General features: G+C 44.1%; 1 protein-coding gene across 1 annotated transcript; it reads right to left on the bottom strand.

Annotated features, from left to right (window-relative positions):
• Positions 1–49,947: 49,947 nt before the first annotated feature.
• Positions 49,948–51,767, bottom strand: LOC123168824 (protein trichome birefringence-like 19). Its single transcript, XM_044586688.1, has 2 exons — positions 51,055–51,767; positions 49,948–50,907 (listed from the first exon to the last, which is right to left on the bottom strand). The coding sequence occupies exons 1-2, from the start codon at positions 51,523–51,525 to the stop codon at positions 50,140–50,142; spliced, it is 1,239 nt and encodes a 412-aa protein (XP_044442623.1). The 5' UTR covers positions 51,526–51,767; the 3' UTR covers positions 49,948–50,139.
• Positions 51,768–144,179: the final 92,412 nt, after the last annotated feature.

Raw genomic sequence — 144,179 nt, forward strand, 5'->3', positions numbered from 1 at the left:
TCTCGTCCACCGCGCCCTGCCGCCACCGGCTACCCTCCTAGATCTGCTTCCACGCTGCCGACAGCCATCGCTACCGCAGCACCGTCAAATTCTCAGCAGGTGCGTACACGGCGCCGCACCAGAGGCTGTACTCTTTCGTATCTGCTCAACTTATTTATCGCAGCAAGAAAATAGATCGCCACTGCTTTACTCTGATTTCTTGTCTTGGTTGCGAAGTTGCCTTTGTCCGGTTTGCACCTTCAGATCCGCCATGGCACGCTCAACACTATACTCCCAATGCTTATGGTTTTCCCCTTTTATATTCCACACTAGTTAAATCACAGTAGACTAAATTTCAAAATTGGGTCAGTCGATTTTTCAGAGCTCGCCGGAGTTCGCCGGTGCAAACGAAGGGGCTCGGGTGGTTGTGGGGCCTCGCCAAACGAAGAAAACTCGACGCGGGTGGGGGTTGGGGCGGGGGTGGGGGTGGGGGTGGCGAAGGAACACAGGAGGCGGGGGCCGGTGGTCCGGCCGGCAGCCCGTGTGGTGTTCTGTATGGGAAGAATCAGAGACGAGGAAGAAGATGGGTTAGGAGACATAGGATCTTCATCCAACCACCTGAAATGGTCGAGAGACGGATGGGAGTTGCATTCTTAATGCGCTCTGGTTCATCATGTGTGGGCACTGCGCAACCAACATTTTATTATCCAAAATCTGCTTGCTCTTCTTTACCATGTTCCTCTTCCGTTCTTCTTTAATATGTACTCTCTCCGTTCCTAAATACAAGTCTTTGTATAGATTCCACCATGGACTACATATGGAGCAAAATGAGTGAATCTACACTCTAAAATGTATCTGGATACATCTATATGTGATCCATAGTGGAAATCTCTACCAAGACTTATATTCTGGAACAGAGGGAGTATGATAGTAGTACAGTATGTTCCTTGTACTGAAGATGAGCAGGTGTAACACCCACGATGCGGCTATATCTCCCACGTGTCGAGGCACGACTTAGAGGCATAACCACATTGTAGGTATTGTCGCAAGAAGGGTCATCTTCACACAATCCCATGTAATGAACAAGAATGGGATAAAGAGAGTTGGCTTACAATCGCCACTTCACACAATACATAAATTAATTCATACATCATCCAAAATCCACACATAGACCGACTACGGTCAAAACCAAATGAAAAGAAGATAACCCCAAATGCTAGATCCCCGATCGTCCCAACTGGGCTCCACTACTGATCATCTAGAAATGAAACATAGTAACGACCATGTTCCTCGTCGAACTCCCACTTGAGCTCGGTTGCGTCGCCTGCACTGGTATCGTCGGCACTTGCAACTGTTTTGGTAGAATCTGTGAGTCACGAGGACTCAGCAATCTCACACCCGCGAGATCAAGACTATTTAAGATTGTAGGAAGGATGGGGTAATGAGGTGGAGCTGCAGCAAGCACTAAGCATATGGTGGCTAACATACGCAAATGAGAGCGAGAAGAGAAGCAACGCAATGGTCGCGAAGCTAGAGGTGATCAAGAAGTGATCTTGAAACTGCTTACGTTCATACATAACCCAAACCGTGTTCACTTCCCGGACTCCGCCGAAAAGAGACCATCACGGCTACACACACGGTTGATGTATTTTAATTAAGTCAAGTGTCAAGTTCTCTACAACCGGACATTAACAAATTCCCATCTGCCACATAACCGCGGGCACGGCTTTCGAAAGATAATACCCTGCAGGGGTGTCCCAACTTAGCCCATTATAAGCTCTCACGGTCAACGTAGGATATTCCTTCTCCCGGGAAGACCCGATCAGTCTCGGAATCCCGGTTTACAAGACATTTCGACAATGGTAAAACAAGACCAGCAAAGCCGCCCGAATGTGCCGACAAATCCCGATAGGCGCTGCACATATCTCGTTCTCAGGGCACACCGGATGAGCAGTCCGTACAACTAAAACCAGGCCTCAAGTTTCCCCGAGGTGGCGCTGCAAAGGGCTCTAGTTTGGACCAGCACTCAGAGGAGCACTGGCCCGGGGGGTTAAATAAGATGACCCTCGAGCTCGCGAAAACCCAAGGGAAAAAGGCTAAGGTAGGCAAATGTAAAACCAAGGTTGGGCCTTGCTGGAGGAGTTTTATTCAAGGCGAACTGTCAAGGGGGTCCCATAAATCACACAACCGCGTAAGGAACGCAAAATCAAGGAATATAACACCGGTATGACGGAAACTAGGGCGACAAGAGTGGAACAAAACACCAGGCATAATGCCGAGCCTTCCAGCCTTTACCAAATATATAGATGCATTAATTAAATAAGAGATATTGTGATATGCCAAAAATATCCATGTTCCAACATGGAACCAACTTCAACTTCACCTGCAACTAGCAACGCTATAAGAAGGGCTGAGCAAAAGCGGTAACTTAGCCAAACAACGGTTTGCTAGGAAAGGATGGTTAGAGGCTTGACATGGCAATACGGGAGGCATGATATAGCAAGTGGTAGGTAGCGCAGCATAGCGATAGAGCGAACAACTAGCAAAGCAAAGATAGAAGTGATTTCGAGGGTATGGTCATCTTGCCTGCAAGGTTCTCAGAGTTGTCGAAAGCTTGATCCTCGTAAGCGTTCTCAACAGGTTCCTCGTAAGTGTTCTCGTCTCCCGGCTCTACCCAAAGCAAGAACACAAGCAAAGGACCAACAATCAATCACGGGAAATGCACAAGCAACATGATGCAATACATTGCATGATATGCAAGATGTGATATGCAATGCATATGCGTGCTCCGGAAGGGAAAAGATGAACAAGGCATCAACTTGGCAAACCAAGTATTCCGCTGGAAAGATGAGGTGATTTCGGTTGAAATCGATATAAAGATCACCGGAAACGGATGCACGGTTTGCAAATGGCAAGCAAAACAAGAATGACACAATTCTGCGATTAACAGGATGATAGCACTTAGAATACATCAAGTAACTATGCTACAGCACCCCGACATAGTAACAAAGCATATGCCAGTGATATACAGGAGATGCTTGACAAAAGATGAACAGTGAGCTACGGCTAGATCACAAAATAACTGGTTCAAACAAGCATGGCAAAAGTGCAAAAGATATCAGCTTCACAGACAAGTGAAAATACTGAACATGGCTTAAACAGCATCAGGTAGCAATGTTCAGAGCAAGCAATCAACATTCTACAGGAACTTATCGTAGCAAAACAAAGCATGGCATGAATCTAATAAATGCATAGAACAAAAGTCCCTTACTGATCATGAGCCAAAAAGGCACAGAAGATATGATGGCACCCATGTAAACATAGCAAGTTTCGTTAACAGGTTTCAGACAGCAGAAAACAGAGCATGGCATTAACAGAATTATGAAGGCATCTTTGTGAGCTCGATTCACTCATCAAAAGGCAATGCATGACAAAACAAGCATACCAACAGCAAGAAGACATGTTCATGAAGCTATCCATGGCCAGAGCAAGTTCATAGCATGTACGGATTAACTACAACAACCTTGGCAAAATTGAATAGCAAGTTAACATTCTGCCAGGATCATTTTATAGCAAAAGTAGAGCAAGATTGAGACATGCTAGGGCACTCCATAATTGCAAACAAGGGCATGGATGGATAGAGCACAACCATATGTCCAAAACATCCTTACTGAACATACTCAAAAGAATCATGGATCTCACAGTAGCCACATGGATACATGGCATCAAAATAACAGCAGGAAAAGACGGCAAAATCCTAAGTCCCTTAAAACAGAAACACCACGAAGCCTAGTTTGCATGCTTGTGCTAGTCACCACATAGATCACAAAAATACATGGCAAGCACCTCTGTAAATATGGCATGGCATAGATCAAAACACATGTAGAGCTCATGCTCATAAGATGCACACATCAAATGCAACAAAAATAACAAAACATCAAGTTCTGATAAGTAACAGCAGTAAACATCATATATCACTCTTGCAACGACGATTTAGGCATCAAGATGAGCTCCAACAGATATGGCACAATGGAACAAAATGAAGAGCATAACCTGGTGAACATTCTGATATATCATGCGCATGAAACAGAGCAGTATGCAAGAAGATATGATGTGATGAACAGGGCAACATAATGTGATAATCTCAGGACTTGGAGGATTTCTGGGTCAACCTTCTCCAGATCTAGGGTTGCACGCGGATCGAGGCAGGCGGTGGCTCTCGCCGGAAATGGAGCGCGCGGCGGCCGGAGAAGGCGTCGGAGAGCGCCGGAGAGGGCTAGGGACGACCGGATCCGGCCGGGGGCGCGGTCGGCGGCGAGGTTGAGCGGCGGAGGCGGACGGAGGCGGCGGCCGGCGTCCTGGGCGGCGGAGAAGGCGGACGGGCGGCAGCGTGGGTGGACGGCCGGCGGGGAGGCGCGGGGAGGCGCGGTCGGCGGCGGCGCGGAGAGACGGGCCGCGGAGGCCGGACGCGGGCTCGGCGGGCCGGCGCAGCACGGGTGGTCGGGGTGCCACGTGCCGGCCTCCGGTTGGCTCGGGCGCGGCGGCGGTTTCGTCCGGCTCGGGCCGGACGTGTCCGGCGGCGGAGAGGAAGCGGGGCTAGGGTTTTGGACCCAGATTTGGAGGAGGGGTGCACAAATTTATAGCTAGAGGGAGCTAGGAGACTCCAAATGGGGTGTAGTTTTCGCCCACACGTTCGTGATCGAATGACCGAGAGCATGAAGTGGGTTTGGATGGGCTAGGGGGCTGTTTTGGAGGGTGTTGGGCTGCAACACTCAAAAGGCCTTTGCGGTTACCCGGTTAACCGTTGGAGCATCAAACGGCCTCCAAATGGAACGAAACTTGACAGGTGGTCTATCGGTGGTGTACCAAGGCCACTTGGCAAACCTCGGTCCATTCCGAGAATGTTTGACACCCGCTCACGAAAAGAGACAAGAGGGGTGCACCGGTGCATGTGGGAGTGTCGGATAGCAAAACGGACAACGGGGAAAATGCTCGGATGCATGAGACGAGCACGTATGCAAATGCGATGCACATGATGACATGATATGAAATGCATGACAAGAACAAAAAGCAAAATGAAGACAAAAACCCAACCACGGAGGGAATATCATAACACATAGCCGAAAATGGCAAGAGTTGGAGTTACAAATATGGAAAGTCGCATCCGGGGCGTTACAGCAGGGACATTTGCAGTGTAGAGGTCTATACGGTCGGTTGTGATGGACACTTTGAGCCTCTTTGATTCGTAGGATCTTGTAAACATAGGAATAGGATTTGTAGTGGCCTGCCCACTTGAATCCTATAAGAATAGCAAGGAAATGCGGGGAGCTGTGTCGCCTTTGAGAGTAACACTGATATTAACAGTACCGCACCTTCACTTGAAGAGAGCTGGTATCCGAAGCCTTTCTACCCTTACCGGCAATACTAGCACACATATTCCAGCAAGTTCCACTTTGCTGATTTTACTCTGATGCTTACGGTTTTCCCCGTTATATCTACACTATGATCTGTGTAGCTGCTTTGTGTAGCACTAGCAGCAGTCCACTCTTGAAGCTAAACACTGCAATGACTTACAAAATTGGCACCAAGGCATTCACTGCCATTCTGGATGCAATGAAACTCATACGCTCCCCACCTGTTGATTCTTGTTCAGAATATGATCCTAATGACTCTTGTTCAAAATTGCCACATATAGAGAGACAGCATGGAATTGCATTTCGTTGGGCGCTGTGATTCATCATGAGTGGGCAACCAACATTGTATGCAATGAAGCGGAACCTTACGAATATGCTTCCTCTTCTGTTCTTTAACAGGTTCCTCTTTGTTTATTCTATATTTAGTACGTACAGTATGTTCCTTGCCAGGAAGGGGCGCAGGGACATCTGCAGTCAACAGCTGATAGAGCTGGCATGTACGTGATCGATAGGCTTTCAATTACTAGCGGCAATACAACACCGTATTTTCAAGCCAGTTCCACTTTCCCGATTTATATATCGTGGTTATGGTGTACCCCTATTATGTACACTATGATCTGCCTAGTTGTTGTGTGGTCTTGTTATCATGGTTTGGCAATAAACTCTCTATATAGTATATTATGAACCTATCATCTGCCAGCTATCCTTACTTCTGGAGCCTATTTTTTTGTGTACTTGTGCCAGATTATATAAATGCAGGCACCATATTACAGCACACATGAGCTCTCTCATCAGAATCAAGTGATAGCACACAAGTGTTTACAGGGGCGCCCCTATATTAGAATATCATCTGCATTACAAAGATAATCTCACAACTATTTATGTTTTCATGGTTCTCAGATATTATACGCAATTACAGTGAATACCAGAATCCGCGCATCAGAAGAATATTGTGGAACACTGCAATGACTTACAAAATTAGCACCAAGGCATTGAGTGCCATTCTGGAAGCAATGAAACTCATACGCTCCCCACCTGTTGATTCTTGTTGAGAATATCATCCTAATGACTATTCTAACCTCGAGGAGTCAAAGGCAGATGGCCTGTCCTGTTCACCCATCAAGGTGCCTGTTCTAATTTGGCAAGGTTTTATTGATTGTGCGTATCTTGCATATGTTGTCTTGCATTTCTTCTACTTTGTTGCACCGCCATCTACTTAGTTTACTCATCATATAACTCGAGATGCCATGCCCATCCATTATCAATACATATTCCATCTATCATCATACCATGTTTTTCCACTCAAATGCTGTTCTTGTGCATCAGACATCAAAAAGGAAGAGGGTGATTGCCGAACCTGAAGGAGCACCAGCAAAGTCCTTGAAAAATGTGGTGGTGCCGGAGAAATCAGACAGCGCCCCACTTATATTGGCTATACAACCAGTGACACTAAACGTAGGACCGACTCCAGCAGACTATACCCATACTTCACTGGCCACACCACTAGCCCAACCACACAGGACCTGCACTCCAGCAAAAGGTATACCGATTTCATTTGCCATAGCACCAGCTGTACCACAGAAAAATCCCACTCCAGCAAAAAGTACAGCAAGTCCACTGGCCGAAGACCTATCCCAACTGCAGAGACGGCCAATTCCTGCAGATTGGACCCCCATTCCATTTATTCCCAGTTTAAAAGACAATGCTTTCAATGTTGTTAGGGACTACGTGCATATATTCCCATCATGGGAAGATTATAGTGAAGACAAACACCATTTTCACATCTTCCTATCCAACTTACGTGTAAGTGCTATTATTCATGGTTATTATTTTCATGTATTCTGCTGATCGAACACATCAATGATTTACATTACATTGTTCTAACTAGGCGAGGGTCAATCTGGATAGTCATGACGAGCAAAGCTTGCTTGTGCTTTTCAAGGAAGCATTGCAGCAGTATCGGTGTTACCTGAGGAAATCACACTTTGATGGCAAGTCTATAAACGAATTTCCGGTGAAGTCTCCTGTGCTAAATTTAGAAGACATTGAATGCAAAAACCTTGTTATGCACTGGTCTCGTTCCCAGGATGAGGTACTGTCTATGAAATCAAATGACAATTTAACTTCTACTTTTCCGCATGTGCCTTACGGATCTTTTTTGTAGGAAATCTGCTCGAAGAATAATTCCGGTTTGAAAAGAACGAGAGGATATCGCAAATATGCTGCCCGCTGCTTTGCTCTTGTTAGTACCTGTTGTCCTGTATCACTGTACTTGCATACATACCTTGTTCATTATGTGATAGCAGTATGCATGATAGCTTTGCTTATCAATTGTTCGCTCCAAATTATCTGATCTGTATGAATGGTTACATTAGTGTAGAATATATCCAATGCCAATGATTTTTTTAGCTCTGCATTGTTCTTGTAAGTACATGCTGTCCTTTATCAGTGTACTTATATTGACAGGTTTGTTCATGTACCATCACTCTACAGCTTATTTTCCTTTGCCCTCCATTTTCTACACATCAGATCTATATTTACTCTTACCATAAGGTTGGTACTGAAGAAGTTTAGCTGTGCATTGCTCTTGGCTGTGCCTTTTGCCTGTATCGCTGCACATACATTTATAGCTACTTGGTTATGTAGCATCACTCTTCATCTTATCTTAAATATTCTCCATTTTTCGTATATTATCACATCTATATTTACTCTTAACAAAATGTAGAATAAAGGCAATGCTTATGAAGAAGATTCTGTGGTAAACTTCTTGAATTGCCCCCCCCCCAATCAGCATGGACAAGGGCTTTATAGAGCCTGTCTTCACCAGTAATGTAAGTTTGTCCTTCTCAAGCCTTCAAACTTTGTTGTGTATATTTGGTTAGGCATGACTGCAACAGCTGTTTATTTTTGGTGTTTGCATCAAATTGCATGTTTAAAGTTTATTATGTAGTTCATAAACAAAAGTTTGTCCTTCTCAATTTAAGTTTTCAGTTGTACAACCAAGTTCCTTCTTCATACCATGTAAATTAAACTATACAGAGCAAGTGATCTTCTTTTGCACTGCATGTATGCTTCTGTTCTTCATCCGTAATCCAGTGGTGTGGTGAACCTACCCACTACAACACAATGTCATATTCTGCAATGTCTTAACTATGAACAATGTCATATCATTCTACTATTATTTAAACCGTCTCTTTATTTGCCAATCTGAAATGGGATAAATTGACAACACACTAACCATTGATACTTATGAGTTCTTGATCTGTAATCCAGTGGTGTCGTGAAGCTGCCAACTCCTTCACAATGTGATTTCCTGCCATGTCTTGACCTGAACAATACCATATTGTGTTAATGCAATTTTAAACTGTGTCACTTTATTCGTCAGTAAGAAATGTGATGAATTGTCAGCACTGATACTTTTATGTGCAAAACATGTCATCTGTCTGCTTGTTTATCTTTCAGAGTGAGGAAGATATAAGTGTTGAACAAGCGCAGTCTCATCATCTTGCTCAGGTGGTTGCGCTGCAGCTCGCCAGCGGGGCTAACCTTTCTTGAACTCTATTGAAGTGCTGTCGGTTTTGTATGTTATTTTGTCGGCCTGTTTATTTGCACTGGTGGCGATCTTTGATGCCCAATGTATGTAATCTGCTGTCTGCTTGTGCTTTACTATCATAGTGGCGAACTTTGATGCCCAGTGGATGTAATATGTCGTAATTTCTTTACTCTATAGTCTAGGTTTTTTCTTATTCATGATGTTGCAGTTATTTTACTGTATATATATCCTGTCTTCGCAGTAAACCGACCAAACCGTAAAATTACGGTACATAATCGGGCCGTCATGCAATCACGATGTATGATCCGCATCATGGGCCTCGTCAAACTCACCCATTGGTAGATTCGGGCCTTTAATAGGCCGAGTAACCCCCGGCCCTCTTTTCGCAAGAAAACTCAATGGGCTTTTAGGAGGCTGAGAAGTAGGTTGGGCCTGAAACGTGCCGAACAGCTCACGGGCCGGCAGCAGCCCGAAATAGACCCCGGCCCATGATTGTGCGAATCAAATCACGGGCTCTTAACAGGCCAAAATTGTCTCGGTCCTTGTTTGGCCCAATCAGATATTGGCTGCGAGCAGGCCGGATGCAAACCGGGCCGTAGTTAGGCCCAACTATATTCCGGGCTTTTAACAGGCCGAAATGTTAAACGGGCCCTTAACAGGCCGAAACTAATATCAGGCCGAATTACTAAATGGGCCTTTAGCAATTGGGCCCAAAAGCATAGCGTCCAGTTAACGGGCCCAATCTGATATGGGCCATAATTGAGGCCAAAGCCTCTTAAAGGGCCGGACCTGATCTGGGCCGTGATTTGGCCTAGAACGTGGCAGGCTTTTAACGGGCCAGATCCCATATGGGCCATTATTAGGCCCGGAACGTGGCAGGCCATTAATGGGCTGGATCAAATATGGGCCGGCATTTGGCCCAAAACATGGCAGCCAGTTAATGGGCCGGCCTACTAGGGTCCTCAAAATCTTGTGGGCCTACAGCTAGGCCGGCCCATTAGTGTCGGCGAAATCTCGTGGGCCTTTAGCTGGGCCGGCCCATTATGATCCGCAAGAATTTTGTGGGCCTTTACCTAGACCGGCCCATTATGGCACACAAAAATCTTGTGGGCCTTTACCTGGGCCGGCCCATTATGGCCCGCGAAATCTTGTGGGCCTTTAGCTGGGCCAGCCCATTATGGTCCGCAAAATCTCATGGGCCTTTAGCTGGGCCGACCCATTATGGTCCGCAAAATTTTGTGGGCCTTTAGTTGGGCCGGCCCATTTAGACTTGATGGGTCGTGCCATGTGTCGACGTATCATAGGCGCCTTTTGTCCAATGAGTGGATGACATCTGTCCCAACGATGAGCCGACACGTGTTTCCTCCAGCCAATGATGATTTTACACGTGGAAAATCCCCATTGGTCGCGGCTGTTAACGGGTTATCGGATCCAAAACCTGACCCGATAGCTTAACGGTGTTCCGTTACGGTGGATGCCACGTGTCGGTCACCCTTGACGAAAGCACTTCTGTGACGCGCGATTCATCGTCATGGAAGTGGACACTTCCGTGATGATAATTTTGGTAATGTCATGGAACACTTCTACGACAGCACAGGTATGACTATCTTGATTCTGTCATAAATTTGTCATCGATGTACATGCATGACAAAAAACGCGACCTACTGTGACAAATACGTATCATCACGGAAGTGTATTTTTTTTGTAGTGACTACAACCGCTGAGGCTCCAGCGTGTATATATATACTGGAGAGAGAGTGTGAAGCGTGCAAACCCTAGAAAACATTTTGACCAGTCAAAGAATCCTCCTGGCACAAATTATGCTCAAGTGTAGTTATCGAACCCAAGACCTCAAGTTTGATGAGCGAACAGGCTAACCAGCTACACAACCCTCCCGTTATGTTCAACGAGAGGGAAATAACCTTTTATACATTCCTGCATTCGTGTGACAAGCATGCCGTGTTTTTTTGTGTGTGTGTGTGGGAGTCATTGGGATTTCAATCATAATCGTGTCATGTGGCTTTGGTGGTAAGACTATCCACAGTTGTTGCAGAAATAATGTAGCCTTAGTCACCTTACCTCTCTTTCCATGTAGTACGTTGGGTCCCACCAGTCAGAGGGTGAAACAAACAAATTAATAAGAAAAATTAAAAGCGCCAGCGGTGTATCTTACCTCACACATCTCGCTACTGCTCGGGAACACTGTCCAATTGACCCCTCTGTTCGCTCACGTACTATTTTAAGTGAATCCTTATTATAACATGCACACAAATTTTGGGCACTTGTATTCGACTTAAGTCAGTGTGCCACCGTATCTCGTATACTTACTACTCCCTCCGTCTAGGTGTAATAAGTCACGTTAGACGGTGAAACGGGACCAAGGTGCGTGCGTGTGCGTGTATGTGTGTGTTTAACAGCATGTGTGTGTTAGAGAGAGCGACAGACCGACCTACTCCTACAGAGAGATGTTGTGTAGTGTACGATTTTAGCCGCGAGAGTCGGTGCATCCTCTCGTTTCCGGACGTGTCCGGTAGGGACATGCGGACAGCTGCCACGCCCGCTCCTGACCAGCCTGGCCCACCCAAAGCCCCTCCATCGCCCGCGCGCGCTTCTCGCCCGAAACGGTCAGCGCCGCTCCAAAGAATCGGTGCCGCATTCATGCCCGGGCAGAGCGGACGCGACCTCTCACTGGCGCAAGAGTGATGGTTGCTTCGTCTGTCCAACTTACTGCTGGGTCTATGTGATTTGACAGCTCATTGGTCTTTATTACTGAGGTGGTAGGACTGCTGGATGTCCCACGCTTTCGGCGAAAGGAGGTACTACTACTAGATTACAATTTTCTCCATTCTTACAGCGGAGGCGTGCAAGAGCAGTGAAAACAAGCAGGCTCAGTGATTACATGGCCCACCTCACACTATCACCGTGTGACACCTAACTCTTTACATAGTACTCCCTCCGTTCCTACATATTACTAGATGAGTCCCCGCGCGTTGCCACAGAACAGCGGTATATCTCTCTGCGCAAAATTATCAATTTCATAGAACTAAAAAAACTCTATAACCGCATGAAAAATGTGGTAGCCAAACTAAATAAACTCCCATCATCATTTAGATCATCCCACGTAAGGAAAAAAGATCAGCCAACTCCTACTGCATAATGGGATTATATTTTTCTTTTTGACATGTTAATGGGACTTAAAAGCTCACTTACATGCATGCTACGGTGCATGCTTGCATGCAGACATGTTGATGTGATTTAAAACCCACACACATGCATGTGCCACGGTATTTCTGCATGCTAGCATGTGGCTTAGTGCGGAGCCTCTCAACGTCTAGATCAGACGGCTATTATGGACTGATTTACTTCATCTAACAGCTACATCAATTTTGATGATGTGGCTCAAGGAGAGGATAGAGAATTCCTAGTAGTGGGGGCTAGCTATTACTAGTAGATAAGTCTTTGTAGAGATTCCACTACATACGGAACAAAATGAATGAATCTACACTTAAAATGCATCTATATACATCCGCATGTGGTTCATGGTGAAATCTCTACAAAGACTTATATTTAGGAACGGAGGAAGTACTAGTATAGTACGTACTGTAATTTATCAGCGAGATAAATTTGTACAATGCTATGAAGCTTCCAGCTTCTGTTACATGTATCTTGCGTCCAAGGTTGCCCGTTGCAACATTTCATCAAATACAAAGGAGACTAACATGCATGCTATTGCATCTCAATGATTGACAGATCATAGCAAATATATACTCCCTCCGTTCCAAAATAAGTGTCTCAACTTTGTGAAAACTTTAGTACAAAGTTGTACTACTACTAAAGTTGACACTTATTTTGGAACAGAGGCAGCTAAAGAAAAAAATGATCCATGCAGTCCCTAGCCCTTGAACCGTGAACCCTGACCAGGCTTCAATTTGCTGGCAACGTTCGAGCTTCCTAATAAATGAAGTTTGCAACCTTTTGACCATCGGATCATTTTGTGCAGTTTCACCAAAATCGAGATGAGCATCCCTGTGGCAAAGAAATTGAAGAAGCGTGATTAGAATAAGATTACTGGGACTAGTTGATGAGACATAAACTCATCACAAATACAGTACGTAGAAGCCAGTAGAGGTATGTGCGGGGCAAAGAAGTAGAGAAATATCCACAGGGAGTGATGTGGGCAGCTGGAGCAGCGGTGCAAGCCGGCTGTAAAGGGAGTTGTACCTGAGGGACGTAGATCAACCTTGAGGAGGGCGGCGGGAGGCGGCAACTGCCCACGTCGCGGCAATGAGCAAGGGACAAAGGCAACCTCACCGGCTTTGCGAGAGAGAACGGCGGGGACCCCTGATCGGTACGTGCCGACAGTGGGTTTTCGCCGTCGGCGACGGCCACCGCATCTACACTAAGCATCCACCCCTTCCCCAAGCGGACGTGATCCGCCGGGATGTTAGAGATGTGGCCACAGTCGTTTTGTGCGAGAGAGTGTGAAGAGAGCAACCCCAGCAAGCAACCGTGTAGGCTGGCCCGTCCTGACTATGTATATAGTGGAGCGGTTTCCTTTTCTCTCCATATGAACCTATCATATTGCGTGCGTGCCACTAAAGAAAAAAACTTTATTTATAAATGACGCGGCACCTACTACTCGTTCTCCTATAACCTTGCGCTTGGCATCTCCAAAATATTAACCTTGCGATTGGCTATATGAGACCGAATGAATTGCTGCACGTCCACCATGTGGGCGAGGGTCGAGGGGCGAGGGAGAGTGCAACATACGGAGCAAAATGAGTGAATCTACACTCTAAAATACGTCTATATACATCAGTGTTTGGAGTATGTACTAGTAGTTCATATTGAAATCTACTAAAGGACATATATATTCCAAACAATATGATATAATCTCTATAACCAAGGTAGTAGGGACGAGGAGTAAACGGAGGGAGTAGTAAATTTTTCTCCTCGTCCTGCGAGCCACCGCGCGCATGGGCGAGGGAGCGGGTGTAAGGCGGAGCAAGCTTCACCTCATCCTGCGAGCCACCGCGCCCGTGGGCGGGGGAGACGGTGTACTAAGCAAGCTTCTCCACGTTCCGCGAGTTGACGGGACACATCAAAAGTACTCCAGTGTATAGAGCCTTGCCTCTAAGGTAGGCCCCACATGGTTTGCCTCCTTTTTTAACATAACACGTCAAGTCACAATTTGTTTGTTCACCCGTGGTAGACGATCCTCCCTCCACCAAGTGGACAACCAGTACACATGCCAAATTACCACGTGGGCTGCCTTTTTTGTACAGAAATGAGCTCCACCATGTACCCGCGCGGGTGTGGTTGGGAAAGAGACGGGCGTACGTGCACCGTGCATGCACCTCTTCTCTTCGTGCACGTCCCCCACCTACGTGGGTGTGTGTGAGAGATACAAACCGCGTTCGTGAGTGTTTTTTGTTTTGGGTGGGGGTGGGGTGGGGGTTGATTTCGTGAATTATTTGTGGGAATATGTGTCGATGACATCTGAAACAAAATTTTGCATGCAATGTGTGTGAAATGGAGGCCTATCCATATCATACATAGAGGGTCGGGCAATCCACGAGAAGAGAGGGAGGGGTCATAGCTATCGATAGAGTCGAAGAGAGGATCAAGTGGGTGGGTGCAAGATCGATGAAGAGAGCCATCGAAATTGTGTGTGTGTGCAAGTCAAAGATATAGGGCGACTGGCCTACTGGAACGTTAGAGGGCACATGTCAAGTTTGTGTGTGGAAGGGAGACATGACTAGAGCGCTCGATGTATCGGTGTGTGTGGGGGGAGGGGGTGGGGGGAGGGGTAGGCAGAGGCCTAACTATAGAGGTAGAACGACTCGTATATGTGTTGAGAAGGAGAGACCCAGCTATGTCTTGAGGGAGATCGGTCGACATCCATACATAACTGAAGGACGGGAAATATGATGGGACAGAGAGAGAGGGAGGGAGGAGGGAGGGAGAGGGGTAGAGTGCTGGATGGGTGATGGAGTTGCTTCTCGAAGATGGTGGGAGAGGCCTACTAGACAAACTGAGGGTGGAACTGCAATGTTATCAATAAGAGTGGGGATGTGTTTCTGTGTGTGCCTGTGCGTGATAGATCTATCGGGACGCATCCATGGATGATGAAGGGGAACCATGTGTTTGGTAAGCAAACCTAACTAGATCGGTAGATCAATTGTTGTTTGTCGGAGGAAGGGAGAGACACAACTAATGAGGTAGATCGATTGACGTGTGGGTAAAAACGAGTTATAAGGACCTAGCTAGCTATATGTATAGCGAGAGATCGGTCGGTGTACGTCCATTTGTTAGAGGCAAATAAGGCCCAGCGAGACGGATAGACAGAGAGAATGGAGCTAGGAGGTGGTGCGAGAGGCCCAACTACTAGCTAGATAGGGGGAGGAGTGTGCGGTTGTGAGATCGATGAAAAGAGGGGCGAGAGTTTACACGTGTGTCTGACCGTATGAGAGACACGAGGCAAGGACACATAAAGGAGGAGATTGAAGGTGTGTGTGTATGTTGTAGGCAGGCATCGCTGGAGAGGTTTATCGATCGGTGTGTGTCGGAAAGGAGTTGTGGAGACTCTGGGAGAACGACCTAAAGAAAAAATGAATGTGCCCGGTGGATAGAATGCGAGGAGGGGGAGGGCGAGGAGGGCGTGTGCATGCACGAGAGAAAGTTAGTGGTAGCTACAAAGGTTAGAGGATTGTGTGGGTGTAAGAGACTAACAAAGATCATAATTTGATATGAAAGCGGATTCATATATTTGAATAGGAGATCATAGTGTTTTAAACATTGCATGCATGAATATAGCGGTGATACACGTGTTGTGCACATGTTATACCATAATGTGATAATGCATGGCGTTTGCAACTCACAGCTAAATGCCGAACAATCTAAACCATACTATACATCAAACAATCTCACATTTTATTTGAATTTGTGATAATGTGTGGCGTTTGCAGCTTACAACTAAATATCGAACAATCTAAACAATACTATATATCGAACATTCTCACATTTTATTTGAATTTGTGGTAATGTGTGGTGTTTGCAACTCACATCTAAATACTTGTAGGCGTAGGGGGCGGGGCACCATACATAATGTGATAAACACATTATACATATGAGACATGGTTTAGATTATGAAGATCTAGCTAGAGCTAGAAATGTAATGTGATTTGAAATCAAAATAAAGTGGATTCAAAAAATCTAGTTCGAGTTCATATAGTACACATAGTTCATATGTAACTCGAGACTAATCATGTGGTGTGCTGTGAAGATAATACACAAACGATGGTTTAACTTGACAATAATGATGATTGTAGATCTTATTAAAACAGAGAAACGAATTCAAATGCTTTGACTTCACAACAATCATTACTGTAGATCTTATTCAAATAGAGAAACGAATTCAAATTTAGTTCATATTGAAGCGGTAGTATATACGTTTGGAATGCACTAAAACGTTCATTTGAGTAGTAGGTTGCATGCATTATACACGTAGCGAAATATTTTAATTGAACATAACATGAATTCAAAGTTTTGAATGACATTTGTAGTGCGCATTGATTTGGTACAGTACACGTTAGGCTTGTCCGGAAATTTTAACCCGCGCCTTGTTAGCCCGAAATATTTAAGATATATCTTTGTCTCGTTGTGCTCCGACAACTCCCTCCATCTCAACCCGCGCCTTGCTATTCCGAAATTACAACGCGCGCGAAAACTCCCACCTCCTGTGAAATCCCGACACGCGAAATGCCCGTGGTACTCCTGAACCGAAAGAACCGCCTCAAATCGGTGGGGGTACTTTCGTAACTTACCCCACATTTCGAACAAGCGCGTCTCTAAGCCATGGTTCCCCACTGCCATCCCATCCGCCCACCCATTCGTACACCGAGGCCGTGAAAACCCGCGACAAAACCCCACACCCTGCTCCGTCCGCCACCCATCGGAGCCTTTTCCGCGACGACGTCGTCCACAGCAACACCTCGACGTCCCTCATCCACCGTACCGGATGAGGATCCATCGTCGATCTCATCGTCCCGCCGGTTCAGCCACCCCGTCCTCCACCTCCAAGGAGCTGCCCCGACGTTCCCCTCGTCTTTCGCGCCACCTCCATTCCCACACCGCCGTCTTCACCTGCACCACCGGAAGAGCATCATCATCACCGTTTCCTCGGATGAAGCTGCGGCCTAATCGGCACCACCAAAGAGGTTGTACACTAATCGCTGCATTTTCTTCTTGATTCGATCTCACGGTGCTGTCGGCGCTCGGTCCCGAGCCGACACGGCGCGGCTCCATCCACGGCGGCGTCGCCGGCCACTTCCTCCACGGCGTCGCTCCCTCGGCGGCGACGTCCACATCAGTATGAGCTGCTGCTGCTTTAGCTCTCGCTCGCGCTGCTGCTCTGCTCTTGCTCTCGGTCCCCTGCCTGGTCTGCTCTTGCTATTGCTCTTGCTCGCGCTGCTGCTCTCGCTCTTGCTCTTGCTTGCGATGCTGCTCCGATTTAGCTACACTTCAGTCGACTGAATCAACTTTTGGGTCGGTCGATTTTCAGGGGGTGGGGGGCTCGCCGGGGTGAAGGAAGAACCAGCCGCAGTGGGGAGGGGGGCTCGCCGGAGAGGTACCCCACTATCTATCTTAGGGTTCAGGATGGGGCGGTGGTCGCCGGCGGTGGCAGGGCATTGGCGGGGCAGTGGCGTGGGGATCGCCGGAGAAAAAGCTCGGCACGGGGAGGCCTAGAGGGATGGCCGGGGCGGCGGCGGACCGGCGGTGGGGAGGGTTTTCGGGGCGGGCGGGGCGGCGCACCGCCGGCCGCGGGCGGCGGGGGGCTGCTGTTTGGCCGGTGGTGGCTGGCGGCTCAGGGGGTGGAGGTTGAAGATGAACAGCAGGCCCTGGATTTCGTATCCAACGGCTGCAAAATCGACTGACCAGAGATGAAAAGGTCAGTCGACCGACATGTAGCCTCACCTTGCTAGTGCGTTCCGTTTCGACAGCAAAATTCAGTTTCGACAGCAAAATTCAGTTTCGACAATTAAGTTCAGTTTCGACAGTTAAGTTCAGAGATGAGCGGCTGATGTATTTTACATCTAGCACTTTGTGGTTATGTATTTTACGTCATGTATTGGAGATGCTATTAGAATTCCACTCAGGTTAACGTTGTTCGTTGTCTCTGTTGTCCTTTTTCAGCCTCGGCGTCGTACAACTCACCGGAGCTGCTCCAACGATGAAACCCTCCATCACAGCGGAGCAGTACCTCGGGCTCCATCTCTAGATGCTTAAGATCTTCTTCCCCTCCTCCGACAGCAAAGTCAGCCGGAGCATCCTCACCGGCCAACCCAATCATGCTGAGATCGACATGGCTTCGCCAAAGAGGTTGTACACTTGTTGCATCTCTTTTTTACACTACATGTTATATATATTGTCCACTGAGCACACGGATTTGTTCCTTTAGTGTCTCCTTGAAAGAAAAAACGTAGGAATTTTAATTTTCACTTGTCCTCCTTTTCAAATTCCTATTCATGAAGCACAAGACTAAGAGATAGTAGCATAATAGCATTATAACCGTACATTTTCTTGTGGTTTGACTTAATCTCACCATGCTTCTTTGCATCCTGTGATCTTCCAATTGTTGTGAATCAAACACCCAGATTGGCAGAAATCCTGTGTTTTTAAATTCTCTGTTTTGCACGTGCATTCCTATCCTATTCCTGTCTATTTCCTATCCCTGCATTGTTGGAATCCTCCAATTCAAACGAGCCCTTACAGAATTACTTCTCTTACAGATAGTTGTCAAAGAAAACCTTGCGTGGTTTGTCCCGCTCCTGCTGCGCCGTCGTCCACCCCAGCTCAGCTGCTCCAACGACAGAAGGGTCCAGCACAGCAGGGATCCGGCCTCCAGACTGTCTTTCGCCGCCTCAGATCTTCTTCCCCGCCGCTGGCAGCCATGAAAACTGCATTACCATCATCAACCGAGCAGATGACCTCGAGGACTACACGGGTCCGCAAGAGAGGTCGCACTCTTTCGTGTCTGCTTACGTTATGCATCGCTTAATATTACATGCTACTTTATCGTCCTGTTCACCGATTAGACTCTGAGTCAGCTCCAAACTAATGGTCAAACTTGAGTTTTTAAATGGTTGTGGGGTACATATCGGGGCCGCTATCAATAGTATCTATCTACTATCTGGTTAATCTCCGGTGTCTACTATGAGTTTCATGTTGGGTGGGAAACAAACAGTAAAGAAGCCATTATCTGTATTTTTAACTGAAGCCATTATCTGCCTGCTATTATTGGTTTTGGGTCTATCCACAGGTTGCTACCATCACTCTGGATTTCTGCATGCACTCCTTACATAATCTCACTATGTTTTATTCCTTTGCATGACAGTTATTGTAAACAATGGAACTGAACATGTAGAGCAAAAGAGACGAGCCTTGCGTGGCAATAAAATTTCATGCAGACGTCGCTCCATGGTAGGCGCAAAGGCAGCCCCCCTCCACGCATTTCGGATTGTAATCGAGAGGAAGATATCTGTTCTGAGGGGGATTCAGAAGGAGAAGACAACTCCTATTTACCCCCTGAGGTCTTCGCTCTAACTTGGCATGCTGATGTTGGTTATATCATGCATATGGTGTCTTGCATTGCTTACTTTATACATCAAATATGTCATCTGCTTAGTTTAGACATCCTTTGTGCGAATGCCATCTGTTTAGTTTATTCATCGTTTATGTGAATTATGCAACGCCATCTTGTTTAGCCAGGCATCATATATGTGAATTTTGCAATGCCATCCTGCTTAGCCAGTCATCTTATATGTAAATTATATCAGGCCATCCTTTTTTTCGTTACATATTACATTTGTCAACAATGTTAGTACATTCAACTGCTCTTCGTGTGCATCAGCCATTTGACACGGTGATGGCAAATTCTGGAGTGAAAACAAGGTCTTCAGAGCAGACTATGCTATCTGACGAAGCGCATATCTCGCTGGTTACGGATAGCTCCTCAGAGGAGGATTCAGAGACAGATGACCAGTCCTATTCCCCCCCCAAGGTGTATGCTCTAACTTGGCAGGGTTATGTTGCTCATATCGTGCGTATGGTGTCTCGCATTGCTATGTCATTTGATTAGTTTAGACATGCTTTGTGTGAATGCCACCTGTTCAGTGTCTAATTACCATATATGTGAATTATGCATTGCCATCTTGTTGCAAGACATTATATATGTGAATTATACAATGCTATCTTGTTGCAAAGGCATTATATATGTGAATTATGCAATGCCATGTTGTTTAGCCAATCATCATGTATGTGAATTATATCATGCTATCGTTTTTTGTATTACGTGTTCCATTTGTCGACAACGTTTGTATATTCAACTACTCTTCCTGTGCATCAGCCATTTGAAGCGGTGATGGAAGTATCTGGAGTGAAAACAAGGTATTCAGAGCAGACAATGCTACCTGCTGAAGCAGACATCTTGCTGGTTACAGAGAGCTCCTCAGAGGAGGATTCAGAGACTGATGACCAGTCCTATTTCCCCCCTGAGGTCTATGCTCAAACTTGGTAGGGTTATATTACCCATGTCATGCATGTTGTCTTGCATTGCTTAGTTTTTACATCATATATGGATTGCCATCTGCTTACTTGCTTACTATATAAATCATATATTTGAATTATATCATGCCATCATGTTTACATAGTACATACACATCATCTGCCGGAATTATGGCATGGCAACCCATTTAATAAAGACATCATATAGTTATATCATCTCATCCTGTTTAGTGTTTACAGTCATCATATTTTGAATTATGGCACTCTATCCGTGAATGTATGTGAATTATGGCATGCCAACCTATTTAATAAACACATTATATAGTTATGTCATGTCATCCTGTTTACATGGTCTCATATTTTGAACTATGTCTTTCCATGTTTTTTAGTTAGCCATCATAATGTGAAATTGTGTCATGCTATCCTGTTTAGTTAGCCATCATATATGTGAAATTGTGTCATGCTATCATGTTTGGTTAGACAACATAAATATGAATTATTTCATGCCCTCTTTTATTCCCCACTATCCATTGCACCTGTCTATCATACAATGTCTATACTTTCAATTACTTTTCTTGTTTATCAGCCATTTGAATTGGAGAGCGTGATGGTAGTATCTAAGGGAGTAACAACACGGTCTTCAGAAAAGATAGTGCTACCAGTTGATGCAGATAGAACCACGGTTGTACTTGCCCAAGGACCAGATCCACCACACATAACCCAGACTCTCGCAGATTGTACCCCTACCCAGTTGGACAGAGAACCACCTACACCCCTTCTAACCCCAACCCCGGCAGATAGTAACCCAGTTCCAATTGACACAGGACCGTCTCCACCACAGAGCACCCAAACACGAGCAGTTAGTAAGGGAACTGCAGTGCCCAAAGCACGAGGACCACCACTCCGAATCCCAACTCAACGCTTAAAGGGGAAGAAGATTTGTTCTCAGGACTATTTTCAAATTTGAAGGATGGAATTGAAACTCCAATGGCGCAACAGGTATGTTTTAAACCTGTTTCTTTAACTGGTTTGCTGTTGTAACCTGCTCTATGTTGATTTCAGTTTCAATTGAATAAACAGTTATGTTCTCATGTCATGCACATTACAAGTGTTTTTATTGCTCTATAGTTACCCACACTTATATTCTGTCTATTCTGCTTTGTCTTGAACAAATATTATTTGAACTGTGTCTCTATCTTGATTTGGCAACAAAAACTAGAATGATATAGACCATAAAGTGACCATGGTACATAGATATATGTTTGTTTCATGCTGTTATCCTGTCCACTTTACTACTGAACTCATTTACCAAAATGAGTTTCATATACAACATGGTAAACATGTGATGTGTCTGCTTGTTTCTCTTTTAGAATGCGGACAAAATATTGGAGAACAGTACCGCGTTATCCAATGGTAAAGGAAGTAATGCAGATAAGGTTCAAGATAGTGAGACATCCCTGTTGGTCTCCAAGAAAGCTGATAAAAACTATCTTGACGACTGTGAGGGAACCCAAAAGTCTTGTCTTGATGTAGTGTTCGAGTTACTGGCCACTACTGCTGGCACAAGCTCTTCGAACTCGCTGCCTGAATCAGTTCATCTTCTTGAGTCTCAACTTCAAGTTGAAAGACATCAATCAGATGTGCTGCGACAGGAGGCTGAAGGACTGAGGAAGTCCCTGCAGAATTCAGATGCATATTTTCTGGTGCAACAGCAAGCGCTGGAGGATTTAAGCGCCAAACAAGAGAAAGTTAATAAGCTTGCTAAGCATCTTGCCAGCATTATGGGTACCCAGGACATTGCTTCTTGAGATCTTCTAAAGTGGTTTCAGTTCTGGATTTGTTTTGCTGCGACGTTTATTTGCGCTGGTCGCCAACTTTGACAACCAGTGTATATGATATGTTGCTTTGTTCCCTATATTTGCACTGGTGGCGAACTTTGATGCCCAGTGGATGTAATATGTGTAATAGCCGTGATAGCCTAGCGTTAGTTGCTTGCTTATTTATTTCCTTGTTGTCTTGTTTATTTGTTTGCTTGTAGTCATTGCAGTTCTTTTTCCGCGGTTAGCTAGTGGCTGCAATAACCTATTTTTTAAAACTAGGCCACAATAACCATGGGCTAATATTTACAGTAGTGACACTGGGCCTCCTACTGGCCGTAGAAACAGTGGGCCTTCTACGGTCGTAGAAACAATGGGCCTTCTACGGGCCGTAGAAACAATGGGCCTTCTGCCTGCCGTATCATCAATGGGCCTTATACGGGCCGTATGATCGATTGGCCAAACATGGGCCAAACAGACTGCATTATGGCCGTAAACGGGCTAGAGTTGGAATCGTCCGTTCATGGGCCGACCATAGCGGGCCATCGTTAATAGGCCATATTTGATGACGCTATGAAAACGACCCAACGTATTAACGGACCACAAACGGGCCGACTGTAACCACGGGCTGAATTTGGCCCACAAGCAGAAAATGACAGTAACGGGCCGTAAGTAAACGAATGCTGGAAATGAGCCCAAGAATAAATGGGCTCCGAGAAGGCCGAAAGATAACATGGGCTGGAAACAGCCCAACGGAATAACAGGCCGTTAATGGGTATAAAGTGATACACTGTTCATTACGGGCCAGTTTCACCACGGGCCGTTAATGGGTGTAGAGTGATACACTGTTCATTACGGACCAGATTCACCACGGGCCGTTAATAGGCCAAGAGTTACATAGGGCCTCATATGGGCCGAAAGACGTCATGGGCCATACATGCGCCAGAAGTGAAAACGGGCTGGAATCATATTGGATGGCCCAGATGACGCTACTGGGCCTAATTCGGATAGGGCGTAACGGGCCTTGGGTTAGCGGGCTGTAAATGGGTTATATGCGAACAGGACGTTAACAGGCTTTCCATGGGCTGGCCCGCCAGCTTTTGACCAAGTCAAACGGGCCGGCCTTTTCACAGGAATGGGCCACTGTTGGGCCGTGCCACGTGTCGACGTATCATAGGCGCCTTCTGTCAAGTGAGTGGATGACATCTGTCCCAACGATGAGCCGACACGTGTTTCCTCTAGCCAATGATGATTTTACACGTGGAAAATCCCCATTGGTCGGGACTGTTAACGGGTTATCGGATCCAAAACCCGACCCGATAGCTTAACGGCGTTCCGTTACGGTGGATGCCACGTGTCGGTCACCCTTGACGAAAGCACTTCTGTGATGCGCGATTTATCGTCGTGGAAGTGGACACTTCCGTGATAATAATTTTGGTAATGTCATGGAACACTTCTACGACAGCACAGGTATGACTATCTTGATTCTGTCATAAATTTGTCATGGATGTACATGCATGACAAAAAATGCGACCTACTGTGACAAACACGTATCATCACGGAAGTGTATTTTTTTTGTAGTGATAAGTCATGAAGAAAGCAATAGCAGAATACTAAACGATCGTGTACTAAGCTAACGGAATGGGTCAAGTCAATCACATCATTCTCCTAATGATGTGATCCTGTTAATCAAATGACAACTCATGTCAATGGCTAGGAAACATAACCATCTTTGATCAAGGAGCTAGTCAAGTAGAGGCATACTAGTGACACTCTGTTTGTTTATGTATTCGCACAAGTATTATGTTTCCGGTTAATACAATTCTAGCATGAATAATAAACATTTATCATGATATAAGGAAATAAATAATAACTTTATTATTGCCTCTAGGGCATATTTCCTTCACCGAACCAGTATAAACCCTCGTGTCCTTTGTCCCGTTTTAACCCCTTTAAGCTTCCTAGTTGCGATGGCTCCACGATTAAGTCCTTTCACTAGGATATCTGCCGTGACAATTCCACGACAGTTGGTGCCCACCGTGGGGCCTGCACACGATGGGTTTGAGTTCTTGAAGGGCAGCTTCAAAGGGCTCAAGGGATACGATGTGTGCCGGATGACCAAGAGTCGTCGCGGCAAGCTCTACATCAACGACGCAGGCTGGGGCCCCGACACCGGCTCAATTGAGTACGGGTACCGGGTCCCCTTCGGCGGAATCCACATCTTCATCGGCCAGATCGGTGAGCCGGGCCCTGAGCCGGACATCTGCACTGACATCGTCGAGACGGCTCAGCGTGCGAGACCCGCCCGGGCTCAGCCCGCCATGAAGCATGCCTTCGTGGGATGCATCCACGGACAAGGGGAATTTTCTGAAGGATATGTGTCTGGCGTTGAGACGGCCATCTACTCTGATGGTGAGTCGTCCACGGGTGAGACGGATTCATTGTATCAATTGCAAGACGGTGGGCTTGGGGGTTGTTCCGATGGCAGCAGTATTCCGGACCCCTTTGAGCCACCGAGCAGAGTGGGGATCTTCATGGCTGGCACGCAACCCGTTCAAAACTCTACGGCTGCGGCAGCGATGACCTCCGGGTCAGCGGCAGCTGGGGCAGGAGGCCCTGCGCGTCCGCCAGCTCAGGTGCTGATGGATCTCATGGATAGGATGACAGCCGTATTAACCGCCATGGTTAATCCGGCGGATCAGGCTCAACATGATGCAGAAGTGGCACGGTTACGTGAGGAGGTAGCACAAGCCAAGGAAAACCTAGCAGTGGAGGACGTATGGATGGCCACAGAGCGGGCGGCTTTGGATGCTCGAGCTCAGCAGATTCAATCAGAGGCTTTCCAGCTTACGATGGATCTGAACGCATCAAATGAGGTCATGAGGAGAAGGCACCAGAAGGCTCAATCCCATCTGCCTCCGACTTATGATCCTAGAAACCTCTTCCGCACACCCGGTGCAGGCCCCAGTAACCCGCCGGAGGTAAAACTGGTTGCACCGCCCGGGGCTGGGACACCGGTTCAACCACGGGTGATGGAACCTCCTCGTATGAATACTGCTCCACCTCATTATGTACCAACACCACCGGGTCAGTATTCTAACCCTTTGGAGAACATGATCGCTGCGGCGGCACGATTGGCGGCTCTCCCGGCGAAGGGCGTCTCTCCGACGGTGATTGAAACACGAAGGGTCAGAGAACTTCTTCAGACGGCTCTGGCGCAGCAGGAGGCCTATTCTTATAGTCAAGACAGGATTCATTCGACCCCTCGCCCAAGCCGGAGCCCGAGTTATAGCAGGCACATAGATTCAGCAGCCGTTTCAAGCAATGCTCGGCGCCATGACCAGCCGTGCAGGCATGACCCGGCGCGTGACGGAGTTCCTAACTTGGTTGACCAGGACAGGATACGCCAAGAGGCGGGCGGCTCAGCAGGCAGCTCAGCAGGCAGCTCAGCGGGCGCTTACCAGTCTTTTCTGGTTTATCCGACGACTTCTATTGAGGCAGGCGTAACCACGAGGACTGGAGGTGTCCCTTGCTTGGTGTCGGCTCTGCGTAACGAGCATTTGCCCAAGGATTTCAAGGGGCCTCAAAAGGTGCCTAATTACACGGCCGATTTACAGCCCGGGACATGGATTGAAAGTTATGAGATGGCCATGGAACTATTGGAGGTCAGTGACACTGCAATGGCCAAATACTTCACCATGATGTTGGATGGAACGGCCCGCACTTGGTTAAAGGGGCTGCCACCTAATTCCATTGGTTCAGGGGCAGAGTTAAAAGCCCGGTTTATTCAGAACTTCAAAGACACATGCAAGCAGCCCATGTCAATTGTGGATTTGACTAATTGCAAGAAAGAGGAGGGTGAGTCCACAACCCATTGGGTGCGCCGGGTCAAAGCCATAATACATTCATCTAATAAGATGGATGCCGGCTCTGCAGTCTTAATGTTGGAGAAAAATTGTCGTTTACGCCTCTGAAACAGAAGCTGGGGCGGCTCAAGCACGATTGTAATGACATGGGCCAGCTAATGGCGGCTCTAGTCACGTACGCTGACTCTGATAGTACCAAGGATCCCGAGTCTGACGATGAGAAGACAGGGAAGGGAAAGAAGAACGGCAATGCCAAGGGTCATCAGCATAACCTAGCGAATCAAGGAGGTAATAATAAACGTAATGCTGACGGTAGCTCGGAGTTTGTGGCTAACACCAATGCGCAGGGCAACAATCAATGACGTAAGGGGAGACCACCTCCTCGGTCCGGCGGGTCAGGTCCCACTCTTGAGCAGTTGCTAAATGAGACCTGTCTGAGGCACGGTACTCGGGAGAAACCGGCCACTCACCTATGGAAGGACTGTACGACCATGAAAGCTTTCAAGAACTCTAACATGTTTGATGGAATCATGGGCCGGGCGGCGGCTCAGGTGGCGGCGGTTTTCATGGCCCGGGCAGCGGTTCAAATTCCAACTTTCAAGGCTCTCAAGGAAATCAAGGTGGCTATAATCAGCAATCTGGCCATGGAGGTTACCAGCAGCAGCAGTCTGGATATCCGGGCAATCCAAAGCAGCTGAATAGTGGACAATATCATGTGTTCACCACCAGTTTGTGCAAACAGGACCAGAAGCTTCATAAGAGGGCTGTGAACGCTGTTGACCGGCAGTTCCTCATTATTTGAGATGGTCTGAGCAGCCTATTCTATGGAGTAGGGAAGATCACCCTCCCCGGGTTGACAATCCGGGTCACCTGGCCTTGGTGGTGGCACCTCGGGTTGGTGGATATAAATTCACTAAGGTTCTCATGGACGGAGGCAGTAGCATCAACATCCTCTATTATGAGACTTTCCGTCGCATGGGGTTGACTGATAAAAACCTTAAGACATCCAACACTGTTTTCCATGGAGTGGTGCCTAGTAAGTCGGCGTACCCAGTGGGTAAGATTGAACAGGAAGTAGCCTTTGGAGATGAGCATGATTCTAGGGCTGAGAAGTTAACTTTTGAGGTGGTCAAAATCAAGAGCCCGTACCACGCCCTGTTTGGACGGCCGGCTTATGCCAAGTTCATGGCACAGCCGTGTTATGTTTATCTGCAGCTCAAGATGCCGGGTCATAAGGGCACCATAACAGTGCATGGGAGTCGGAAGATAGCCTTGGAATGTGAGGAAGGCGATGCTGCTTACGCTGAATCTGTTTGCGCAACAGAGAAGTTGAAGTTTTACAAGGACAATGTTGACCCGGCGGACATGACGTCTTTGAAGAAGCCAACTACAGAACATGAGCCGGTGCTGAAATTTAAGTCGGCTGATGATACCAAGCTTGTTGATTTTGTTCCAGGCGACTCATCTAAGCAGTTCAGTATCAATGCTAATTTGGATCCCAAATAGGAAAGCGCACTCATCGAGTTCATCCGTGAGAACCGGGACATCTTTGCATGGAAACCTTCTGACATGCCGGGTGTACCGAGAGAAATCGCTGAGCACACTCTCAATATTGATCCAAAGTTTAAGCTGGTCAAGCAGTTTCTTCGGTGGTTCAATGAGGAGAGGCGTAAGGCCATTGGTGAGGAAGTGGCCCGGCTCTTGGCGGCCGGGTTCATTATTGAAGTTTTCCATCCAGAGTGGTTGGCTAACCCGGTGCTCGTGCTTAAAAAGAACGGCACCTGGCGTATGTGTGTGGATTACACGCACTTAAACAAGGCTTGTCCGGCTGATCCTTTCGCTCTCCCTCGTATTGATCAAATCATTGATGCTACGGCGGTTGTGAGCGTTTAAGCTTTTTGGATGCTTATTCTGGTTATCATCAGATCAAGATGGCAGTTAAGGACCAGGATAAGACGGCTTTTATTACTCCGTTTGGAGCCTTCTGCTATGTATCTATGCCTTTTGGGCTTAAGAGTGCCCAGGCAACTTACCAGTGATGTGTGCAGAACTGTCTTCACAGTCAGATTGGGCGCAATGCTCATGCTTATGTGGACGACATTGTGGTGAAGTCCAGAGAGAAGGAGACCTTGATAGATGATCTGAAGGAAACCTTTGATAACCTCCGGGTCTACAAGATGATGCTTAACCCAGCCAAGTGTGTTTTTGGAGTGCCAGCGGGCAAGATTTTGGGTTTTCTGGTTTCTAACAGTGGCATTGAGGCTAACCCGGAGAAGATCAAGGCAATCACTTCTAGCTAAGCCGGCGTGTATCAATGATGTTCAGCGTTTGGCGGGTCGCATTGCTGTTTTAAGCCGGTTAGGTGAGGAGGCCATACCGCTGTATCAGATGATGAAGAAGACAGACAACTTTGTCTGGAGTGATGTTGCTAACGCTGCCTTTGAAGATTTAAAGAGACAGCTCGCTGAGCCGCCGGTCCTTGCTGCTCCTATTGATAAAGAGCCATTATTGTTACATGTGGCTGCTAACACACGTGCTGTCAGTGTGGCCATTGTCGTAGAGTGCAAGGAGGTTGGCAAAGAATATCCGGTTCAACGGCCGGTTTACTACGTCAGTGAGGTGCTTATTGAGTCCAAGCAAAGATATCCACACTGGCAGAAGCTCGTTTATGGGGTGTTCATGCAAGCCGGAAGCTGAAGCAATATTTTTAGGATCATCCCATCACCGTGGTTAGTTCTACTCCTTTAGGAGATATCATTCAAAATAGAGAAGCCATAGGACGAGTCGCCAAGTGGGCCATTGAACTTGGGCCTCATGGTTTAAAGTATGTGCCACGCACTGCTATCAAGTCTCAAGCACTGGTGGACTTCATCAACGATTGGACAGAGCTGCAAATTCCTGAAGAGAAGCCGGACAACACATATTGGACTATTCATTTTGATGGGTCCAGGCAATTAGAGGGCTCGGGGGCTGGAGTTGTTTTAGCTTCCCCTCGAGGTGACAAATTTTGTTATGTGCTATGGTTGATGTTTCCCTGTACTAACAATGCAGCTGAGTATGAGGCCTTGCTCCATGGTCTTCGGATGGCTAAAGAGATGAGCTTAAGCTGGGTAAGGTGCTTTGGCGACTCAGATTTGGTGGCTCAACAAGTATCAGGCAAGTGGGATTCCAAGGATCCTCTCATGGCGGCTTATCGCCGTGAAGTTGATGCCATTGCTGCACACTTCTAGGGTTACCAAGTGGAGCACATTGATCGCAGAAAGAATGAAGCGGCTGATGCTTTAAGCCGGCTGGGGTCTCAGCGTAAACCGGTGCCACCTAATACTTTTTTAGATATTCTGCATAACCCTTCTGTCAAGTTGCCTACGGAGGAAGACTTGGCTGTTCCAGACCCGGAAGCACAATTGGTGGTGGCTCTTCACGTCATACCGGATTGGACAGTGCCATATTTGGATTATATGACCCGGGGCGAGTTGCCTGAGGATGAAACCTTGGCTAGACAGATAACCCGGCAGTCTAAATCAATGACAATTGCCAATGGTGAGTTGCATCATCGCAGTGTCACTGGGGCGTTTCAACATTGTGTCTCTCCGGAGGAAGGTCAAGAAATTCTTCGTGAGATCCATGAAGGAGATTGTGGCCATCATGCCGGTTCAAAGTCCCTTGTGGACAAAGCTTTCCGTCATGGATTTTATTGGCTGATGGCTCACGCTGATGCAGAGGATCTGGTCAGTAAATGTGATGGTTGCCAGAAATTCTCACGACGGGCTCACGTGCCGGCTCAAGAATTGAGGATGATTCCAATTACTTGGCCATTCGCAGTCTGGGGGCTCGACATGGTTGGGCCTTTCAAAAGGTCCAAAGATAAAAAGACTCACCTTCAGGTGGCGGATGACAAATTCACAAAGTGGGTTGAGGCAGAGCCGGTTAGTAAGTGTGACGCAGCCACGGCGGTTCAATTCATGAAAAGGGTGATCTTTCGTTTTGGCTTTCCACACAGCATTATAACTGACAACGGTACTAATCTGTCCAAGGGCGCCATGGAGGAGTTCTGTCAACGTGAGCATATCCGGCTTGATATTTCATCAGTAGCTCACCCCCAATCCAATGGTCAAGCTAAAAGAGCCAATCAGGAAATCTTGAAAGGCATCAAGCCCCGGCTTATGGTTCCTTTACAACGGATGGCGGGTTGTTGGGTGGAGGAGTTACCCTCTGTGATATGGAGCATCAATAGTACCCCTAACAGATCTACGGGTTATACACCTTTCTTCATGGTTTACGGAGCAGAGGCGGTTCTACCTAGTGACATCCTTCATGACTCGCCCCGCGTGGCGGCTTACGTTGAAGCTGATAACGAACAAGCTCGTCGGGATGCACTTGACCTGTTAGATGAAAAGCGTGACTTGGCAGCAGCCCGCTCGGCAATTTACCAATAGGACATGCGCCGTTATCACAGCCGCCGAGTTAAGTCCAGAACCTTTCAAGAAGGTGACTTGGTGCTCCGGCTTATCCAGGATCAAACTGATGCACACAAGTTATCCCAACCTTGGGAAGGGCCTTTTGTGGTCAGCAAGAACTTGAACAACAGGTCATACTACCTTATCGATGTTCGAGAGCACAAAGACTCACGTAAGCCGGAGGAAGAGACCCTTTGTGGCCGTGGAATATCGCTCATCTTCGTCCTTACTATACTTGAGCCACCGGCTCTCATGATGTACATATTTTGACGATGTATATATTATGATAAGTAATAAAGCAGGACCTCTGTCCTTTTCATCCTCAATGATCATATGTCTTCATCATCATAATTTCAAACGACCAATTGGGGGCTGATCGTACTCGAATCCAGCTTAACCCTTTGGTCCGCTCATGATCGTATTCGAATCTAGCCGTTAAACCTCATGATCACTAGGGGGCTTCCTGTTCAAACATAGGTCATATTCGAACCAAAGAGAACATAGCTGTCGGTACCCTCTTGATCGGCACAATGCCAAACTCACTAGGGGGCTTCTTGATTGTATTTGAATCATAGCTTAACCCCTTTGGGTCCGACTTTGATCGTATTCGAATCAGAGTCATTAAAAAATTCTCAAGGTCATTTGGGGGCTTCCTGTTCAAACATAGGTCATATTCAAACCAAAGAGAACATAGCTGTCGGTACCCTCTTGATCGGCGCAACGCCAAAGCCACTGGGGGCTACATGATCATATTTGAATCCTAGCTTAACCCCTTTGGTCCGGTTTACTGATCGTATTCGAATCAGAAGCCTCAAATTTTTATTTCTATTTGGCTTAAGTTTTTTGAGAAACAATCTTTGTTTTTGTCTTGAGGCTTTTTGTCCAGATCTAAGTATAAGTATGGTTTAAATTCAACCCGGCTTGGTTTTGGACGACAAGTCGCCAGCGTATGACAATCATCATACATGTGGAAGTGTTGGCTTCTAAAGGATTGGGTTATCACCCTTACTGTTCAGGTCACATGAACCGGCAGTACAAATTCAAAATCACAGGTATGATATTATAGTTGTGTTTCAAAGCTATAATTCATAACGGGCTTATCTGTGTCTCTTCTTTCCATATTAATGGTTGTATGTAAGATATTATGACCCGCCCTGCGGTAAAGCCGCCAAGGGTTCTTGTGATCTATTTCTGTGTGCAGGACAGTTCAAAGACTTTCTTATGCATAAAGGAAACAAATGATAAGTTTAAAAAGGGGAGAGTGTAAGGCGGCAGCTTAACAGTGTTGAGCACCAAAAATGTGCACGATGGCACGACAAAGCAAAGTCATTTCTACCCTATTACATGACCGGCTGAGTCCAAATGATTAAATTGTTTTCCGGGAAGGTACAAATATGAGCCGCCCGGCGGGTCAATTCTCTTGTTGGCCTGAAGCTTCCGGATCAAACCTTTCCGCTCCTCCGTCCTGTTCCCTGTCCTGGAAGGTTGATGATGACCAGTCAATGCCATTCAAAGCTTCAAATTCAGCTTCATCATCAATTAATCCGGCCGGGTCAACTTCAGGGGCGAAGGTATGCTTACGGATTGGAGGGATCAGGCTGGTCACTTTATAATGCGGCGTTGGAATCCTCTGATTTTCCGCGTCATAACCCGGCTGGTACTTGGTGAGATCCGCCTCATCAGCAATCAGGGTGGCCACAGGGCGTATTTCCTTCACACAAGCGGTGAAGTCCTCTTGTTCAAATGATGTGCCATCCTCCTTAAGGCTTGGATATCCAATGGCGATGTCGGCCGGGTCTAACTCCGGTAGCCACGCCTTGGCCCGGCTTAAAACAGCCACGACTCCAGCTCTGGCAGATGATCGCCTTAATTCATTGAACCGCTGGGGTGATACGTCCATTTTGCATCATGCTTTTATATCGATATTTATTGTATTATGGGCTGTCATTACACATTATGTCACAATACTTATGCCTATTCTCTCTTGTTTTACAAGGTTTACATAAGGAGGGAGAATGCCGGCAGCTGGAATTCTGGGCTGGAAAAGGAGCAATATTAGAGACCTATTCTGCACAACTCCAAAAGTCCTGAAACTCCACGAAAGTTATTTTTGGAAATAATAAAAAATATTGAGTGGAAAAAGTACGTCAAAGGGGGGCCCCACCTGGCCACGAGGGTGGGGGCGCGCCCCCTGCCTCGTGGGCCCCTGTTGGCCCTCCGGTGCCCATCTTCTGCTATATGAAGTCTTTCGTCCGAAGAAAAATCATAAGGAAGCGTTCGGGACGAGACTCCGCCGCCACGAGGCGGAACCTTGGCGGAACCAATCTAGGGCTCCAAAAGAGCTGTTCTGCCGGGGACACTTCCCTCCGGGAGGGGGAGATCATCGCCATCGTCATCACCAACGCTCCTCTCAACGGGAGAGGGCAATCTCCATCAATATCTTCACCAGCATCATCTCCTCTCAAACCCTAGTTCATCTCTTGTATCCAATTCTTGTCTCAAAGTCCGGGATTGGTACCTGTGGGTTGCTAGTACTGTTGATTACTCCTTGTAGTTGATGCTAGTTGGTTTATTTGGTGGAAGATCATATGTTCAGATCCATTATGCATATTAGTACTCCTCTGATTATGAACATGAATATGCTTTGTGAGTAGTTACGTTTGTTCCTGAGGACATGGGAGAAGTCTTGCTATTAGTAGTCATGTGAATTTGGTATTCGTTCGATATTTTGATGAGATGTATGTTGTCTATCCTCTAGTGGTGTTATGTGAACGTCGACTACATAACACATCACCATTATTTGGGCCTAGAGGAAGGCATTGGGAAGTAATAAGTAGATGATGGGTTGCTAGAGTGACAGAAGCTTAAACCCTAGTTTATGCGTTGCTTCGTAAGGAGCTGATTTGATCCATATGTTTCATGCTATGGTTAGGTTTACCTTAATACTTTTGTTGTAGTTGCGGATGCTTGCAATAGAGGTTAATCATAAGTGGGATGCTTGTCCAAGTAAGGGCAGCACACAAGCACTGGTCCACCCACATATCAAATTATCAAAGTACCGAACGTGAATCATATGAACGTGATGAAAACTAGCTTGACGATAATTCCCATGTGTCCTCGGGAGCGCTTTTCTCTATATAAGAGTTTATCCAGGCTTGTCCTTTGCTACAAAAAGGATTGGGCCACCTTGCTGCACTTTATTTACTTTTGTTACTTGTTGCTCGTTACAAATTATCTTTTCACAAAACTATCTGTTACCTATTATTTCAGTGCTTGTAGAGAATACCTTGCTGAAAACCGCTTATCATTTCCTTCCGCTCCTTGTTGGGTTCGACACTCTTACTTATCGAAAGGACTACGATAGATCCCCTATACTTGTGGGTCATCAATACTCTTTTCCGGCACCGTTGCCGGGGAGTGAAGCGCCTTTGGTAGGTGGAATTTGGTAAGGAAAAATTTATATAGTTTGCTGAAATTTACTGTCACTTGTTACTATGGAAAGTAATCTTCTGAGGGGCTTGTTCGGGGTATCTTCACCCCGACCAGTAGAGCAAAGAGTTGCTCCTCAACCTACTGAACCTACTGAAGATGAAAATGTCCACTTTGAGATATGTTAGAAAAACTGCTAGCTAATCCTTTTGCAGGAGATGGAACAAAGCATCCTGATGAGCACCTAATATATGTGGATGAAGTTTGTGGATTATTTAAGCTTGTAGGTATACCCGGTGATTTTATTAAGAAGAAGGTCTTCCCTTTATCTTTGAAGGGAGATTCATTGACATGGTATAGGCTATGTGATGATACGGGATCATGGAACTACAAACAATTGAAATTGGAATTTCATCAGAAATTTTATCCTATGCATCTTGTTCATCGTGATCGCAATTATATATATATATATATATAATTTTTGGCCTCGCGAAGGAGAAAGCATCGCTCAAGCTTGGGGGAGGCTGAAATCAATGTTATATTCATGCCCCAATGATGAGCTCTCAAGACAAATGATTATTCAAAATCTTTATGCTCGGCTTTCTGATAACAATCGCACCATGCTCGATACTTCTTGTGCTGGCTCTTTTATGATGAAGACTATTGAATTCAAATAGGATTTATTGGATAGAATTAAACGCAACTCTAAAGATTGGGATCTCGACGAAGGTAAGGAGTCAGGTATGACACCTAAGTATGATTGTGTTAAATCTTTTATGGATACCGATGTTTTCCGTAAATTTAGCACTAAATATGGACTTGACTCTGAGATAGTAGCTTCCTTTTGTGAATCTTTTGCTTCCCATATTGATCTCCCTAAGGAGAAGTGGTTTAAATATCATCCTCCCATAGAAGTAAAAGTAGCTGCACCTATTAAAGTTGAAGAAAAGACTGTCACTTATAATGATCCTATTGTTCCTACTTCTTATGTTGAGAAACCACCCTTTCCTGTTAGGACAAAGGATCATGCTAAAGCTTCAACTGTGGTCCGTAAAAGCAATATTAGAACTTATACACCTCCTGAGCAAATTAAAGTTGAACCTAATATTGCTATTGTTAAAGATCTCTTGGCTGATAATATTGATGGGCATGTTATTTATTTCTGTGATGAAACTGCTAGAATTGCCAAACCTTGTGCTAAAGATAAACATAGACATGTGGTAGGCATGCCTGTTATTTCTGTTAAAATAGGATATCATTGTTATCATGGCTTATGTGACATGGGTGCCAGTGCTAGTGCTATACCTCATGACTTATACAAAGAAATTATGCATGATATTGCACCTACTGACTTAGAAGATATTGATGTTACCATTAAGCTTGCCAATAGAGATACAATATCACCCATTGGAATTGTTAGAGATGTTGAAGTCTTGTGTGGGAAAACTAAATATCCTGCTGATTTTCTTGTTCTTGGTTCCCCACAAGATAGCTTTTGTCCCATTATATTTGGTAGACCCTTCTTGAACACCGTTAATGCTAGGATAGACTGCGAAAAGGATGTTGTTACTATTGGTTTGGGTGATATGTCTCATGAGTTCAACTTTTCTAAATTTCGTAGACAACACCGTGAAGAGGAATTGCCTAGTAAGGATGAAATAATTGGTCTTGCTTCTATTGTCGTACCTCCTAGTGATCCTTTAGAACAATATTTGCTAGACCATGAGAATGATATGTTTATGAATGAAAGAAGGGAAATAGATGAAGTATTCTTTAAACAGGAACCTATCCTGAAACACAATTTGCCTGTTGAAATCCTAGGGGATCCTCCTCCACCCAAGGGTGATCCCGTGTTTGAGCTTAAACCGTTGCCTGATACTCTTAAATATGCTTATCTTGATGAGAAAAGGATATATCCTGTTATTATTAGTGCTAACCTTTCAGAGCATGAAGAAGAGAGATTATTGAAAACTCTGAAGAAGCACCGTGCTGCTATTGGATATACTCTTGATGATCTTAAGGGCATTAGTCCCACTCTATGTCAACACAAAATAAATTTGGAGAAAGATGTCAAACCAGTTCATGATCATCAACGACGGCTGAATCCTAAGATGAAAGAAGTGGTAAGAAAGGAAATACTAAAGCTTCTTGAGGCAGGTATTATTTATCCCGTTGCTGATAGTCAGTGGGTAAGTCCTGTCCATTGTGTCCCTAAGAAGGGAGGTATTACCGTCGTTCCTAATGATAAAGATGAATTGATTTCGCAAAGAATTATTACAGGTTATAGGATGGTAATTGATTTCCGCAAATTAAATAAGGCTACTAAAAAGGATCATTACCCCTTACCTTTTATCGATCAAATGCTAGAAAGATTATCCAAACATACACATTTTTGCTTTCTAGATGGTTATTCTGGTTTCTCTCAAATACCTGTGTCAGCTGATGATCAATCAAAGACCACTTTTACTTGCCCTTTCGGTACTTTTGCTTATAGACGTATGCCTTTTGGTTTATGTAATGCACCTGCTGCCTTTCAAAGATGCATGATGGCTATATTCTCTGACTTTTGTGAAAAGATTTGGGAGGTTTTCATGGACGATTTCTCCGTTTATGGATCCTCTTTTGATGATTGCTTGAGCAACCTTGATCGAGTTTTGCAGAGATGTGAAGACACTAATCTTGTCTTGAATTGGGAAAAGTGCCACTTTATGGTTAATGAAGGTATTGTCTTGGAGCATAAAGTTTCTGAAAGAGGTATTGAAGTTGATAAAGCCAAGGTTGATGCTATTGAAAAGATGCCATGTCCCAAGGACATCAAAGGTATAAGAAGTTTCCTTGGTCACGCCGGTTTTTATAGGAGGTTCATTAAGGACTTCTCAAAAATTTCTCGGCCTCTGACTAATTTATTACAAAAAGATATACCATTTGTCTTTGATGATGATTGTGTAGAAGCATTTGAAATACTTAAGAAAGCATTGATCTCTGCACCTATTGTTCAGCCACCTGATTGGAATTTACCCTTTGAAATTATGTGTGATGCTAGTGATTATGTTGTAGGTGTTGTTCTAGGGCAAAGAGTTGATAAGAAATTAAATGTTATCCAATATGGTAGCAAAACTCCAGACAATGCTCAAAGAAATTATGCTACTACTGAAAAAGAATTCTTAGCAGTTGTATTTGCTTGTGATAAGTTCAGACCTTATATTGTTGATTCTAAAGTAACTATTCACACTGATCATGCTGCTATTAAATATCTTATGGAAAAGAAAGATGCTAAACCTAGACTTATTAGATGGGTTCTCTTGCTACAAGAATTTGATTTGCATATTATTGATAGAAAGGGAGCTGAGAACCCCGTTGCAGACAACTTGTCTAGGTTAGGAAATGTTCTTGATGACCCACTACCTATTGATGATAGCTTCCCTGATGAGCAATTAAATGTTATAAATACTTCTCGTACTACTCCATGGTATGTTGATTATGCTAATTATATTGTTGCTAAACTTATACCACCTAGTTTCACATACCAGCAAAAGAAAAAGTTTTTCTATGATTTGAGACATTACTTTTGGGATGACCCACATCTTTATAAAGAGGGAATAGATGGTGTTATTAGACATTGTGTACCTGAGCATGAACAGGAACATATCCTATGCAAGTGTCACTCCGAGGCTTATGGAGGACACCACGCTGGAGATAGAACTTCACATAAGGTATTGCAATCCGGTTTTTATTGGCCTACTCCCTTCAAGGATGCCCGTAAGTTTGTCTTATCTTGTGATGAATGTCAAAGAATTGGTAATATTAGTAGACGTCAAGAAATGCCTATGAATTATTCACTTGTTATTGAACCATTTGATGTTTGGGGCTTTGATTATATGGGACCTTTTCCTGCCTCTAATGGTTACACACATATTTTAGTTGCTGTTGATTACGTTACTAAGTGGGTAGAAGCTATTCCAACTAGTAGTGCTGGTCATAACACTTCTATTAAAATGCTTAAAGAAGTTATTTTTCCGAGGTTTGGAGTCCCTAGATATTTAATGACTGATGGTGGTTCACATTTTATTCATGGTGCTTTTCGTAAAATGCTTGCTAAGTATGATGTTAATCATAGAATTGCATCTCCTTATCACCCACAGTCTAGTGGTCAAGTAGAATTGAGCAATAGAGAGCTCAAATTAATTTTGCAAAAGACTGTTAATAGATCTAGAAAGAATTGGTCCAAGAAGCTTGATGATGCATTATGGGCCTACAGAACAGCATATAAAAATCCTATGGGTATGTCTCCGTATAAAATGGTTTATGGAAAAGCATGTCACTTACCTCTCGAACTAGAACATAAGGCATATTGGGCTATTAAAGAGATCAATTATGATTTCAAACTTGCCGGTGAGAAGAGGTTATTTGATATTAGCTCACTTGATGAATGGAGAACCCAAGCTTACAAAAATGCCAAGCTGTTCAAAGAGAAAGTTAAAAGATGGCATGACAAAAGAATACAAAAGCGTGAGTTTAATGTAGGTGATTATGTATTGCTATACAACTCTCGTTTAAAATTTTTGCAGGAAAACTTCTCTCTAAATGGGAAGGCCCTTACGTTATCGAGGAGGTCTATCGTTCCGGTGCCATAAAAATCAACAACTTCGAAGGCACAAATCCGAAGGTGGTGAACGGTCAAAGAATCAAACATTATATCTCAGGTAATCCCATAAATGTTGAAACCAATGTTATTGAAACCGTAACCTCGGAGGAATACATAAGGGACACTTTCGGAACGTTTCAGACTCCGAAAAGGAATAGGTATGTGTTACGGTAAGTAAACCGACTCCAAAACAGTTCTAATGGCAATATTTCTCCGTTTTGGAATATTTAGAAAAATAGAAAAATAAGAAGCAGTCCGATAAGAACACGAAGCCTCCACGAGGGTGGAGGGCGCGCCCTACCTTACTGGGCGCGCCCCCTACCTCGTGGGCACCTCATGTGCTCTCCGGACTCCGTTTTCTTGCACGATACGTATTTTGGTCGGTAAAAATTCATTATATATTCTCCCGAAGGTTTTGACTTCTGTATCACACAATTATCCTCTGTTCTTGTTTCGAGCTATTTTTCTGACAGATCTAGATCATCATGACGTCTCCAAGCGCCCCCAAGGACAAGTTCTTCGAGAAGGTCATCAACCCCTACCTCGCGGAGGTGCTGCAACACCCTCAAACCATTGAGATGTGTGATGGGTTGCTGCTCATCCACGATGTTGAGGGACCCAGGAGGACCGGAAGCGTGGAGACAAGGCTCGAGGCAATGGAGCAACAAGTTTTCAAGTGCCAGGAGATGGTGGAGCGTGGACTTGACTCCAATCACATAATGATCACGGAGTTCACCAACAACCACAAGTTAGATGCCAAGGACATTGGGGAGGCCATCTTCAAGCTCCACGAGAAAATCGAGCACCTCCAAGCTCAAATCTATGACCTGCAAAAACCAAAACTGTGAGTATGAATATAGATTCAAGAGGATGAGTTTGGCTGCAGATTTAAGGATCCCGGAGACTCGATCATCCTTCTATGATGGTGAGCCTATGCCTTGGAAGATGGACGACAAGCCTACATCATCAACAATCCCTTCACCAGCAAAGGAGACATAATCACATGGGTATGGGCACTCCCCTTGGCAACTGCCAAGCTTGGGGGAGATGCCCTGGTATCGTATCACCATCACACTCCTATCTTTACCGTTTTTCTTAGTTCGATCCTTTTAGTAATATCTTGATCTAGTAGAATAAAGTTTTGGTATGATCTAGTTTTGAGTTTTGATTTATGATCCCTCTATGTAATCGAGTCCGTGATCTATATAATAAAGATTAGTGTTGAGGCAAGGGCTTGATTATTTTGCCATGATCCTGAGTGAATAAAAGAAAAGGGAACAGAATAAAAAGGAAACAAAGAGATCATATTGATCTTATTGAGAGTAATGACTTCACATAGAAAGAGTATGATGATTAAAAATTGTTGAGAGTTGACATACATAGCTTTGGTCATCGTTGCAATTAATAGGAAGTAATAAAGAAAGAGAGGTTTCACATATAAATATACTATCTTGGACATCTTTTATGATTGGGAGCACTCATTAAAATATGCCATGCTAAAGAGTGCATGTTGGACAAGGAAGACAACGTAATGGGTTATGTTTTCTTATATCTGAGATAAAGTATATTGTCCTGGATCATCCAACATGTTGAGCTTGCCTTTCCCCCTCATGCTAGCCAAATTCTTTGCACCAAGTAGAGATACTACTTGTGCTTCCAAAAACCCTTAAACCAGTTTTGCCATGAGAGTCCAGCATATCTACCTATGGATTGAGTAAGATCATTCAAGTAAGTTGTCATCGGTGCAAGCAATAAAAATTGCTCTTTAAATATGTATGATTGATTGGTGTGGAGGAAATAAGCTTTATGCGATCTTGTGATGTGGAAGAAATAAAAGCGATGGACTGCATAATAAAGGTTCATATCACAAGTGGCAATATAAAGTGACGTTCTTTCGCATTAAGATTTTGTGCATCCAAACCTGAAAGCGCATGGCAACCTCTGCTTCCCTCTGCGAAGGGCCTATCTTTTATTATTATCTTCTACCTTATGCAAGAGTCATGGTGATCTTCACCTTTCCTTTTTATATTTTATCCTTTGGCAAGCACAGCGTGTTGGAAAGATCCTGATAGATATATCTAATTGGATGTAAGTTAGCATGAGCTATTATTGTTGACATTACCCTTGAGGTGAAAGGTTGGGAGGCAAAGCTATAAGCCCCTATCTTTCTCTGTGTCCGGTTAAAACTCCATAACCACAAGTATTGCGTGAGTGTTAGCAATTATGAAAGACTAAATGATAGTCGAGTATGTGGACTTGCTAGAAAGCTCTAACATAGACTCTTTTTGATGTTATGATAAATTGCAATTGCTTCAATGACTGAGATTATAGTTTGTTGGTTCTCAATAAAGTTTCTGATTCATACTTTGCATTGTGAATAGATTATTACTTGAGCATAAGAAATCATATGACAATATCCATATATGTTGCTGTTATGAGAATAATCATGATGCCCTCATGTTTGTATTTTATTTTATCGACACCTCTACCTCTAAACATGTGGACATATTTATCGTTATCGGCTTTCGCTTGAGGACAAGCGAGGTCTAAGCTTGGGGGATTATTGCATTATGGGCTGTTATTACACATTATGTCAGAATACTTATGCCTATTCTCTCTTGTTTTACAAGGTTTACATAAGGAGGGAGAATGCCGGCAGCTGGAATTCTGGGCTGGAAAAGGAGCAAATATTAGAGACCTATTCTACAACACTCCAAAAGTCCTAAAACTCCACGAAAGTTATTTTTGGAAATAATAAAAAATATTGAGCGGAAGAAGTACGTCAGAGGGGGGCCCACCTGGCCACGAGGGTGGGGGCGCGCCCCCTACCTCGTGGGCCCCCTGTTGGCCCTCCGGTGCCCATCTTCTGCTATATGAAGTCTTTCGTCCGAAGAAAAATCATGAGGAAGCTTTCGGGACGAGACTCCGCCGCCACGAGGCGGAACCTTGGCGGAACCTTGGCGGAACCAACCTAGGGCTCCGGCAGAGCTGTTCTGCCGGGGACAGTTCCCTCCGGGAGGGGGAAATCATCGCCATCGTCATCACCAACGCTCCTCTCAACGGGAGAGGGCAATCTCCATCAACATCTTCACCAGCACCATCTCCTCTCAAACCCTAGTTCATCTCTTGTATCCAATTCTTGTCTCAAAGTCCGGGATTGGTACCTGTGGGTTGCTAGTAGTGTTGATTACTCCTTGTAGTTGATGCTAGTTGGTTTATTTGGTGGAAGATCATATGTTCAGATCCATTATGCATATTAGTACTCCTCTGATTATGAACATGAATATGCTTTGTGAGTAGTTACGTTTGTTCCTGAGGACATGGGAGAAGTCTTGCTATTAGTAGTCATGTGAATTTGGTATTCGTTCGATATTTTGATGAGATGTATGTTGTCTATCCTCTAGTGGTGTTATGTGAACGTCGACTACATAACACTTCACCATTATTTGGGCCTAGAGGAAGGCATTGGGAAGTAATAAGTAGATGATGGGTTGCTAGAGTGACAGAAGCTTAAACCCTAGTTTATGCGTTGCTTCGTAAGGGGCTGATTTGGATCCATATGTTTCATGCTATGGTTAGGTTTACCTTAATACTTTTGTCGTAGTTGCGGATGCTTGCAATAGAGGTTAATCATAAGTGGCATGCTTGTCCAAGTAAGGGCAGCACCCAAGCACCGGTCCACCCACATATCAAATTATCAAAGTACCGAACGCGAATCATATGAACGTGATGAAAACTAGCTTGACGATAATTCCCATGTGTCCTCGGGAACGCTTTTCTCTATATAAGAGTTTGTCCAGGCTTGTCCTTTGCTACAAAAAGGATTGGGCCACCTTGCTGCACTTTATTTACTTTTGTTACTTGTTGCTCGTTACAAATTATCTTTTCACAAAACTATATGTTACCTATTATTTCAGTGCTTGCAGAGAATACCTTGCTGAAAACCGCTTATCATTTCCTTCTGCTCCTCGTTGGGTTCGACACTCTTACTTATCGAAAGGACTACGATAGATCCCCTATACTTGTGGGTCATCATGGGGCAGCACAGAAAGCCGCTTTAGCACATCCACGAGGAGTGTGGGGACTTTGTTTGACAGGGCAACTGTGGCCAAGGCATGCTGAGCTCCAGTGTAAAGTTGTTCCACGAGCGTGTAAACCGCCTTCAGCTTCACCAGCATGTCCTGGTTGAGGTTGGAGCTCCTGGGGCCTGCATAGCCATATCAGATGAGTTAATGACAATTCATATGGTCACTAGAAAGATTCAGTATTTGACACTTGCAGGGCAACTTACCAAAGATTGTTGAGACCATTTGAGATACATGGCATTTTAAGCCGGACAATTCAGTAGTCACCTCTTTAAGAGCCGTTTCTGCTGTTTCAGCTCGTTGTGTTAAGGCAATTTTTTCTTCAGCCCAGGCCTTCTTCTCAACCTCAAACTCGGATTTCAATTTCTCTTGTTCAGCCACACTGAACTCAAATTTGGAATTGGCCTTTTGAGTTTCAGTCTCCTGAGCCTCCAGGCGGTTCTTTAATTCAGACAGTTCTGCTTGAAGTTGAGTAGTGGTGGCTTGTACAAAATACCGGGTCAAAAATCATGAATATTATCATACAATATTAAGTCCCAAGCCTTTTGCAAGCAACAACACTTGGCACTTGGGGGATAATTTCTAACGAAGGTTTTATCTAAGTGGCGGTTCATGAGAGTAAGTCCCAAGCACTTTGTAAGCAAGAGTACTTGGCACTTGGGGGCTAATGCATATTGTTGTTAAATCTACACAAGTACTACATTCTACACAAGCATGCGAAGGACCGGCTCATTCATGTTGATTAAACCTGCCCTTGGGGACTACGGATTAAGCCGGATTTTTTACAGGTTTGACCAAAGGATATTACTAATGCTTATATGTTTATTCTAAGTCTACAGCATATTCATCATAAGCAATAGACTTGGGGGCTAGCATAGTAAGGATAATTCAGTGAAGGGGAGAGTTTATACCTCAAATTTCTGGTGCATTTGCTTCACCATATCAACTTCGAGGTCACGGCTGCTGTGCACTTGGCTAAGATAGCCAGAAAAAACTTCCCTAATGCTCATGTGAGTATAATCAGCAATGTCAAATCTGACCTTACGGCGTTCCAGGTGCTCCTCTTTGGCAGAACACTTGGCTAGCACAGTAGGTCTCCCCGGCTCAGTGTAGCCAGTTTTGGTGATTTCAACATCAGCATCTTGTGGGTTGTCTGTCTTGGCTGGGCTAAAGACTTTAGGGTTTTCAGAGCCATCAGCGGCTTGATCGGCAGGCGGGTCAGTAGTTGACGTTGGCGTATCATGCGCTAGTTCAAGCGGCGGCTCAGGAATAGAGGCCTCAGGCGCGGCCGTCTAGAGTTCCGGCTCTTTAAAGATTGGCTCTTCGGCCGGCTTGCTCTTCTTCACCTTCTTGCTGGGCTTTGCTTTTCCGCTGCACAAAGATCAAAATATCAGTACAAATATAAAGAATTAAAATGAATACAGGATAAGTAAATTATCATTACCCTGGAGCGGTCTTAAAAGCCGGCATGTTGGACTGGAGTGAGTCGCCGGAGGAAGGTGAAGTTTCCTGATAATTCGAGTCAGAAGAGTTGAGTGGTTGACGAGTGAGACCCGCCAAAGGAGTTAAGTCAGAGGTGACCTCGTTCCGGCGCTTCCTTGGTGTATTTGGTAAGCCGGAGGAGAGTTCTGCGTCCTTGCTGGTCCGGGTCTGCCTCCGGCTCTCATGAATCTGTCGCTTCAAAAGAAATTGAGGATCTTGATAAGCTAAAGGATGTGAAAATCTTACTTTCCGGGTTACTCTTCGGATTTTCTGTCTTGGCAAAGGCTCGGAGTCGGAGGAAATAATAGTTACCTCTTCATCAACTCCGTGACTCGTTCCCGTGTCCTCCTGATGATAATCAGTGTCAATAAGGTGGTTTAAAAAGGAGCCTAGAGAGTCAAGAGCTACCTCCGACTCAGAGGTATCTTCTAGTCGAAGCAAGTCTGAGGCGCTGGTCTTATTTCCTTTCTTCTTAGCGGCAGTTTTCCTGGCGGCTCTCTTGGCCTTCCTGGCTCTCTTTTCAGCTTCATGATCATACTTTGTTTTCCAAATTTTGTCATTAGCTTGTGAAAATCAGCAAAAGTCTGAGTAAAGACAAAACATCAAGGATGAAGGTAAAAATGCTCAAATTGGCGGCTTACCGCTGGAGCCGGGTTAGCTTTGCAGAAAGGGTTTAAGCCCACCTTGCCACAGTCTGCTAGGCTTTCGTTCAAGAGCAACTTTGTCATATCATCAATGACGTCGTTAGGTAAATTGTCAGGGTTGTGCCGCAGAGGATCATTCTTCTCGCCTGTGTAGGTGCACATCAAACCAGAACGGCGGCTCAATGGAATGATCCGCCAGGCAAGCCAAACCCGGACCAAGTCGATACCACTTAAGCCATTCCCCAAAAGAGCCTTGATTTTAGCCATGGTAGGAGCGAGTTTCTGGCGATCAGCAGCGGACAACTTGTCTGGTAGAGGATGATTAGACTCGAGGCGCAGGGCGCGAAAGCCGGGCAGAGGGTTCTCATTAGCTGGAGAAGTGTCTTTGCAATATAACCATGTCTGGTTCCAATCTTTGGGGTGACTTGGTGCGTTTGCATAAGGTAAAATGGCGTCTCTCCGTCGTTGGATTGAGACCCCACCAAGTTCCAAGCTAGGCCCGTTGGCACATTCATTCTGGCAGTTCAAATAAAATAACTCTCTGAAGAGTAGTAAGCTGGGCTCTTCTCCAAGATACACCTCACAAAACAATTGAAAGTTGCAAATATTAGACACGGAGTTGGGTCCGATGTCTTGAGGACTGAGGTCAAAAAAGTGTAGGACGTCTCTAAAAAACTTTGAGCCGGGTGAGGAAAGCCCCGGTTCATGTGGTCAGTGAAGACGATGACCTCCCCCTCTTTGGGCTGAGGCTTTTCCTCGGTTGGATCAGGTGCACGGTAGGACGTGATTTCCTTCTTTGGCAGATAGCCAGTCTTCACAAAGTCATCAAGTGTATTATCTGTGACGATGGACTTGACCCAATTGCATGAAGTGGGTGTTTTGGGCGGCATTATGAAGACGGAAGCCTAACAAAGAGTGAAATTGCCGGTTCAAACTTAAGCCGGAGAGGAAAAAATATTACAGTGCATATTCAAGATGGCGGCTTACAAAGGGGCCTAATGGTATATGACTAAATTATGTCAGGTTACGTAAACCGCCATGAGCAGTGCAAGTTATTTAAGCCGTCATGATAAGTTGGATGATGTCTGTTGAGCATTTCAATTTAAGTCGGCAATTTGAGCCGCCATGGCTAGATGGATCTAACAAATGCAGTTTTTGCCTAAGTGTTACATAAACAAGTTTCACAGGCTGCAGCTATTATTTTGGATCAACGGCTGTTCAGGAAAAGAAAAATAAATCTAGACCTAAAAACCAGTACAGACGAGTTCATGAGCTTTCACAAGATCTTTTCTTCCAGGAAAGGGGATCTACTGATATCAAAAGTGGAAATAAAACAACTACCGCATTGATTGAACACCGTTTTCAGATCAAAGAAGCTCGCGGTACAGCCTGGAAGATGAACTACGATGAACTACGAAGAACACAAAGAAACTTGCAAACCCTAATGCGGATCTGAGGTATGGGAAGGCAGAAACTTACAGCTGCAGATCTACTGCGGAGGGTCGCCGCCGTTGTCTGGATCGACTCGGGTTGATGCAGCGGCCGAGGTTGAGGAAGACGAGGTGCTCTGCGGCGAAGGCGAAGCTCGAGCGGTAGAAAGGTTGCGAGAGGAAGAAGACGCTGGAAAGGGGGAGAATGAGGAAAGACTGGTTGTGCCTATTTATAAGGAAAGACTCTTAAGTGGGCGCAAAAAAGAGGAGGCCGAAAATATGGTTATCCAGCTACCAGGACGCCTCGATTCTCGGGATGGTCATTAAGATAAGGATCCGTTGAGATACGTTGGATAAAGTGTGAAGTAATGGCAGATGACATCATGGCGGGTTATCATAAATCCAGAAGATGACGCCATGGCGGGTTACAAATTCTCGCACAATGAAGAGCAGAGGATTTTCTATAAGTGTTGAAGATTGACATGAACAAGTTCAAATCAATCTGGGGCCTAATGTTGGGGATATAAATATTAGGTATGACCCGCCCAGGAGGGGTCGGGTTATACCTATGGTGATTCATGAAGCCCAAGACAGCTCTGGAAGATGGCGGTTCAGTTAAGGGCCCAAGGCCCAAAGGCGACTCAAGGCCCGTAGAGATAAACCGCCATATGTACATAACTTACATTGTAAGGCAGGGATAGTTAGAGACCGAGCCGGACACTGTTTATGAGCCGGCCGGGACTCTGTGAGCCTCTGGGCGTCAACCTCTGTATATAAAGGGACGACCCGGCGGCGGTTCAGGGCAAGGAACATCAGATCGAAAGCTAGGTCAAGCGGATTCGCTCCCTAGTAATCAAAACATAAGCAATACCACCTCAAACTGGATTAGGCCATTACCTTCACCGCAAGGGGCCGAACCAGTATAAACCCTCGTGTCCTTTGTCCCGTTTTAACCCCTTTAAGCTTCCTAGTTGCGATGGCTCCACGATTAAGTCATTTCACTAGGATATCTGCCGTGACAATTCCACGACAAACAGATTTCACTCAATTCAAAAAAGATTTCGCCAATTTAAAAAATAGTTTCACTCAATTCTACAAAACTAGAGAGTATGTAATATATTGAATACACAAATCTCGCGCATTTCAAAATGACAATTTCAATCATTTAAAAAAATAGGTTCTTCTCATTTCAAAACAGAAAAAATCACTAAAATATTTCACTTATTTCAAACCACTGTTTTTACTCAGTTCAAAAATAATTCCACTCATTTAAAAAAACTGATTTCACATATTAAATAAAAGCATTGAATCTACTATTTCGAAAGGGTAATGTTTGTGGCCGGCGCGCCGGCCGAACCGTTGCGCCGCTCTCACCACATCTGTGCGATCTAATGTTGATCATGCGGTCTTCAAAACAACCGCACGTGGCTAGTGGGCCCCACACACCGTCCAGCCTTCCTTATCTCTTCACGTATGTGCTCGGCGGCTCATCCCCATCCACATCCTTCGCGCATCTCCCTCCCCACCCGCTACCAAGGAGCGGCGCTCGTCGCCATGGCCGCCGGCAGCTGGATCTATCCACATCCTGCTGCAATCAAGGAGCAGCGCTCGTCCTCGTCCCCATCCACATCCTGCCGCATCTCCTTCCCCATCTCCCGCAGTCAGGGCCATGCTCGTCGTCTAGCCGCCGCGGCCAAGTTGCAATCGACCACGCCGGCGATGAACTTGTGCTGGAACCAGGTCCGTTTTTGCTGGATCCACCCGTTATTTTTGCTACAACCCCTTTCTTTTTTTGCTACCATCCCCTTCCGATTTTGATCAATTTTTTATTTTTTTGCTGGATCCGATGCCTCGTTTTGCTGGAACCAGCTGGTGGATGTGCTGCAAGGTCGACACCTCGCGCGGAGGAAGCTGCCTCCAACGGCGAGGAGGGCGCCGGTGCTGCAACCAGCAGCTGCTGGCGGCGAAGACGACGGCTTTTGGTGCTGCAACCACATTTTTTATTTGCTGGAACCGGGCGCCAAAAAGTTGCAACCACTTTTCATCGGTGCTGGATCAGGACGGCGTCGAGCTCGTTTTTGCTGGAACCAGCTAGATTTTTTGTTGCGAGGACATGTGAGAGATTTTTGTTGTGACCGATGGGGGCGACTTGTTTTTGCTGCAATCATTGATTTATTTTGCTGGAACCAACGTAAATTTTTGCTGGAACCGGTTAATTCCTTTTGGTACATCAAACCTATTTTTTTGGAATTTTTGCTGCAACTGGCTGTGATTTTGCTACCACCGTCTTTTGATTTTGCTGGAAGCAGCTTATTTTTTGCTACCATTGTATTAATTTTGGCTACCATCGTATTAATTTTTGCTACCACCATTTGTGATTTTTGCTACATCCTCTTTACAGGGTCATCGACCAGCAACTTGTTGAGATTGTCGTCGGGGGCGTGCGACGCGGCGACCGTGCGATGATCAGCGTCGAGGACGACGACCGGCGAGACACACTCGAATGGTGCTTCACTTGGGGGTGGAGATGCGCGAGATGCCCGAGATGCGAAAAGGACTGAGCGAGGGAAGAAGGATGAGCGAAACGTTATTTTAATCTGACGGTGCAGAACAAGTGGCATTGGACGGCCCGCGGTTGACCGGCCTAAATTTGGGCCGGTGCGCCTATCGCTGCCCATTTCGAAAACTATCAGTTTCGCACACTGAAGAAATTGCAAGGCTGAGTGACTGGGCTAGTGGGGGAGAATGAGGGCGTGTTCTGATGTCCTCCGGCTTCACGCTTCGAAAACTTCCCAGACGAAATTGTCCCGAACGGTTTTAGCTGGAGAAGCTGGATTCGGGAAGCTGCTCCTTCCCTACGTGTAAAAAAGAGAAGCAAGGCCGGCCCAGCTCCACCGAAACATGAAGCATGGAGTTTGCTCTATTTACAGGGAACTGCCACCGCCAAGTATACCGGTTCGTTGGCTCCCCTCGAAAAGAAACAGAACATCTCGAATCGTTACGTGAATCCTCGCTTGTACCGCTACCCCCTCCTAATTGGGCTGCATGCAGCCGGCCCAACATACGACTAACAGGCCACAACCCTCTCTCAGTTGGGCTGCAACTGTGGGAGAAGCTACCGATGTCCCGAACGCTCCAGGAATCGCTACCTGAAGTTAGAAGCGAGGATGAGAAGTTGAAAACGTGGAGTTTTGTGAAGCTGGGGAGAATCCGAACACGCCCTGAGAGGATAGGTTGGAACGAACGCTCCTGAAAACTGGGCGGCGAGTAGTCTTACATCAAGATTTGTGCTACAAGATGGTAATCAACCCGTTTGTGCCAGGATCCTAAAAATCTGATGTCAGATGTTTATCATTTTTGAAGAAAACGGCCATCTTTAGCCGGTCTGCTCATCTCGCACGAATCACGGCGCTTTAAATCCAACAGTTGACAATGTGAATGAGACCAAATTATCTCTCGCTGGCTGAGTTTCACCAATCTCAATCAAATTAATATGATCAGATAATCACAGACTAATGACCTACTAGAATTTTTACGTCCGGGTTTGTTGCTAGTACGTGTCACGTATGACAATTATCTAGTAAGTGAGCAAACTTACCATAAAAAACGTTTGGAGTTGCCATATGTTTGTATCACACGTTGTGACCAAAGAAAAAAAAACAAACGGCAAATTCTTTGTCGTCTATTTCCACATGGAATTTCCGTAACAACCAGCAATTGAGAAGCACACAGCTGAAACCAGAAAACGGCCGACGACATTACGGTGCACATCATCATGGCAGTACCATCTGGAGCAGCATCTCGTTCCACGCGTCGATGGGGCCCGGCAGGCACCAGTGCACGCAGTCCTTGTACAGGGTCACGTTCTCGTGCGCCCAGTGCCCGTACCGGCTCGGGTGCCCGTCCGGCCGGAGCAGCATCGCCGCCGTGGTGTCCATCAGCACCAGCCTCGCGCCGCCCCCTCCTCTCCTCCTGGCCGCCTCCTCTGCCTGCGCGAACTCCTCCACCTGCGCCGTGTGGAAGTCGAGGCTCAGCCCGGCCATGCGCGTCTCGTTCGCCGCGTACGGCCGCGTCCGCCGGCAGTCGCCGCCCTTGTTCCACTCCCCGCCCTCGAAGTGCGTCGGCGACACCGTCCGCACGATGGCCGTCCCGTTGAAGCCCGGGTGGCTCGTGACCGCCCGCAGCACCGTGCGGAACGCGACGCGCTGCGAGTGCCGCAGCGTGAGGTCCGGCACGCCCGGGACGAGGCAGTAGTGGCAGGCGACGACGCGGCCGGACTCGTAGAACAGGGACGGCCGCGTGAACCAGTTCGCGCCCGAGAGGACGAGGTAGTCGGCGCCCGCCACGCCGGGCAGCCAGGCGTCGTCCGGCTCGTCGAGGTAGATGTTCCACAGCCGGCCGCTGCCGTAATCGGCGTCGGACTGGTTCGCCTTGACGAGGAACGGCGACCAGAAGGTGGAGATGGTGAAGTTGTAAGACTCGTAGTGCAGTGTCCTGAATTCTTGGTTTTTCGTCGTGGAAATGTCTTTGGGATACTCCAGCTTCAATTAAAAAAATTGAATCAAAATCAAGTCCCTCTCTCTAATCATCGAAATGTAGATCATGCATTCTGTAGTGTAGATCAGTAAATTTTGGCAATAATCAGTGGACTGAAATTTATATCAGCTATCTAAACTGATGATTATTACCTTGGACAAGAGGCACATGAGGGACTGCATGTGGTTCCTGGCGAGCGAGTCGCCGACGAAGGCCATGGAGCGACCCCTGACGGCTTCGAAGAAGGCCGCCGCGTCGAACCGCGGGAGCTCGCACTGCGCCGGCCGCCAGCGCCATTTAAGGAAGCCGAGGTCGGGGCGGCCGTACTTCATGCAGTTCTGGTGCTCCTGGATCAGCGGGCAGGTCCGGTTCGTGTAGTACGGCTCGCCGCCGTCGTCCGGCACCCACTCGCCCCGGAAAATGTCGCATCCCTTGGGCACCCGGGCGACAGCAGGACGCCCGGGCTCGAGCCGCGGCGAGCCCGACGAGGAAACGGAGGCGAACCCGGACCTGTAGGTGTCGAGGAGCGAGCGTTGCTGGCGCGCGGCGAGGAGGAAGAGGACGAAGAGGAAGAGCGCCGGGACGGACACCGCGGTCGGGCTGGCGAGCTGGAGCTTCTGCATCCGCTGGTTCGGGGATCTGCCTTGCTACAATGGCCAGAAGCGGCGGCGGCTGGCTGCAGGGAGAGCGGGCGCACGGAGGGGGAGGGGGGACTGAGCTTCAGTGCCTGGTGACGAGCTTGCTTGCTAGCGCTGCGAGTAAACAATGGTGAACGCAGTACCTGCTCTACTCGGCTTGTCGTGGGGCAGGCTGGTCGTGTAGTTTTTTACGGTTGTGAGGCGTGTTGTTGTTACTCCGAGGACAGCGTCGCAGCGATGGCAATGTACATGGCGACGAGGTTAATTGTCTGTGGCGCGCATGTGACGGTACGTCAGCTTTGGTTTGATTGGAAGGGCCGGGCCGGGCCGGGCCCTGCCCTTGCCTGCGCTTTATTTTGAACCGCGCGTACTGGGTAAATCACGTGACGCTTTGTCGAGCGATAATGCTTTTTTTTTGTCGAGCGATAATGCTGTCACTTGGGCAACAGCAGCAATGCAGCATGGTAGCAAAACCATTCCTTCACCGTGGTCGTGAGAGCACGCGAGAACTGAAGTGTCGTAGCACAAGGGCGGAGGGCGCGCGCGTATGGTATGATGAGGTGCCGCGTGCTTGCGCTATGACACCTTGGTATCAATGTGTCACGTAATGGGGAGCAGCCCCACCGCCGTCTTCGCCGAGGCACGATGAGAGACCCAGCAAGCACCGGCGGCCGGTGATGATCGATCTGAAGTGAAGCGCATGCCACTGGCAGCATCGGCCGGCATGTGGGTGTTGTGTTGTGTGCGAAGCGCCAAATCCGTGGGATGTCCGTTGACGGTTAACCTTCTGCTGCAAGATGAAGAACGAACCTGACCCCCGCCTCTGCTTGTTCATTTTTGATAGGCGACATGTTAGAGCATATACAGCTGTACTTGACAAATCTGACCCCTGAAATGTTCGGTCCAGACGCGTCTGACTACATCTCAAGTAATCGATTTCACAACTAGATATCTTAAATTAGAAATCTCGCAACACCCCCCCCCCCTCCCCAAAGTCGACATGTATGGCGCCGAGCCCCTCCTTGGAGGCTTTGGGGTGGACCCTCTCCCTCCCGCCTCCTCCCTGAGCTCCGGCGAAAGCCGGTTCGCCCCTTATTTGGGTGTCGACGGCACCTCGGTGGCGTGTTCCTTCTTGAAGGCGGCGGTCATGAGTTGCTCTTGGTGGTGGAGCGGTCGGTGTCTCGGCTCCAAAGCATGGCGGCCTGGTTGTCCTGCTCTTCTTCTTCGGTCTTCGTCATGGATGTGCGCCTTCGTCCGACAGCTTGCGTCCCTTGCTCCGTGCTGCCGCTGCCGGATTTCGTTCTCGTCGGGTTGGCCTTCCGTTGCTCGTGGGTCAGCGTTGTCTGCTTCTCCTATGGCAGCTCGGTCACCTGGAGCTGGGCTATGTGTAGCCACTCTGCTGGTCGCCGGTGCGGCACCCATCGAGCTTGGGTCAAAGGGTAGTGGCCCTTTGCGACGGTGGAGACAGCTCAAGTGTTGCCCGAGTCTGGTCATGGATGTAGCCGGCGCTCAATGCTTGCACAGCATGTCCCTCCTCTCAGGTACCTAGTTGGCTAGTTGGTGTAGGCGTAGTGATGGTCGTCGGCAACGATGCTCTATTGTTGCCATTGTGCTGTTCTACCTAGCTCTATGTATCTTCTTTCCGCTTTGCATTGCATTCTTCCCTTTGTATTGTGGTGCCCCTGTAATCCTGGCCGGTTGATGGCTTTCTTAATTCAAATTCGGACTAGGTTCGAGCTCTCAGAGCTCGGCCGGCGCCTTTTCTCTAAAAAAATTAGAAATCTAAGTCCATACTATTACATGCAACGTAAACCTAATCTTAAGCGGAGCTCGTCCACCTCTGCCATGCTCATGTCCAATGGCCAGTTGCGCCCCTCAGGCTGTTGGTTCGGTTGCCGGCGAGGTAGAGTAGGATATGGGACACAGCGCTGCTGACGCGACTCAACACGCCGCCGTCTCCCATGCCCTACTCTTCCTCGTCGGAGCCCAGAACCCTGACTGTGCTGGTGGACCTGAGATCGATGATGGATTCGTCCTGGGAGGAGCCGGCGACATCCACCACGACGTGGTTGCGGCACCCGGACTAGTGCACCATCCGGGGCGCCGGAGAAGGCCGGAGATCACGGGACGGGAGCTTCGGCGGCGGAGGGGAGTGGAGTGAAGTGGCTAGGCACTACTAGGGAAAACCCTAGTAGTAGCGCGGGTATTTTGCCTATCAGTAGCGCGGGACGACGCGCTACTGATAAGGCGCTACAGCTAACGTGTAGCAGTAGCGCCTGTCGTCCACGCTACTGCTATACATGGCTAGCAGTAGTGCGCTTTAGTGCAGAGCGCTGCTGCTAATATCTGCAGCGCTTTTTAGCAGGAAGCGCTACTGGTAAGGGAGCGCTACTGCTAACTTTGTTCCCATCGCTACTGCTAGTTTTATTAGTTTCTGTTTTTTTCTGCATATTTGTTTTGTATTTGAATAGGCTTTATACAATAATCTTTAGCATATCATACACATACAAATGTAATCATAGCATATACATACAAATAGTCTCATCAAATCATGTCATCATCATCCAACACAAAGTGGTCTCTCGTCATCATCTCGAAAATAGCGATACAAGTCCCGATTACTTGCAACTACATCGTCATCCATCTAAACAATGATATACGCGAGAAGAGCTATCACTTTGAGTGAGAGCGGAACTATGCAGTACATGAGTTCGTATCCCTCTCTCGCATTAGCGTGAACCTAAACTAACTACTGGCTGTCACTCGGAAACCGGAAACCGGTACACCTGGGCCTGGCATTTCGGCCACTCGTCGTATACTCCTGGCATAGCACTACTTCGCCATCGATGATCTATACACCTGCATCGTCACATGAGTCGATGATATGCAACATATATAGTTGAGCAACAGAAAGAGACAGACTTGGCAAAAATAGAAGCAACATATCATAAGCATAAATAACAAAGTTCATCGTACCCAAAATGCCCTAACTAGAGTGATCTTCGCTAGTCGAGGATGACGGTTTAATTACATCACAAATAAGGCTCTGCGGAGCACGTCCGGGCCGGAGCCGGTGCCGAAGCAGGTGCAGGAGCCGGTGCGGGAGCTGGTGCAGGAGCTGGTGCGGGAGCCGGTGCGGGAGCAGGTGCAGCTGCAGGTGCTGGTGCAACACTAGTCGAGCTGCTCCCGAAGAAGTCAGCAAGGGGAAAGTCCACTGCATTTTTTTTCTGGATTTTGCCTGCTCCAATTGAAAACGGCCGGAACCAAGGTAGTAGACATATCTACAAGCACTTGTTTTGCGGCAGCTACCGCTGTTGCGACTGTCTCAGATGATTTCTTCTCAACCGCAATCTCAACCTTCTTGTCGATGTTTTCTTCAGTTAACCTCCGTCTTTCCTTTCTCTCCTCCATGGTCTCACGGTAGTACTTCTTCCACATGGTGCCATCTCCGACACCGTGCACGCGTCCATACGACGGTCGAGTCTCCCACTTGGTGGTCTCATGGTAGTACTTCTCCCACTTGGGCCTCGCCAACGCCTTAGACGGCGAGTCGCTTTCGGCCGCAATCCTGTGTTGCTCTCTCTGCAAAAGGCACAAGGATCGTTTACAAATATGACTAACGTGCATTCGAATTGATCAGAAACTAAAATTATCAGCAGTCTCATGAACTCCGTCATGACCGCGTTCGTCTCGAAAACCTTCTTCACTGGGTCCCAACGGTGCCGGGCCCTGAGGACGTCACGCTCCTGCGGGACGGTGAACTCCGCCAAGCGGTCTGGGATGCCCAGACTCACGGCTTCCGCGTCCTCCTTGGCCCATATGGACCTCTTCCCGCCGTAACCACGGCTTCCGAGGTGGTGGCACCCAATGTTCCTCTGTTGAAGCCCCTTCATGTACTTCGACTTTTTTTGGCAGCTTCGGCCTCGCAAGCGTCCTTGAATATTTGAAAGTGCTCTGCCGTGATTGTCGGATTATCCTTTACAATCTCGGAGTAGGGTTCCTTTTTGTTGACGATCCGATATTTCACCCTTGATTTCCAGGCGGCCAACGCGTCGCTAAACTTGGTCATGGCGTGTTTGTTTATCTTCTTCATTGCCGGGTCCTTATCTGGATCTTTATAATCCTTTTCATTCCAGCCCGAGAACAAGAATATCCGGTGCAGCTTCTTTAGGAGGGAGGGGCTCATATTATCTATCTTCTTTAGTTTCTCATCGTTGATGGTGGCGGTTGTCCGTATGATGCAGCCTATTTGATTGCCGTAGCACGCGCGCGCTTCCTCGGGCGCGTTTGGCTCAAAATTGCCGTCGTCCACCTCCGTGACCACTAGTCTAGTAGTCCTGAGCTTGTTAGGAAGTTGTTGCCTCTTTGCTTTCGGTTCTATACCGGCTCTGCTAGTCTCAGCGCCGGTCTCAGTCTCAGCGCCAGTCTCGATGCCGGTCTCAGTCTCATCACCGGTCTCAGTCTCAGCGCCGGTCTCGATGTCGGTCTCAATCTCCGATGTGACAGGTGGACCCAGCAACATCAACTCTTGATCGTCGGCTTCCCTCAAAAATTCTTCTGCCGCCAGGTAGACGTTGTCGCAGTCACCAGAACCCTGTCCTTCATCGTTGCTAGCCATGTTTCCTACGATTAAATATAGTCAATTAATTCTAGATCTAATAAAATGAATAATGACATAAAAAAGGCCTATGCTTTGCAGGAACGTTGACTCCTTCCCAGTGCGGCAAATCCCGGGCTCTCGATATGTCCTAGTTTGTAGCACAAGTCATGCCGAAATTCACGGAAAATTTCGGCATGACTTTTGCTAAAAAGTGGACAAATTAAGAACCTGAAATTTGCTGGAACGGAAATGAATCAACATTCCGGCAAAACATAGGCCACTCGGTTTCATTCCCTGGAAACAACAAAGCCACTTGGGCACAATCGAACCACTTCAATGAAAAGATATAACATGAGCAAACACTATTGAGGAATTTGCATATAACATGGCCACTTCAATGAAAAGATATAATCAACAATAATGGAATATGCAAATGAACATCAATGACATATATCATATAACAACAATCTTGTTTTTGTTTACATAGCAACAATTAGTTTAACCAAGTTTTTGAAAAGAAAAACAATTCTGTTTTTTGTTTATAGCTAAATGCCATAGCTGCTGTTTTTTATTTATAGCTAAATACTTTTGTTTTTTGTCTAAAGCTAAAAGTCTAGGAACTCCATTTTCTCTAACCCTTCTGACCTCACCAAAATTTCCACAACAAGACCTTAGTACCTACACCCAATTTGTTCAAAAATATTCAGGTCCATAGTCCAAATAATTCAAATTTCATTTGAGTGAAATTTGGAACAGATTCAGGTCCATAGTCCAAATAATTTTTCATAGCTAAGTGTTTTTTGTTTATAGCCTCTATTAATTTAAATCTAAATGCTACTATTATTTACATACCCTCTATTAATGTAAAGCTAAATGGAATTACTGTTTAGGCATTTTCATAAAAAAATTGCCCTAGCTAATTTCCTAAAAAAATTGCTAATCATTTTTCCTAAATGCTAAAAAATTCCTACTGCCCTAAACAAATCACCTAGGGTCATATGAACAACAACACAACATCAACATATATATGAATTGCCCTAGCAGAGAGAGAGATGATGGTAGGGGAGAGGAGAGGCAGAGCCTTACGGTCGGCGGCGAGGGCAGGCTCTGGCTCGGGCAGCGGAGGTCCTGGACGGGCTCAGGCGGCGGCGGTGAGGTCGAGGGGGCAGCGGTGAGCTCGAGGGAGGCGACGGTGAGGTCGACAACGGCCTCGGGCGGCGGCTGTGAGGTCGAGGGCGGACTCGGGCGGCGGCGGGGTGGTCGAAGGCGGCCTCGGGCGGCGGCGGTGTGGTCGAAGGCGGCAGCGCGACGACGGCGATGGAGCTGTTGGGGGAGAAGGGGGAGCGGAGGGGAAAGGACTTAGCAAAATTTTGAGCCCGCGCGGCCGGGGGTTAAGTCAAACTAGCAGTAGCGCGTTTTGCCGAAATGCGCTATAGCTAAGTTAGCTATAGCGTTTTCCAGCGAAACGCGCTACAGCTATTCCTTTCTGTTTTCTTTTTCTTTTGTTTTATTTACATTTTTTTCATTTCTCCTTTTTCTATTTCTTTCATTTTCATTTACTTTTCTACTTATTTTATTTTTCATAGCAGTAGCGCTCTACAGCATAAACACGTTGCTACAAAGTTCATAGCAGTAGCGTGCTTCTGGAAGAACCGCTACTACTATTCCTAGCCTACCGACACCAGCGAGGGAATTATAGTAGTAGCGCTTTTCCGCGCAGACGCGCTACTGCTACAACAATGGTTGTAGCGTGCTTTTGTAACAAGCGCTACTAATAAGTAGCAATAGCGCCGTGTTTTGACCAGCGCTACTGCTATACCTCTGTGTATAAGGTTTTCCCTAGTAGTGAGGGTTTGGTCTGGGAGCAGATGGGGACGAATATATGCGGAGTTGGGTGGGTCGGGTCCGACATGGCGAACGCGCCCGGTCGTGTCCGGGCGTCCCCATATCCACCCCATATTTGGTTGGATATTAGGGGTCCTGGTCAGCCCGGGTGTTTGAGGCGCCCGGTTGGGTCTTTTTTTGCCGGTCAGTGACCGGACCACCCGTCCGGGCGTATGAGGGGGGTTTGAGGCGCTTGGCTCTAGATGCTCTTACAGATTGCTTCATTTCTACTGGAGGTAACCGGGAACATCAAAACGGTGTTAGGGCATCTGCAATGCCCCCAAATCGCATGCAACCATCGAACCGCGTAGTGCAGATGTGTTTTGTCATTCAACACGGTCCTGTATCCATCCGCGTAGCCGGACGTCCTTTTCCTGTAAACTGGAAGCAAACTGGGAAGGCTTTGTGGGAGTCCGGATCGCTGCCACCCAAGCGTCCGATAAATTTGGCACACCCAAAACCCATCTCTATCGCCCGCGTGCTATCCCGCCAGAGTGTCAGCTCCGCATTCATGGTGCAAAGCGAACGCGCCCGCTCACTGGAGCCAGCATTGAAGCGGCTCGTCGGCCGAGAGTGTCGCCCACTGCACGCCCGTTGTGCACGCCTTCACTCCGCATTGAAACGACATCCGTCTGCCCGCCTACCTCCATTAAACCAGCATGTGTGCCGAGGTGTTGGGGAACGTAGTAATTTCAAAAATATTCCTACGCACACGCAAGATCATGGTGATGCATAGCAACGAGAGGGGAGAGTGTTGTCCACGTACCCTCGTAGACCGTAAGCGGAAGCGTTATGACAACGCGGTTGATGTAGTCGTACGTCTTCACGATCGACCGATCCTAGTACCGAAAGTACGGCACCTCCGCGATGTGCACACGTTCGGCTCAGTGACGTCCCACAAACTCACGATCCAGCAGAGTGTCGGGGAAGAGCTTCGTCAGCACGACGGCGTGATGACGGTCATGATGAAGCTACCGGCGCAGGGCTTCGCTTAACCACTGCAACGATATGACCGAGGTGGATTATGGTGGAGGGGGGCACCGCACACGGCTAAGAGATCAATGATCAACTTGTGTGTCTATGGGGTGCCCCTTCCCCCGTATATAAAGGAGTGGAGGAGGGGGAGGGCCGGCCCTCCTATGGCGCGCCCCCTGGGGAGTCCTACTCTCACCGGGAGTAGGATTCCCCCCTTCCCTAGTTGGACTAGGAGTGGAAGGAAGGGGGAGAGAGAGGAAAGGAAAGGGGGGGCATCCAATTCGGATTGGGCTTGGGGGGGGGGGGCGCCCCCCTCCTAGGCCTCCCTCTCTTCTCTCCCACTATGGCCCAATAAGGCCCATATACCTCCCGGGGGGTTCCGGTAACCTCCTGGTACTCCGGTAAATGCCCGAACTCATCCGGAACCATTCCGATGTCCAAACATAGGCTTCCAATATATCAATCTTTACGTCTCGACCATTTCGAGACTCCTCGTCATGTCCGTGATCATATCCGGGACTCCGAGCTACCTTCGGTACATCAAAACACATAAACTCATAATACCGATCGTCATCGAACATTAAGCGTGCAGACCCTACGGGTTCGAGAACTATGTAGACATACAGAGATACGTCTCCGGTCAATAACCAATAGCGGAACCTGGATGCTCATATTGGTTCCTACATATTCTATGAAGATCTTTATCGGTCAAACCGCATAACAACATACGTTGTTCCCTTTGTCATCGGTATGTTACTTGCCCGAGATTCGATCGTCGGTATCTCAATACCTAGTTCAATCTCGTTACCGGCAAGTCTCTTTACTCGTTCCGTAATGCATCATCCCGCAACTAACTCATTAGTTACATTGCTTGCAAGGCTTATAGTGATGTGCATTACCGAGAGGGCCCAGAGATACCTCTCCGACAATCGGAGTGACAAATCCTAATCTCGATCTATGCCAACTCAACAAGTACCATCGGAGACACCTGTAGAGCACCTTTATAATCACCCAGTTACGTTGTGACGTTTGGTAGCACACAAAGTGTTCCTCCGGTATTCGGGAGTTGCATAATCTCATAGTCATAGGAACATGTATAAGTCATGAAGAAAGCAATAGCAATATACTAAACGATCAAGTGCTAAGCTAACGGGATGGGTCAAGTCAATCACATCATTCTCTAATGATGTGATCCCGTTAGTCAAATGACAACTCATGTCTATGGCTAGGAAACTTAACCATCTTTGATTCAACGAGCTATTCAAGTAGAGCCATACTAGTGACACTCTGTTTGTCTATGTATTTACACATGTACTAAGTTTCCGGTTAATACAATTCTAGCATGAATAATAAACATTTATCATGATATAAGGAAATATAAATAACAACTTTATTATTGCCTCTAGGGCATATTTCCTTCAGTCTCCCACTTGCACTAGAGTCAATAATCCAGATTACACAATAATGATTCTAACACCCATGGAGTCTTAGTGTTGATCATGTTTTGCTCGTGAGAGAGGCTTAGTCAACGGGTCTGCAACATTCAGGTCCGTATGTATCTTGCAAATCTCTATGTATCCCTCCTTGACTTGATCCTGGATGGAATTGAAGCGTCTCTTGATGTGCTTGTTCTCTTGTGAAATCTGGATTCCGTTGCCAAGGCAATTGCACCAGTATTGTCACAAAAGATTTTCATTGGACCCGATGCACTAGGTATGACACCCAGATCGGATATGAATTCCTTCATCCAGACTCCTTCATTTGCTACTTCCGAAGCAGCTATGTACTCCGCTTCACACGTAGATCACGCCACGACGCTTTGCTTAGAACTGCACCAACTGATAGCTCCACCGTTCAATATAAATACCTATCCGGTTTGTGACTTAGAGTCATCCGGATCAGTGTCAAAGCTTGCATCGACGTAACCATTTATGACGAGCTCTTTGTCACCTCCATAAACGAGAAACATATCCTTAGTCCTTTTCAGGTATTTCAGGATGTCCTTGACCCCTGTCCAGTGATCCACTCCTGGATTACTTTGGTACCTTGCTACCTCTTGAGCACTGCGTTGGTTTTCCCTTGAATAGGAAAGGGTGATGCAGTAAAGTAGCGTAAGTATTTCCCTCAGTTTTTGAGAACCAAGGTATCAATCCAGTAGGAGGCCACGCACGAGTCCCTCCCACCTACACAAACAAAAAAATCCTCGCAACCAACGCAATAAAGGGGTTGTCAATCCCTTCACGGTCAATTACGAGAGTGAGATCTGATAGATATGATAAGAAAAATATTTCTATCATATTAGGTTTTTGGCTCCGTCTCTGGTAGTTTGGGGGTACGTAGGTATATATAGGAGGAAGAAGTACGTCGGTGGAGCAACAGGGGGCCCATGAGGGTGGAGGGCGCGCCTGGGGGGGGGGGGGGTAGGCGCGCCCCCTACCTCGTGCCCTCCTGGTTGATGTCTTGACGTAGGGTCCAAGTCCTCTGGATCACGTTCGTTCCGAAAATCACGTTCCTGCAGGTTTCATTCCGTTTGGACTCTGTTTGATATTCTTTTTCTGCGAAACTCTGAAATAGGCAAAAAACATCAATTCTAGGCTGGGCCTCCGGTTAATAGGTTAGTCCCAAAAATAATATAAAAGTGTATAATAAAGCCCAATAATCATCCAAAACAGAATATAATATAGGATGAAGCAATAAAAAATTATAGATACGTTGGAGACGTATCAAGCATCCCCAAGCTTAATTCCTGCTCGTCCTCGAGTAGGTAAATGATAAAAACAGAATTTTTGATGCGGAATGCTACTTAGCATAATTTCAATGTAATTCTTCTTAATTGTGGTATGAATATTCAGATCCGAAAGATTCAAGATAAAAGTTTAATATTGACATAAAAGCAATAATACTTCAATCATACTAACTAAGCAATTATGTCTTCTCAAAATAACATGGCCAAAGAAAGTTCATCCCTACAAAATCATATAGTTTAGTCATGCTCCATCTTCATCACACAAGAATGCTCTCATCATGCACAACCCCGATGGCAAGCCAAGCAATTGTTTCATACTTTAGTAATCTCAAACTTTTTCAACCTTCACGCAATACATGAGCGTGAGCCATGGATATAGCACTATGGGTGGAATAGAATATAATGATGGGGGTTACGTGGAGAAGACAAAAAGGGAGAAAGTCTCACATCGACGCGGCTAATCAACGGGCTATGGAGATGCCCATCAATTGATGTCAATGTGAGGAGTAGGGATTGCCATGCAACGGATGCACTAGAGCTATAAATGCATGAAAGCTCAACAAAAGAAACTAAGTGGGTGTGCATCCAACTTGCTTTCTCATGAAGACCTAGGGCATTTGAGGAAGCCCATTGTTGGAATATACAAGACAAGTTCTATAATGAAAATTTCCCACAAGTGTGGTGCTAGACTGAAGCACAAGTGTGGTAAAAGGATAGTAACATTGTCCCTTCTCTCTTTTTCTCTCATTTTTTGGGCCTTCTCCTTTTTTTATGGCCTTTCTCTTTTTTTCCTCACTTGGGACAATGCTCTAGAAAATGATGATCATCACACTTCTATTTATTTACAACTCAATGATTACAACTCAATACTAGAACAAAGTATGACTCTATATGAATGCCTCCAGCGGTGTACCGGGATATGCAATGAATCAAGAGTGACATGTATGAAAAATTATGAATGGTGGCTTTGCCACAAATACAATGTCAACTACATGATCATGCAAAGCAATATGACAATGATGAACGTGTCATGATAAACGGAACGGTGGAAAGTTGCATGGCAATATATCTCGGAATGGCTATGGAAATGCCATAATAGGTAGGTATGGTGGCTGTTTTGAGGAAGATATAAGGAGGTTTATGTGTGAAAGAGCGTATCATATCATGGGGTTTGGATGCACCGGCGAAGTTTGCACCAACTCTAAATGTGATAAAGGGCAATGCACGGTACCGAAGAGGCTAGGAATGATGGAAGGGTAAGAGTGCGTATAATCCATGGAATCAACATTAGTCATAAAGAACTCATATACTTATTGCAAAAATCTAAAAGTCATCAAAAACCAAGCACTACGCGCATGCTCCTAGGGGGATAGATTGGTAGGAAAAGACCATCGCTCGTCCCCGACCGCCACTCATAAGGAGGACACTCTAAGAACACCTCATGTTTCAAATTTGTTACATAGCGTTTATCATACGTGCATGCTACGGGACTTGCAAACTTCAACACATGTATTTCTCAAATTCACAACTACTCAACTAGCACTACTTTGATATCACTACCTCCATGTCTCAAAACAATCATCAAGCATCAAACTTCTCTTAGTATTCAACACACTCATAAGAAAGTTTTTACTAGTCTTGAATACCTAGCATATTAGGATTAATTTCCCAAATTAAGCAAATTACCATGTTGTTTAAGACTCTCAAAATAATATAAGTGAAGCATGAGATAATAATAGTTTCTATAAAACAAAACCACCACCGTGCTCTAAAAGATATAAGTGAAGCACTAGAGCAAAACTATATAGCTCAAAAAATATAAGTGAAGCACATAGAGTATTCTAATAAATCCCGAATCATGTGTGTCTCTCATAAAAAGGTGTGTACAGAAAAGATGATTGTGGTAAACTAAAAAGCAAAGACTCAAATCATACAAGACGCTCCAAGCAAAACACATATCATGTGGTGAATAAAAATATAGCTCCAAGTAAAGTTACCGATGGAAGTAGACGAAAGAGGGGATGCCTTCCGGGGCATCCCCAAGCTTTGGCTTTTAGGTGTCCTTAGATTATCTTGGGTGTGCCATGGGCATCCCCAAGCTTAGGCTCTTTCCACTCCTTGTTCCATAATCCATCAAATCTTTCACCCAAACTGGAAAACTTCACAACACAAAACTTAGCAGAAAATCTCGTGAGCTCCGTTAGCGAAAGAAAACAAAACACCACTTCAAGGTACTGTAATGAACTCATTCTTTATTATATTGGTGTTAAACCTACTGTATTCCAACTTCTCTATGGTTTGTAAACTCTTTTACTAGCCATAGACTCATTAAAATAAGCAAACAACACACGAAAAACAGAATCTGTCAACAGAACAGTCTGTAGTAATCTCTAACCAACGCAAACTTCTGGAACTCCAAAAATTCATCCAAAACAGGACGACCTAGACAATTTGTTTATTTATCAGCAGCAATTGGAATAAATATTTTATCACATTCTGGTGATTTTTAACAATTATTTTCGTGAACAGAAAGTTTCTGGAATTTTCAGCAAGATCAAATAACTATCATCCAAGAAGATCATATAGGTTTAACTTGGCACAAACACTAATTAAATCATAAAAACAAATCTAACCAGAGGCTAGATCAAATATTTATTCCTAAACAGAAGCAAAAAGCAAACAAAACTAAAAATAAAGTTGGGTTGCCTCCCAACAAGCGCTATCGTTTAACGCCCCTAGTTAGGCATAAAAGCAAGGATAGATCTAGGTATTGCCATCTTTGGCTTTCAATTTTTTAGAGGAATCATGATCGAATCCGGGAGGTTCTTTACGTTTCCCTTCATATTCGGAAATTTTTAGATCTAAAGAATCCAACCGCTTATTGCAAAGAGTAATCAACATATTCATGCGGTGAAGATTTCCACTAACACCCTTAAGAGGTTCAAGACATTTTTGTAAAATTTTCGTTACTTCGCAAATTTTCTCAAAAACTTGCGTTTCTTCCTGGGTATGGTGAGGCCCCTTTTGTTGAGGTAGTGTTCCCACTATACCCTCTATAACTTCATGCGCAATATTGGGATCAATTTCAATAAAATTGCCTATGGCAACGCAATCTAAAAGTTGTCTATGAGACATATTCAGTCCAACATAAAAATTGTGAAGCAGAATTCTAAGGTTCACTTCAAAGGTACAATTACGATAAGACTCCATCATTCCAAACCAAGCATCTTTTAAGTTTTCTCCTTGTCTTTGTTTGAAGTGAAAAACTTCAAACTCAGGAGACAATGGAGTTGATAGAGGACTAGCCATAACGACAAAGCAAACGGTAAAGAGGCGAACGGAAATGAGAGGGCGAATAAAACCGCAAGGGTGAAGTGGGGGAGAGGAGAACGAGAGGAAAATGGCAAATAATGTAATGTGGGAGATAAGGGTTTGTGATGGGTACTTGGTATGTTGACTTTTGCGTAGACTCCCCGGCAACGGCGCCAGAAATGGCTCGTTGCCGGGAGTCCAAATCTTGACTTGACCTTGCGTAATCCTCCCCGGAAAAAGCGCCAGAAATCCTTCTTGCTACCTCTTGAGCACTGCGTTTGTTTTCCCTTGAAGAGGAAAGGGTGATGCAGTAAAGTAGCGCAAGTATTTCCCTCAGTTTTTTAGAACCAAGGTATCAATCCAGTAGGAGGCCACGCACGAGTCCCTCGCACGTACACAAACAAATAAATTCTTGCAACCAACGCAATAAAGGGGTTGTCAATCCCTTCACGGTCACTTACGAGAGTGAGATCTGATAGATCTGATAAGATAATATTTTTGGTATTTTTATATTAAAGATGCAAAGTAAAAATAAAAGGAAATAAACGGCGCAAGAAATAACTTGTTGTTGGAAGATTAATATGATAGAAAATAGACCAGGGGGCCATAGGTTTCACTAGTGGCTTCTCTCAAGAGCATAAGTATTACGGTGGGTGAACAAATTATTGTTGAGCAATTAATAGAATTGAGCATAGTTATGAGAATATCTAGGTATGATCATGCATATAGGCATCACGTCCGCGACAAGTAGACCGACTCCTGCCTGCATCTACTACTATTACTCCACACATCGACCGCTATCCAGCATGCATCTAGAGTATTAAGTTCATAAGAACAGAGTAACGCTTTAAGCAAGATGACATGATGTAGAGGGATAAACTCATGCAATATGATATAAACCCCATCTTGTTATCCTCGATGGCAACAATACTATACGTGCCTTGCTGCCCCTACTGTCACTGGGAAGGACACCGCAAGATTAAACCCAAAGCTAAGCACTTATCCCATTGCAAGAAAGATAAATCTAGTAGGCCAAACCAAACTGATAATTCGAAGAGACTTGCAAAGATAACCAATCATACATAAAAGAATTCAGAGGAGAATCAAATATTGTTCATAGATAAACTTGATCATAAACCCACAATTCATCGGTCTCAACAAACACACCACAAAAGAAGATTACATCGAATAGATCTCCACGAGAGAGGGGGAGAACATTGTATTGAGATCCAAAAAGAGAGAAGAAGCCATCTAGCTAATAACTATGGACCCGAAGGTCTAAGGAAAACTACTCACACATCATCGGAGAGGCTATGGTGTTGAGGTAGAAGCCCTCCGTGATCGATGCCCCCTCCGGCGGAGCTCCGGAAAAGGCCCCAAGATGGGATCTCACGGGTACAGAAGGTTGCGGCGGTGGAATTAGGTTTTTGGCTCCGTCTCTGGTAGTTTGTGAAGGAAATATGCCCTAGAGGCAATAATAAAGTATTATTTATTTCCTTATATCATGATAAATGTTTATTATTCATGCTAGAATTGTATTAACCGGAAACATAATACATGTGTGAATACATAGACAAACAGAGTGTCACTAGTATGCCTCTACTTGACTAGCTCGTTAATCAAAGATGGTTATGTTTCCTAGCCATAGACATGAGTTGTCATTTGATTAACGGGATCACCTCATTAGGAGAATGACGTGATTGACTTGACCCATTCCGTTAGCTTAGCACTCGATCGTTTAGTATGTTGCTATTGCTTTCTTCATGACTTATACATGTTCCTATGACTATGAGATTATGCAACTCCCGTTTACCGGAGGAACACTTTGTGTGCTACCAAACGTCACAACATAACTGGGTGATTATAAAGGTGCTCTACAGGTGTCTCCAAAGGTACTTGTTGGGTTGGCGTATTTCGAGATTAGGATTTGTCACTCCGATTGTCGGAGAGGTATCTCTGGGCCCACTCAGTAATACACATCACTATAAGCCTTGCAAGCATTGTGACTAATGAGTTAGTTGCGGGATGATGTATTACGGAACGAGTAAAGAGACTTGCCGGTAACGAGATTGAACTAGGTATCGAGATACCGACGATCGAATCTCGGACAAGTAACATACCGATGACAAAGGGAACAAACGTATGTTGTTATGCGGTCTGACCGATAAAGATCTTCGTAGAATATGTGGGAGCCAATATGAGCATCCAGGTTCCGCTATTGGTTATTGACCGGAGAGGTGTCTCGGTCATGTCTACATAGTTCTCGAACCCGTAGGGTCCGCACGCTTAACGTTACGATGACGGTTATATTATGAGTTTATGTGTTTTGATGTACCGAAGGAGTTCGGAGTCCCGGATGAGATCGGGGACATGACGAGGAGTCTCGAAATGGCCGAGACGTAAAGATCGATATATTGGACGACTATATTCGGACTTCGGAAAGGTTCCGAGTGATTCGGGTATTTTTCGGAGTACCGGAGAGTTACGGGAATTCGTATTGGGCCTTAATGGGCCATACGGAAAAGGAGAAAAAGACCCCAAAGGGTGGCCGCACCCCTCCCCATGGACTAGTCCGAATTAGACTAGGGAGGGGGGGGCGCCCCCTTCCTTCTTTCTCCTTCTCCCTTCCCTTTTCCTACTCCAACAAGGAAAGGAGGAGTCCTACTCCCGGTGGGAGTAGGACTCCCCCCTTGGCGCACCCTCCTCCTTGGCCAGCGGCCTTCCCCTTGCTCTTTTATATACGGGGGCAGGGGGCACCCCATAGACACAACAATTGATCATTGATCTCTTAGCCGTGTGCGGTGCCCCCCTCCACCATATTACACCTCGATAATATCGTAGCAGTGCTTAGGCGAAGCCCTGCGTCGGTAGAACATCAACATTGTCACCACGCCGTCGTGCTGACGAAACTCTCCCTCAACACTCGGCTGGATCGGAGTTCGAGGGACGTCATCGAGCTGAACGTGTGCTGAACTCGGAGGTGCCGTGCGTTCGGTACTTGATCGGTCGGATCGTGAAGACGTACGACTACATCAACCGCGTTGTGTTAACGCTTCCGTTTTCGGTCTACGAGGGTACGTGGACAACACTCTCCCCTCTCGTTGCTATGCATCACCATGATCTTGCGTGTGCGTAGGAAATTTTTGAAATTACTACGTTCCCCAACAGTGGCATCCGAGCCTGGTTTTATGCGTTGATGCTATGCACGAGTAGAACACAAGTGAGTTGTGGGCGATATAAGTCATACTGCTTACCAGCATGTCATACTTTGGTTCAGCGGTATTGTGAGATGAAGCGGCCCGGACCGACATTACGCGTACGCTTACGCGAGACTGGTTTCACCGTTGCGAGCACTCGTTGCTTAAAGGTGACTGGCGGGTGTCTGTCTCTCTCACTTTAGTTGAACCGAGTGTGGCTACGCCCGGTCCTTGCGAAGGTTAAAACAACACCAACTTGACAAACTATCGTTGTGGTTTTGATGCGTAGGTAAGAACGGTTCTTGCTAAGCCCGTAGCAGCCACGTAAAACTTGCAACAACAAAGTAGAGGACGTCTAACTTGTTTTTGCAGGGCATGTTGTGATGTGATATGGTCAAGACATGATGCTATATTTTATTGTATGAGATGATCATGTTTTGTAACCGAGTTATCGGCAACTGGCAGGAGCCATATGGTTGTCGCTTTATTGTATGCAATGCAATCGCCATGTAATTGTTTTACTTTATCACTAAGCGGTAGCGATAGTCATAAAAGCAACAAGTTGGCGAGACGACAACGATACAACGATGGAGATCAAGGTGTCGAGCCGGTAACGATGGTGATCATGACGGTGCTTCGGAGATGGAGATCACAAGCACAAGATGATGATGGCCATATCATATCACTTATATTGATTGCATGTGATGTTAATCTTTTATGCATCTTATCTTGCTTTGATTGACGGTAGCATTATAAGATGATCTCTCACTAAAATTTCAAGATAAAAGTGTTCTCCCTGAGTATGCACCGTTGCAAAAGTTCTTCGTGCTGAGACACCACGTGATGATCGGGTGTGATAGGCTCTACGTTCAAATACAACGGGTGCAAAACAGTTGCACACGCGGAATACTCAGGTTAAACTTGACGAGCCTAGCATATGCAGATATGGCCTCGGAACACGGAGACCGAAAGGTCGAGCGTGAATCATATAGTAGATATGATCAACATAGTGATGTTCACCATTGAAACTACTCCATCTCACGTGATGATCGGACATGGTTTAGTTGATATGGATCACGTGATCACTTAGATGATTAGAGGGATGTCTATCTAAGTGGGAGTTCTTAAGTAATATGATTAATTGAACTTAAATTTATCATGAACTTAGTCCTGATAGTATTTTGCAAATTATGTTGTAGATCAATAGCTCGCGTTGTTGCTTCCCTGTGTTTATTTTTGATATGTTCCTAGAGAAAAATTATGTTGAAAGATGTTAGTAGCAAAGATGCGGATTGGATCCGTGATCTGAGGATTATCCTCATTGCTGCACAGAAGAATTATGTCCTTGATGCACCGCTAGGTGACAGACCTATTGCAGGAGCAGATGCAGACGTTATGAACGTTTGGCTAGCTCAATATGATGACTACTTGATAGTTTAGTGCACCATGCTTAACGGCTTAGAATCGGGACTTCAAAGACGTTTTGAACGTCATGGACCATATGAGATGTTCCAGGAGTTGAAGTTAATATTTCAAGCAAATACCCGAGTTGAGAGATATGAAGTCTCCAACAAGTTCTATAGCTAAAAGATGGAGGAGAATCGCTCAAGCTAGTGAGCATGTGCTCAGATTGTCTGGGTACTACAATCGCTTGAATCAAGTGGGAGTTAATCTTCCAGATAAAATAGTGATTGACAGAATTCTCTAGTCACCATCACCAAGTTAGTAGAACTTCGTGATGAACTATAGTATGCAAGGGATGACGAAAGTAATTCCCGAGCTCTTCGTGATGCTGAAATCGACGAAGGTAGAAATCAAGAAAAACATCAAGTGTTGATGGTTGACGAGACCACTAGTTTCAAGAAAAGGGCAAAGGGAAGAAGGGGAACTTCAAGAAGAACGGCAAGCAAGTTGCTGCTCAAGTGAAGAAGCCTAAGTCTGGTCCTAAGCCTGAGACTAAGTGCTTCTACTGCAAAGGGACTGGTCACTGGAAGCGGAACTACCCCAACTATTTGGTGGATAAGAAGGATGGCAAAGTGAACAAAGGTATATTGGATATACATGTTATTGATGTGTACTTTACTAGTGTTTATAGCAACCCCTCGGTATTTGATACTGGTTCAGTTGCTAAGAGTAGTAACTCGAAACGGGAGTTGCAGAATAAACAGAGACTAGTAAAAGGCGAGGTGACGATGTGTGTTGGAAGTAGTTCCAAGATTGATATGATCATCATCGCACACTCCCTATACTTTCGGGATTAGTGTTGAAACTAAATAAGTGTTATTTGGTGTTTGCGTTGAGCATGAATATGATTTGATCATGTTTATTGCAATACGGTTATTCATTTAAGTTAGAGAACAATTGTTGTTCTGTTTACATGAATAAAAACCTTCTATGGTCATACACACCAACGAAAATGGTTTGTTGGATCTCGATCGTAGTGATACACATATTCATAATATTGAAGCCAAAAGATGCAAAGTTAATAATGATAGTGCAACTTATTTGTGGCACTGCCGTTTAGGTCATATTGGTGTAAAGCGCATGAAGAAACTCCATACTGATGGGATTTTGGAATCACTTGATTATGAATCACTTGATGCTTGCGAACCGTGCCTCATGGGCAAGATGACTAAAACGCCGTTCTCCGGAACTATGGAGAGAGCAACAGATTTGTTGGAAATCATACATACAGATGTATGTGGTCCGATGAATATTGAGGCTCGTAGCAGGTATCATTATTTTCTGACCTTCACAGATGATTTGAGCAGATATGGGTATATCTACTTAATGAAACAGAAGTCTGAAACATTTGAAAAGTTCATATAATTTCAGAGTGAAGCGGAAAATCATCGTAACAAGAAAATAAAGTTTCTACGATCTGATCGTGGAGAAGAGTATTTGAGTTACGAGTTTGGCCTTCAGTTAAAACAATGTGAAATAGTTTCACTACTCACGCCACTTGGAACACCACGGTGTAATGGTGTGTCCGAACATCGTAACCGTACTTTATTAGATATGGTGCGATATATGATGTCTCTTACCGATCTACCACTATCGTTTTGGGGTTATGCATTAGAGACAGCTGCATTCACGTTAAATAGGGTACCATCTAAATCTGTTGAGACGACATCTTATGAACTGTGGTTTGGCAAGAAACCAAAGTTGTCGTTTCTTAAAGTTTGGGGTTGCGATGCTTATGTGAAAAGGTTTCATCCTGATAAGCTCAAACCCAAATCGGAGAAATGTGTCTTCATAGGATACCCAAAGGAGACAGTTGGGTACACCTTCTATCACAGATCCGAAGGCAAGACATTCGTTGCTAAGAATGGATCCTTTCTAGAGAAGGAGTTTATCTCGAAAGAAGTGAGTGGGAGGAAAGTAGAACTTGATGAGGTAACTATACCTGCTCCCTTATTGGAAAGTAGTTCATCACAGAAATCTGTTCCTGTGACTCCTACACCAATTAGTGAGGAAGTTAATGATGATGATCATGTAAACTTCAGATCAAGTTACTACCAAACCTCGTAGGTAAACCAGAGTGAGATCCACACCAGAGTGGTACGGTAATCCTGTTCTGGAGGTCATGTTATTTGACCATGACGAACCTACGAACTATGAGGAAGCGATGATGAGCCCAGATTCCGCAAAATGGCTTGAGGCCATGAAATCTGAGATGAGATCCATGTATGAGAACAAAGTATGGACTTTGATTGACTTGCCCAATGATCGGCGAGCCATTGAGATTAAATGGATCTTCAAGAGGAAGACGGACGCTGATAGTAGTGTTACTATCTACAAAGCTAGAATTGTCGCAAAAGGTTTTCGACAAGTTTAAGGTGTTGACTACGATGAGAGTTTCTCACTCGTATCTATGCTTAAGTCTGTCTGAATCATGTTAGCAATTGCCGCATTTTATGAAATATGGCAAAATGGATAAACAAAACTGCATTCCTTAATGGATTTATTAAAGAAGAGTTGTATATGATGCAACCAGGAGGTTTTGTCAATCCTAAAAGTGCTAACAAAATATGCAAGCTCCAGCGATCCATCTATGGACTGGTGCAAGCATCTCGGAGTTGGAATATACACTTTGATAAGTTGATAAAAGGATATAGTTTTATACAGACTTGCGGTGAAGCCTGTATTTACAAGAAAGTGAGTGGGAGCACTACAGCATTTCTGATAAGTATATGTGAATGACATATTGTTGATCGGAAATAATGTAGAATTATTCTGCAAAGCATAAAGGAGTGTTTGAAAGGAGTTTTTCAAAGAAAGACCTCGGTGAAGCTGCTTACATATTGAGCATCAAGATCTATAGAGATAGATCAAGACGCTTGATAAGTTTTTTCAATGAGTACATACCTTAACAAGATTTTGAAGTAGTTCAGAATAGAACAGTTAAAGAAAGAGTTCTTGCCTGTGTTACAAGGTGTGAAATTGAGTAAGACTCAAAGCCCGACCACGGCAGAAGATAGAAAGAGAATGAAAGTTATTCCCTATGCCTTGGCCATAGGTTCTATAAAGTATGCCATGCTGTGTACCAGATCTATTGTATACCCTACACTGATTTTGGCAAGGGAGTACAATAGTGATCTAGGAGTAGATCACTGGACAGCGGTCAAAATTATCCTTAGTGGAATAAGGATATGTTTCTCGATTATGGAAGTGACAAAAGGTTCGTCGTAAAGGGTTACGTCAATGCAAGTTTTGACACTAATCTGGGTGACTCTAAGTCTCGATCTAGATACGTATTGAAAGTGGGAGCAATTAGCTAGAGTAGCTCTGTGCAGAGCATTGAAGACATAGAAATTTGCAAAATACTTACGGATCTGAATGTGACAGACCCGTTGACTAAAATTATCTCACAATCAAAACATGATCACACCTTAGTACTCTTTGGGTGTTAATCACATAGCGATGTGAACTAGATTATTGACTCTAGTAAACCCTTTGGGTGTGGGTCACATGACAATGTGAACTATGGGTGTTAATCACATGGTGATGTGAATTATTGATGTTAAATCACATGGCGATGTGAACTAGATTATTGACTCTAGTGCAAGTGGGAGACTGAAGGAAATATGCCCTAGAGGCAATAATAAAGTATTATTTATTTCCTTATATCATGATAAATGTTTATTATTCATGATAGAATTGTATTAACCGGAAACGTAGTACATGTGTGAATACATAGACAAACAGAGTGTCACTAGTATGCCTCTACTTGACTAGCTCGTTAATCAAAGATGGTTATGTTTCCTAGCCATAGACATGAGTTGTCATTTGATTAACGGGATCACCTCATTAGGAGAATGACGTGATTGACTTGACCCATTCCGTTAGCTTAGCACTCGACCGTTTAGTATGTTGCTATTGCTTTCTTCATGACTTATACATGTTCCTATGACTATGAGATTATGCAACTCCCGTTTACCGGAGGAACACTTTGTGTGCTACCAAACGTCACAACGTAACTGGGTGATTATAAAGGTGCTCTACAGGTGTCTCCAAAGGTACTTGTTGGGTTGGCGTATTTCGAGATTAGGATTTGTCACTCCGAGTGTCGGAGAGGTATTTCTGGGCCCACTCAGTAATACACATCACTATAAGCCTTGCAAGCATTGTGACTAATGAGTTAGTTGCGGGATGATGTATTACGGAACGAGTAAAGAGACTTGCCGGTAACGAGATTGAACTAGGTATCGAGATACCGACGATCGAATCTCGGGCAAGTAACATACCGATGACAAAGAGAACAAACGTATGTTGTTATGCGGTCTGACCGATAAAGATCTTCGTAGAAATATGTGGGAGCCAATATGAGCATCCAGGTTCCGCTATTGGTTATTGACCGGAGAGGTGTCTCGGTCATGTCTACATAGTTCTCGAACCCGTAGGGTCCGCACGCTTAACGTTACGATGACGGTTATATTATGAGTTTATGTGTTTTGATGTACCGAAGGAGTTCGGAGTCCCGGATGAGATCGGGGATATGACGAGGAGTCTCTAAATGGCCGAGACGTAAAGATCGATATATTGGACGACTATATTCGGACTTCGGAAAGGTTCCGAGTGATTCAGGTATTTTTCGGAGTACCGGAGAGTTACGGGAATTCGTATTGGGCCTTAATGGGCCATACGGGAAAGGAGAAAAAGACCCCAAAGGGTGGCCGCACCCCTCCCCATGGACTAGTCCGAATTGGACTAGGGAGGGGGGGCGCCCCCTTCCTTCTTTCTCCTTCTCCCTTCCCTTTTCCTACCCCAACAAGGAAAGGAGGAGTCCTACTCCCGGTGGGAGTAGAACTCGCCCCTTGGCGCGCCCTCCTCCTTGGCCGGCGGCCTTCCCCTTGCTCCTTTATATACGGGGGCAGGGGGGCACCCCATAGACACAACAATTGATCATTGATCTCTTAGCCGTGTGCGGTGCCCCCCTCCACCATATTACACCTCGATAATATCGTAGCAGTGCTTAGGCGAAGCCCTGCGTCGATAGAACATCAACATTGTCACCACGCCGTCGTGCCGACGAAACTCTCCCTCAACACTCGGCTGGATCGGAGTTCGAGGGACGTCATCGAGCTGAACGTGTGCTGAACTCGGAGGTGCCGTGCGTTCGGTACTTGACCGGTCGGATCGTGAAGACGTACGACTACATCAACCACGTTGTGTTAACGCTTCCGTTTTCGGTCTACGAGGGTACGTGGACAACACTCTCCCCTCTCATTGCTATGCATCACCATGATCTTACGTGTGCGTAGGAAAATTTTGAAATTACTACGCTCCCCAACAGTTTGGGGGTACGTAGGTATATATAGGAGGAAGAAGTACGTCGGTGGAGCAATAGGGGGCCCATGAGGGTGGAGGGCGCGCCTGGGGGGGGGGGGGGGGGGTAGGCGCGCCCCCTACCTCGTGCCCTCCTGGTTGATGTCTTGACGTAGGGTCCAAGTCCTCTGGATCACGTTCCTTCCGAAAATCATGTTCCCGAAGGTTTCATTCTGTTTGATATTCTTTTTCTGCGAAGCTCTGAAATAGGCAAAAACATCAATTCTAGGCTGGGCCTCCGGTTAATAGGTTAGTCCCAAAAATAATATAAAAGTGTATAATAAAGCCCAATAATCATCCAAAACTGAATATAATATAGGATGAAGCAATAAAAAATTATAGATACGTTGGAGACGTATCAAGCATCCCCAAGCTTAATTCCTGCTCGTCCTCGAGTAGGTAAATGATAAAAACAGAATTTTTGATGCGAAATGCTACTTAGCATAATTTCAATGTAATTCTTCTTAATTGTGGTATGAATATTCAGATCTGAAAGATTCAAGATAAAAGTTTAATATTGACATAAAAGCAATAATACTACAATCATACTAACTAAGCAATTATGTCTTCTCAAAATAACATGGCCAAAGAAAGTTCATCCCTACAAAATCATATAGTTTAGTCATGCTCCATCTTCGTCACACAAGAATGCTCTCATCATGCACAACCCCGATGGCAAGCCAAGCAATTGTTTCATACTTTAGTAATATCAAACTTTTTCAACCTTCACGCAATACATGAGCGTGAGCCATGGATATAGCACTGTGGGTGGAATAGAATGTAATGATGGGGGTTATGTGGAGAAGACAAAAAGGGAGAAAGTCTCACATCGACACGGCTAATCAACAGGCTATGGAGATGCCCATCAATTGATGTCAATGTGAGGAGTAGGGATTGCCATGCAACGGATGCACTAGAGCTATAAATGCATGAAAGCTCAACAAAAGAAACTAAGTGGGTGTGCATCCAACTTGCTTGCTCATGAAGACCTAGGGCATTTGAGGAAGCCCATTGTTGGAATATAAAGACAAGTTCTATAATGAAAATTTCCCACTAGTATATGAAAGTGACAAAACAAGAGACTCTCTATCATGAAGATTATGGTGCTACATTGAAGCACAAGTGTGGTAAAAGGATAGTAACACTGCCCCTTCTCTCTTTTTCTCTCATTTTTTGGGCCTTCTCCTTTTTTATGGCCTTTCTCTTTTTTTCCTCACTTGGGACAATGCTCTAGAAAATGATGATCATCACACTTCTATTTATTTACAACTCAATGATTACAACTCAATACTAGAACAAAGTATGACTCTATATGAATACCTCCGGCGGTGTACCGGGATATGCAATGAATCAAGAGTGACATGTATGAAAAATTATGAATGGTGGCTTTGCCACAAATACAATGTCAACTACATGATCATGCAAAGCAATATGACAATGATGAACGTGTCATGATAAACGGAACGGTGGAAAGTTGCATGGCAATATATCTCGGAATGGCTATGGAAATGCCATAATAGGTAGTTATGGTGGCTATTTTGAGGAAGATATAAGGAGGTTTATGTGTGAAAGAGCGTATCATATCATGGGGTTTGGATGCACCAGCGAAGTTTGCACCATCTCTAAATGTGATAAAGGGCAATGCACGGTACCGAAGAGGCTAGCAATGATGGAAGGGTAAGAGTGCGTATAATCCATGGACTCAACATTAGTCTTAAAGAACTCATATACTTATTGCAAAAATCTACAAGTCATCAAAAACCAAGCACTACGTGCATGCTCCTAGGGGGATAGATTGGTAGGAAAAGACCATCGCTCGTCCCCGACCGCCACTCATAAGGAGGACACTCTAAGAACACCTCATGTTTCAAATTTGTTACATAACGTTTATCATACGTGCATGCTACGGGACTTGCAAACTTCAACACAAGTATTTCTCAAATTCACAACTACTCAACTAGCACAACTTTGATATCACTACCTCCATGTCTCAAAACAATCATCAAGCATCAAACTTCTCTTAGTATTCAACACACTCATAAGAAAGTTTTTACTAGTCTTGAATACCTAGCATATTAGGATTAATTTCCCAAATTAAGCAAATTACCATGCAGTTTAAGACTCTCAAAATAATATAAGTGAATCATGAGAGAAATAATAGTTTCTATAAAACAAAACCACCACCGTGCTCTAAAAGATATAAGTGAAGCACTAGAGCAAAACTATATAGCTCAAAAAATATAAGTGAAGCACATAGAGTATTCTAATAAATCCCGAATCATGTGTGTCTCTCATCAAAAGGTGTGTACAGAAAAGATGATTGTGGTAAACTAAAAAGCAAAGACTCAAATCATACAAGACGCTCCAAGCAAAACACATATCATGTGGTGAATAAAAATATAGCTCCAAGTAAAGTTACCGATGGAAGTAGACGAAAGAGGGGATGCCTTCCGGGGCATCCCCAAGCTTTGGCTTTTAGGTGTCCTTAGATTATCTTGGGGGTGCCATGGGCATCCCCAAGCTTAGGCTCTTTCCACTCCTTGTTCTATAATCCATCAAATCTTTCACCCAAAACTTGAAAACTTCACAACACAAAACTTAGCAGGAAATCTCGTGAGCTCCGTTAGCGAAAGAAAACAAAACACCACTTCAAGGTACTGTAATGAACTCATTCTTGATTGTATTGGTGTTAAACCTACTGTATTCCAACTTCTCTATGGTTTATAAACTCTTTTACTAGCCAAAGACTCATTAAAATGAGCAAACAACACAACAAAAAAAAACAGAATCTGTAAAAAACAGAACAGTCTGTAGTAATCTGTAACCAACGCAAACTTCTGGAACTCCAAAAATTCAGCCAAAACAGGACGACCTAGACAATTTGTTTATTGATCAGCAGCAATTGGAATAAATATTTTATCACGTTCTGGTGATTTTTAACAATTATTTTTGTGCACAGAAAGTTTCTGGAATTTTCAGCAAGATCAAATAACTATCATCCAAGAAGATCATATAGGTTTAACTTGGCACAAACACTAATTAAAACATAAAAACAAATATAACCAGAGGCTAGATCAAATATTTATTCCTAAACAGAAGCAAAAAGCAAACAAAACTAAAAATAAAATTGGGTTGCCTCCCAACAAGCGCTATCGTTTAACGCCCCTAGCTAGGCATAAAAGCAAGGATAGATCTAGGTATTGCCATCTTTGGCTTTCAATTTTTTAGCGGAATCATGATCGAATCCGGGAGGTTCTTTACGCCTCCCTTCATATTCGGAAATTTTTAGATCTAAAGAATCCAACCGCTTATTGCAAAGAGTAATCAACATATTCATGCGGTGAAGATTTCCACTAACACCCTTAAGAGGTTCAAGAGATTTTTGTAAATTTTCGTTACTTCGCAAATTTTCTCAAAAACTCGCGTTTCTTCCTGGGTATGATGAGGCCCCTTTTGTTGAGGTAGTGTTCCCACTATACCCTCTATAACTTCATGCGCAATACTGGGATCAATTTCAATAAAATTGCCTTTGGCAACGCAATCTAAAAGTTGTCTATGAGACATATTCAGTCCAACATAAAAATTGCGAAGCAGAATTCTAAGGTTCACTTCAAAGGTACAATTACGATAAGACTCCATCATTCTAAACCAAGCATCTTTTAAGTTTTCTCCTTGTCTTTGTTTGAAGTGAAAAACTTCAAACTCAGGAGACAACGGAGTTGATAGAGGACTAGCCATAACGACAAAGCAAACGGTAAAGAGGCGAACGGAAAAGAGAGGGCGAATAAAACGGCAAGGGTGAAGTGGGGGAGAGGAAAACGAGAGGCAAATGGCAAATAATGTAATGCGGGAGATAAGGGTTTGTGATGGGTACTTGGTATGTTGACTTTTGCGTAGACTCCCCGGCAACGGCGCCTGAAATGGCTCATTGTCGGGAGTCCAAATCTTGACTTGACCTTGCGTAAGCCTCCCCGGCAACGGCGCCAGAAATCCCTCTCGCTACCTCTTGAGCACTGCGTTGGTTTTCCCTTGAAGAGGAAAGGGTGATGCAGTAAAGTAGCATAAGTATTTCCCTTAGTTTCTGAGAACCAAGGTATCAATCTAGTAGGAGGCCACGCACGAGTCCCTCACACCTACACAAACAAATAAATCCTCGCAACCAACGCAATAAAGGGGTTGTTAATCACTTCACAGTCACTTACGAGAGTGAGATCTGATAGAGATGATAAGATAATATTTTTGGTATTTTTATAATAAAGATGCAAAGTAAAAATAAAAGGAAATAAACGGCACAAGAAATAACTTGTTGTTGGAAGATTAATATGATAGAAAATAGACCCGGGGGCCATAGGTTTCACTAGTGGCTTCTCTCGAGAGCATAAGTATTACGGTGGGTGAACAAATTACTGTTGAGCAATTGATAGAATTGAGCATAGTTATGAGAATATCAAGGTAGGATCATGTATATAGGCATCTCGTCCGCGACAAGTAGACCGACTCCTGCCTGCATCTACTACTATTACTCCACACATCGACCGCTATCCAGCATGCATCTAGAGTATTAAGTTCATAAGAACAGAGTAACGCTTTAAGCAAGATGACATGATGTAGAGGGATAAACTCATGCAATATGATATAAACCCCATCTTGTTATCCTCGATGGCAACAATACTATACGTGCCTTGCTGCCCCTACTGTCACTGGGAAAGGACACCGCAAGATTGAACCCAAAGCTAAGCCTTCTCCCATTGCAAGACAGATCACTCTTGTAGGCCAAACCAAACTGATAATTCGACGAGACTTGCAAAGATAACCAATCATACATAAAAGAATTCAGAGGAGAATCAAATATTGTTCATAGATAAACTTGATCATAAACCCACAATTCATCGGTCTCAACAAACACACCGCAAAAGAAGATTACATCAAATAGATCTCCACGAGAGAGGGGGAGAACATTGTATTGAGATCCAAAAAGAGAGAAGAAGCCATCTAGCTAATAACTATGGACCCGAAGGTCTGAGGTAAACTACTCACACATCATCGGAGAGGCTATGGTGTTGATGTAGAAGCCCTCCGTGATCGATGCCCCCTCCGGTGGAGCTCCGAAAAAGGCCCCAAGATGGGATCTCACGGGTACAGAAGGTTGCGGCGGTGGAATTAGGTTTTTGGCTCCGTCTCTGGTAGTTTGGGGGTACGTAGGTATATATAGGATGAAGAAGTACGTCGGTGGAGCAACAGGGGCCCCACGAGGGTGGAGGGCGCGCCTGGGGGGTAGGCGCGCCCCCCTACCTCGTGCCCTCCTGGTTGATGTCTTGACGTAGGGTCCAAGTCATCTGGATCACGTTCGTTTTGAAAATCACGTTCCCGAAGGTTTCATTCCGCTTGGACTCCGTTTGATATTCTTTTTCTGCAAAACTCTGAAATAGGCAAAAAGCAGCAATTCTGGGCTGGGCCTCCATTAATAGGTTAGTCCCAAAAATAATATAAAAGTGTATAATAAAGCCCAATAATCATCCAAAACAAAATATAATATAGCATGAAGCAATTAAAAATTATAGATACGTTGGAGATATATCATACCTCCCTGCTAAACTAATAGCAAGGCACACATCAGGTCTGGTACACAGCATTGCATACATGATAGAGCCTATGGCTGAAGCATAGGGAACACTTTTCATTTTTTCTCTATCTTCTGCAGTGGTCGGGCATTGAGTCTGACTCAACTTCACACCTTATAACACAGGCAAGAACCCTTTCTTTGCTTGATCCATTTTGAACTTCTTCAAAACTTTATCAAGGTATGTGCTTTGTGATAGTCCAATTAAGCGTCTCGATCTATCTCTATAGATCTTGACGCCCAATATATAATCAGCTTCAACGAGGTCTTTCATTGAAAAACTCTTGTTCAAGTATCCTTTTATGCTATCCAGAAATTCTATATCATTTCCAATCAACAATATGTCATCCACATATAATATTAGAAATGCTATAGAGCTCCCACTCACTTTCTTGTAAATACTGGCTTCTCCAAAAGTCTGTATAAAACCATATGCTTTGATCACACTATCAAAACGTTTATTCCAACTCCAAGATGCTTCCACCAGTCCATAAATGGATCGCTGGAGCTTGCACACTTTGTTAGCATCCTTTGGATTGATAAAACCTTCAGGTTGCATCATATACAACTCTTCTTCCAGAAATCCATTCAGGAATGCAGTCTTTACATCCATTTGCCAAATTTCATAATCATAAAATGCAGCAATTGCTAACATGATTCGGACGGACTTAAGCATCGCTACGGGCGAGAAGGTCTCATCGTAGTCATCTCCTTGAACTTGTCGAAAACCTTTCGCAACAAGTCGAGCTTTATAGCCAGTAACATTACCGTCAGCATCAGTCTTCTTCTTGAAGATCCATTTATTTTCGATGGCTTGCCGATCATCGGGCAAGTCAACCAAAGTCCACACTTTGTTCTCATACATGGATCCCATCTCAGATTTCATGGTTTGTAGGTTCGTCATGGTCAAGTAACATGACCTCCAGAACAGGATTACTGTACCACTCTGGTGCGGATCTTACTCTGGTTGACCTACGAGGTTCGGTAGTGACTTGATCTGAAGTTACATGATCATCATCATTAGCTTCCTCACTAATTGGTGTAGGAGTCACATGAACAGATTTCCGTGATGAACTACTTTCCAATAAGGGAGCAGGTACAGTTACCTCATCAAGTTCTACTTTCCTCCCACTCACTTCTCTCGAGAGAAACTCCTTCTCTAGAAAGGATCCATTCTTAGCAACGAATGTCTTGCCTTCGGATCTGTGATAGAAGGTGTACCCAACAGTTTCCTTTGGGTATCCTATGAGGACACATTTCTACGATTTGGGTTCGATCTTATCAGGTTGAAGCTTTTTCACATAAGGATCGCAGCCCCAAACTTTAAGAAACGACAACTTTGGTTTCTTGCCAAACCATAGTTCATAGGGTGTCGTCTCAACGGATTTAGATGGTGCCCTATTTAATGTGAATGCAGCCATCTCTAAAGCATAACCCCAAAACGATAGCGGTGAATCAGTAAAGACATCATAGATCGCACCATATCTAGTAAACTACGATTACGACGTTCGGACAAACTATTACGATGTGGTGTTTCGGGTGGCGTGAGTTGCGAAACTATTCCGCATTGTTTCAAATGAATACCAAACTCGTAAATCAAATATTCTCCTCCACGATCAGATCGTAGAAACTTTATTTTCTTGTTACGACGATTTTCCACTTCACTCTGAAATTCTTTGAACTTTTCAAATGTTTCAGACTTATGCTTCATCAAGTAGATATACCCATATCTGCTCAAATCATCTGTGAAGGTGAGAAAATAACGATACCCGCCGCGAGCCTCAACATTCATCAGACCACATATATCAGTATGTATGATCTCCAACAAATCTGTTGCTCGCTCCATTGTTCCGGAGAACGGCGTTTTATTCATCTTGCCCACGAGGCATGGTTCGCAAGTACCAAGTGATTCATAATCAAGTGATTCCAAAAGTCCATCAGAATGGAGTTACTTCATGCGCTTTACACCAATATGACCTAAATGGTAGTGCCAAAAATAAGTTGCACTATCATTATCAACTCTGCATCTTTTGGCTTCAATATTATGAATATGTGTGTCACTACTATCGAGATTCAACATAAATAGACCACTCTTCAAGGGTGCATGACCATAAAAGATATTACTCATATAAATAGAACAACCATTATTCTCTGATTTAAATGAATAACCGTCTCGCATCAAACAAGATCCAGATATAATGTTCGTGCTCAACGCTGGCACCAAATAACAATTATTCAGGTCTAAAACTAATCCCGAAGGTAGATGTAGAGGTAGCAGGACGACCATGATCACATCGACTTTGGAACCATTTCCCACGCGCATCGTTACCTCGTCCTTAGCCAATCTTCGCTTAATCCGTAGTCCCTGTTTCGAGTTGCAAATATTAGTAACAGAACCAGTATCAAATACCCAGGTGCTACTTCGAGCATTAGTAAGGTACACATCAATAACATGTATATCACATATACCTTTATTCACCTTGCCATCCTTCTTATCCGCCAAATACTTGGGGCAGTTCTGTTTCCAGTGACCAGTCCCTTTGCAGTAGAAGCACTCAGTCTCAGGCTTAGGTCCAGACTTGGGCTTCTTCACTTGAGCAGCAACTTGCTTGCCATTCTTCTTGAAGTTCCCCTTCTTCCCTTTACCCTTTTTTCTTGAAACTGGTGGTCTTGTTGACCATCAACACTTGATGCTCCTTCTTTATTTCTACCTCCGCATCCTTTAGCATTGAGAAGAGCTCGGGAATTGTCTTATCCATCCCTTGCATGTTATAGTTCATCACGAAGCTCTTGTAGCTTGGTGGCAGTGATTGAAGAATTCTGTCAATGACACTATCATCAGGAAGATTAACTCCCAGTTGAATCAAGTGATTGTTATACCCAGACATTTTGAGTATATGCTCACTGACGGAACTATTCTCCTCCATCTTGTAGCTGTAGAACTTATTGGAGACTTCATATCTCTCAATCCGGGCATTTGCTTGAAATATTAACTTCAACTCCTGGAACATCTCATATGCTCCATGACGTTCAAAACGTCGTTGAAGTCCCGGTTCTAAGACGTAAAGAATGTCACACTGAACTATCGAGTAGTCATCAGCTTTGCTCTGCCAGACGTTCATAACATCTGGCGTTGCTCCTGCAGCGGGTTTGGCACCTAGCGGTGCTTCCAGGACGTAATTCTTCTATGCAGCAATGAGGATAATTCTCAAGTTATGGACCCAGTCCGTGTAGTTGCTACCATCATCTTTTAACTTAGCTTTCTCTAGGAACGCATTAAAATTCAACGGAACAACAGCACGGACCATCTATCTACAACAACATAGACATGCAAAATACTATCAGGTACTAAGTTCATGATAAATTAAAGTTCAATTAATCAAATTACTTAAGAACTCCCACTTATATAGACATCCCTCTAATCATCTAAGTGATCACGTGATCCAAATCAACTAAACCATGTCCGATCATCACGTGAGATGGAGTAGTTTTCAATGGTGAACACCACTATGTTGATCATATATACTATATGATTCACGCTCGACCTTTCGGTCTTAGTATTCCGAGGCCATATCTGCATATGCTAGGCTCGTCAAGTTTAACCCGATTATTCTGCGTGTGCAAAACTGGCTTGCACCCGTTGTATGTGAACGTAGAGCTTATCACACCCGATCATCACGTGGTGTCTCGGCATGACGAACTTTCGCAACGGTGCATACTCAGGGAGAACACTTATACCTTGAAATTCAGTGAGAGATCATCTTATAATGCTACCGTCGAACTACGCAAAATAAGATGCATAAAGGATAAACATCACATGCAATCAATATAAGTGATATGATATGGCCATCATCATCTTGTGTCTTTGATCTCCATCTCCAAAGCACCGTCTAGATCACCATCGTCACCGGCGCGACACCTTGATCTCCATCCTAGCATCGTTGTCGTCTTGCCAACTATTGCTTCTATGACTATCGCTACCGCTTAGTGATAAAGTAAAGCAATTACATGGCGATTGCATTTCATACAATAAAGTGACAACCATATGGCTCCTGCCAGTTGCCGATAACTCTGTTACAAAACATGATCATCTCATACAATAAAATTTAGCATCATGTCTTGACCATATCACATCACAACATGCCCTGCAAAAACAAGTTAGATGTCCTCTACTTTGTTGTTGCAAGTTTTACGTGGCTGCCACGGGCTGAGCAAGAATCGTTCTTACCTACGCATCAAAACCACAACGATTTGTTGTCAAGTATGTGTTGTTTTAACCTTCAACAAGGACCGGGCGTAGCCACACTCGATTCAACTAAAGTTGGAGAAACTGACACCCGCCAGCCACCTGTGTGCGAAGCACGTCGGTAGAACCAGTCTCGTGTAAGTGTACGCGTCCAACAATACTGCCGAAATCAAAGTATGACATGCTGGTAAGCAGTATGACTATTATCGCCCACAACTCACTTGTGTTCTACTCATGCATATAACATCTACGCATAAACCTGGCTCGGACGCCACTGTTGGGGAACGTAGTAATTTCAAAAAAAAATCCTACGCACACACAAGACCATGGTGATGCATAGCAACGAGAGGGGAGAGTGTTGTCCACGTACCCTCGTAGACCGTAAGCGGAAGCATTATGAAAACGCGGTTGATGTAGTCGTACGTCTTCACGATCGACCGATCCTAGTACCAAAAGTACGGCACCTCCACGATCTGCACACGTTCGGCTCGGTGATGTCCCATGAACTCACGATCCAGCAGAGTGTCGGGGAAGAGCTTCGTCAGCACGACGGCGTGATGATGAAGCTACCGGCGCAGGGCTTCGCCTAAGCACTGCAACGATATGACCGAGGTGGATTATGGTGGAGGGGGGCACCGCACATGACTAAGAGATCAATGATCAACTTGTGTGTCTATGGGGTGCCCCCTCCCCCGTATATAAAGGAGTGGAGGAGGGGGAGGGCCGGCCCTCCTATGGCGCGCCCCATGGGGAGTCCTACTCCCACCGGGAGTAGGATTCCTGCCTTCCCTAGTTGGACTAGGAGTGGAAGGAAGGGGGGAGAGATGAAAGGAAAGGGGGGGGCGGCCCCCCACCCAATTCGGATTGGGCTTGGGGGGCGCCCCCTCCTAGGACTCCCTCTCTTCTCTCCCACTATGGCCCAATAAGGCCCATATACCTCCCGGGGAGTTCCGGTAACCTCCCAGTACTCCGGTAAATGCCCGAACTCATCCGGAACCATTCCGATGTCCAAACATAGGCTTCCAATATATCGATCTTTACGTCTCGACCATTTCGAGACTCCTCGTCATGTCCGTGATCATATCCGGGACTCCAAACTACCTTCGGTACATCAAAACACATAAACTCATAATACCGATCATCACCGAACGTTAAGCGTGCGGACCCTACGGGTTCGAGAACTATGTAGGCGTGACCGAGACACGTCTCCGATCAATAACCAATAGCGGAACCTGGATGCTCATATTGGTTCCTACATATTCTACGAAGATCTTTATCGGTCAAACCGCATAACAACATACGTTGTTCCCTTTGTCATCGGTATGTTACTTGCCCGAGATTCGATCGTCGGTATCTCAATACCTAGTTCAATCTCGTTACCGGCAAGTCTCTTTACTCGTTCCGTAATGCATCATCCCGCTACTAACTCATTAGTTACATTGCTTGCAAGGCTTATAGTGATGTGCATTACCGAGAGGGCCCAGAGATACCTCTCCGACAATCGAAGTGCCAAATCCTAATCTCGATCTATGCCAACTCAACAAGTACCATCGGAGACACCTGTAGAGCACCTTTATAATCACCCAGTTACGTTGTGACGTTTGGTAGCACACAAAGAGTTCCTTCGGTATTCGGGAGTTGCATAATCTCATAGTCATAGGAACATGTATAAGTCATGAAGAAAGCAATAGCAATATACTAAACGATCAAGTGCTAAGCTAACGGGATGGGTCAAGTCAATCACATCATTCTCTAATGATGTGATCCCGTTAATCAAATGACAACTCATGTCTATGGCTAGGAAACTTAACCATCTTTGATTCAACGAGCTAGTCAAGTAGAGGCATACTAGTGACACTCTGTTTGTCTATGTATTCACACATGTACTAAGTTTCCGGTTAATACAATTCTAGCATGAATAATAAACATTTATCATGATATAAGGAAATATAAATAACAACTTTATTATTGCCTCTAGGGCATATTTACTTCACGAGGAACCTACTCCGGCGTCCCGAGCATGACACATCTATCCCTTTATCGGCCGGCATTAAACATCCCCAGCGAGGAGCAGAAGGAAATGACGAGCGGTTTTCAGCAAGATATTTTCTGCAAGCACTGAAATTATCGGTAACGAGTAGTTTGATAGCAAGATAATTTGTAACGAGTGACAAGTAGCAATAGTAACTAAGGTGCAGCAAAATAGCCCAATCCTTTTTTTATCAAAGGACAGGACGGAACAGTCTCTTATAATAAGTTAAGCATTCTTGAGGACACACGAGAATTTCATTTAGTCACTTTCATCATGTTTGTTTGATTCACGTTCGGTACTTTGATAATTTGATATGTGGGTGGACCGGTGCTTGAGTGTTGTTCTTACTTGAAAAAGCCTCCAACTTATGATTAACCCCTCTAGCAAGCATCCGCAACTACGAAAGAAGAATTAAGATAAATCTAACCATAGCATTAAACATATGGATCAAAATCAGCCCCTTAGGGAATAGCGCATAAACTAGGGTTTAAGTTTCTGTCACTCGAGCAACCAATCATCTAATTACTACTACACAATGCATTCCCTTAGGCCCAAACATGGTGAAGTGTCATGTAGTCGACGTTCACATAACACCACTAAGGGAATCAACAACATACATATCATCAAAATATCGAACGAATACCAAATTCACATGATTATTATGACAAGACTTCTCTCATGTCCTCAAGAACAAAAGTAACTACTCACACATCATGTTCATGTCCATGATCAGAGGGGTATTGAATAGCATAATATATATGAACATATGATCTTCCACCAAATAAACCAACTAGATTCAACTACAAGATGTAATCAACACTACTGGCAAACCACAGGTACCAATCTGAGGTTTTGATACAAAGATTGAATACAAGAGATGAACTAGGATTTGAGATGAGATGGTGTTCGTAAAGATGTTGATGAAGATTGATCCTCTCATGATGAGAGGGTTGTTGGTGCTGACGATGACTTCAATTTCCTCGCCCCGGAGGGAAGTGTTCCCGGCAGAATCTCTCCGCTGGAGAGCAAAAGTGCTCCTGCCCAAGTTCTGCCTCGAGACGGCAGCGCTCCGTCCCGAAAGTCCCCCTTATTTTTTCTAGGGAAAATGGGCTTATATACTAGAAGATGGGCACCGGAGGCTGGCCAGGGGCCCCACAAGTCACCAGGGTGCGCGGGGGGGGGGGGGGGGGGGGCGCGTCTGGTGCCTTGTGGGCACTGATACATCTCCATCGTATCTATAAGTTTTCATTGTTCCATGCCAATATTATAAACTTTCACATATTTTTGGCAACAATTTATATGATTTATTGGACTAACATATTGATCCAGTGCCCAGTTCCAGTTCCTGTTTGTTGCGTGTTTTTTTGTTTCACGGAATATCCATATCAAATGAAGTCCAAACGCGATAAAAAATTAGAGAGAATTATTTTCGAATATTTGTGATTTTTGGGAGGTGGAATCAATGCAAACGTAGGCCCACGGCCTCCACTACCCACCAGGGCACGGCCAGCCCCCCTGGCGCATGGTGGTGCCTAGTGGGCACTGATACGTCTCCAACGTATCTATAATTTATGAAGTATTCATGCTGTTACATTATCATTCTTGGATGTTTTACAATCACTTTATAGCAACTTTATATCATTTTTTGCGACTAACCTATTGACATAGTGCCCAGTGCCAGTTGCAGTTTTTTGCTTGTTTTTTACATCGCAGAAAATCAATACCAAACGGAGTCCAAACGCAACGAAACTTTTTGGAGAGTTTTTTTGGACCACAAGAAATCCAGTGGGCCAAGAAGTGCCAGAGGGGAGCCCCGAGGGGGGCACAACCCACAAGGGCGCGCCTGGGGGCCCATGCGCGCCCATGTGGGTTGTGCCCATCTCGGTGGCCTCCCGCACCGCCTCTTCGCCCTATAAATTGCCAAATACTCCAAAACCCCGAAGGTAACCCTAGATCATAAGTTCCACCGCCGCAAGCCTCTGTAGCCATGAAAAAACAATGTAGACCCCGTTCCGACACCCTGCCGGAGGGGGAAATCATCACCGGTGGCCATCTTCATCATCCCGGGGGCCACCATGATGACGAGGGAGTAGTCCATCCTCGGGGCTGAGGGTTTGTACCACTAGCTATGTGTTTAATCTCTCTCTCTCATGTTCCTGAGATGGCACGATCTTGATGTATCGCGGGCTTTGTTAATATAGTTGGATCATATGGTGTTTCTCCCTCTCTATCTTGTTGTGATGAATTGAGTTTTCCCTTTGATATTTCGTTTTATTGGATTGAATACTTTTATGGATTTGAGAGCACTTGATAAATGTATTGCATATGAATACCTGTGGTGAAAATGGGGTATTATATTGATTCACTTGAGATATGTTTTGGCACTTAACTCGCGGATTCCCGAGGTGACATTGGGGTAATATATGCATAGGGGTTGATGCGCGTTCTCGTCTTTTGTTTCTCCGGTAGAAATATTGGGGCATTCTTTGAGGTTCTTTGTGTTGGATTGAGTATTATGAATATGAATTTGCTTTGGTGTTATTTTAGTACAAACTCTTGATAGATCGATCGGAAAGAATAACTTGGTGTTATTTTAGTATGAACTCTTGGATAGATCGATTGGAAAGAATAGTTACAAACAATTTCTTCTTATGTTCTCCGCTAGATAGGAACTTTGGAGTGATTCTTCATCTCACTTTGAGGGATGGTTATATGATCCAATTAGATTAGCATTGTTGAGAGATCGCACTAGCGAAAGTACGGACCCTAGGCTTCATTTTCAAGCATTGCAATACCGTTTCTGCTCTGTTTTATCAATTGCTACCTTGCTATTTTTTTTGTTCTTATAAAAAACCAATATGTACTATCCATATTACACTTGTATCACCATCTCTTCGCCGAACTAGTGCACCTATACAAATTACCATTGTATTTGGTGTGTTGGGGAGACAAGAGACTCTTTCTTATTTGGTTGCAAGGTTGTTTGAGAGAGACCATCTTCATCCTACGCCTCCCACGGATTGATATACCTTAGGTCATTCACTTGAGGGAAAATTGCTACTGTCCTACAAAATTCTGCGCTTGGAGGCCCAACACGAGTCTACAAGAATAAAGTTGCATAGTAGACATCAAGCTCTTTTCTGGCGCCGTTGCCGGGGAGGTGAGTGCTTGAAGGTATATCTTTAGATCTTTCAGTTGAATCTTTTAGTTTCTTGTTTTTATCACTAGTTTGGTTTATAGAAGAAAATTACAAAAAAATGGAATTGAGGTTACATCATATTGTTCATCTTTATAATGTCTTTCGTGAAAATGATGGAAAGGAAAATTATGCTCAATTGATAGAAGAAGAATTCTATAAAATGTTTGACAAAAAATCTTTGAATGATGAGCATGATTGCAATTTTATTAGTATTAGTTCTTTGAATATCCATGATGCTAATGATATGCAAAGCCGTAAGCTTGGGGATGCTATGTTTGATGAAGATGATATTTTTTGTCCCCCATGTTTTGATGAGAAAATTTATTATGATGATAGCATGACTCCTATTTATGATGATTATAATGATGAAAGTGGGTTTGGAAGAGTGTCAACTCTAGGTACTAATGATCCCACTATTTTGGAGGGTGTTGAATCTTATTGTAATAATTATGAAAGTGGATTTGGAGAGGTCATGACTTTATTTAGTTATGAATCCACTATTTTGGAAGAGGTTTCAATTGACTATGACAACAAAGTTGCTATGTGATGATTATGGTGATGAAATGTATGCTATAACGAATAATAATAACCATGGAACTTGTCATCATGATTTTAATTTCCAATCACATGATAGTTATTTTGTTGAGTTTGCTCCCACTACTATTCATGAGAATAAATTTGCTTATGTGGAGAGTAACAAAAATTTCTATGCTTATGTATCATGAAAAGAATGCTTTATGTGATAGTTATATTGTTGAATTCATTCATGATGCTACTGAAAATTACTATGAGAGAGGAACATCTGCTTTTACATATTGCAATAATATCAAGTTCCCTCTTTGAAGTTGCACTTGTTTTGCATTCCTATGTTAGTTGATTCTTGCTCCCATAAATTGTTTGCTCACAAAATCCCTATGCATAGGAAGTGGGTCAGACTTAAATGTGCTTGCCATGTGATTCATGATGCTCCCGTTATGTTTCAATTCTTATCTTTTATGCGAGCATCATTGAAATCATCGTGCCTAGCTAAAAGGCATTAAAGAAAAGCTCTTGTTGGGAGACAACCCAACATTTACCCCTACTGTTTTGATGTGTTCACATGATTAGGCTACTGTATTAATCATGTTTTATAGCTTTTTTCAATGAAGTGCCAAGTAAAGCCTTTGGGATAGTGTGGATGATAGTTGACTTGATTCTGTGCAAAAACAGAAACTTTTGCACTCAGTCCAGGAGTTTTAAATATTCACTGGAACCTGATTTTGATCTAAATTTTTTACAAGTGATTGATATACAAATTTCCTACGTTTTCATAGTTTTTCAGAATTTTTAGAGTTACAGAAGTATGGTTGGAGTACAGATTACTACAGATTGTTCTGTTTATGACAGATTCTGTTTTCAATGCATAGTTTTCTTGTTATCTAGTTTCTATGGCTTATGTGAGAACAATTATGAATCTTGTCTTTGACAGTACCGAAGTGAATGATTTGTCTTTATCATACTAACCTATCTCATGAAGTTTCGTTAAGTTTTGTGCGATTGAAGTTTTCAAGTTTTGGGTGAGATATCGATATGAGGAGAATAAGGAGTGAAAAACCCTAAGCTTGGGGATGCCCAAGGCATCCCAAGATAATATTCCAAGAAGTCTCAAGCATCTAAGCTTGGGGATGCCTCGGTAGGCATCCCACCTTTCTTCATAAAAAATATCGGTTACTATCGGTTGAGCCTAAGTTTTTGCTTCTTCACATGATGTGTGCCATTCTTGGAATGTCATTTTGTTTTGTTTTACTTGCTGTTTTATTAAAATACTTAGATCTGAAAGTTTTAAATAAGAGAGAGTCCTCAATTAGCTACCCCTTTACTTAACTACTTGCTTGATCTTCACTTATATCTTTTTGGAGTAGTTTGTCATTTACTCTTGTGCTTCACTTATATCCTATCAGTAAATTGTTGAATGAATTGAATATCATGAAGTTGAAATTATATGTTCATATCATGCTTAGTAGTAGCTTCACATTGGGTTTAGAAAGTCAAATCTTTTGAAGCTTGACAATCACAATATTGGTCATACAAGCAATTCATGAGTGATTAGTGTAAGGAAGACAAATACAAATATAGTATCTTGGACATCTTCTATGATTGTGAATATCCATTAATTATATTCAAACTTGAGCAAATTAGTTGAAGTTGGACAAGGAAGACAACGTAATGAGTTATGGTTGGGTATATTTGCATAGAAGTTATATTGTTATGGATCCTCCAACATGTGGTGTTTTCCTAGGATCTTTTGCTAGCCAAAAATTCGTACTAAGTAGAGATACTACTTGGGCATCCAAATAAAAAGCGCATGACAACCTCTGCTTCCCTCCGCGAAGGGCCTATCTTTTACTTTTCAGTATTTACTTTTATGCAAGAGTCAATAGAATGCATTCTCATTTCAACCTCAATTATTCTCTAGTTGGCAATCATCATGTGGTGGCGAAAGATCTAGGCACATATGGCCAGTCAAATATATTTCATCATGATTTATTGTTGTTGACAATTATCTCTATGATAAATGAGTTGGGAGGCGAAGCATTAAGCCCCTATCTTTCTCTGTGTTCGATGGATGTCATTTGTTCTAAGAACATGCTTTGAGTAGTAGCAATCATGGAAGACTATATGATGATTGAGTATGTGGAGCTCTTACTTAGACTCTATTGAATAAGTTGAATTGCAATTGTTTGGTGACTAAGAATATAGGTTGTTGAGTTTCAAGAGAAATCATTGTTTGAACCTTAACATGTGAATTGGTTGCTACTTTAACATGATGAGTTTTATGAGAAAGAGTTGCTGTTATGATGCTAGGAAAAGTGATTGAAATTATCATTGATCAAACTTATGCACTTTTCTAGCATTCACACTTCATAAATTATTTCTTTTATCATTTACCTACCCGAGGACGAGTAGGAATTAAGCTTGGGGATGCTGATACGTCTCCAACGTATCTATAATTTATAAAGTTTTCATGCTATTATATTATCATTCTTGGATGTTTTACAATCATTTTATAGCAATTTTATATCATTTTTTGGGACTAACCTATTGACATAGTGCCCAGTGCCAGTTGCTGTTTTGTGCTTGTTTTTTACATCGCAGAAAATCAATACCAAAAGGAGTCCAAACGCAACGAAACTTTTTGGAGATTTTTTTGGACCAGAAGACATCCAGTGGGCCAAAGAAGTGCCAGAGTAGAGCCCCGAGGGGGGCACAACCCACAAGGGCGCACCTAGGGGCCCAGGCGCGCCCAGGTGGGTTGTGCCCACCTCGGTGGCCTCCCGGGCCGCCTCTTCGCCCTATAAATTTCCAAATACTCCAAAACCCACAAAGGTAACCCTAGATCAGAAGTTCCGCCGCCGCAAGCCTTTGTAGCCACGAAAAACCAATCTAGACCCCGTTCTGGCACCCTGCTGGAGGGGGAAATCATCACCGGTGGCCATCTTCATCATCCCAGCGGCCACAATGATGAGGAGGGAGTAGTCCACCCTTGAGGCTGAGGGTTTGTACCAGTAGCTACGTGTTTAATCTCTCTCTCTCTCTCTCATGTTCCTGAGATGGCACGATCTTGATGTATCACGGGCTTTGTTAATATAGTTGGATCATATGGTGTTTCTCCCTCTCTATCTTGTTGTGATGAATTGAGTTTTCCCTTTGATATTTCGTTTTATCGGATTGAATACTTTTATGGATTTGAGAGCACTTGATATATGTCTTGCATATGAATACCTGTGGTGATAATGGGGTATTATATTGATTCACTTGAGATATGTTTTGGCACTCAACTCGCAGATTCCCTAGGTGACATTGGAGTAATCTATGAATAGGGGTTGATGCACGTTCTCGTCTTTTGTTTCTCCGGTAGAAATCTTGGGGCATTCTTTGAGGTTCTTTGTGTTGGATTGAGTATTATGAATATGAATTTGCTTTGGTGTTATTTTAGTACGAACTCTTGATAGATCGATCGGAAAGAATAACTTGGTGTTAATTTTAGTACGAACTCTTGGATAGATCGATCGGAAAAATAGTTACAAACAATTTCTTCTTATGTTCTCCGCTAGATAGGAACTTTGGAGTGATTCTTCATCGCACTTTGAGGGATGGTTATATGATCCAATTAGATTAGCATTTTTGAGAGATTGCACTAGCGAAAGTACAGACCCTAGGCCTCATTTTCAAGCATTGAAATACCATTTGTGCTTTGTTTTATCAATTGCTACCTTGCTGTTTTTATTGTTCATATTACAAAAACCAATATGTACTATCCTTATTACACTTGTATCACCATCTCTTCGCCGAACTGGTGCACCTATACAAATTACCATTGTATTTGGTGTGTTGGGGACACAAGAGACTCTTTGTTATTTGGTTGCAAGGTTGTTTGAGAGAGACCATCTTCATCCTACGCCTCCCACGGATTGATAAACCTTAGGTCATCCACTTGAAGGGAAAATTGCTACTATCCTACAAAACTCTGCGCTTGGAGGCCCAACACGAGTCTACAAGAATAAAGTTGCATAGTAGACATCAGGCACCATGTAATACGGTTGGGGCTCTTCTTCAGCCGCAAGGACGATTATATCCGGAAAAAATCATGTTAAAATTTCAGCGCAATCGGAGTTACGGATCTCTGGATATTTCAGAAATGGTGAAAGGCCAGAAAACAGGAACGCGAAACAAAAGAGAACAGAGAGATATATCCAATCTAGGAGGGGCTCCTGCCCCTCCACCTCCATGGCAGCCACAGACCAGAGGGGGAACCCTCCTCCCATCTAGGGGGAGGCCAAGGAAGACGAAGGAGGAGGGGGCTCTCTCCCCCTCTCTCTCCCGGCGGCGTCGGAGTGCTGCCGGGGCAAGGATTGTGACAGCGATCTACGCCAACAACTTCGCCGTCGTCAACACCAACTCTCTCCTCCTCTATGCAACAGTGTAATGATACGTCTGCAACGTATCTATAATTTTTTATTGTTCCATGCTATTATATTATCATTCTTGGATGTTTTATAATCATTTTATATCATTTTTTGCTACTAACATATTGACATAGTGCCAAGTGGCAGTTCTTGTTTTCTGCATGTTTTTTACATCGCAGGAAATCAATACCAAACGGAGTTCAAACACAGCAAAACTTTTTGAGGATTTTTTTGGACCAGAAGACATCCCGTAGGCCAGAGAAGTGCCTACGGGTGCTCCGAGGGGAGCACAACCCACCAGGGCATGCATGGAGGCCCAGGCGCGCCCTGGTGGGTTGTGCCCACCTCGGGTGCCCCCGGACCGCCTCTTTGCTCTATAAATACCCCCAATACTCTAGAAACCGCCGCAGAGTCCAAAACCACCAGATCCAATCTAGACACCATCACAGCGGGGTTCACCACTTCCATTAGTGCCTCTCCGATGATGCGTGAGTAGTTCTTTGTAGACCTACGGGTCCGTAGTTAGTATCTAGATGGCTTCCTCTCTCTCATTTGATTCTCAATACAATGGTGTCTTGGAGATCCATATGATGTAACTCTTTTTGCGGTGTGTTTGTTGGGATCGGATGAACTTTGAGTTTATGATCAGATCTATCTTTTTATCCATGAAAGTTATTTGAGTCTTCTTTGATCTCTTATATGCATGATTGCTTATAGTATTGTATTCCTTCTCCAATATTTGGGTTTTGATTGGCCAACTTGAGCTATTTATCTTACAATGGGAAGAGGTGCTTTGTAGTGCATTCGATCTTACGGTGCTTGATCCCAGTGACAGAAGGGGAACCGACACATATGTATCGTTGCTACGAAGGATAAAACGATGGGGTCTATTTCTACATGAATAGATCTTGTGTACATCATGTCATCGTCCTTAGTGCATTACTCCGTTTCTCCATGAACTTAATACACTAGATGCATGCTGGATAGCGGTCGATGTGTGGAGTTATAGTAGTAGATGTAGGCAGGAGTCGGTCTACTAATCTTGGAGGTGATGCCTATATAATGATCATCGCCTGAATATCGTCATGATTATTTGAAGTTCTATCAATTGCCTAACTGTAATTTGTTCACCCACTGTTTGCTATTTTTCTCGAGAGAAGCCACTAGTGAAACCTACACCCCCGGGTCTCTTCTTTAATATATTTGCCTTTGTGATCTATTTTCCTTTGCTTTTATTTTTAGATCTATTAAACCAAAAATACAAAAATACCTTGCTGCACTTTATTTTATTGGGCGTCCGATTTATCAATATTTACTACTCTCTCACGTCCGTTTGCCAATTTCTGGCGCCGTTGCCCAAAAGGGATTGACAACCCCTTTTACACGTCGGGTTGCGAGTATTTGTTATTTGTGTGCAGGTGCCGTTTATGTAGTGTTGCTTGGTTCTCCTACTAGCTCAATAACCTTGGTTTCATCACTGAGGGAAATACCTACTGCCGTTGTGCTGCATCATCCCTTCCTCTTTGGGGAACTACCGACGTAGCTTCAAGCCGCATCAAAAGGAATTTTTAGCACCGTTGCCGGGGAGGATCTTCAACATATACCAGGTTCCTAATCACAAATCTCATCTCCTCGCAATTTACATTATTTATCATTTGCCTCTCGTTTTCCTCTCCCCCACTTCACAAAAATTTGTCGTTTTATTCGCCCTGTTTTTCGTTCGCCATTTTCTTGCCGGGTCCATTCGTGCTCTTGCTCTCTAGTCATAATGGCTAGCATGTCCACTCCTCCCTTGTCACCAGATTTTGAAGTTTTATACTTCAAGCAACGACAAGGAGAACATTTGAAAGATGCTTGGTATAGGCTAATGGAATTCTATCGTATTTTGCAACTTAAAGGGGGATGTTAAGATCTTGCTTCGTAATTTTTACATAGGATTGGCTTTGCATCATAGACAACTCTTAGATTTTGCCACTAAAGGGAATTTTATTGAGCTTGATGCTAATGTTGCCTATGAGTTACTAGAAGGAATTTTGGGTGTTCCACCTCTAAAGAAGGGGTTTTCTTTTACCCCCAGAGGGAGTTCAAATGTTGGACAAACTTGGTGATTTACACAAACATATGGTTGAATTGCAAAAGTATAATGAACCCCTCAAACATCTTAATGGTAGTATTAATCGCATGAATACTTTGATTACTCTTTGCAATAAGCAATTGGATATTTTGGATCTCAAGATGGTATCTTTTCCTGAGAATTTAGGGAAGCGCAAAGAGCCTCCCAAGTTTCAGAAAACCCTCACAAAGGTTGCCAAAACCACAGATGACAAAACTTAGATCCTTGCTTTATGCCTAGCTAAGGCGTAAAACTATAACGCTTGTTGAGAGGCAACCTAATGAATAAATTTTATTTTTGCTTTTTGCTTTCTGTACTTGAGTGTTTGCACAATTATGATACTGTTATGATTGTGTTATTTGTGTTTTAATTAGTGTTTGCGAAAAGCAAAGCCTTTAGGATCTTCTTGGGTGATAGTTGTTTGATCTTGCTGAAAAAATAGAAACTATCACGCCCAGAAAAACAATTGTTAAAAATCACAGGAGCGTGATAAAATACCCACTGAAGAAGATTAATATACAAATTTCTCACATGGTCCTAATTGTTTCAGAATTTTTGGAGCTACATAAGTATTCGAAATATCCAGATTGCTATAGATTGTTCTGTTTTTGACAGATTCTGTTTTCTTTGCGTTGTGTGCTTGTTTTGATGATTCTATGGTTTTCTTCGATGAGTTTTTGCCATAAAAAAGTTGGAATATAGTAGATATGATGCAAGAATAAAATATGAATTGGTTTGATACAATACTTATATTAGTGATTTGCTTTCTTATACTAACGGATCTCACGAATGTTTTGTTTCAATTTTGTGTGATTGAAGTTTTCAAGTTTTGGGTTATCTTACGATGGATGACGGAATACGAAGTAAGAAGAGCCTAAGCTTGGGGATGCCCATGGCATCCCAAGCTATTATCCAAAGAGAAGCAAGCAACTAAGCTTGGGGATGCCCCGAGTGGCATCCCCTCTTTCTTCTAATGACCATCGGTATTTTACTTGAAGCTATATTTTTATTCGTCACATACTATGAGTTTTGCTTGGAGCGTCTTGTATGATAGGAGTCTTTGCTTGTTTTGTTTTGCTTTTTTAGTCTTGAATCCTTGCTGGACACACCTATTTGAGTGAGCTAAAATTATTCCATGACTTGTTAGAATTGCTCTCTATGCTTCATTTAAATTGTTATGAGCTATGGATTTGGTCTAGTGTTTCACTTATATCTTTTTTGAGCATGGTGTTCTTAGTTATTTTTCAAGAAATTCTCTCTTGATTCACTTAGATTTTTTTGAGAGTTAGTAAATTTTTTGAAGAAATTCTCTCTTGCTTCACTTAAACTAATTTGAGAGAAAGAAATATTATGCTCATGATCTTCACTTATATTTGTTTGAGCTTATCAAAAGCAACACATGAAAATTAGTCCCAAAGTGATAGATATCCTAGAAGGATATAATAAAAAATTTCATGAAGATCATTGGACAAAATAAACTTGATTCCTTGTAATAGTTTTGAGATATGATGATGTAATATGTGAGTCATGTTGATGAGTAATTGTGCTTTAGTAAGAATATTGGTGTTAAGGTTTGTGATTCCCTATGCAAGCACAAAAGTCAATAGTCATGCAATGAAATTACATCCTACTTGTGGTGCATTATTCGGTGTTAATTATGCTTAATGCTCGCTTATGAGATTATTCGTTTCTTGATTGGTCGCTTCTCAATCTTTTGCTAGCCTTCATTTTGCACTAAGTATGATCACTACTTGTGCATCCAAAAACCTTTAAACCAGTTTTGCCACATGAGTCCACTATATCTACCTATATGCGGTATTCTTTTGCCGTTCTAAGCAAATTTGTATGTGCCATCTCTAATTTTCAAAATAAACTTCTCTTTTGTGTGCTCGTACCGCTCATGAAACGGTAGGGGGTGGCTAATATATTTCCATGCTAGATGTGTTATTCTCAAGATGAGTGTTTATTCACTTGTCATTGCACGAGAGTACGACAAAGGTATTAGGGATGGCCAGTCCCTAAATGAAAAATGAATTTACTTTATGTTGTCAAATAAAAAATTCCTTGGAAAGTGTTGGTATGGAGGGCACCTGTGGATATGGTTAGCCATGGAAAGTGAAAGTATGGTGGAAAAAGGAATAAACTTTATTTTCTGTTTGGGAACCGCCTATGATATATCTAACATGGAAAGTGTTGGGAACTCTAAGTTGTTTTCGTTGGTGGGAAAGGCACACCTCCCAAAATGTTTTTATCTCAAAGTTTTTCGCTTTGAGCTCTGGCACCTCTACAAATCCCTACTTCCCTCTGCGAAGGGCCTTTCTTTTACTTTATGCAATTTTTATTTTTAATTTGAGTCTCCATCTTCTCTTATAAAAGCACCTACTAGGAGGCACTATGATCGTACTTGAGTATTTGTTGTAGTTAATATGCGAGTGTGTTTCATGAATGGATCAATGATTGAGCATGATGGGCTAGGGATAGCTTATTTTAGCGTTGATATTTTGAAAGACATGGTTGCTTGTTGATATGCTTGAGTATTTAAGTTATCATGTCAAAACTAGACTATTTATTTGAACCATATAAAAGTCCAAATGTCCATGCTATAAAGAAAAGAATATGAGATGACATGTTAGGCAGCATTCAACATCAAAAATTATGTTTTACCATTTACCTACTCAAGGACGAGTGGGAATTAAGCTTGGGGATGCTGATACGTCTCCAATGTATCTATAATTTTTTATTGTTCCATGCTATTATATTATCATTCTTGGATGTTTTATAATTATTTTATAGCCATTTTATATCATTTTTTGGTACTAACCTATTGACATGGTGCGGAGTGCCAGTTGCTATTTTCTGCATGTTTTTTACATCACAAGAAATCAATACCAAACGGAGTCCAAACGCAGCGACACTTTTTGAGGATTTTTTTGGACCAGAAGACATCCAGTGGGACGGAGAAGCGCCTGGGGGTGCTCCGAGGGAAGCACAACCCACCAGGGCGCGCCTGGAGGCCCAGGCACGCCCTGGTGCGTTGTGCCCACCTCGGGTGCCCCCCGGACCGCCTCTTTGCTCTATAAATACCCCAATATTCCAGAAACCCTAGGGGAGTCGACGAAAATCAATTACAGCCGTCGCAGAGTCCAGAACCACCAGATCCAATCTAGACACCATCACGGAGGGGTTCACCACTTCCATTGGTGCCTCTCCGATGATGCGTGAGTAGTTCTTTGTAGACCTATGGGTCCGTAGTTAGTAGCTAGATGGCTTCCTATCTCTCGTTTGATTCTCAATACAATGGTCCCTTGGAATCCATATGATGTAACTCTTTTTGCAGTGTGTTTGTTGGGATTAGATGAACTTTGAGTTTATGATCAGATCTATCTTTTTATCCATGAAAGTTATTTGAGTCTTCTTTGATCTCTTATATGCATGATTGCTTATAGCCTCATATTACTTCTCTGATATTTGGGTTTTGTTTGGCCAACTTGATCTATTTATCTTGCAATGGGAAGAGGTGCTTTGTAGTGGGTTCGATCTTACGGTGCTTGATCCCACTGGCAGAAGGGGAACCGACACATATGTATCGTTGCTACTAAGGATAAAACGATGGGGTCTATTTCTACATAAATAGATCTTGTATACATCATGTCATCATTCATATTGCATTACTCCATTCTCCATGAACTTAATACACTAGATGCATGCTGGATAGCGGTCGATGTGTGGAGTAATAGTAGTAGATGCAGGCAGGAGTCGGTCTACTAATCTTGAACGTGATGCCTATATAATGATCATTGCCTGGATATCGTCATGATTATTTGAAGTTCTATCAATTGCCCAACAGTAATTTGTTCACCCACCGTTTGCTATTTTTCTCGAGAGAAGCCACTAGTGAAACCTACGGCCCCCGGGTCTCTTCTTTAATATATTTGCCTTTGCGATATATTTTCCTTTGCTTTTATTTTCAGATCTATTAAACCAAAAATACAAAAATACCTTGTTGCACTTTATTTTATTTGGCGTTCGATCTATCAATATTTACTACTCTCTCACGTCCATTTGCCAATTTCTGGCGATGTTGCCCGAAAGGGATTGACAACCCCTTTTACACGTCGGGTTGCGAGTATTTGTTATTTGTGTGCAGGTGCCATTTACGTAGTGTTGCTTGGTTCTCCTACTGGTTCGATAACCTTGGTTTCATCACTGAGGGAAATACCTACTGTCGATGCGCTGCATCATCCCTTCCTCTTTGGGGAAATACCTACGTAGCTTCAAGCCGCATCATGTAACCTTTCTATTCCCACTGTAATTCTCTACTTAAACATGGTGCTCAACACTATATATTATTATCCAATGATATGTGGTTATCCTATGAAGTTTGAGTAGCTTTGTTTTGTCTTATGGGTTGATTGATGATCGTGATTGGTTTGACTTGTATATTTTATTTTGGTGCTGTCCTATGGTGCCTTCTATGTCGTGCGAACGTGAGGGATCCCCGTTGTACGGGGGGTGCATTACATTCATGATTCACTTAGAGCATCTCCAACAGATGCACCAAATAAAGTGTGTGCGCGAAAAACAGGGCTTTTAGCGCGCGCACCCAAAAACAACGCTCCAGGAGAAGCTGTAAAATAGAGCATGCACAAAAACGAAGCTATAAATTTAGCGCACGCGTGTTGCGAGGCTGCAAATTTGGGGCGCTGGCTTGTGCACGTGGGTTGCTGCATGTGGGGCCGCATGGTTGAGCACCGTGTTTTTGTGCGTCTGGTAAACCTCCCGTGTGCAAAAACACTATTTCAGCATGCAAAATTTTTTTTGCGCGCGTCTGTTGGAGATGCTCTTATGGTGGGTGGCGTGAGTGACTGAAACACATACCCGAGTAGGTGGGTTGTTGCGTATGGGATAAACAGGACTTGATCCTTAATGCTATGGTTGGGTTTTACCTTAATGATCTTTCGTAGTTGCGGATGCTTGCTAGAGTTCCAATCATAAGTGCATATGATCCACGTACGGAAAGTATGTTATCTCATGCCTCTCCCTCATATAAAATTGCAATGATGATTACCGGTCTAGTTATCGACTGCCTAGGGACAAATCTTCCTCTTGTGTTACAAAAGGCTTTATACTACACTATTAAATTTATTATCTTGCATTTTGTTCCTAATTTTATTCTCGCAAAGTACTTCTAGTTTTATTCTTATTCTAGGAAAAGCGAATGTTAAGTGTGTGTAGAGTTGTATCGGTGGTCGATAGAACTTGAGAGAATATTTGTTCTACCTTTAGCTCCTCGTTGAGTTCGACACTCTTATTTATCGAAAAAGGGTACAAACGATCCCCTATACTTGTGGGTTATCAAGACCTATTTCTGGCGCCGTTGCCGGGGAGCAATAGCGTGGGGTGAATATCCTCGTGTGTGCTTGTTTGCTTTGTCACTATGTATTTTTTTTTATTTTGTGCTCTTATTTTCTATCTTTAGTTATGGGTAGGAAGCGCAAAATACCAAAAAAAAATAGTTGTACCAGCTAAACTAATGGTTGAAGAATCACCCAAAATCTATCATACTGCTGAAGCTTTCTACTTGGATCATCTTTGATCCCTATGTGCTCGTGCTAAAAAATCAACTAGCTTAGTTGAGGGACAATTATTAAATGAGCATGCTTATTTTGTGCGACACCACTTATCTCAAAAAGGGAAACTATTATGGCATCATATTAATAATTTGCATTGTTATGCTTGGAATTTATGCGAAATATATGGTCTTACTTGTTGTTCCGAAGAATCTAAAAGCCACCTTCCTTTCCAATGTGAGTTTAAGGATAATGGAATCTTATCTTATTATGCCAAAGGTGCTTATAATTACTATGATATTGAACAAATTGAAGAATTTGTTGCTTTTAAGGGTGCTTGTGAAATTGCTTCTTTGATTAAAAAGTATGAAATTACTCTTTACAAATCTGAAAATTCTGTCATACTTAAATATTGCTTTGAAAATTATGTTAAAGAATTTCTTGAGAAAGTCTTCGTTGTCCAAGAAGAGACTAATATTTTGCAGGAAACTATGGACGAAGAAATTGTTGAAACTATGCGCTCATTAGATGAAAAAGATGAGGAGGAGAGCGAAGAACAAAAGGAGGAAGAGTGGATTGATCACCCGTGCCCACCTTCTAATGAGAGTAACTCTTTATCCCATACATTGTTTAATTTCCCTTCGTGCTTACCGATGGATAAATGCTATAATGATTGCTATGATCCCTTGGATTCATTAGAAATATCCCTTTTTGATGAAATTGATGCTTGCTATGCTTCTGGCCATGATGCCAATATCAATTATGCTTATGGATATGAACTTGCTATAGTTCCTTATGTTAAGAATGAAATTGTTGCTATTGCACCCAAACATGATAGTCCTATTGTCTTTTGAATTCTCCCAACTACACTATATCAGAGAAGTTTGCTCTTATTAAGGATTATATTGATGGGTTGCATTTTACTATTGCATAAGATGATTTTGATGCATATAATATGCATGTGCTTGCTGCTCCTACTTGCAATTATTATGAGAGAAGAACTACATCTCCGCCTCTCCATGTTTCCAATACGATAAAATTGCAAGAAACTGTTTATACTATGTATGGCCTTTACTTCATGTGCATAAATTGTTCTTTTATGACATGCCGATGCATAGGAAGAGAGTTAGACTTCATATCATTGCATGATATATGTTGCTTTGTGCTCAATTCTAAATTACAAATCATTGTTAATTAAAATTGATTTGATATACCTTGGGATCCGGGTGGATCGATTACTTGAGCACTTTATGCCTAACTTAATGGCTTTAAAGAAAGCACTACCAGGGAGACAACCCGGAAGTTTTAGAGAGTCATTTACTTATGTTGTGTGCTTTCATAAAGTTTCAAAACAAACAAATATAGAGGGGAACCTAAAACTTTTCAAAAGGGAAAGTGAAAGTGAGAAAGACGACCACAATGAAGTGGGAGCTAGCCTTGAAGTTTGTTCATGCCCATGGAAACTTTGTGAACCTTGATTACAGAAACTTTTCAACAAAAATAATTATCCCCTCTGTACAAATCCATTGTATTATAACAATAATGTGCCAAGATTTACATTTAGGATGTTTGAATTGCTTGTTTGGTATGTGCGGTGCAAAAACAGAAACTTTTGCTGTAGTGCATGAATTTACATTTTTTATTGGAACATGCAAAAAAATTGAAATTTTTACACAGTACTGCTATGCAAAAAAAATCTAATTTTTTAGAATTTTTGGAGTTACAGAAGTATGGTCAATGTTCAGATAACTACAGACTGTCCTGTTTTTGGCAGATTCTGTTTTTGATGCATTGTTTTGCTTATTTTGATGGAACTATGGATTGTATCGGTGGTATAAGCCACGAAGAAGTTAGAATACATTATCTATAATGCAAAAAAATATGAATGGGTTTGCAACAGTACTTAAAATAGTGATTTGCATTATTATACTAACGGATCTCATGAGTTTTCTGTTAAGTTTTGTCTGGGTGAAGTGTTCGAAGATCGAGGAGGTCTCAATATGAGGAGAAGGAGGAGAGGCAAGAGTTCAAGCTTGGGGAAGCTCAAGGCACCCCAAGTAAATATTCAAGGAGACTGTGTTGGAAATATGCCCTTGAGGCAATAATAAAATGGTTATTATTGTATTTCCTTGTTCATGATAATTGTCTATTGTTCATGCTATAATTGTATTAACTGGAAACCGTAATACATGTGTGAATACATAGACCACAACATGTCCCTAGAAAGCCTCTAGTTGACTAGCTCGTTCATCAATAGATGGTTATGGTTTCCTGACCATGGACATTGGATGTCGTTGATAACGGGGTCACGTCATTAGGAGAATGATGTGATGGACAAGACCCAACCCTAAGCATAGCACAAGATCGTGTAGTTCGTTTGCTAGAGCTTTTCTAATGTCAAGTATCGTTTCCTTAGACCATGAGATTGTGCAACTCCCGGATACCGTAGGAATGCTTTGGGTGTACCAAACGTCTCAACGTAACTGGGTGGCTATAAAGGTGCACTACAGGTATCTCCGAAAGTGTCTGTTGGGTTGGCACGAATCGAGACTGGGATTTGTCACTCCGTATGACGGAGAGGTATCTCTAGGCCCACTCGGTAATGTATCATCATAATGAGCTCAATGTGACTAAGGAGTTAGCCACGGGATCATGCGTTATGGAATGAGTAAAGAGACTTGCCGGTAATGAGATTGAACGAGGTATTGGGATACCGACGATCGAATCTCGGGCAAGTAACATACCGATAGACAAAGGGAATTGTATACGGGATTGATTGAATCCCCGACATCGTGGTTCATCCGATGAGATCATCGTGGAACATGTGGGAGCCAATATGGGTATCCAGATCCCGCTATTGGTTATTGGCCGGAGAGGTGTCTCGGTCATGTCTGCATGGTTCCCGAACCCGTAGGGTCTACACACTTAAGGTTCGGTGACGCTAGAGTTGTTATGGGAAATAGTATGTGGTTACCGAATGTTGTTCGGAGTCCCGGATGAGATCCCGGACGTGAAGAGGAACTCCGGAGTGGTCCGGAGGTGAAGATCGATATATTGGACGAAGGGTATTGGAGTCCGGAATTGTTCTCGGAGTACCGGGTGACGACCAGCTTGACCGAAAGGTGTTTCGGAGGCCCCGGCAAGCGTTGGGGGGCCTTATGGGCCAAGGCAAGGGGGCACACCAGCCCACTAAGGGGATGTGCGCCCCTCCCAACCCCTCTCACGTAACGTGGAGAGGTGGGGGCGCCTCCCCTAGGGCAGCCACCCCTCCCGGCTCGGGGGGCAAGTTTCCCAGGGGTGGGGGCGCCCAAACCCATCTAGGGTTTCCCCTGTGGCCGCCGCCCCTCCCCTAGGGAACCCTAGGGCGCCTCCTCCACCCCCTTTCCCCCTATATATAGTGAGGGAGAGAGAGGGCAGCCGCACCCCTTGCCTGGCGCAGCCCTCTCCTCCTCCAACTCCTCCTCCTCCGTAGTGCTTAGCGAAGCTCTGCTGGAGAACCACGAGCTCCATCGCCACCACGCCGTCGTGCTGCTGGAGTTCTCCCTCAACTTCTCCTCTCCCCTTGCTGGATCAAGGAGGAGGAGACGTCCCCGGGATGTACGTGTGTTGAACGCGGAGGCGCCGTCCGTTCGGCGCTAGATCGGATCTTCCGCGATTTGAATCGCCGCGAGTACGACTCCATCAACCGCGTTCTTGTAACGCTTCCGCTTAGCGATCTTCAAGGGTATGAAGATGCACTAACTCTCTCTCATTGCTAGCATCTCCTAGATTGATCTTGGTGACATGTAGGAATTTTTTTGAATTATTGCTACGTTCCCCAACAGTGGTATCAGAGCTAGGTCTATGCGTAGATTCTATGCACGAGTAGAACACAAAGTAGTTGTGGACGATGATTTGTTCAATTTTCTTACCGTTACTAGTCTTATCTTGATTCGGCGGCATTGTGGGATGAAGCGGCCCGGACCGACCTTACACGTACTCTTACGTGAGACAGGTTCCACCGGCTGACATGCACTTGATGCATAAGGTGGCTAGCGGGTGTCTGTCTCTCTCACTTTAGTCGGATCGGATTCGATGAAGAGGGTCCTTATGAAGGGTAAATAGCAATTGGCATATCACCGTTGTGGCTTTTGCGTAGGTAAGAAACATTCTTGCTAGAAACCCATAGCAGCCACGTAAAACATGCAACAACAATTAGAGGACATCTAACTTGTTTTTGCAGGGTATGCCATGTGATGTGATATGGCCAAAAGGATGTGATGAATTATATATATGTGATGTATAAGATTGATCATGTTCTTGTAATAGGAATCACGACTTGCATGTCGATGAGTATGACAACCGACAGGAGCCATAGGAGTTGTCTTAATTTATTGTATGACCTGCGTGTCAATGAAAAACGCCATGTAATTACTTTACTTTATTGCTAACTGTTAGCCATAGTAGTAGAAGTAATAGTTGGCGAGACAACTTCATGAAGACACGATGATGGAGATCATGGTGTCATGCCGGTGACGAAGGTGATCATGCCGCGCCTCGAAGATGGAGATCAAAGGCGCAAGATGATATTGGCCATATCATGTCACTTTATGATTTGCATGTGATGTTTGTCATGTTTACATCTTATTTGCTTAGAACGACGGTAGCATAAATAAGGTGATCCCTCACTAAAATTTCAAGAGATGTGTTCCCCCTAACTGTGCACCGTTGCGAAGGTTCGTTGTTTCGAAGCACCACGTGATGATCGGGTGTGATAGATTTCTAACGTTTGCATACAACGGGTGTAAGCCAGATTTACACATGCGATACACTTAGGTTGACTTGACGAGCCTAGCATGTACAGACATGGCCTCGGAACACAAGAGACCGAAAGGTCGAACATGAGCCGTATAGTAGATACGATCAACATGAAGATGTTCACCGATGATGACTAGTCCGTCTCACGGTATGATCGGACACGGCCTAGTTGACTCGGATCATGTATCACTTAGATGACTAGATGGATGTCTATCTAAGTGGGAATTCATTAAATAATCAGATGAACTTAATTATCATGAACAAGTCAAAACGTCTTTGCAAATTATGTCATAGCTTACGCTTTGGTTCTACTGTTTAAGATATGTTCCTAGAGAAAATTTAGTTGAAAGTTGATAGTAGAAATTATGCGGACTGGGTCCGTAAACTGAGGATTATCCTCATTGCTGCGCAGAAGGCTTATGTCCTTAATGCACCGCTCGGTGTGCTGAACCTCGAGCGTCGTCTGTGGATGTTGCGAACATCTGACATACACGTTTTGATGACTACATGATAGTTCAGTGCGTAATGCTAACGGTTTAGAATTGAGGCGCCAAAGACGTTTTTGAAACGTCGCAGAACATATGAGATGTTCCAAAGACTGAAATTGGGATTTCAGACTAGTGCCTACGTCAAGAGGTATGAGACATGTGACAAGTTTCTTAAGCCTGCAAACTAAGGGAGAAAAGCTCAATCGTTGAGCATGTGCTCAGATTGTCTGAGTACTACAATCACTTGAATCGAGTGGGAGTTAATCTTCCAGATGAGATAGTGATGGTTCTCCATAGTCACTGCCACCAAGCTATTAGAGCTTCGTGATGAACTATAACATATCAGGGATAGACATGATGATCCTTGAGCAATTCGCGATGTTTGACACCGCGAAAGTAGAAATCAAGTAGGAGCATCAATTGTTGATGGTTAGTAAAACCACTAGTTTCAAGAAGGGCAAGGGAAAGAAGGGATACTTCATGAAACGGCAAATCAGTTGCTTCTCTAGTGAAGAAACCCAAGGTTGAACCCAAACCCAAGACTAAGTGCTTCTGTAATGAGAGGAACAGTCACTGAAGCAGAACTACCCTAGATACTTGGTAGATGAGAAGGCTGGCAAGGTCAACAAAAGTATATTTGATATATGTGTTATTGATCTGTACTTTACTAGTACTCCTAGTAGCACTAGGGTATTAGATACCGGTTTGGTTGCTAAGTGTTGGTAACTCGAAATAAAAGGCTACGGAATAAACGGAGACTAGCTAAAGGTGAGATGACGATATGTGTTGGAAGTGTTTCCAAGGTTGATCTAATCAAACATCGTACGCTCCCTCTACCATCGGGATTGGTATTAAACCTAAATAATTGTTATTTGGTGTTTGCGTTGAGCATAGACATGATTGGATTATGTTTATCGCAATACAGTTATTCATTTAAGGAGAATAATGGTTACTCTGTTTATTTGAATAATACCTTCAATGGTCTTGCACCTAAAATTAATGGTTTATTGAATCTCGATCGTAGTGATACACATGTTCATGCCAAAAGATATAAAATAGTAATGATAGTACCACATAATTGTGGCACTTCCATTTGAGTCATATTGGTATAAAATGCATGAAGAAGCTCCATGTTGATGGATCTTTGGACTCACTCGTTTTTGAAAAGATTGAGACATGCGAACCATGTCTATTGGTAGATATGCATGAAGAAACTCCATACAGATGGATCGTTTGGACTCACTTGATTTTGAATCACTTGAGACATGCAAATCATACCACATGGGCAAGATGACTGAAAGGCCTCGTTTTCAGTAAGATGGAACAAGAAAGCAACTTGTTGGATGTAATACATTATGAAGTGTGCAGTCCAATGAGTGCTGAGGCACGCTGTGGATATCGTTATGTTCTTACTTCACAGATGATTTGAGTAGATGCTGAGTATATTTACTTGATGAAACAGAAATCTGAATTATTGAAAGGTTCAAGTAATTTCAGTGTGAAGTTGAAGATCGTCGTGACAAGAGGATAAAATGTCTATGATATGATCATAGAAATGAATATCTGAGTTACGCGTTTGGCACACAATTAAGACATTGTGGAAATTGTTTCACAACTAATACCGCTTGGAACACCATAGTGTGATGGTGTGTCCGAACATCATAATTGCACCCTATTGGACATGGTGCATACCATGCTGTCTCTTATCGAATTACCACTATCGTTTATGTGTTAGGCATTAGAGACAACTGCATTCACTTTAAATAGGGCACCACGCAATTCCGTTGAGATGACACCGTATGAACTATGGTTTGGAGAAACCTAAGCTGTCGTTTCTTAAAAGTTTGGGGCTGCGACGCTTATGTGAAAAAGTTTCAGGCTGATAAGCTCGAACCCAAAGCGGATAAATGCATCTTCATAGAATACCCAAAACAGTTGGGTATACCTCCTATTTCAGATCTGGAAGCAAAAGTGATAATTTCTAGAAACGGGTCCTTTCTCGAGTAAAAGTTTGTCTCGAAATAATTGAGTGGGAGGATGGTGGAGACTTGATGAGGTTATTGAACCGTCACTTCAACTAGTGTGTAGCAGGGCACAAGAAGTTGTTCCTGTGGCACCTACACCAATTGAAGTGGAAGCTTATGATAGTGATCATGAAACTTCGGATCAAGTCACTACCAAACCTCGTAGGACGACAAGGATGCGTACTACTTCAGAGTGGTACGTAATCCTATCTTGGAAGTCATGTTGCTAGACAACAATGAACCTACGAGCTATGGAGAAGCGATGGTGGGCCCAGATTCCGACGAATGGCTTGAGGCCATAAAATCTGAGAGAGGATCCATGTATAAAAACAAAGTATAGACTTTGGAAGAACTACTTGATGGTCGTAAGGCTGTTGGGTGCAGATGGATTTTAAAAGGAAGACAGACAATGATGGTAAGTGTCACCATTAAGAAAGCTCGACTTGTCGTTAAGATGTTTTCCGACAAGTTCAAGGAGTTGACTACGATGAGATTTTCTCACTCGTAGCGATGCTAAGAGTCTGTTGGAATTATATTAGTACTTACTGCATTATTTATGAAATCTTGCAGATAGGATGTCAAAAAACATTGTTTCCTCGACGATTTTCTTGAGGAAAGATTGTATGTGATACAACCAGAAGGTTTTGTCAATCCTGAAAGATGCTAACAAGTATGCAAAGCTCCAGCAATCCTTCTAAGGACTGGAGTAAGCATCTCGGAGTTGGAATGTACGCTTTGATGAGATGATCAAAGATTTTGGGTTTTTACAAAGTTTATGAGAAACTTGTATTTCCAAAGAAGTGAGTGGGAGCACTATAGAATTTTTTGATGAGTATATGTTGTTAACATATTGTTGATCAGAAATGATGTAGAATTTCTGGAAAGCATACAGGGTTATTTGAAAAGTGTTTTTCAATGGAAAACCTGGATTAAGCTACTTGAACATTGAGCATCAAGATCTATAAGGATAGATCAAAAACGCTTAATAGTACTTTCAAATGAATACATACCGTGACAAGATTTTGAAGGATTTCAAAATATATCAGCAAAGAAGGAGTTCTTGGTTGTGTTACAAGGTGTGAGTATTGAGTAAGACTCAAAGCATGACCACGGAAGAAGAGAGAGAAAGGACGAAGGTTGTCCCCTATGCTTTAGACGTCGGCTCTACAGTATGCCATGATGTGTACCGCACCTGAAGTGTGCCTTGCCATGAGTCAGTCAAGGGGTACAAGAGTGATCCAAGAATGGATCACATGACAGCGGTCGAACTTATCCTTAGTAACTAGTGGACTAAGGAATTTTCTCGATTATGGAGGTGGTAAAAGAGTTCGTCGTAAAGGGTTACGTCGATGCAAGCTTTGACACTAATCCGGATGACTCTGAGTAGTAAACCGGATTCGTATAGTAGAGCAGTTATTTGGAATAGCTCCAAGTAGTGCATGGTAGCTGCATCTACAAGATGACATAGAGATTTGTAAAGCACACACGGATTTGACAAGTTCAGACCCGTTGACTAATAACCTCTCTCACAAGCGAGATATGAGCAAACCCCATGGGTGTTGGATTCATTACAATCACATAGTGTTGTGAACTAGATTATTGACTCTAGTGCAAGTGGGAGACTGTTGGAAATATGCCCTAGAGGCAATAATAAAATGGTTATTATTATATTTCCTTGTTCATGATAATTGTCTATTGTTCATGCTATAATTGTATTAACTGGAAACCGTAATACATGTGTGAATACATAGACCACAACATGTCCCTAGTAAGCCTCTAGTTGACTAGCTCGTTGATCAATAGATGGTTATGGTTTCCAGACCATGGACATTGGATGTCGTTGATAACGGGATCACGTCATTAGGAGAATGATGTGATGGACAAGACCCAATCCTAAGCATAGCACAAGATCGTGTAGTTCGTTTGCTAGAGCTTTTCTAATGTCAAGTATCGTTTCCTTAGACCATGAGATTGTGCAACTCCCGGATACCGTAGGAATACTTTGGGTGTACCAAACGTCACAACGTAACTGGGTGGCTATAAAGGTGCACTACAGGTATCTCCAAAAGTGTCTGTTGGGTTGGCACGAATCGAGACTGGGGTTTGTCACTCCGTATGATGGAGAGGTATCTCTGGGCCCACTCGGTAATGTATCATCATAATGAGCTCAATGTGACTAAGGAGTTAGCCACGGGATCATGAGTTATGGAACGAGTAAAGAGACTTGCCGGTAACGAGATTGAATGAGGTATTGGGAGACCGACGATCGAATCTCGGGCAAGTAACATACCGATAGAGAAAGGGAATTGTATACGGGATTGATTGAATCCCCGACATCGTGGTTCATCTGATGAGATCATCGTGGAACATGTGGGAGCCAATATGGGTATCCAGATCCCGCTATTGGTTATTGGCCGGAGAGGTGTCTCGGTCATGTCTGCATGGTTCCCGAACCCGTAGGGTCTACACACTTAAGGTTCGGTGACGCTAGAGTTGTTATGCGAAATAGTATGTGGTTACCGAAGGTTGTTCGGAGTCCCGAATGAGATCCCGGACGTGACGAGGAACTCCGGAGTGGTCCGGAGGTGAAGATCGACATATTGGACGAAGGGTATTGGAGTCCGGAATTGTTCTGGGAGTACCGGGTGACGACCAGCGTGACCGAAAGGTGTTCCGGAGGCCCCGCCAAGCGTTGGGGGGCCTTATGGGCCAAGGGGAGGGGGCACACCAGCCCACTAAGGGGCTGTGCGCCCCTCCCAACCCCTCTCACGTAACATGGAGAGGTGGGGGCGCCTCCCCTAGGGCAGCCACCCCTCCCGGCTTGGGGGGCATGTTTCCCAGGGGTGGGGGCACCCAAACCCATCTAGGGTCTCCCCTGTGGCCGCCGCCCCTCCCCTAGGGAACCCTAGGGCGCCTCCTCCACCCCCTTTCCCCCTATATATAGTGAGGGAGAGAGAGGGCAGCCGCACCCCTTGCCTGGCGCAGCCATCTCCTCCTCCAACTCCTCCTCCTCCTTCGTAGTGCTTAGCGAAGTTCTGCCGGAGAACCATGAGCTCCATCGCCACCACGCCGTCGTGCTGCTGGAGTTCTCCCTCAACTTCTCCTCTCCCCTTTCTAGATCAACAAGGAGGAGACGTCCCCGGGTTGTATGTGTGTTGAACGCGGAGGCGCCGTCCGTTTGGCGCTAGATCGGATCTTCCATGATTTGAATCGCTGCGAGTACGACTCCATCAACCGCGTTCTTGTAACGCTTCCGCTTAGCGATCTTCAAGGGTATGAAGATGCACTCCCTCTCTCTCGTTGCTAGCATCTCCTAGATTGATCTTGGTGACAATTAGGAATTTTTTTGAATTATTGCTACGTTCCCCAACAGACTGGAGCATCTAAGCTTGGGCATGCCTCGGAAGGCATCCTATCTTTCTTCAACAAGTATCGATATGTTTTGGGTTTTGTTTTGTTCACATGATATCCTCGATGGCAACAATACAATACGTGCCTTGCTGCCCCTACTGTCACTGGGAAAGGACACCGCAAGATTGAACCCAAAGCTAAGCACTTCTCCCATTGCAAGAAAGATCAATCTAGTAGGCCAAACCAAACTGATAATTTGAAGAGACTTGCAAAGATAACCAATCATACATAAAAGAATTCAGAGAAGATTCAAATATTGTTCATAGATAAACTTGATCATAAACCCACAATTCATCGGTCTCAACAAACACACCGCAAAAGAAGATTACATCAAATAGATCTCCACGAGAGAGGGGGAGAACATTGTATTGAGATCCAAAAAGAGAGAAGAAGCCATCTAGCTAATAACTATGGACCCGAAGGTCTGAAATAAACTACTCACACATCATCGGAGAGGCTATGGTGTTGATGTAGAAGCCCTCCGTGATTGATGCCCCCTCCGGCGGAGCTCCGAAAAAGGCCCCAAGATGGGATCTCACGAGTACAGAAGGTTGCGGCGGTGGAATTAGGTTTTTGGCTCCGTATCTAGTAGTTTGGGGGTACGTAGGTATATATAGGAGGAAGAAGTACGTTGGTGGAGCAACGTGGGGCCCACGAGGGTGGAGGGCGCGCCCAGGGGGGTAGGCGCGCCCCCCTACCACGTGGCTTCCTGGTAGCTTTCTTGACATAGGGTCCAAGTCCTCTGGATCACGTTCATTCCGAAAATCACGTTCCCGAAGGTTTCATTCCGTTTGGACTCCGTTTGATCTTCTTTTTCTGCGAAACTCTGAAATAGGCAAAAAACAGCAATTCTGGGCAGGCCTCCGGTTAATAGGTTAGTCCCAAAAATAATATAAAAGTGTATAGTAAAGCCCAATAATGTCCAAAACAGAATATAATATAGCATGGAGCAATCAAAAATTATAGATACGTTGGAGACGTATCAAGCATCCCCAAGCTTAATTCCTGCTCGTCCTTGAGTAGGTAAATGATAAAAATAGAATTTTTGATGCGGAGTGCTACTTGGCATAATTTCAATGTAATTCTTCTTAATTCTGGCATGAATGTTCAGATTTGATATGATTCGACATAAAAACAAGAATACTTCAAGCATACTAACTAAGCAATTATGTCTTATCAAAATAACATGGCCAAAGCAAGTTATCCCTACAAAATCATATAGTCTGGCTATGCTCCATCTTCCCCACACAAAATATTCATATCATGTACGACCCCGGTTTTAGCCAAGCAATTGGTTCATACTTTTAATGCGCTTCAGCCTTTTCAATTCTTACACAATACATGAGCGCAAGCCATGGATATAGCACTATGGTGGAAAAAGGTAAAAGGATAAGGGTTATGCAGGAAGACAAAAAGGGAGAAAGTCTCACATTAACGAGGCTAATCAACGGGCTATGGAGATGCCCATCAATTGATGTTAATGCGAGGAGTAGGGATTGCCATGCAACGGCTGCACTAGAGCTATAAGTGTATGAAAGCTCAACAAAAGAAACTAAGTGGGTGTGCATCTAACTTGCTTGCTCACGAAGACCTCGGGCATTTGAGGAAGCCCATCATTGGAATATACAAGCCAAGTTCTATAATGAAATTTCCCACTAGTATATGAAAGTGACAAAATGAGAGACTCTCTATTATGAAGATCACGGTGCTATTTTGAAGCACAAGTGTGGTAAGAGGATAGTAACATTGTCCCTTCTCTCTTTTTCTCTCATCACTTTTTTATTTGGGCCTTTTTTCTCTTTTCTTTTTTTTGGCCTATTTTTTTTATTTAGTCCGGAGTCTCATCCCGCCTTGTGGGGGAATCATATTCTCCATCATCCTTTCCTCACTTGGGACAATGCTCTAATAATGATGATCATCACACTTTTATTTACTTACAACTCATGAATTACAACTCAATACTTAGAACAAAATATGACTCTATATGAATGCCTCCGGCGGTGTACCGGGATATGCAATGAATCAAGAGCGACATGTATGAAAGAATTATGAATGGTGGCTTTGCCACAAATACAATGTCAACTACATGATCATGCAAAGCAATATGACAATGATGGAGCGTGTCATAGTAAACGGAACGGTGGTAAGTTGCATGGCAATATATCTCGGAATGGCTATGGAAATGCCATGATAGGTAGGTATGGTGGCTGTTTTGAGGAAGATATAAGGAGGTTTATGTGTGATAGAGCGTATCATATCACGGGGTTTGGATGCACCGGCGAAGTTTGCACCAACTCTCACGGTGAGAAAGGGCAATGCGCGGTACCGAAGAGGCTAGAAAATTGCGGAAAGGTGAGTGTGGGTATAATCCATGGACTCACATTAGTCATAAAGAACTCATATACTTATTGCAAAAATATATTAGCCCTCGAAGCAAAGTACTACTACGCATGCTCCTAGGGGAAGGGTTGGTAGGAGTTAACCATCGCGCGATCCCGACCGCCACACAAAGGAAGACAATCAACAAATACTACATGCTACGACTTCGTTACATAACGGTTCACCATACGTGCATGCTACGGGAATCACAAACTCCAACACATGTATTTTTCAATTCCACAATTACTCAACTAGCACAACTATGATATTACTATCTTTATATCTCAAAACAATTATCAAGCATCAAATTTCTCATGATATTAGTTAAAGAAAATTGCCATGATATTTTAAGACTCTCAAAATGATATAAGTGAAGCATGCGAGATCAATAGTTTCTATAAAACAAATCCACCACCGTGCTCTAAAAGATATAAGTGAAGCACTAGAGCAAAACTATTTAGCTCAAAAAATATAAGTGAAGCACATAGAGTATTCTAATAAACTCCGAATCAAGTGTGACTCACTCAAAAGGTGTGTACAGCAAGGATGATTGTGGTAAACTAAAAAGCAAAGACTCAAATAATACAAGACGCTCCAAGCAAAACACATATCATGTGGTGAATAAAAATATAGCTCCAAGTAAAGTTACCGATGGAAGTAGACAAAAGAGGGGATGCCTTCCGGGGCACCCCCAAGCTTTGGCTTTTTGGTATCCTTAGATTATCTTGGGGTGCCTTGGGCATCCCCAAGCTTATTCTCTTGCCACTCCTTGTTCCATAATCCATCAAATCTTTCACCCAAAACTTGAAAACTTCACAACACAAAACTCAGCAGAAAATCTCGTAAGCTCCGTTAGCGAAAGAGAACGTAAGACCAATTCAAGGTACTGTAATGAACTCATTATTTATTTGTATTGGTGTTAAGCCTACTGTATTCCAACTTCTATATGGTTTATAAACTATTTTACTAGCCATAGATTCATCAAAATAAGCAAACAACACACGAAAAACAGAATCTGTTAAAAACAGAACAGTCTGTAGTAATCTGTAACTAACGCAAACTTCTGGAACTCAAAAAATTCAGCCAAAATAGGACGACCTAGACAATTTTTTTATTGATCAGAAGCAATTGGAATTAATATTTTATCGCGTTCTGGTGATTTTTAACAATTATTTTCGTGAACAAAAAGTTTCTGGAATTTTCAGCAAGATCAAATAACTATCATCCAAGAAGATCCTATAGGTTAAACTTGGCACAAACACTAACTAAAACATAAAAACACATCTAACCAGAGGCTAGATCAAAGATTTATTCCTAAACAGAAGCAAAAAGTAAAAAAAAAAACTAAAAATAAAATTGGGTTGCCTCCCAATAAGCGCTATCGTTTAACGCCCCTAGCTGGGCATAATAGCAAGGATAGATCTAGGTATTGCCATCTTTGGTTTTAGGGAAGAAAAGAGAAAACTTGTTATCTATAGAATTAGTTTTTCTATTTTGATAAAGCACGTGGCCATTGATGGTAGAAGAAAGGTTGAGCACGTTGCAGAAATTTGCATCTAGGCTAGCTTTTATCTCTTTAATAGATTCGTTTTGGTAGGAGAGCAAAAGAGATGTGGATCAACTTTATCATTCATGGGATGCCCAAATATAGTTTTCGTCTTTTCATAGGTATCTATAGGGTCCCCTTCAAGAAAACCCTCTTCAAAAATAGAATCTAAAACTTGTTTGAACGAAGCGGGCAACCCAACATAAAAGCTTTTTAGATAAACCTCAATTTGATATTGGGGTACATAGCTAGCCCGGATCCTTAAAAGCCTATCCCAAGCATCTTTTAAAGATTCATCGAGCAAATAACAAAAAATTCCAGAATCATCTTCATCAAAATTATTAGGATTTTCATTAACAACTCTGGTAGGTTTTTCCATAGTATTATTTATGAGTTTAGATAGAATAGAAGGATTTTCCAAAGCACTAAAGCTCGGGAGAGAACCCCCAACTCTTTTTGGTTCCGACATAGCGAAGGAAGGAGAGCGAAAAGAGGCAAACGGAAAAGAGGGCGAATAAAACGGCAATGGTGAAGTGGGGGAGAGGAAAACGAGAGGCAAATGGCAAATAATGTAAATGCGGGACATAAGGGTTTGTGATGGGTACTTGGTATGTTGACTTTTGCGCAGACTCCCCTGCAACGGCGCCAGAAATCCTTCTTGCTACCTCTTGAGCACTGCGTTGGTTTTCCCTTGAAGAGGAAAGGGTGATGCAGCAAAGTAGCGCAAGTATTTCCCTCAGTTTTTGAGAACCAAGGTATCAATCCAGTAGGAGGCCACGCACGAGTCCCTCGCACCTACACAAACAAATCAATCCTCGCAACCAATGCGATAAGAGGTTGTCAATCCCTACACGGTCACTTACGAGAGTGAGATCTGATAGATATGATAAGATAATGTTTTTGGTATTTTTATGATAAAGATGCAAAGTAAAATAAAAGCAAAATAAAAGGCAATGGAAATAGCTTGTTATTGGAAGATTAATATGATGGAAGATAGACCGGGGGCCATAGGTTTCACTAGTGGCTTCTCTCAAGAGCATAAGTATTTACGGTGGGTGAACAAATTACTGTTGAGCAATTGATAGAATTGAGCATAGTTATGAGAATATCTAGGTATGATCATGTATATAGGCATCACGTCCGAGACAAGTAGACCGACTCCTGCCTGCATCTACTACTATTACTCCAAACATCGACCGCTATCCAGCATGCATCTAGAGTATTAAGTTCATAAGAACAGAGTAACGCTTTAAGCAAGATGACATGATGTAGAGGGATAAACTCATGCAATATGATATAAACCCCATCTTGTTATCCTCGATGGCAACAATACAATACGTGCCTTGCTGCCCCTACTGTCACTGGGAAAGGACACCGCAAGATTGAACCCAAAGCTAAGCACTTCTCCCATTGCAAGAAAGATCAATCTAGTAGGCCAAACCAAACTGATTATTCGAAGAGACTTGCAAAGATAACCAATCATACATAAAAGAATTCAGAGAAGATTCAAATATTGTTCATAGATAAACTTGATCATAAACCCACAATTCACCGGTCTCAACAAACACACCGCAAAAGAAGATTACATCGAATAGATCTCCACGAGAGAGGGGGAGAACATTGTATTGAGATCCAAAAAGAGAGAAGAAGCCATCTAGCTAATAACTATGGACCCGAAGGTCTGAAATAAACTACTCACACATCATCGGAGAGGCTATGGTGTTGATGTAGAAGCCCTCCGTGATCGATGCCCCCTCCGGCGGAGCTCCGGAAAAGACCCCAAGATGGGATCTCACGGGTACAGAAGGTTGCGGCGGTGGAATTAGGTTTTTGGCTCTGTATCTGGTTTGGGGGTACGTAGGTATATATAGGAGGAAGAAGTACGTCGGTGGAGCAACGTGGGGCCCACGAGGGTGGAGGGCGTGCCCAGGGGGGTAGGCATGCCCCCTACCTTGTGGCTTCCTGGTAGCTTTCTTGACGTAGGGTCCAAGTCCTCTGGATCATGTTCGTTCCGAAAATCACGTTCCCGAAGGTTTCATTCCGTTTGGACTCCATTTGATATTCTTTTTCTATGAAACTCTTAAATAGGCAAAAAAACAACAATTCTAGGCTGGGCCTCTGGTTAATAGGTTAGTCCCAAAAATAATATAAAAGTGTATAATAAAGCCCAATAATGTCCAAAACAGAATATAATATAGCATGGAGCAATCAAAAATTATAGATACGTTGGAGACGTATCAATAATATGTGGGAGGTACTAGTGAATGATTGTGTTTAGTAGGAATATTGGTGTTAAGGTTTGTGATTCCCGAAGCATGCACATATAGTCTCTCGTTATGCTATGAAGTTGGAGCATGATTTTTTATTGATTGTCTTCCTTTGCGTGGAGGTCGGGGGTGCGCGAGGGTTAACTCGTACCAACCTCCCCCTAGGGGCATGCGTAGTAGTACTTTGCTTCGCGGGCTAATAAAATTTTGCAATAAGTACGTGAGTTCTTTATGACTAATGTGAGTCCATGGATTATACGCACTCTTACCTTTCCGAAGTTTGCTAGCCTCTTCGGTACCGTGCATTGCCCTTTCTCACCTCGAGAGTCGGTGCAAACTTCTCCGGTGCATCCAAACCCCGTGATATTATACGCTCTATCACACATAAGACTTATTATATCTTCGTCAAAATAGCCACCATACCTACCTATTATGGCATTTCCATAGCCATTCTGAGATATATTGCCATGCAACTTCCATCATCATGATATACATGACTTGAGCATTCATTGCCATATTGCTTTGCGTGATCGTAAGACAGCTAGCATGATATTTTTCATGGCTTGTCCGTTTTTTGATATATTTGCGACGCTAGATCATTGCACATCCTGGTACACTGCCAGATGCATTGATAGAGAGTCATACTTTGTTCTAGGTATCGAGTTGTAATATTGATTTGTAAGTAAATAGAAGTGTGATGATCATCATTATTCATTATTAGAGCATGTCCCAGTGTGGAAACGATGATGGAGACTATGATTCCCCCACAAGTCGGGATGAGACTTCGGACAAAAAAAAGTGAGGCCAAAAGGAGCCCAAGAAAAAAAATAAAAAAAGAGAGAAAAAGAGAGAAGGGGCATTGTTTCTATCCTTTACCACACTTGTGCTTCAAAGTAGCACCATGTTTTTCATATGGAGAGTCTCCTATGTTGTCACTTTCATATACTGGTGGGAATTTTTCATTATAGATCTTGGCTTATTCCAATGATAGGCTTCCTCAAATGCCCGAGGTGTTCGAGCAAGCAAGTTGGATGCAGACCCACTTAGTTTCCAGTTTGAGCTTTCATACACTTATAGCTCTTAGTGCATCTGTTGCATGGCAATCCCTATTCCTCGATTGATATCAATTGATGGGCATCTCCATAGCCCGTTGACTAGCCGCGTTGATGTGAGACTATCTTCTTTTTTGTCTTCTCCAAATTAATCTCTACCACCGTATTCTATTCCACCCATAGTGCTATATCCATGGCTTGCGCTCAAGTATTGCGTGGGAGTTGAAAAGGCTAAAGTGCGTTAAAAAGTATGAACCAATTCTTGGCTGACATCGGGGTAGTACATGATAAATACTTTGTGTTAAGAGATAGAGCATGACAAGGCTATATGATTTTGTAGGGATAACATTCTTTAGCATTGATATTTTGAAAGACATGATTGTTTGTTGGGATGCCTGAGTATTAATGTCTTTATGTCAAATTATAGACTATTGCTTTGAATCACTCGTGTCCTAATATTCATGCCATGATTAGATTATATGATCAAGATTACGCTAGGTAGCATTCCACATAAAAAATATCTTTTTATCATTTACCTACTCGAGGACAAGCAGGAATTAAGCTTGGGGATGCTGATACATCTCTGTCATATCTATATTTTTTTATCATTCCATGCCAATATTATACAACTTTCACATATTTTTGGCAACAATTTATATGATTTATTGGACTAACATATTGATCCAGTGCCCAGTGCCAGTTCATGTTTGCTGCATGCTTTTTGTTTCACAGAATATCCATATCAAACGAAGTCCAAACGCGATAGAAATTTACAGAGAATTATTTTATAATATATGTGATTTTTGGGAGGTGGAATCAACGCAAACGGAGGCCCACGGCCTCCACTACCCACCAGGGCGTGGCCAGCCCCCTAGCACGTGGTGGTGCCTAGTGGTCACCCTCTAAGTCAGTTGGGGCTCTTCTTCGGCCGCAAGGAAGCTTATATCTAGAAAAAACCGTGTTAAAATTTCAGCACAATCGGAGTTACGGATCTCCGGATATTTAAGAAACGATGAAAGGCCAGAAAATAGGAACGTGAGAGATAGATCCAATCTAAGCTCCTGCCCCTCCGCCACCATCGAAGCCATGGACCAGAGTGGGAACCCTCCTCCCACCTAGAGGCCAAGTAAGAAGAAGGAGAAGGAGGGGGGGCTCTCTCCCCCTCTCTCTCAGTGGCGCCGGAGTGCCGCCTGGGCAAGGATTGTGACGGCGATCTACACCAACGACTTCGCCGCCGTCAACACCAACTCTCTCCTCCTCTATGCAGCAGTGTAACCTCTCTATTCCCATTGTAATTCTATACTTAAACATGGTGCTCAACACTATATATTATTATCCAATGATATGTGGTTAACTGTGATGTTTGAGTAGATCTGTTTTGTCCTATGGGTTGATTGATGACCGTGATTGGTTTGAGTTGTATATTTTGTTTTGGTGCGGTCCTATGGTGCCCTCCGTGTCGCGCAAACATGAGGGATCCCTGTTGTAGGGTGTTGCAATACGTTCATGATTCACTTATGGTGGGTGGCGTGAGTGATTGAAACACATACCCGAGTAGGTGGGTTGTTGCGTATGGGAAGAGGACTTGATACTTAATGCTATGGTTGGGTTTTACCTTACTGATCTTTGGTAGTTGCGGATGCTTGCTAGAGGTCCAATCATAAGTGCATATGATCCAAGTACGGAAAGTATGTTAGCTCATGCCTCTCCCTCATATAAAATTGCAGTGATGATTACCGGTCTAGTTATCGACTGCCTAGGGACAAATCTTTCTCTTGTGTTAAAAAACTTTCTACTACACTACTAAATTTATTATCTTGTCTTTTACTCATAGTTTTATTCTTGCAAAGTACTTCTAGTTTTATTCTTGTTCTAGGTAAAGCGAACGTTAAGTGTGCGTAGAGTTGTATCAGTGGTTGATAGAACTTGAGAGCATATTTGTTCTACCTTTAGCTCCTCATTGGGTTCGACACTCTTATTTATCGAAAAAAGGCTACAAACGATCCCCTATACTTGTGGGTTATCAGGCACCTGGGTGGCCCCCTTTGGTACTTCTTTGCTCCAATATTTTTATTTATTCCAAAATAAAAAATTCAGCACATTTGGAGATGTGCAGAATAGGTATCTCTGACATAGCTTTTTTCAAGTCCATAATTCCAGCTACCGGCAATCTCCCTCTATATATAAATCTTGCATATTAAGAGAGAAAAGGCATTAGAATTGCTCCACAAAGTGTTATAGTTGATTAAAACACTATTAATAATAGTACGAAATCATGATGCAAAATGGATGTATCAACTCCCCCAAGCTTAGACCTTGCTTGTCCTCAAGCGAAAGCCGATATCGATAATCATGTCCACATGTTTATAGAGAGAGGTGTCGATAAAAACAAAATACGGACACAGTAGCATCATGATCATTATTATAACATCAATATTTATTATCATAAAACTTCTCATGAGCAAGTAACAATTCATCACAACAACAAAGTATAAGGCATAAACTTACTTGAAAACTAACAAACTATGTTCTCAGTAAACAATGCAATTGCAATTCATCATATTTTCAGGAAGGGTCTTATGTTGGAGCTTTTTAGCAAGTCCACATACTCAACCATCATTTAGTCTTCTATGATTGCTAAGACTCACAACATATATTTGGAGCAAAAAGTTTCAGCCAGACACATAAAAAGATAGGGGCTTATAATTTCGCCTCCCAACTTATTAACCTCAAGGGTGATTTCAACAATAATAACTCATGATCACTCATATCCAGCTGGATATATGTGCCTAGATCTTTCCCCACCACATGATGCTTACAAAAGAAAAAATAAAAAGGAATAGGGGAGAACACTATTGACTCTTGCATAAAATGTTGGGGAACGTAGTAGTAATTCAAAAAAATTCCTACGTGTCACCAAGATCAATCTAGGAGATGCTAGCAAGGAGAGATAGGGAGTGCATCTTCATACCCTTGAAGATCGCTAAGCGGAAGCGTTACAGGAACACGGTTGATGGAGTCGTACTCTTGGCGATTCAAATCGCGGAAGATCCGATCCAAGCACCGAACGGACGGCGCCTTGATACGTCTCCAACGTATCTATAATTATTTATTGTTCCATGCTGTTATGTTATCAATCTTGGATGTTTTATAATCATTTTGTAGTGATTTATATCTTTTTGGTACTAACCTATTGACATAGTGCCAAGTGCAAGTTGCTGTTTTTTCCATGTTTTTTACATCGCAGAAAATCAATATCAGACGGAGTCGAAATGCCACGAAACTCCATGATGAATTTTTATGGGCCAGAAGGAACACAACGGGCCCTGGTTGTGCCTAGGGGGTGCCCCAAGGGGGGCACAACCCACCAGGGCGCGCCAGGAGGCCCAGGCGTGCCCTGGTGGGTTGTGCCCACCTCGGGTGCCCCCCGGACCGCCTCTTTGCTCTATAAATACCCCAATATTCCAGAAACCCTAAAGGCATCGACAAAATATTCATCCAGCCGCCGCAGAGTCCAGAACCACCAGATCAAATCTAGACACCATCTTGGATGGGGTTCACCACCTCCATTGGTGCCTCTCCGATGATCCGTGAGTAGTTCTTTGTAGACCTTCGGGTCCGTAGTTAGTAGCTAGATGGCGTCCTCTCTCTCGCTGAATTCTCAATACAATGGTCTCTTGGAGATCCATATGATGTAACTCTTTTGCAGTGTGTTTGTTGGGATCTGGTGAACTTTGAGTTTATGATCAGTTATATCTTTTTATATCCATGAAAGTTATTTGAGTTTCTTTGATCTCTTATATGCATGATTGCTTATAGCCTCGTATTTCTTCTTCGATGTTTGGGTTTTGTTTGGCCAACTTGATCTATTTATCTTGCAATGGGAAGAGGTGCTTTGTAGTGGGTTCGATCTTACGGTGCTTGATCCTAGTGACAGAAAGGGAAACGACACGTATGTACCATTGCTACTAAGGATAAAACGATGGGTCTATCTCTACATAGATAGATCTTGTCTACATCATGTCATCGTTCTTATTGCATTACTCCATTTTTTCATGAACTTAATACACGAGATGCATGCTGGATAGCGGTCGATGTGTGGAGTAATAGTAGTAGATGAAGGCAGGAGTCGGTCTACTAATCTTGGAGGTGATGCCTATATAATGATCATTGCCTGGATATCGTCATAATTATTTGAAGTTCTATCAATTGCCCAACAGTAATTTGTTCACCCACCGTTTGCTATTTTTCTCGAGAGAAGCCACTAGTGAAACCTACGGCCCCCGGGTCTTCTTTCTCATATATTTGCCTTTGCGATCTACTTTTTCCTTGCATTTATTTTCAGATCTATTAAACCAAAAATACAAAAATACCTTGCTGCGTTTTATTTCTATTTATTTTATTTGGCGTTCGATCTATCAATCTACTACAAATTTATCTCACGTCCGTTTGCCTATCTTGAGGCGTCATACCCCGGAAGGGATTGACAACCCCTTTAACACGTTGGGTTGCAAGGATTTGTTATCTGTGTGCATGGGTTGTTTACGTTGTGTTGCTTGGTTCTCCTACTGGTTCGATAACCTTGGTTTCATATCTGAGAGAAATACCTACCGCCGCTGTGCTGCATCATCCCTTCCTCTTTGGGGAAATACCGACGTAGCTTCAAGCAACATCACGCCTCCGCGTTCGACACACCAACAGCCCGGGGACGTCTCCTCCTGCGTGATCTAGCAAGGGGAGAGGAGAAGTTGAGGGAGATCTCCGGCAGCACGACGGCGTGGTGGTGGAGCTTGCGGTTCTCCGGCAGGGCTTCGCCAAGCACTACGGAGGAGGAGGAGGTGTTGGAGGGGGGAAGGGCTGCGCCAGGGGTAGGGTGTGGCTGCCCTCCCACCCCCCCCCCACTATTTATAGGGTGAAGGGGAGAGGGGGCCGGCCTCCCTAGATGCATCATGCATCTAGAAGGGGGGGCGCCGGCAAGGGGGAAGACTTGCCCCCCAAGCATGTGGGAGGCGCCCCCACCCCTAGGGTTTTCAACCCTAGGCACCTTGGGCCCTTGGGGGGCGCACCAGCCCACTATGGGGCTGGTTCCCACCCATGTTCAGCCCACTAAGCCCTCCGGGGCAGGTGGCCCTACCCGGTGGACCCCCGGACACCTTTCGGTGGTCCCGGTACAATACCGATAACCCCCGAAACTATTCCGGCGACTGAAACTGGACTTCCCATATATAAATCTTCACCTTCGGACCATTCCGGAACTCCTCATGACATCCGGGATCTCATCTGGGACTCCGAACAACCTTCGGTAACCACATACAATTTCCCATAACAACTCTAGCGTCACCAAACCTTAAGTGTGTAGACCCTATGGGTTCGGGAACCATGCAGACATAACCGAGACACCTCTCCGGCCAATAACCAATAGAGGGATCTGGATACCCATATTGGCTCCCACATGTTCCACGATGATCTCATCGGATGAGCCACGATGTCGGGGATTCAATCAATCCCGTATATAATTCCCTTTGTCCATCGGCATTTTACTTGCCCGAGATTCGATCGTCAGTATCCCCATACCTCATTCAATCTCATTACCGGCAAGTCTCTTTACTCGTTCCGTAACGCATGATCCCGTGACTAACTCCTTCGTCACATTGAGCTCATTATGATGATGCATTACCGAGTGGTCCCAGAGATACCTCTCCGTCATACGGAGTGACAAATCCCAGTCTCAATTCATGCCAACCCAACAGACACTTTCAGAGATACCTGTAGTGCACCTTTATGGTCAGCCAGTTACGTTGTGACGTTCGATACACCCAAAGCATTCCTACGGTATCCGGTAGTTGCACAATCTCATGGTCTAAGGAAATGATACTTGACATTAGAAAAGCTCTAGCAAACGAACTACACGATCTTGTGCTATGCTTAGGATTGGGTCTTGTCCCAAGATATAAGTATTTCCCTTAGTTAAGAACCAAGGTATCAATCCAGTAGGAGAAACGCGCAAGTCCCCAATAGATGCACCTGCACAAACAATCAAGCACTTGCACCCAACGCGATAAAGGGGTTGTCAATCCCTTCACGTTCATTTGCAAAAGTGAGATCTGGTAGAGAAAGATAAAACTAAATAAAAGATAAAATATTTTTGGGTTTTTTTGGTTTATAGATCTGAAAATAAAAGATTGCAAAATAGTAGATCAGAAACAAATATGATGGAAAATAGACCCGGGGGCCATAGGTTTCACTAGAGGCTTATCTCTTGAAGGCAAATAATACAGTGGGTGAACAAATTACTGTCGAGCAATTGCTAGAAAAGCGCAAAGTTATGACGACATCCAAGGCAATGATTATGCATATAGGCATCACGTCCGTGTCTAGTAGACCGACTCCAACCTGCATCTACTACTATTACTCCACACATTGACCGCTATCCAGCATGCATCTAGAGTATTAAGTTCATAAAGAACGTAGTAACGCCTTAAGTAAGATGCCATTATGTAGAGGAATAAACTCAAGCAATATGATGAAAACCCCATCTTTTTATCCTTGATGGAAAAAATGCAATACGTGTCTCGCTACCCCTACTTTGTCATTGGGTGAAATCACGCAAGATTGAACCCAAAGCTAAGCACCTCTCCCATTGCAAGAAAAACCAATCTAGTTGGCCAAACCAAACCGATAATTAGAAGAGAAATACAAAGATATCAAATCATGTATAAAAGAATTCAGAGAAGATCCAAATAGTATTCATAGATAAGCTGATCATAAACCCACAATTCATCGGATCTCGACAAACAAACCGCAAAAGAAGATTACATGGGATAGATCTCCAAGAACATCAAGGAGAACATGGTATTGAGAATCAAAGAGAGAGAGGAAGCCATCTAGCTACTAGCTATTGACCCGTAGGTATGTGGTAAACTACTCACGCTTCATTGGAAGGGCAATAGGGTTGATGTGGATGCCCTCTGTGATCGAATCCCCCTCCGGTAGGATGCCGGAAAAGGCCCCAAGATGGGATCTCACAGGAACAGAAGGTTGTGGCGGCGGAAAAGTTGTTTTTGGCTCTCTGTGAGGGTTCTGGAATATATGTGAATATATAGGACGAAGAGGTAGGTCAGAAGAGTCCCGAGGGGGCCACAAGGTAGGGGCGCCCCCCTAGGGCACACCCTCCACCCTTGCCGCCGCCTCGTGGCTCTTCTGGCTTGGACTCCAAGTCCTCTGGGTGTCTTCTGGTCTAAGAAAAATCATCGTGAAGTTTCATTCCGTTTGGACTCTGTTTGGTATTCCTTTTCTGCGAAACTCAAAAACAAGGAAAAACATAAACTGGCACTGGCTCTAGGTTAATAAGTTAGTCCCAAAAATAATATAAAATAGCATAATAATGCATATAAAATATCGAAAACAGATAATATAATAGCATGGAACAATCAAAAATTATAGATACGCTGGAGACGTAGCAAGCATCCCCAAGCTTAATTCGTGCTCGGCCTCGAGTAGGTAAATGATAAAAACAGAATTTTTGATGTGGAATGCTACCTAACATATTTATCCATGTAATTTTCTTCATTGTGGCATGAATGTTCATATCCATATGATTCAAAACAAAGTTTTAATATTGACATAAAAACAATAATACTTCAATCATACTAAATAAAGCAATCATGTCTTCTCATAATAACATGACCAAAGAAAGTTATCCCTACAAAATCATATAGTCGGGCTATGCTCCATCTTCATCACACAAAGTATTAAATCATGCACAACCCCGATGACAAGCCAAGCAATTGTTTCATACTTCTGATGTTCTCAAACTTTTTCAACTTTCACGCAATACATGAGCGTGAGCCATGGATATTGCACTATAGGTGGAATAGAATATGGTGGTTGTGGAGAAGACAAAACGAAGGAGATAGTCTCACATCAACTAGGCGTATCAACGGGCTATGGAGATGCCCATCAATATATGTCAATGTGAGTGAGTAGGGATTGCCATGCAACGAATGCACTAGAGCTATAAGTTTATGAAAGCTCAAAAAGAAACTAAGTGGGTGTGCATCCAACTCGCTTGCTCACGATGACCTAGGGCAATTTGAGGAAGACCATCATTGGAATATACAAGCCAAGTTCTATAATGAAAAATTCCTACTAGCATATGAATGTGACAACATAGGAGATCTCTATCATGAAGATCATGGTGCTACTTTGAAGCACAAGTGTGGAAAAAGGATAGTAACATTGCCCCTTATCTCTTTTCTCTCATTTTTTTCTCATTTTTTGTGTGGGCTTCTTTGGCCTCTTTATTTTTTTGTAAAGTCCGGAGACTCATCCCAACTTGTGTGGGAATCATAGCTTCCATCATCCTTTCCTCACATGGGACAATGCTCTAATAATGATGATCATCACACTTTTATTTACTTATAACTCAAGAATTACAACTCGACACTTAGAACAAAATATGACTCCATATGAATGCCTCCGGCGGTGTACCGGGATGTGCAATGATCTAGCGTAGCAAATGATATCAAAAAACGGACAAGCCATGTAAACATCATGCTAGCTATCTTACGATCATGCAAAGCAATATGACAATGATGGAACGTGTCATAATAAAATGGAATGGTGGAAGTTGCATGGCAATATATCTCGGAATGGCTATGGAAATGCCATAATAGGTAGGTATGGCGGCTGTTTTGAGGAAGGTATATGTGGGTGTAAGGCACCGGCGAAAGTTGTGTGGTACTAGAGAGGCTAGCAATGGTGGAAGGGTGAGAGTGCGTATAGTCCATGGACTCAACATTAGTCATAAAGAACTCACATACTTATTGCAAAAATATATTAGTCATTGATACAAAGTACTACGCGCATGCTCCTAGGGGGATAGATTGGTAGGAAAAGACCATCGCTCGTCCCCGACTGCCACTCATAAGGAAGACAATCAACAAATAAATCATGCTCCGACTTCATCACATAACGATTCACCATACGTGCATGCTACGGGAATCACAAACTTCAACACAAGTATGCCTACAATGCACAATTACTCACTAGCATGACTCTAATATCACCATATTTATATCTCAAAACAATCATAAGGAATCAAACTTCACATAGTACTCAATGCACTTTATATGAAAGTTTTTATTATATCCCTCTTGGATGCCCATCATATTAGGACTAAATTCATAGCCAAAGCAAATTACCATGCTGTTTAGAGAGACTCTCAAAATAATATAAGTGAAGCATGAGATTTCAACAATTTCTATAAAATAAAGCCACCGCCGTGCTCTAAAAAGATATAAGTGAAGCACTAGAGAAAAATTGCCTAGCTCAAAAGATATAAGTGAAGCACATAGAGTATTCTAATAAATCACGATTCATGCGTGTACCTATCAAAAGGTGTGTACAGAAAGGATGATTGTGGCAAACTAAAAAGTAAAGACTCATATCATACAAGACGCTCCAAGCAAAACACATATCATGTGGTGAATAAAAATATAGCCTCAAGTAAATTTACCGATAGACGAAGATAAAAGAGGGGATGCCATCCAGGGCATCCCCAAGCTTAGTCTCTTGGTTGTCCTTGAATATTACATTGGGGTGAATTGTGAATCCCCAAGCTTAGGCTCTAGCCACTCCTTATTCCATAGTCCATCAAATCTTTACCCAAAACTTGAAAACTTCACAACACAAAACTCAACAGAAAACTCATGAGATCCGTTAGTATAAGAAAATAAATCACCACTTTTTTGGTACTGTTGTGAACTCATTATTTATTTATATTGGTGTAATATCTACTGTATTCCAACTTCTCTATGGTTCATACCCCCCGATACTACCCATAGATTCATCAAAATAAGCAAACTACACATAGAAAATAGAATCTGTCAAAAACAGAACAGTCTGTAGCAATCTGAAAACTTCAAATACTTCTGTAACTCCAAAAAATTTGAACAACTAGGACAACCTGGGCAATTTGTATATAAATCTTAGTAATAAAATTCTGATCAAAAGCATGCTTCTGTGATTTTTGAAAATTATTTTACTAGGCGCAAAAGTTGATGTTTTTCAGCAAGATCAAATCAACTATCACCGTAAGCCATCCCAAAGGTCTTACTTGGCCCAAACACTAATTAAAACATGAAAACACATCTAACCAGAGGCTAGATAAATTATCTATTAAAAAACATAACCAAAAGACAAGAACAAAAATAAAATTGGGTTGCCTCCCACCAAGTGCTATTGTTTAATGCCCTTAGCTAGGCATAAAAATTTCAATGCACTAGTAAAAAAAGACACATCCGTGACATTTTGGGCCGAACAAATTTTTTTTCTGTCATACATATGACACTTCTATGACGATAATTGTGACAAAACCCGGTATCATCATAGATGTGGTGGGCTCCTACTTCTATGACAAAAAATCATGACAGAAAATGGGCTTTTCGTCCTGGGCGGGCCAGAGACGCAGCTGCATGACATTCTTTGGGCCGTCCATGACGAAAAAAACCATGGGAGAAGCGAGGGCGAGGAAAATTTCGGGGAGTTCCCGATTACGGTGGGAGGTCGGGGGCCGAGCGATGCGCGTTTCTCTCGTACACGTACGCGCGTGTGTGTGAGGCGTTGGCTCTTACTGAACCCGAGCGAGGCGTTGGGCTCTAACTGAACCCGAGCGATTGCACTGCAGGCTATGCGTTACTGAACCCGAGCGATCGATCGATGGCTGTTAACTGAACCCGATCGAGCGATTCCTTCGCTACTGCTGCTAACTGAAGCCGATCGATTGGATGAACAGTGAGCGTTGCGGGGGGGGGGGGTAGATGAACAGTGGGCGGTGGCGTTGCCTCTGGATGAACAGGACCCCGTGGTGTGGAGGGCTGGATGAACAGTAGATGGTGGAGGGGTGCCCGTGGAGGGGTGGTTGAACAGGACCCCGTGGTGTGGAGGGCTGGATGAACAGTAGACGATGGAGGGGTGCCCATGGAGGGGTGGTTGAACAGTAGCCGGTGGAGTAGCGCGCGGTGGAGGCTGGATGAACAGGAGCCCGTGGAGGCTGGAGGAGGTCGACGGTAGCCCGTGGAGGCTGGAGGAGGTCGACAGTGGAGATGAACAGTATCCCGTGGAGTCCCGTTTTGCGGTACGCCACACCCCTCCCGATGAACAGGACCCCCGTTTCGACCGTAGGAGGTCCGTTTCGTCCGTTTTGCGGTACGCCACACCCCTCCCGATCAACAGGACCCCCATTTCGACCGTAGGAGGTCCGTTTCATCCGTTTTGCGGTACGCCACACCCCTCCCGATCAACAGGACCCCCGTTTCGACCGTAGGAGGTCCGTTTCCTCCGTTTTGCGGTACGCCAGACCCCTCCCGATCAAGAGGACCTCGTTCCGAACGTAGGAGGTCCGTTTCCTCCATTGTGCGGTACGCCAGGCCTCCTTTCCATCGCCTGTTCCGTCCAAGCCCTCCCGATGAACACGACCATGCATTCCGTTCCAACCCAGCCGGTTGGCTCCCACGCGTTCCGTTGCCTCCCGATGAAGACGACGCATTCCGTTGCCTCCCCATGAACACGACGCATTCCGTTGCCTCCCCATGAACACGACGACGACGTTGTTTCTCCGTTCCGACCCAGCCATGTACACAAGCCCCGGCCGTACGTATGCGCGAGTAGGCGTTCGAGACCCCGCCCGTATGTACACATACATGGCCGTATTTTCTTTCTTGCACCCTAGCCGTTGTACGTACGTGTTCATACTAGGTGCGCGCCTCTACTACGACACGTACGCGCCTCTACTACGACACGTGCGCGCCCCTACATCCACCAGTATATATGTACGTACATGTTCGCGACCAGAATGACAACGCTACGTACGCTTCGACCAGGTGGGTTCCGACTGTCAGGCACTTCCTTGCGTGCGAAGATGTAGCTGGTGGGTCCCAGCAGTCAGGGGGCGAATCGTTTTTTTTGCCCGGACGCACTTCCTTGCGTGCGAAGATGTAGCTGGTGGGTCCCAGCAGTCAGGGGGGCGAATCATTTTTTTTTGCCCGGACGCACTTCCTTGCGTGCGAAGATGTAGCTGGTGGGTCCCAGCAGTTAGGGGGAAATGTTTTTTTCGTGAAATATGGTGGCCCGTCCGGTGGGTCCCCGCTGTCAGGTGGAGGAATCATTATTTTGCGCGTAATAAGGAGGCACTTCATTGCTGCGGCCGTGGACCCAGCTGTCAGCCTCTCCACGTACAGTCCACGTCCGATGGAAGTTGTTCGTTGACCACGTTGACCACGCCGCGCCGAGAGCACCACGGCGGTGGACGACGGCAAGGACTAGGAAGGGGACGACTCGGAGCCGGGGAAGACGCGGCAGTGGATGCCCACGCGAAGAGGAGTACGAGGGTTCACTGGTTCGGCTGCGGTGTGAGGCTGCTGTCACCGCAGAATAACAGGGGGTGTGGGTGAGTAGAGGGATGGCCTGGCCAGCGGTGAGGCCTCCGCGGCATCACAGCCGGCCACAGGAGGCAGGAGCACGCGGCACGACCGGCGCTGGTTTGGGCGGCTGGAGCAAGAAGACCAGAGGTTGAAGAAGCACTACGGCCGTTGGATGAACATCGTACGGTAACAGGAGCTAGAATCGTTCATATTGACTAAGTTGACAAAGCCCTCCGTCCCCGTCAACTTGGTAGGCCCACAAGTCAGCCTCCCACTATGCTGGGTTCCAGCTGGCAGGGGGAGTATTCATTTTTTTGTGCGTAATATGGAGGCACTTGCGTGCGAAGATAGCTGGTGGGTCCGACATGTCAGCGGGGGGCACGTTATTTTCGCGAAATACAGAGGCCCTTCTGGTGGGTCCCAGATGTCAGGTGGAGGAATCATCATTTTGCGCGTAATAAGGAGGCATTTCCTTGTGTGCGGCCGTGGACCCAGCTGTCAGCCTCTCCACGCACAGTCTACTTCCGATGGTGTCGTTCGTTGACCACGTTGACCACGCCGTGCCGAGCGCATCCAAGGTGGTGGACGACGGCGAGGCCTCGGACAGCAACGAGCCGGAGATGGGAAGACGCGGGAGTAGAGTCGCAGACGGAGAGGTGTACGAGGGTTAACTGGTTCTAGTGCAGTGTGGTTCGGCAGTCGGTGGAGAAGAACAGGAGGTGTGGAGGGGTGGAGGGATGGCCTGGCCAACGGTGGAGTACCGCTTGGTGGAGAAGCGCTTCATAGCGAAGCGTGCTAAGCAGAGCTGCTAGCAGCAGGAGGAGGGAGGTGGTCCCGGCGGCGCTGGAGGAAGAAGGCGAGAGATTGAAGATGGATGCCGGTCGTTGGATGTAAATCCAACGGCTAACATGTCAGAATCATTTGCTGACTAAATTGACAACGACTTGCGTTGGCTTCGACCTATTGGCCCACATTTCAGCCTCCAAATATGTGGCACGTATTCAACCCATTTTTTCAGAATTTACAGTATTTTTTTTGCGCGGTAGAATTTATAGTCAATTTGATCTTTTTTTTTGAATTACAGCCAGTAGCTGGGCTGGGTGAACAAATAATGTAGCGTCCATGCGGCCCATTTATTTTATTTCCTAAAAAATTATAGGCCATTTGCACTTTCTCGAAATACACGATTTTGCTGGGCTGATTCTAATTATAATGTTGGGTTGGGCCAGCAATGTTATCAAAAAATAAAAAGGGGCTGAGCATTTTGTTATAAATATATTTAAATAATAAGTGATATTATTACATTCGTCCTTAAATCTTACCAAGCTTTTGTACACAATCACTAGGATTTTCGTGCCAAAAAATTCCAGGATTTTATTTGTTAAGAAATTATTTTTATAAGTTAATAAGATGTGGGATATTGTTTTCTTATATATGTAAGTATCTGTTAAACATATGATGACAATAAAAATAATATATAATAACATATAAAATAATTTAAATATATATAATATAGTTAGAAGGGAAACATAAGTTGGACCTGGCGTTCCTATTCTTATATAGAAAAATAGAACAGACCTCTGCCTTTTCTTCCAAAAAATACATAAATTGGGCTGCCAAAAATAAAACCTCGGATGTGAGGTCCATAGGCCGGTCGATACATGACGGCCCTAAGAAAATACAAACAGGCCTATGGACCTCCCATCCGAGGTCGTGGGCTGCGCATGTTAAAAATGAAAGCCTAGACGGGGCAGCCCAAAACCACGTCCAACACTTGCCAAAACTTCGTCCCTCATTTTCTCTGTGTTTCTCACACTCGACATTGTGTGGGCATTTTGACTGTGCATCATATGAAGATGTGTTATGCATGAATGTTGATCAGCATGATGTTAACTGGCTGGTAGTTCCATTTTCGACCATGAATAAAACTTCCAACATGATGTTAACCCTGTTTGAAAAGGTCGTGTTAATATAAATGCTCTGCCTCTGAAAGTTGCAGTTTCTTATCTGAAACTGAACTTGCAGTTTCTTATCTGAAACTGAAACTTGCAGTTTCTTCTCTGAGAATCACATTGTCTGCACTTTTATACTCCTATGAAACTACATTTTTTTAAGTGCTAAAATAGATCTCTAGAATTCATAAAATACTTCATATGCTCAATACTGCAAATCTGAAATTCAAAAGACATTCATATCTGAAAGTACTCTCAAAATACACAACACAAAACACAATTCACAACCTGCAAATACTGACAACCCTAAGCTCCTCCTGACAATTCACAACCTGCCCGACTATTGGGCTGGGGGGGCAGCCCCCTCCTATTCCTCGGCGGCAGACAGCCGCCCCGTGAGACGATGTGAACGACGAGGGAGACGATGGTGGGGAAGCGCCATCGGGCCAACTGCTTTTCTCCTCTTGCAGTTGGGTTCGGTCGACGAAGACTCCACCGGCTCGCTCTGGCGGGACACCCTCACAAACGGCACCCTGTAGATGCTCGATCCTTCAATCTCTGGTGGATGCTCCATCTGGGATCAATACTCCCACCACCGCTCCCTCACGATCGGATTCGGTGAATCTGTTTGCTCCATGGCCCAGAGGAGCAGCTCTATGTACTCCGGCGCGACTCCCTCCGGGAGTATCGCCGCCTTTTCACTCTGTTGCAGATATTTGGCCATGGATGTCGCATTCGCCGCTAGTTAGTCCTTGTTGTCAAACCAAGACTGTATCTCCAACATCTTAGCTAGCTTCACAGGGTCGTCGTCTGCGATCCTCACGTATCGGTTGTACTCCTCCATTGATCTACTTCTCCACAGCACATTCACTCGCCGGCGGTGGTTTTTGAATGGAAGAGGAGAGGAGCAGCGCTGGTTTTGGATTAGAACGGGAGAGGAGCAACGCTGGTTTTGGACTGGAACAGGAGAGGAGGGGCGGTGGTTTTGAAATGGAAGAGGAGAGGAGTGACGCTGCATTTAGATTGGAACAGGAGAGGAGCGGCGGTGGTTTAAGAGGAGAAGAGCGGAAGAGCGGCGCTGGCCTTGGAAGTATTTTTTTGTTGTTTTGCGTATTTTGGGTCAAAGTTTGACCATGTACTGTATTTGACAAGCAAAATGTGAATGCATGTCACCAAAAATTGTATCGTTTGGTTCGTATCTGAATGTACTTTCAAATTATATTATTTTTGCAACGTATAACATATATTTTATGTGTGAAAATCATGGTCAATTATGACCCAGAATAAAAGGGAGACTAGTTAATGTGGGGTCGCTTTCTTAATTGAAGGGTAAATTGATTTTGATTTTGATCCAGTCACAGCGCGCCGTCCCTCTCGCTCAATCCTAAATCGCTGCCGCACGCTCCTCTCCCTCTTCTCCATTGCAAAACCACCTCCTCTCCTCTCCATCATCTCCATTCCAAAACCACCGTCTCGCCTCTCCCTCTTCTGATCTTCTCCATTGCAAAACCACCTCCTCTCCTCTCCATCATCTCCATTCCAAAACCACCGTCTCGCCTCTCCCTCTTCTGATCTTCTCCATTGCAAAACCACCTCCTCTACTCTCCATCATCTCCATTGCAAAACCACCTCCTCTACTCTCCATCATCTCCATTCCAAAACCACCGTCTCGCATCTCCCTCTTCTCTATTGCAAGACCACCGTCTCTCCTCCCATCTTCCAAAGCTAGCACCAGACCACTCAGAAGCACATCTATGGAGAGGATGCAGCAGCGAATCAGGTAGATCGCCGGCGGCGACCAGGCAAAGTTAGCCAGGTTGAAGGAGATCCTTAGTTGGTTTAACAATGAGTGGGAGATTTCGAGGACGGTGCGGGCCATGTGGCAATGTATGCGAAAGAGCGAGATGGCGGCGATGAGGGCGGCGATGTACATGTACTCCTCGGCGGCAGTCACGCCGCAGTCCTCCGAGTTCATCGAGTATCTCCTCTGGGTGATGGAGCAGACAGATTCGCCCGAGGCGACAGTCAGGCGGAGGTGGTGGGCGTACAGGTCGAAGGTGGAGCACCCAGAGGATAACGAATCGATCAAGTATGGTGTGTCGTTCGTGAGGGTGCAGAGCCAGCCGGAGCCACAGGAGTATTCGTTCTCCCACCACAAGAGGAGGCCGGATGGTGCGACGTCGCTTCCCCGCTGTTCTCCATGGTTCCCTCGACACTCACCTCGTTTCAACGGCGGCGGTAGGGTTTAAGGTAAGCTTCACACTAACCTAATCTTCCACCTGCTCATGCTTACAATCAGTGTGACAGCTAATGAAAATCATGCTTACAATCAGTCTCCGAGTACTATGCCAATCACCCTAAAATAGCTCTGGACCTTTGGGTCAAAGTTGTGACACAGTGTACAAATAAAGAAAAATAGATTGGTGCTTCTTTCAGAAAAGAGTACTCCCTAGAAAACTGCCAATATAAGCTACTAGTATTGGGTTAGATGATTTGCTGCCGAGAAAGATCCGTCCACAGAGAGCGCCACACATCCCACTGGTGGTGGTGGATGCCAATGCGTGCATGCAGCATGGTTGGTGTCGGTAATTTTTACTTGGCACACCTCGCACTCTGCATATATGCCGGTTCCATACGTACATTTGTGCAGTTCCACCAAAATGCAGCTGAATAACCCTGTTTGCACAGATAATGAAAAAGCATGATTACATTATAGTGGCACTAGTTGATGAAACACACAAAATAAATAGAAGAAAATATTGCGATAGTATCATAGTATGCCATGCTGCGAGGGCGAGATGGGCCCTGCGACGCCTCATACGGTATGCCTCATACTGGACATCGTCCCAAGTCTCCCAGATACACCTTCTGCCAGTGATGAACATCAGTGTACAACGGTAGTACAAGGAGGCGCCTTGAGACATTCAAATCTCTATTTTTGTACATATCAACTAAAATTAAGCACCCCAGTTTGCAGAAATGCTTAAACATTAACAATGGGACTAGTTGATGAAACATACATTAACAAAGAGAAGCACTTTCTTTATCTACATTGGAAATGAAATGATAGAGATGACACTCGCTCTATTTTAACTGTATTATTACTTCATTTTATCAGTGACACTAGGGTCGAGCAGGTGGCAAACGAGGTGTACCGTGCGTCGCAAGGATGGAGGCCGGGGGTGCTTAGACTGGGATGCTGAAGCTGGCTTTTTCAGTCACCAACATGGATGATTCAATTATGGGACCTTTTGGTCCATTTCACCTAAAATGAAGCAATGTCCCGTGAGCTAGCAGCTTCTTCTTCAAAAAAAATTAAGAAAAGGGCTCCAGCCCCGGTTCCATTTCCATCAGAAAACGAAACCCACAGAGCTTCTTCTTCATTAGTTGCAATAAAATTGAGCAACATCAAGGTTGGTTGTGAAGCTCCTGGAATGCTCAACTATAATTTGGATATCATTTGTGCAGTTCAACTAAGATCGAGCGTGAAATGTATATCTCTGTTTGCACAAAAAAGGTGGAAAGGAGGGTGACTAACAAGTGATGAAACATGCATCAAATGAAAAGAAGCATGTTCCTTATCTGAATGGCAATCCTACAAGGACAGTAGCAATTTCTAAAGCACTGGCATTGCTAGATATTAGTGTGGGCATTAGGATTAACTATGACAACCGTTAAATACGGCATTACTTTGGGCACGGGAGAGTAGGCGGACCAGGACAGTTGCATTTCTAACGAAAAGAACCAACTTATCTTAATGGGAAATTTTAGCAGGACATGTAAAGAAGTGCCATTGATTCATATTACTGGAGGCATTACATTGAAAACAACAATGGTTTAACGTGTCCTTACTTTTAACAGTGCAACTGCTACATTTTACCAGTGGCATTACATAAGAGTGGCTCGGGGAAACAAACATCAGAATAGGATATCTGGGTTGGTCCCATTTTTGTTCGGTATAGCCACCTTATACTGTGTGAGGCTAGCAAATCTAGTGCTGGACTTACTCTGTTGACTTGTCCCCCAGTCCCCACTTTCTGCAAACCGTTCGATCTCAGATCCAAGGGCTTTCGGAAGCCCGTATCATGGGAGAATGGAAAGCAACTACCCTGCCGTTCGCACGCTGGCAGTGTCGTTGCTCATGGTGGTTCTAATGCAGTGTCTACCGGAATAGTTGCAAAGTTTAATTTCAGGTGTGCTTAATTTAATTTGAGGGGTGTGTTGTGCTAAGCCCCCAGCAGAACTATGTTATGTTTCTTCTCGTTACTTTAACTCTTCAGTACGTACATACTAGTATTTCTTACATTTCATCTTTTAGTTGGTATAGTACTACCACTTGTTTCTTCACATTATATACATACAATATATATGGCCGACATCATATAGCCAACAGTTTAGTTGTCAAAGAATTTCATGGTGCTTAGTTTTGTCAAAGAATTCCAGGATGCTTAGAGGGTTCTTGGATCCAAGGGACTTATTTTAGTCTGACTAAAAATAGTCTCTTTAAGAGGCTAAAGTTCCAAGCACCCCTGACTAAAGAGGGGCTAAAACTAGTCTTGAGACTAAAATTTTTTAGTCAGGGGTACCCCTACTAAAATGTGGATTAGTCCTCTCTCTACTCATTTAACTCCTCTCCTTTAACACAGGCGAGTTCTGGATTGGAGGGTTTGGAGGATATTAAATGCTCATTAACTTGATTTTAGCCTTTTTAGTATTTGGATCCAAGCATGGGTGAGGCTAGCATGTTTTAGTCCCACTACTTTTAGTCATGGGACTAAAACGTATCCAAGCACCCTCTTAGTTTTATTTGAGGGGTGGGTTGTGCTGGACACCATTATTGTGACTAGCCTTTTTAATAGTACTATATGCATAATTTGGCGACGAGCGCTCTCTATATGTACCACCTTTTTTTTAATTTCAAGTTTTGCTCCATGGCGCAATCCATCGATACTACTGTTGTACAAAAGTATACATTTTTTAAATGGCTAGAGGGCGGGGCAGTCTAGCTTGGTCGGTTTCACGAGAGGCGAGGGCCTTTGTGATTTGACGGCTCATTACTGCTGGAAGGTGGGGCCTTGTGATTTGACTGCTCGTATAAATGCGCCGACGACCTGATCGAGGAGGAGCAAAGAACCGTGCGGTATACTCAAGTTTTCCACTGGAGTAGTACTGCGACAGAGGAGCACGAAACACGGCAGCCCAGTGCCATTTGGCGATAAAAAATGATTTAATTTGCTAGTCATCTCATTGTTAGCATTGTTCTATTCATTCCCTCAAAAAAACATTGGTCTATTCATGCCTCGCAGAGAATGTGACACGTGCGGCGAAACACCCGAAGCAAAAGATGAAACACAGGAGCAAAATAAGAAGGAAGATTATCACCCCAAATGATCTAATTCGCCGCGGAGTCGTAACTGCTTCTTCATCGCCTCCATGACCTCCATCTCCTTGCGCGTCTCCTCCGCCATCTTCTTCATTCTGTCCATGACGCGGGATTTCTCTACGCGAGCCTTCATCATCTGTTCCATGGCCGCATTACGTACCTTGACAGCAGCCGGGTGCTCGATGCGGAGCTTCGCCAACTCCTCCTTCTGTTCCATGACGAGGGCCTACAACATCTTCATCAAGGAACTACTATTCTCATGCAGCTTCTTCCAGCCAGCGTTCTTCTCCTTCAACAGGTCGATCTCGTGGCAGAGCGTCGCCTTGTCCTCCTGAAGTCGCAGGATTTCGCCGGTCGCCTTCTTCTCCGAGGCAATGCTCTTCTTCAGCAGCATCACCAAGCCGGCGGTCAACTCCCCCTGCTGATTGAGCTCAGCGGGCATGTCGTCGAGGCTCTCCTTCAGCAACTCCATCAAGCCTTGGATGAACTCCTTCTGCTTATTGAGCTGATCGGGCATGCCGTCGAGGGATAACGACTCCAGCTCCGTCGGCTCGGCATGTTCGCCTCCGCGGCTAGGGCGCTCCTGGGAGCCATCGCCTGCCCGTGAGAGATCTTTCGAGGTCTCTGCGTGGCGGCGAGCCCTCTCTTTTTTTTCCGCAGCCTTGGTTGCCGCTCCCTTGTTACGAGTAGTTCTCGACCTAGAGCTCTGCTCACCGGCCATGGCAACGACGGACGAAGAAGAAGCACTTATGAGGAGGAAAGGTAGAGTAATTTTCGGTTAGGTAGTTCCCCTTTTTATAACCTAAGTACTAGCACTAGTACTAATACCTGCATAGTGGGAACACGTTCAGGTTTGGTACGTACTAGTAGGTGTGAGCAGGCTTTCGAATGTGATGGGAACAAGGTAAAGATTAATTGATGGTTTTGGTTTCGAGGCCCGAAACGGCTCCCGATGAGTTTAGCGGAACATAAATTTCAAGTACTACACTGCTCAAATGCGTAAATATTATGTTACTGTCAAAAATTGGCACAAAATACGAAGGAGACCAATGGAAGTACTACTAGCAACCCACGATTTAACTACTCGCATGCGCGCAGTGGAGTAATAATGTCTTTCCTTCCGCCCTCACGTCCACTCAATTTGCATGCGCTGTATTAATTGACCATCAATGAAGTGAACGACTTTACACGCGTCAAATTATCACATGGGGTGGATCTTGGTACAAAATTGCGTCCGCCCGTGTACCCGCGTGTGCGTGCGAGGGAATGAGTGTGCGTGGCGTGCGTGCACATCTTCGCTTCGTGCATGTACCGCCAGTATGGCTCAGGGAGGACGAGTACATTCTTCTGGAACCAGCAGCACGTCACTGTGATCAATCCACGCAAGGAGGTCGCGACAACGCCTCCACATGTGCCACGTGGCTTCATGAACTGTAAGAGAGACACTGTGTAGCGTGCCATTGGTATTCTAATTTACGTGTTTTGCACATACTCGAAGTACTAGTAAGGTACACGTGCATTGCACGCATCAGATTTTGCAACCAAATTATGAATAAATACCACACTATAGCATGTAAGCTCTGAGTCACATATGCCTGATGTAGCCCTTCGTTTAATTCTTATAGTTCATCTCATTCAAAATCAATTAGTTTTTATAAAAAAGCTAAGAACGCGGGAATAGGAAAAACATGGGATTATAGTGGAATGTCGTCTTGAATCCTACAGGATTGTATGAGTGTTTGATTGTGCATAGAAAAAACGCAGAATTCTTTCAAAGAGGTTTGAGTGGATGGGATGTTTCCTATTAAATCTAGTGCAAATGAATCATATGGAAAAATTCCTATGGTTTACAATCCTACGAATCAAACAACCAAGATAGGAAAAATTCCTAATGATTAGAATCCTCCAAAATTCCTTTGAGAATCCTTTGAATCAAAGAAGCCCTTAATCTATTTTATGATTCATGAAATTGTGCGTTGTAAAGCATAAAGTAAAAACAAATAATGGCAATTCAACTAGAAAAAAAGTTTGGGCAGTTATGATACAGAAGATTCTAGAACAAAAGAGAACCACTGTTGTTTTGAGGTTTGTGCATTATGCTTAAGTTCAACCATGGAGTCTGCTAGATTGTACATGTGGCAAAATCCGGTGGGGGCTAGAAGATGGTGCGAGGGGCCGAGTGGAGGGAGACTATGAAGGAATGCACAAGTGCGAGATCGATATTTAGAGAGGGGGGGCGAACATGTGCGCTGTTGCGCGCAGTGGCAGAGCCATGTAAAATAAATGAGCTAGGGGGCCAAGCATTGCTAATCCTTTACGAGGAGGGTCAATTCATGAACTTAAACCATTTTTAGCAGCAATTATCTAATGATCACATTCATATTACCCTCGATGGGGGGAGGGGGGCAGGGCCCTTACTGCCCCTGTCTTCGCCATTGTGCACGCGTCTGAGAGATGAAGCGGAAGGCATGGATGATGAGAGGGGGACGTTGGATATATAATTAATGTGGGTGTATTAGCTATATATGTTAATCCTATATAGAGAGGTATAGATTGATCGATGTGGACGTGGGAAAGAGGGTGAGACCTCACTGGATATATCGATTGATCGGTTTGTGTGGAAAACTATGAAAGACCTAGCTATATACACACATACATAGAGGAACATCGATCGTTGCGCATGCACGCGTGAGAGATAAAGAATGCCCGATATGATGGAGAGGGGGATGTGTGTGGGTGTGTGCCTTCATGGGAGACCAACCTGAAGAAAAAGATTGCATGTGTGCGATGGATAATGCCGACTGGTAGTGTGTGTGCATGCATGCACGAGAGAAAGTTAGTGGTACAATTATAATGAGAAGACTACTGTGTGGGTGTAAAAGAATAGGTGAGGTCATAATCAATGTAAAGTTGAATTCAAATATTTGAATAAGAGATCCTGATGTTTGAAACCCATGCATGCATGAATATAACAGAGATCTGCGCGGTGTGGTTTGGAAACGAGCATGTTGTAATGTATACACATTGAACAAGGTCAGACTGATTTGAATTTGAGATACCGATGGCAGACATCATTTGGCCACGTCGCATCCGTGCATGGACACACTATTCTCATTGGAGATGATGGGCGGCTTTCACATCACATATCTATATCTATACCCCTATATATATTATATTTTATATTTTTTTATATTGTGTGCGGGTAACTTTAACTTTGAAAGATGGTCGTTGGATGAGGCGAATCCGATGGTCCAAAGATGGCAAATTTGAGCACTACTGGCCGTTTGATATCATCTAGATTCCACCAGATTTCGCCACATGTATAATCTAGAAGACTCCATGGTTGAACTTAAGCATAATGCACAAACATCAAAACACAAGCACTTCTTATTTGTTCTAGAATCTTCCATATTAGAATTGCCCAAATGTTTTTCTACATGATTTGCCATTGTTTGTTTTTACTTTATGTCTTACGACGCACAATTCCATGAATCTTAAAATAGATTAGCTTTCTTATAAAAACTAGATGATTTTGAACGAAATGAACTATAAGAATTAAACGAACATCTACATCATGTATATATGACTCAAAGCTTGCATGCTACAATGTGGTATTTATTCATAATTTGGTTGCCAAATCTCATGTGTGC

The sequence above is a fragment of the Triticum aestivum genome, chromosome 7D (genome assembly GCF_018294505.1).
Source record: "Triticum aestivum cultivar Chinese Spring chromosome 7D, IWGSC CS RefSeq v2.1, whole genome shotgun sequence".
In the NCBI taxonomy this organism is placed as follows: Eukaryota; Viridiplantae; Streptophyta; class Magnoliopsida; order Poales; family Poaceae; genus Triticum; species Triticum aestivum.

What these genes read in the sequence shown, in the direction of transcription:
- LOC123168824 (XM_044586688.1), bottom strand. Translation starts at nt 51,525, where the DNA reads ATGCAGAAGCTCCAGCTCGCCAGCCCGACCGCGGTGTCCGTCCCGGCG. An exon ending in TCATGTGCCTCTTGTCCAAG is followed by an intron (nt 50,908 to 51,054) that starts GTAATAATCATC and finishes TTTTAATTGAAG; the next exon opens with CTGGAGTATCCCAAAGACAT.